At 42.0% G+C, this 140,711-nt stretch overlaps 11 protein-coding genes and 1 long non-coding RNA gene across 17 annotated transcripts; 4 read left to right on the top strand and 8 right to left on the bottom strand.

Annotated features, from left to right (window-relative positions):
* Positions 1-20,268: 20,268 nt before the first annotated feature.
* On the top strand, positions 20,269-23,041 carry LOC105920417 (C5a anaphylatoxin chemotactic receptor 1). Its single transcript, XM_021312573.2, has 3 exons — positions 20,269-20,355; positions 20,915-21,031; positions 21,288-23,041. The coding sequence occupies exons 2-3, from the start codon at positions 20,930-20,932 to the stop codon at positions 22,209-22,211; spliced, it is 1,026 nt and encodes a 341-aa protein (XP_021168248.2). The 5' UTR covers positions 20,269-20,355; positions 20,915-20,929; the 3' UTR covers positions 22,212-23,041.
* Positions 23,042-26,633: 3,592 nt separating this feature from the next.
* On the bottom strand, positions 26,634-55,611 carry LOC105920415 (centromere protein Q). Of its 3 annotated transcripts, XM_036136592.1 has the most exons (9): positions 55,510-55,611; positions 55,236-55,428; positions 55,094-55,154; positions 54,889-55,003; positions 33,761-33,829; positions 30,258-30,387; positions 28,093-28,212; positions 27,447-27,521; positions 26,634-27,142 (listed from the first exon to the last, which is right to left on the bottom strand). In XM_036136592.1, exons 2-9 carry the CDS (start codon positions 55,332-55,334, stop codon positions 26,972-26,974), a joined length of 840 nt encoding a protein of 279 aa, XP_035992485.1. In that variant the 5' UTR covers positions 55,335-55,428; positions 55,510-55,611; the 3' UTR covers positions 26,634-26,971. The 3 variants fall into 3 exon arrangements, with proteins under 3 accessions (XP_035992485.1, XP_021168252.2, XP_035992486.1); XM_021312577.2 differs by lacking the exon at positions 27,447-27,521 and having other exon boundaries at positions 55,236-55,557; XM_036136593.1 differs by lacking the exon at positions 33,761-33,829 and having other exon boundaries at positions 55,236-55,557.
* Positions 31,886-33,754, bottom strand: LOC118563009. Its single transcript, XR_004930959.1, has 2 exons — positions 33,156-33,754; positions 31,886-32,416 (listed from the first exon to the last, which is right to left on the bottom strand). It is a non-coding gene; the product is annotated as an uncharacterized LOC118563009 (long non-coding RNA).
* Positions 55,612-56,992: 1,381 nt separating the features above from the next.
* Positions 56,993-60,895, bottom strand: mrpl16 (mitochondrial ribosomal protein L16). The gene is made up of 5 exons (XM_012856011.3): positions 60,640-60,895; positions 59,987-60,058; positions 59,292-59,440; positions 58,821-59,114; positions 56,993-57,387 (listed from the first exon to the last, which is right to left on the bottom strand). The coding sequence occupies exons 1-5, from the start codon at positions 60,722-60,724 to the stop codon at positions 57,196-57,198; spliced, it is 792 nt and encodes a 263-aa protein (XP_012711465.2). The 5' UTR covers positions 60,725-60,895; the 3' UTR covers positions 56,993-57,195.
* Positions 60,896-61,668: 773 nt separating this feature from the next.
* On the bottom strand, positions 61,669-63,357 carry txnl4b (thioredoxin-like 4B). The gene is made up of 3 exons (XM_012856012.3): positions 63,152-63,357; positions 62,920-63,071; positions 61,669-62,186 (listed from the first exon to the last, which is right to left on the bottom strand). The coding sequence occupies exons 1-3, from the start codon at positions 63,281-63,283 to the stop codon at positions 62,021-62,023; spliced, it is 450 nt and encodes a 149-aa protein (XP_012711466.2). The 5' UTR covers positions 63,284-63,357; the 3' UTR covers positions 61,669-62,020.
* A 189-nt stretch (positions 63,358-63,546) lies between these two features.
* trmt10c (tRNA methyltransferase 10C, mitochondrial RNase P subunit) lies at positions 63,547-65,423 on the top strand. Its single transcript, XM_012856008.3, has one exon. It carries the CDS (start codon positions 63,777-63,779, stop codon positions 65,298-65,300), a length of 1,524 nt encoding a protein of 507 aa, XP_012711462.3. The 5' UTR covers positions 63,547-63,776; the 3' UTR covers positions 65,301-65,423.
* Positions 65,410-81,414, bottom strand: blzf1 (basic leucine zipper nuclear factor 1). The gene is made up of 7 exons (XM_012856009.3): positions 81,205-81,414; positions 80,845-80,922; positions 77,961-78,415; positions 77,622-77,821; positions 74,078-74,206; positions 66,498-66,732; positions 65,410-66,401 (listed from the first exon to the last, which is right to left on the bottom strand). Exons 2-7 carry the CDS (start codon positions 80,867-80,869, stop codon positions 66,216-66,218), a joined length of 1,230 nt encoding a protein of 409 aa, XP_012711463.2. The 5' UTR covers positions 80,870-80,922; positions 81,205-81,414; the 3' UTR covers positions 65,410-66,215.
* Positions 81,415-81,531: 117 nt separating this feature from the next.
* On the top strand, positions 81,532-100,954 carry ercc5 (excision repair cross-complementation group 5). 3 transcript variants are annotated; one of them, XM_012856006.3, is made up of 15 exons: positions 81,536-81,757; positions 81,896-82,071; positions 82,165-82,280; positions 83,002-83,103; positions 84,128-84,194; positions 85,269-85,412; positions 85,505-85,715; positions 85,966-86,826; positions 86,904-87,175; positions 88,277-88,396; positions 89,893-90,106; positions 98,463-98,607; positions 98,705-98,905; positions 99,115-99,199; positions 100,239-100,954. In XM_012856006.3, exons 1-15 carry the CDS (start codon positions 81,670-81,672, stop codon positions 100,737-100,739), a joined length of 3,303 nt encoding a protein of 1,100 aa, XP_012711460.2. In that variant the 5' UTR covers positions 81,536-81,669; the 3' UTR covers positions 100,740-100,954. The 3 variants fall into 3 exon arrangements, with proteins under 3 accessions (XP_021168253.2, XP_035992484.1, XP_012711460.2); XM_021312578.2 differs by lacking the exon at positions 100,239-100,954 and having other exon boundaries at positions 81,532-81,757; positions 98,705-98,940; positions 99,091-99,192; XM_036136591.1 differs by lacking the exon at positions 100,239-100,954 and having other exon boundaries at positions 81,532-81,757; positions 98,705-98,940; positions 99,094-99,187.
* Positions 100,955-105,933: 4,979 nt separating this feature from the next.
* Positions 105,934-116,650, top strand: LOC105920405 (protein-lysine methyltransferase METTL21C). Its single transcript, XM_036136590.1, has 2 exons — positions 105,934-106,176; positions 115,831-116,650. Exon 2 carries the CDS (start codon positions 115,890-115,892, stop codon positions 116,271-116,273), a length of 384 nt encoding a protein of 127 aa, XP_035992483.1. The 5' UTR covers positions 105,934-106,176; positions 115,831-115,889; the 3' UTR covers positions 116,274-116,650.
* On the bottom strand, positions 108,901-111,928 carry LOC118563007 (tubulin beta-4 chain-like). Its single transcript, XM_036136589.1, has 7 exons — positions 111,768-111,928; positions 111,416-111,524; positions 110,879-110,989; positions 110,089-110,333; positions 109,652-109,974; positions 109,218-109,562; positions 108,901-109,147 (listed from the first exon to the last, which is right to left on the bottom strand). The coding sequence occupies exons 1-7, from the start codon at positions 111,822-111,824 to the stop codon at positions 109,003-109,005; spliced, it is 1,335 nt and encodes a 444-aa protein (XP_035992482.1). The 5' UTR covers positions 111,825-111,928; the 3' UTR covers positions 108,901-109,002.
* A 2,683-nt stretch (positions 116,651-119,333) lies between the features above and the next one.
* Positions 119,334-136,879, bottom strand: tpp2 (tripeptidyl peptidase 2). Of its 2 annotated transcripts, XM_012856002.3 has the most exons (29): positions 136,520-136,879; positions 135,181-135,309; positions 134,917-135,012; positions 134,543-134,647; positions 134,330-134,454; positions 134,064-134,227; positions 133,179-133,333; positions 132,666-132,742; positions 132,446-132,573; positions 131,870-132,118; positions 131,645-131,760; positions 131,385-131,556; positions 131,142-131,299; positions 130,277-130,353; positions 130,077-130,183; positions 127,101-127,255; positions 126,885-127,001; positions 126,112-126,212; positions 125,931-126,027; positions 125,701-125,838; positions 125,365-125,609; positions 125,124-125,202; positions 121,984-122,022; positions 121,466-121,617; positions 121,284-121,380; positions 121,080-121,210; positions 120,724-120,979; positions 119,550-119,669; positions 119,334-119,457 (listed from the first exon to the last, which is right to left on the bottom strand). In XM_012856002.3, exons 1-29 carry the CDS (start codon positions 136,682-136,684, stop codon positions 119,368-119,370), a joined length of 3,840 nt encoding a protein of 1,279 aa, XP_012711456.2. In that variant the 5' UTR covers positions 136,685-136,879; the 3' UTR covers positions 119,334-119,367. The 2 variants fall into 2 exon arrangements, with proteins under 2 accessions (XP_012711456.2, XP_012711458.2); XM_012856004.3 differs by lacking the exon at positions 121,984-122,022.
* Positions 136,880-138,066: 1,187 nt separating this feature from the next.
* On the bottom strand, positions 138,067-138,933 carry LOC118563006 (protein-lysine methyltransferase METTL21C-like). The gene is made up of 2 exons (XM_036136588.1): positions 138,841-138,933; positions 138,067-138,623 (listed from the first exon to the last, which is right to left on the bottom strand). Exon 2 carries the CDS (start codon positions 138,562-138,564, stop codon positions 138,181-138,183), a length of 384 nt encoding a protein of 127 aa, XP_035992481.1. The 5' UTR covers positions 138,565-138,623; positions 138,841-138,933; the 3' UTR covers positions 138,067-138,180.
* Positions 138,934-140,711: the final 1,778 nt, after the last annotated feature.

The following is a 140,711-nucleotide window of genomic DNA, read 5'->3' as shown; positions in this document are numbered from 1 at the left end:
TGATAAAAGTGGGGCTGGAATGGAGCTTGGAGGAACTCTACACGGGATCCATATGCCTACATTCACAGTTGCCAAATGGCACAAAGCAGTTCCAGTGTGCCAAAGATGATCTGAGCAAAACTAGCAGACAAATCAATCCAGTTTTTTTTTCAGTCTGTCTAGTATTTTATTATCAGCTGCACTGAGATCTGGTAAAATCAAGACGGAGCATTCGGAGATGTATTGGAGGAGTTGTTCTGTTGGGACACAAGGCTTACACAGAAGAGATTTTTTTGGGGGGTGTTAAGGAGTTGAAAAGGAACAAGAATCAGCATGAAAAAGAAATTCTAAAAGGCTGTTTGATCAATGACAAAACTGCTGAATGGTCCCTTAAAAACTCTGTAATACTTGAGAGAATGCTAGGATACTTCTGAACATAAATTGACTGAGACATCCTAATCTTGGTTGAAAAATAAATGCATTCAAATGGATGAGAATATTTTGCAGTTAAAAAAATAAAAATGTACCGCATCCAATTAAATTTTTTAAAATAAAGACAATTACATCCAACGAATGCCCCCATAGCCAAAGAGAACAAACGCACGACAAAGCAAGTGCAGTTTTTTCCATTCTTAAAAATGTAGGATGTCATGTCGGAGAAAGTGAACCAAGGATAGGTCCAGCGAAATAAAGGTTGAGTACCTGTGAGAACAATGTTTTATTCCTCCATTTAATCACAGAGAACCTTTTTTAAATAGAGAGTAAGGTCCAGAGAAGAAAACTCTGTGTTAAAATGAGACAACTAACAAAATTAATTCTTTGAAGTTATTTTTTTAAAAGGTAATTTACGCCTTATCAAATAATTCAGTCAAATAAGTTGCTCTCGTTAAAGCTGAATTAGGGAATCATTATTAAACATCCACATGTCATATTCCTCAGTAGTTTAATAGTATCCTCCGTGTCTGTGGTCTCCAGTCCATTTTACTGTGAGATCTCCCAGGGTAAAGATAATGCTAACATGTTAGGTGTCAGGCAATAGACAACCCCTATCACGATTAGCATTAACCTCAACCTGGGACTGGCATCAGAGGCTCCACCGCTGCTGGTACTCACGATGTCCTGTAGGGGGCGACAGAAGCATGCATTAGTGGCTCGGTTTAAGATTCAAGTAACAGAGCAGAACTCAATGAAACGTTGTGAATATCTGGATTTAAGCTAAGGGAAAGAAAACTTTTTTTTACATTCACTTAACTGAAACATGCCTTGTTATTGAAACTGTGAAGAAAAAAATCCTAACTTTAACAAATAAAAGACTTTAAACGTTTGAAAAAAAAACACTTACGCAGAACATGTGACATCTCTGACTGCTTTAAGCTTCCCTTTAAATGTCAGGCTTAAAATATGAGCCAAATCGCTACTTTTCAAAGCAAGAGCCGCTGCAATCCAGTAAGTAAAAAGTATTTTCTTTTTAATTGTTTGTCACCTGACTGGTAGATAATATTAGAAATGTAACTTAATTCAGTTGCCTGGAAATGAATACGGAGTCTGAAAGAGCCCAGGTGTGGAGAAACTAGAGCTGGCCATAAAGTTTCGCAAAGGCAAAGCAGTAACAGGATGTAACAGGTGCCGTCATGTCAACTCTATCTGATAAATGAGGAAATAATCAGTAAGTTACTGCCTGAAAGAAAGTCTGTGTGTGCAAAGCTTTTCGCAATAATCGTGTCGTTATACTGACCTGTCTCTACATCTGCACCACTTCCTCGTATTGTTCAGCCCTTCCGTCTCTTCTGTCGTCTCTCCACCTTCTGAAATCTCATTTTATATACTTGAGAGTGACTCATGTAAAAAAATCCCCCGAAGCAACCCATTATTGCAGTCAAATTTTAAATTGTATGTAAATCTGTCATACCAAGTGAGATCCCTCAGCCTGGGTCTTTTTTTTTTATCATTGCTACAGTGAGAACAAAAAAGAAAAAAGAAACTTTCACTAATGTGACAACAGTTTAAGAATTAAAGTTAGTACAAGTTTCACACGTCAAACACAGGTAAAAAAAAAAACAGTCATTACAAGACTGGCTAAGAGTTTGACTAGCATGTATAAACTGAATCACCTTTATAGACTTCCTGAAATATATTATTGTTGTGGATTTAATTGTGGATGGATTCATTTGACCCACAAAAGGAAATGTTTTAAATACAATCCCAAACACAGTGCTGAATTATAATTTTAAGACTCTTTCCAGTTTGTAATTTAATTCCTGAAACTCTTTTTATTTCATTCTTGCCATGTTAGATTCTGGGGATTCAATTCAATTCAATGAAAAAAATACTTTATCAGTCCCAAAGGGAAATGAAATTCTGGTGTAACTCATGTTATGGGGGTTTCTTTAATGAGTTGTTATAGATGCTGTTACATGTTTATTTTTGTTACTGGAGTTCTTTCACTGTGATATAACTAAATACCACTGTAAATGAGCTCATCTCATTATAATGGGGGTGAAATGATTAGAGTTAAAAATAACTTATTCGAAGTATGAATTTTTAGACTGCAATTGAAATATGTATTTTAACTGGATTGTCTTTGTACAATGACGATGGATGGATGGATGGATGGATGGATGGATGGATGGATGGATGGATGGATGGATGGATGGATGGATGGATGGATGGACTTTCCGCTAGAGAGCATAATTCAAGAGTTACATCAATTACATTAGGTCATTCAGGTCCTAATGCAGGAAAGCAGCCCCAGGTCATTTCATTACCACCATCATGTTTGATGGTATGATATTATTTTTTTAAACGATGTGTTAATTTTACACCAGATGTAAGGCACACCTTCTAAAAAGTTCAAATCTTGTCTCATAACAAAATATTTTCCCAAATGTAAAATGTGCCTTTATGTTGTGGCTCGCCTTCTATGAATGCCTCTCATCCCCAGTTACTCTTTTATCGTTTAATGATCATGTATCTTAACTGAGACAAATGAGGGCTGCAGGTTTTTTTGCGGGGGTGGGGGGGGTTGTTCTATGACGTTGGGGTGAGTCGTTACTGTGCTCTTATAGTATATCAGTAGATAAACTAGTCCTGTCAAGGTTCACCTTTGTTTCCAGGCTGATCTGTCATTGATTGTGTTGCTCATCCGTTTCATCATATCTTTAAACTGGGCGTTGTGAGTTGCATTTTTAGATATTTTGACCGACTTCGTGATGTCAGACAAGTTCTGTTCAAAGAATTTCTTGATTCTAAAGATTAGGCAGTAATTGGACCAGAGTGCAGCCAGTGAAAATGATTGTGAGACATGTGTTTAAGCATAGTTAAAACACAGTTTAACAAAGGGTATTATATTAGGCTTTTCTTTTTTTCACACAGGGCCAAGTTGGCATGCATAGCTTCATCTGCCAACAATAATCTCCATCTGTTATTTTTGTCTGATCTTAACATGTCCCTGTTAAACCTAAAACATTTAGGCGTGACAAAAAATAAAATCAAAAGCAAAAACAGAAGGCACTGCATGAGGAAGGAAGTACTCTTTAATGGCACTTTGTGTCATGTTCTGTGGGTTGCTTGCAAGACAATTTGCAGACAGGAACAGCATGTTGAATACAACGATTTAATGATAAACGGCAAACTAGCAGTAAGGCACAAGAGACGGAGTACAGGCAGAACGATGGGGTAGAGGAGAACATGGAAGTAGAACAGAAGGATCCAGTGGGGAACAATGCCCAACAGGGAACCTAACTAGTGAGGGTAGGTGAGGAGAATGTTACTGAAAGTTGGTTTGGTAATCAGAGGATATTGAGAAGCAGCTGAAGCAGAAGGTAAGCAGCGAGGCTGAGGGAAGGAGACTAATTAACACAGAGGAGCTGAAACACTTAACCAAGCGAAAGACAAACATAGATCTTAGAGAAATAAACTGGAATACACAGGGAACAAGAAACAATAAACAATCTTAACGACTTAACTAATAAAGCAACACATAGAGAACATATACAGGAAAAACAATGAAAAAAAGGCAAAAGAAACCCAAACACCTATTGATCATAACACTTTGCATATTTGGATACAACACTGGCCTGATGTCTTTTAGGAAATACGTTGCTGGTTTGGGGCAACATTTCTTAATTTTTATCTTGATATTTTTGCAGAAATGTTATAACTCATCCAACTTAGAAAGCAAAATCAATTTACAACCATTTTCAGGACAGAAACAATGTCTAGAGACTGATGATGATTGTCCATCAACTTCTTATATTCTATCTTCCAAACTGTCAGAACAATCTGTGAAACAGTCTCAAAGTTGTTGACCAAAAAGTGCCAATCTGATTGATTTTCTCAACAAACTGTCATTTGATATTGGATTATGGCAATGGCTAATTGAACTTTGGAAGAAGGATAAATCATTCTAAAAATGATAAATCCATGCTTGGTTTTGATGTAGGTCAAACTTTGTTATACCAGTGACTATAAAACACTTTCAGGTGAGATTTAGGTGCATGAATTTGGGGAATACAATAACAAAGGAAAACTGTAATCAACATTTAAATTATTACTCAAATAGTAATTTTGTATCGTGTGTAAATGTTCATATTTTGTTTATTAATTTAATTGGCAATGGCAACAATTAGGTAAACTAAAAAAGACATAAAAGTAAGACATCTGAAATGGCTTCATCTTCATGAAATAAAATCACAGTCAGAAACAAAAACAAAAGAAACTTTCATATTTGTGATCAGGCCAGACTCTTGGAACCCAAACATTTATCTTCTCAGGGTTTGTCACTGGAGCGCCTTTTAACTAATTCAAAGCAGGCCGTTCCTGTTCGTTTTAGGGAGGGAAGATTTCTCTTAAGGTGTGGGTCTTCTGATCACAATCAGAATCAAATGTATTGTAATGTATTGATGTCACGCTCCTCTCTGAGATTCTGTGGTCTTTACACCTTGCCTGGATAATTGCCTGAATTTCTCAAGATTCAAAGAGTCTTGAAGTGGGTCCAAACACCTTTGTGTTAAAATGACAAAGGTTACTGTGCTATAAACAAAGGTTTTGGACTCCTTTAATAAATCAGGACCATGCTCTTGATCCGTCAGTAAACTCAGCCCCAAGTAAGACACGCGAACGTTGAATTGATGGGAATGGCAAATCTGTGTTTGCATCTACGATTTAATAAACTGGACCCGTTCAAAGCTTAGCTCAAGGGATTTCCATTGGGAATGAGCCAAAAAGACAAACCATTAGTCTCTCCTTATGACCAAGCGTCAGAAATCAAAAAGGTAAATTGTTCAAAACAAAAAAGGAGGAGTTAATTTTATGTCTATCAGCTGAATGATAGAAATATGGCATGCTAATGCCAGCATGTGTGTGCTCCTGTAAACAGTCCATCTCCATTGGTAGGTTCTTTCATCCTGTGATTAAATCTGGTGTCATAACATTTGTTTGAAATTAAACATCAGTTTCCTGCTTTATTGTCAAAAAGGGAGCCCTGAAAAAAAGCATAAAATCCAAGTTGCTGTACTTTAACTTTGTTGTGATTTACAAAAGTACATCAGGGACATTTTGAAGAAGATCCCAGAAAATCCCCATAAGTTCCATGGAGTTAAATTAGATACTACAGAAGTGGTGAAGAGCACCGAGGGGACGGAGCTGGACCAGAGATCAGATTATTGTCTGAACAGAATAGAAAAGAAATAGCCTTTATCATCTCTTAGTGGGGAAATAAAGAGGAAATAGTAACTAGAACCTATAGAGGGTGTTTTGAAGTATTGTAATATAAAACATTAAATATCTGAGATTGGACTAAAAATGCATTGATTTGCTTCAGAGCTCGGCTCTAGACCACCCGGCCCATCCGTCTCAGCAGTGCGGCTTTTCTCGCCTGGCAAAAGAAAAGGCAATAGTCCAGTAACAACGCTGGTCTCCATAAATCACAGTTTCTCTGTTAATCAGCCCAAAACAGAACTGAAAATGATGTCTGTAGAGACATAAAGGAGCTAAAGGTTCAGTTTCTGTAGCGGGGAAGATGTTTATGTTGTGAGACAAGGAGAGATGACACTATATGACTGTTAAAATAAAAGCTGGGTTAACTCAAACTGAGAGTTTGTCTCCTAAAGTTTGTTTCCGTAAAGAAAAGATAAAACAAAAAAAATCCAGAGCAGCAGTTAATTTATGCCGACTTTTTTCCTTTTCCTTCAAACGTGAGTCAGATTGATCCTATACAGTGTGTGTTACGCTCCATTCACTTTCCTGTCTTAAAAATGTCTATAAAAAATTTAACACGGCCCACTTCAAACCCACCAAACAGCGACTTTGACTGTTACAATTTAGGACTGCTAATTAGTTATGCTTTTGTACTCCAATTTCTTTCTGACGCTACTTAATAACTAGCAGTATTTTATTTTTCATGAGCTGCGGACAATTCCTCTCACTCCTATGTGCAGGAGCTCACAGAAAAGCACGCACTTATTCTTTCTGGTTCTCTCATCTCAGTTAAATCACACCTTATACTGAAAGCTGAACTTATTAGAAAAACATAAGGAATTCAGTGCATTAACAAAGAAGCAGTTAGAGAGTTTTTTTCTAATTATTTTACAACACTCTCCTCAATTACTTGTACCCATTGGGAAAGATGTGTAAAAATACTAAACAAATCTTTTATTACGGCTGCATATTACGGCTGAAAAATGTAGAAACATCCACACTTTAATTTCAGAACCATTATTGACTAAGGGGGGGAAAAAAATCCTGTGTTAAAAATGATTGCGTCAAACAGGACAACCAAGGCTTCAGCGATTGGCACCACTAATGATTCCTAAAAAAGAAAAGAAAATGTAGAAGTAATCCTTGTATATTAAACCTTTAGGAATGGATCAAAAAGCTGAGCAATTTTAATAATTCTCCATGACTTCCAGTTTCTCTGGGGTATAACTATGACTTCAAACAGAGGCCCATTTCTCTACACAGAAAAGACAAAGTGTGTGTAGACCTGATCCGTGCTATCCATCCGGGGTCGCGGGGGCTGGTGCCAATCTCCATCGGTCATATTTGGCTGAGAGGCAGGGTACACCACAGGGCAACATAAAGACACACAGGACAAATAACCGCACACACATACACAAGCTGGAGTACCCAGAGAGAACCAATGCAGGAACAGGGAGAACTTGCAAGCTCCTAGGCAGAAAGACCACTGTGTGCACGTCTCACACTCTGGCCGGGAGTGCCATTGTGTAATGTACCAGACGGCGAACCCGATAATTCAGCTGGACACGGTGTTGTGCTTAAAGGGTTTATCGTGGTAATGACAAATGAACAGGCGAATGATGGCGGCACGGTCCGGCAGAACACAGTTCAACAGGAACCAAAGCCAGAGACACGAGGAGGAGAACAGCCAGCCTAGAAAACGGCAGACATTTAGGCGGGCCGCATGACACTGTTGTCTCTGATTGCAAGTACAGTCACCACAGTTGCAAAGATCTGGGGTGCACCATGATACATGCAGGTACAAGTCCCGAAATTGGTTGAGCAGAGTATGGAGCTGACTGGAAGGTATTAAATTAGTCAAAGGTTGAGAAACATTAACAAGAAACAACCCTATGATGATAACCCATGATCCTGTGGACCCATTTATTTTCTAGACACTCTGGGATCTTTGCTGGAGCACATGGCACAATTAATCGTTTTAGAAAGCTAGAATATTGTAGATAATCATTTGCTAGAAAAACCAAAAGCGGGTCATCATTTTGGGTCTTTTAGAAAGACAACGATCCAAAGCAAGCAGACAAATAACACAGAAATTGTTGTCCAACCACAATAGTAGCCTTGCTCTTTGTGTATCAGAGCTAACAGACCTGAACCCTATGCCACTATAGGCACTGTCCTTTACATGTTAGGTTATTCTGTAAAGTCTGTGCTCATACCTTATGAGTTAAAAATGATTCACTTTCACATTTTCACTATTACTCAGATGAATATAAAAGACCCATTTCTTATCAAGCCAGCTATGTATTGAACATTATGACTTAGTGGGAATCTGAAATGAACTGTTTGACAGTTATGGGAGTGTCACCTGTGGGGATTTTGATCGAGACCCTTTTCCACTAAATGACTAGAGGATGCAATCCTCATAGCAGATCTGATGCAGGTTGTCCTGAATCTAACTGGCCCGTTATGTTTGTTGTGGTAGCCGAGTCATAGTGCGCCGCTTCTGAGAAGGAAGGTGCCTCCCCCTTTTTTTTCACCACCTTGCACCCCACCAGTCTATCCTCGGCAATGGCAGCGGCAGCATGAGATATGCCACGCTGCAAACACTTAAGGCCTCATGTGAACTGGTGTTTTTTTGTTTTTTTTTTCTTCGGCAGTCTGACCCAGTCAAACTCTGCTGCGCTGCACATATTACATTCCTGCCAGGGTGTCAGAGAGGAAGCATGACTCGATGACGTAGAAATGAAAAAGGGAAAAGACTAAAAGTACATGAGGGGGCGGGGGAAGAAGCCCAGATGCTGGCTGGGGACCCCCCCTCTTCATAAACTGGAAATTCACAGCATTTAAAACACAGACGATTTCTTCTGGCTGGCTGGCTGCTGCTTTTCAGATTACAAACATAGGAGCAAATATTCCCTTTTGCTTTAAAAGCCTTCGCTATTGTGATATTATAGATAGAGTTCAGAAACACAGAGAGAGGATTTTTCCATGGCAAAGACGGGCCAAGGTTGTTTCAGGTCTTTAACAGACAACTGGTCCTAATCTTCTCTTTGGTTTCAATGGAAGTGATGAGATGAGTTGTTAAAGAGTGTCTCATAACCTCACATACTTTCAGTTCTTTGTGAGCTACTATCAATGAAACAAAAGCCCCTCTGCATGTTTATTCACAAGAAACAAAGAAGAAAAAAAATTACGTCTCTCTCTGTCTGTGCATTTCTGCTCTGCAGAGATCCGTTTCCACGTGGGCAACTTCAAGCGTTGACTTCACGCTGTTTTCCTGTCATACGTGGGATATGCATGAGGCCTGACAGACATACAGCTGATACGATCAGATATCATTTCCAGCTCTCGGTGGCGTCATCCTGCCTTGATCTCGCTCCGCAAAATGAAACATGTGTAGCGCCCCTGGGAAAACTTCACACAAACCCCCGCAGACCTGCTGTCTTATATTCCCCAGAAAACGTGCGCCTGATTTCGTTTTATTAATGTTATGTTGTGTTAACTGAAACGTAAAGCTATTGTTTCACGGTATATGACGGACTCCTGCTCTTACACAGAAACACACTGACATTTGTTTCCCCCAGTCAAAAGCCCTGGGTCTAAAATTAGTAGATTTAAAGGAAGCGTGGGTGCAGCTTTAGGAGGGGAAAGGCCAACGCTACTTAAGGTTTAATTCCACAAACCACTTTAAATATACACACAGACTTCTTAACTCTTTATATACTGAAATTATTACTCTGCGTCTACTGTATATAAGGCAGCAGAAGTAGATGCTGTAAACATAAAACAGTCTTGAGGCGCCCTCCTTTTCTTTAGACTCTGCTTCTGAACTATATTTACTTACAATATGCCACGTTTTTTTATTTTGACTTCAGGCTCATTTTTTAATAATAGAGTGGCTCCCGTTTCTTAGTTTGTGGGGAAAAAACTATTGTAAATGAATAGTATTTTGTTTTCAGCGCAGAAAGTGCTTTCCATCAAGTTCTCATTACTCATCATGATGTGTGCAATGTGCTTCTCAATCTTTTGAAGGAAAACTAAACAAGTGTAGGATGAAAAAAGGACCGTCGGGACAAAAATAAACTCTTTACAGTAGACAAAAACTTTTGGAAAGTCATGCGCTTAAGAAGACAATGGAAAACCCCAGCAGACGACCGATAAAGTGACAGAAATCTGTTTGAGAGTCACAGTTTTGGTCAAACTCTGTTATTCTTTCTAGTTTGACCATCTTACTAAAGACACTTGACTCATGCGCCGATAAGCGGAGAACCCGACATTCAAACCAAATATGGTGTGACACTTTTAATAAGGTTTATTAAATAGATAACAGACAGGCAAGTCCTCAGCAGAAACTGGGCAGAAAGGCCTGAGGCTTGATGGAGAGGTGAAAAACTGTCAGGAGGTGGCTGATGGGACCAATGGGCTTGGCAAGGTGGGTCCAGTCCAGGTCGTGTCTAGAAATGAGAGAGCCGATGAGGTGTCCAAGTGAAGGCAAAGCAAGACAGGAAAATCAAAGACAAGAACTTAGCTGAACAGCTGGCCAAATAAACAACAATCACTGAGAAACAAGCAAGAGGAAAAGCAAGAAAGAATCATGACAGAAGCTCCCCCTCAAGGGCAGAATCTAAATGCCCAAAAGCAGAAACAAAATCTACCCAGAAAGGGCAGGTGGAAGGGGCCTCAGACGGAGGACTAGAGTACGAAAAAGCAAAAATCCGGCCAGGCAGGACGGAGCATGAGTTCAGGGGGGCAGCCTGGAGGTGGTCCCAGGTGGAGCATGAGTTCTGGTCGCTCCTGGGACCACCTGCCAGCTTGTCTTCTGGTTTCCATCCACAGTCAGATGGACAAACCAAGAGGTTACTGTTCTGATTCTGGCCGACTGTCTGTCGCTCTCCTGCTCCATGTTAATTAACGTCATTTCATTCCCCTGTGATCCTCTGACAGCAGCTCGATAAGGTTTACTTGCCTTTATGTCCTTGTTTCCCACAGTCCTAATCTGCCAGATTATTGAAAGCCATTGTGAGTAGATGTCCAGCATTCTTCATTACCTGGCTTTCCAAGATCTTGACTTTGTTCTTGTCCTTGGACTTTCTCTCATCTTGCCCCTGTCGGACTCCTGGATGTCGCTTTAAGCCTTGCTCCTGGATTTGTTTTGCTCCTCATCTGCTTCTCTGTGCATGACCGGTGCCTGGACTATGGATTCCTTCCTTTTCTCTTTCCCAATCCCCTCTGCTAAGTCAACGATTGCGAGAAACCCTCTTACACGTAATGACATATCTACGCTTAGTCCTGTCAGCTTTGTGGTTGGAGGAAAGCCGCGGGAAGATCTGATCAGAGTCAACGCTGCCTGCCGGACTCTGAGAATGTCAGCAGCTTTTCTTTTGAGTTCAACGTTGATCGTTGATTCTTTATCGGCCACTAATCTGTCTCTTCTGTTTACAGCACAATCCTGTTTCCCACCAGCTAATCAATTCAGGAAATCTGTTAAATTACGCTCCGCGTACAACTGAATTCTCGGGTCTTCTGTCTGAATCATTGCAACTTGAGCAAATTAAGCATTTTTGTGCCTGACCTCCAAGTGTTTAAACGTACCACTTGTTCCAACTAGCCTAACTTCTGGACCTTATTTTAACCCTCCTAACTAGATCATACACGTGGGGCTTTATAATTTCTGTGATGATCTTCTTAAACATGTTTTGTAGATTTTTCCAAAATCTTCCTTTACAGATTACTAGATCAATGTGTGCTTCTGTGCTTTTTTGTCTCTCTTGTTGTCTCTCTGCTCTGTCTTCTGTAACCCCAGTCGGTCGAGGCAGATGACCGATCATACTGAGCCCGGTTCTGCTGGAGGTTTTCCTTCCCGTTAAAGGGGAGTTTTTCTTTCCACTGTCGCTTCATGCTTGCTCAGTATGAGGGATTGCTGCAAAGCCATGTACAATGCAGACGACTCTCCCTGTGGCTCTACGCTTCTCCAGGAGTGAATGCTGCTTGTCGGGACTTTGAAGCAATCAACTGGTTTCCTTATATAGGAAATTTTTGACCAATCTGTATAATCTGATTGAATTTGACTCCGGAAAGTGCCTTGAAATTACATGTTTAATGAATTGGCGCTATATAAATAAAATTTAATTGAATTGAATGTCTCTTCTTTTGTGGAATTAGTTAATAGGTTGTGTTAGTTAATTCTGTAATCATTTTTTAATTGTATTTTCTTAGATTTTTCCCTGTGTATCCTCCCCCTCATCACTCCCCTTCCTCCGCCGCTCCTAATGTCATCCGATCACTTCCAGCCTACCTCTGTATTCTCCCTTCCTTCTACCCAGAGCTGGTTCGTCTGCTTTCATCTGTGGATTCCTCCTTCCTTGTTCCTCTGTATTTTCAGTTCCTGGACCGCTTCTTTCTGTAAGTTTCTTTCCTCGTTAAATTGCTCCTCCTTTGCCTGATTTGCGCTTGCGTCCTACTTACTGCTGTCATGACAAAAGGTCATTTTGGTCTTTAGTGCCTTGTTTATGGTCAAATAGAGGATCTTTGAAATGGAGCGGGAGCGTGGGGGGCCTCTAGGTTTCAAACGACATCCCAACAGCTTTGAATACCTTGCTTATCTGTTTTAATGCAAATAAGGCTGGTTAATTACTTTATTTACTTATTTATTTTTAAAATGAAGGTCTAAATTAACCTCTTAAGGTTGCATATGATTTCCTATTTCTTTAATACTATTAAGGTTTTCTACATTTTCATTTTGACAATTTTGTTTTAGTTACAGTATGTTCATTGTTGTTTTGCTGCTTTTACATAGAAAGGTTTCCCATTATATGCAGATGGGCTGGACTTGCACAGATGAGGAATAGTGGATGTGTTGGACCAGATTTTTGAATATGGATGAGCCCCGAATAAGTGGAAAAGAGGACGGACACAGAAAGGTTAATGGCTGCGATGAACAAGGATGTGCAGTGTGGCGACGCCTGAATGGGAACAGCTGGAAGAAGAAAAGTCAGCACAAACACACAGAGCTGAGCTTTAACACATGTAAGTCCAAAAATTCAAAATATCCTTAAGCATCCACAGATTTAGCCACAACAACTTGTTATAGTAGCGTTTAGTAGAAGCTGCACCTGGATCACTCCAGCAGCGATTGATGACCAGTCGAGCTGCGGCCACAACGCAGATACCCGAGAGTGCTTACTGAGAATAGAGCTTTTCAGCGAAAGTGTTTTATTCTTGTTCTGTTGAGTCCAAAGAAACGGTCTTCCGTTTTGGGCTGAGATTCAACTTTTGCCATCAGGACAGAGACATAGAATACAAATCTGTAAAACCAATAGACTGAGGAAATCTTTCATTGCTGCTGCAGTCAGACTGATAAATTCTAGCATGTGAGGATTGTTGTTGAGGTTATTGTAGTTTTTAATTATTTATAAAATAAGGCTGACTGTGCAGCAACTCGCCCTTTTGGAGACAATAGACAAAGTTGAAGTAAGCTGAACTAAGTCGACACCATCCCAGAATCTGAGACTCACATGCAGAACCGGAAGTCTAATTTACTTAGTCAGACTGTGCAGCAATAAATGTTTTTATTGTTTTTTTTACGTCGACTGGTTCTTTTTTCTTTTTTTAAGGCTTTTAAGACGTGTATTTTTTATTACAGTCGACCATTTAGATAAAAATTTAAAAGTTTTTTTTACCAAAAAATACAACTTTAAAACAGCAGCATTATTAAATTTACCACACACACACTCAGATTAAATAAGCTAAAAACATTATTGAACAAATAAATAATTTCATTAAATCAATTAACTAAGTGAAACACATTATGTGAAATATTCACACGCAGACTGAGACATCCGTCAACAGATGATGAAATTTTATTCCTTAGAAGAATAAGAATATTATATCAGTACAGTTAAAAACTACCTTTTAGTACAGAAATAATGGCTTGATGAAAAGTGTGCAATTTTATTTTCCCCAGTGTCCTGTCTAGCAATGTGGCAACAAGAATTGATGTCTTAATGCCAAATAGAGCTCGACAGATTTCACTTTCACAAGTGGAGCAATCAGCTTCCGCATAGTGCTCCGCTTTATTTATGCACAGTGTTGGGTAAGTTACTTTAAAAATGTAATCCGTTACAGTTACAAGTTACTTTGTTTAAAATGTAATTGTAGTGTAACTTTTTCAATTACTTTTAAAAAGTAATGTAACTAATTACTTTTGATTACTTTTTGATTACTTTAAGGTTTTAATGAGTATTGACCCATGTTCAACATTTAATTTTTGAGAACTGAATGTGAACCTTAAAAAAGTGGAATTGGGAATTGACACTTGTATGACTCTATTCCTGTATATCCATCAGTAGTTAAAGGACAAGAGTCAGCAAATGCAAATTCTGCCCTGTAAAACAATGACAGCACAATTCTTGCTGTATGATCTGAAGCCCCATTTGGAGCTTTTAAACAGGCTTTGAAAAACTTTGATAATCTGCTGCTGTAATATTATAGTTTTTTTTAATAAAAAGCTAGCAGATGCTAGCATAATCAAAAATAACAGAAATACAATTATAGAGCATTCAGTATTGTAAGAAAGCCCACAGTGTTTCTGGATAAATACATTATTGTATGAGTTAAGTTCTGTTCTGTTTTCTGCCTTTTTCGTTGTAAAACTGAAATGTCCCATGCTCCTGAATGCACCATAGCTTTGCAACGCTCACGAACGCAACACTGTGAACGCTGAGCTGTGTAGACACGCGTTTGATTCTCCGCCTAAGACAAAGTTTTGCAGTTTCACAACACACGCCGGCTCTCACGGTTTATTGTTGTTTGTGAATAACAAGAGACTGCATGATTGCAAAGCGCCTTGTTGCATCTTTCTCTTCCTTAAAATGAAGCCAAACTTTGGAAACGTCCGCTCGCTTGCTGTTCTTTCAGAAGGCTCCACCAGCACAGGATGGATCATCAGAGTGATAGACACAAGGAGCCGTAGCGGGAAACGGCGATACAGGGCGCGAAGCAATAAAAATATCATTACATATTTTGCAAAGGTTTTTCTTTATATTTTTAAAAAAATTTAACTAAATTTGTAATTCTTAATATTTTCGGAAGTAACTGTAACTGAATTACATATTTTCTCATTGTAACTGTAACGAATTACAGTTACTCTTTTTTTGTAATTAAATTACGTAACGTCGTTACATGTAATCCGTTACTCCACAACACTGTTTATGCATGTAACTAGTTTTATTGTGATTCCTGCAGGGAGTATTTCAAATTATGTGGACGCTACAATGGGAAAGTAGGAGAGTAAAGGAAGAAAAAGAAGAGAGAAAAAAAGAAACAGAAGAGGTGAAAGAAAGAAGAGATGAAAGGGAAAGAATGATAAAACGTCTTCCGTCTGCTTCATCACCTGGAAAGAGAGATGTAAAAAGAACAGCACAACCAACAGACATAGTATAACAGATATGACAAAGTAACACCTTGATACCATTGCTAAATCATTATTATTTAAACTGACATGTATAATGTGATAGCTGAGAAAAGAAAGTGAAAAAATAAATTACGGTCTTTCTGTATAGAAGTGAACATTTAATACCTGGGACCCAGCACCTGTGGGTGTTAGTGAGAGTGCACTTGTTTATGTGAAATTTATCCAGAAGAAGATGCTCAATAGTGGTTGTTAAGAACCAAAGGCCATCCTCCCCTGAGCACCAAGGCAGGCGCCAGGGGACTCATAACCCCAGACCCCCAAAGAGGCCCCCAAAGCAGGGCACCCAAGAGGGGCCAACACAGGAAATCTGCAACCCCCTCCAAGGAGAGAGGAGAGACGACCCCTAGGAAATCCCCCAGCCACTGCAATGCCGAAGCCCCCAGGAGCCGCTGGGACGAGCCCATGGGCTCCGTCAGCAGCCAACTACACTGAAGTGGCACCGGCCATGGGCCCCAGGGGCGCCCCGCACCACGGCGGGAGCCCCAACCGAGCCCCGGGGGGCCAAGGCCCAGCGAAGCAGCAGCCAGGAATGAGCCGGCACCCACCCAGGAATCCGCCCGAACCCGTTGCCCGCCAAGGCACCAGCGGGCCAAGGCGGCAGCCAGCAGAGGGGGGCAGGACGGGGGGGATGGCCCCCGCATCTAGCGGAGACTTGAGATGTTCTTGGGAGACGGAGCTGTGGGGCACAGGTTGGACCAACATGCAGATAGACGCTCTTTAACAGAAAATTAAAAGTAATAGAACTTGGTTTAATAAAGAAAAATACAAAAACTCACCGGCTGACAAAAGTAGCATGGTGCAAGAAACCGAAAACAGAACTGAAGATGGGAGACAACAACGAGCATGGTGGCAGGAGAAGCCAGGGGACAGCAAAACAAACCGGTATATAAAGTAATCATTACATTGATATGGCTCATTCTCCGGTATAGTAGCTGGCGGTATGCACCTAAAAGTCAAGGTAACAATCTACCATTTAACAAAAAGAAGAAGAAGAAGAAGAGAAATGAGAGGCAGACCACAGGAGCTAATCAGTGAGGATGAGCTGAAGCTGAGGAAGAGAGGATGCTGATCATGGGAGACGTGGAGCAGCTGAGACGAAAGTAAAGAGCAGAGCAGAGGAGGGGAGAAAAGACCAGTAAACATGAGTGGAGCTGAACAAGCAACCCTAGAGAAACTGTCAAACAGAGATCTAACAGGAAACAATCGAAATGTAAAAGGATCACGAGTAAAAACAAAAACACAAAAGAATGAACAAAAAGGAATAAACCAAACCAGAGGTCTTCAACGTAGGGGGCGCGACCCCTAGAGGGGATGTGGGGGTACTGCAGGGGTTTGCCAGATTAAGTGCCCCCCCACCCCCCCAACCACACACACACACACACACACTCCCCCCTCCCCTCAACGCTCAGGGTGGTGAACTCACTATTTCTGGTGACGTGGAAAATAAGTTAAATGCTTACAGATAATGATTAGAACATTCTTCTTACTCATATGTTTATGTCATTTTTATATAATTAAATGTATATTTAGTCAATTTGTTTGCTTTATACATTGCTAGATATAGTAATCACTTTTACATTCCCCTCTCTTTTTTTCAGAAAAGTGAATTTCTCACTTTATCAGGCGTTTTGTCTGAATTCAATAGCTGGTAAAGATGTACTCTTCAGTAGCAGACCTTCAGTGCTCATATTAAGGAAGGAGCAACATACCCTCCCACTGGCATGGATAATATTACACTTCTGATCAAAATCATAAGACCAGTAAAAAAAATGCATACATTTGCATTTTGCACTGTTGGATCTTAAGAAGGTTCTAAGTTTAGTTTCAAAATGATAAAAGAAATGGTAACAATAGACCAAAAGTTTACATTGATTTAAAACAATAATTTAACTCAAAAAGTCTGTAAAGACCACAGCTAAAAAAAACAACTCGTAAAATAGACAGACCCTAAAACAGAGTAGCTTAGGGTCAGTGTTCCACTGTAGCCTGCGTACTGATGTCAAGAGGTTTTGCTTCTGAATTTGTACAGCATGTTTTTTTTTTCATGATGCCATAAATTTTCTTGCTGTATCGTATCACAAAAAGTAATGTTCTAAGTTTTATTTGAATAAAAATCTAAGGGTCTGATTCCTTTTTTCAAAAAGCTTTTTTGCCTGTTTGGCCACATGATTCACAACTTTTTCCTTTTGATTTCTTTTTTTTTTTTTTTTTTAAAGAATAAGCTTTCTTTAAATCTATAAATAACCTACATTAAGACAAGTTACTATGAAATGGAAAATATTGGACAAAGCAACAAAGCTATTTGATTATTTGAAAGTAATAAAAAGACTTGCCAACATAGTGAATTTTGACAACAAACAAAACCAACAGATTTTCTTGTGACCATTGTATTTATCTCTTAAATGTATATTACTGGTGAAAACACATATTTAGTTTGAACTTAGCTTGAAATGTTGCACATTCTGGGATTAAAATACTTAAGCTAAAATACTATGATGTACAACTTTGTGAATCTGTGAGATTGTCATCTAATTTAAACAGTTGTTGTAAACCGAATTGTGAGAAACCAAAAGACTAAATTTAACTTTTTTGGGCGACTACGTCTTACCATTATTTGAAATAATCTTTAAAGCTTTAGTTCTGGTTAATATCAGAAAAGTATAAAATAATCTTTTAAAAAACTAAAAGGATTCATAGATATTTTTGCAGACGACGCTGTCAACCTGGCCCTTCACCACACCCTCCAGCACCTGGACTCTGCAGGAACCTACGCCAGGATGGTTGTGAACTTCAGGAAGAACTCAGCCCCAGCTACCCCCATCACCCTCTGTGACTCCACAATTGACACTGTGGAGTATTTCCACTTCCTGGGAACTATCCTCTCCCAGGACCTTAAGTGGGAGCTGAACATCAACTCCCTCACCAAGAAAGCCCAGCAGAGGATATACTTCCTGCAGCAGCTGAAGAAATTCAACCTGCCAAGGACAATGATGGTGCAGTTCTACTCCTCCATCATTGAATCCATCCTCACCTCCTCCATCACCATCTGGTACGCTGGTGCCACCACTAAGGACAAGAGCAGACTGCAGCGTGTCATCCAGTCTGCAGAGAAGGTGATTGGCTGCAATCTTCCATCTCTCCAGGACCTGTATGCCTCCAGGACTCTGAGGCGTGCAGGGAAGATTGTGGCTGATCCCTCACACCCCAGTCACAGAATATTTCAGACACTTCCCTCTGGCAGGAGGCTGTGGTCCATCAGGACCTCATGCCACAAGAACAGTTTTTTCCCATCTGCTACCAGCCTTATCAACAAGGCCAAGAGCCGCCCGTGACACTGGATACTGCCTCTCTGCCCCGTTCAAGACTTACAAGCTTCTGCGTTACATTAATGCACAGTCTACTGTGTGTATACAGCTTCTGTATATAAATCTGTTCTATTTTATTTTGTTTTGTCTGCACCATCAACACCAAGACAAATTCCTTGTAAGTGCAAACCTACTTGGCAATAATTTGATTCTGATTTTCATGACCTTATCCTGTGTTTTAAAGACTCAAATAAACAGATTTCTTAGTCAGTTTTTGACCAGCTTTTTAAATATACAGTATACAATATACAATATTCACTGTGAAATTACTGCAGTTTTTTTTTTATCAAGGCTCAGGCTATAAATAAATAAAAAAACAAATCCTTCAAAAACCACTGGTTTGATAGATGAATGGATGGCTACAAGGGAAAGGGAATAAAGTCAGGAAATACAAATACCTTTTCCATATTTTATCTTGTTTAGCTTATCTGGAGCTGGAATAAAAAAAATCCCTTTCCAATCTGTGCCGTACGGAGAGCCTTAAAAAAGAACTAAGAGAAGAAATCTTTATCCAAATACTAATTCAATTTCCATCTAGTTTTCTAAATGAGCAACATTGCCATCTAGTGGTATAGACAAACTACTGCATCCTGACGTCATACAAAATAAGGTGTGGCTCTGGATCACATCAGAGCCACAAGACCATTTAATTTATATCACATGTAGCTAAATGTAGGTAAACATTAGATTTACCCCATTCTGTTCAATAACTCGTATTATTTTCAATAACTAATACGAGGCTTAAAAAGGGAAATTACTTTTTCAGTACTCAATTTAGGACTAAATTTAGAATTGGTAAGAGGACAACGCCTGGTACCCAGGAACAGCACTGTGCACAGTGAAAGTGATCATTATTCTTCTAAAAAAAAAAAAAAAATGATGATAAATCGATACAACACGGACACCAACATCGGGGGAAAATTCAGCTGATCGCAGCTGGTGGCAATAACACCCTAACCACACACACACACACACACACACACACACACTAACAGACGCTCTTAGGAAAGCAGGAAGTTCTGTTGAATTGACCAACTTCTGTTATCAGAAAAGTTTTGTTTCACAAATATTGCAAGCATTATGTTAAATAGCAGGAAGAAGAAAAAACACATTTAAAAAAAACAACGGAAACACTCAATATAAAATGCAAATACATACTCAATTAGGCAATTACATGCAATTAGGCAAAGAATCAAGCCTAACGATCAAATGAACAAGGAATTCTTACATAATAATAATAATAATAATAATAATAATAATGTTATTATACACTATGAAATGCATTAAACACAGTAATGAGAATAGCACTGGTGACATCATTTCACACTTTCAGGTTTGTGCAAAACCCTGAATTAGATATCAAGGTAAATAAAACTGAACCATGCCATCAAAAAGCTAAAACTTTTAGAGTCAGCTGTCTTTTTAAAGAAAGTGACTTTATTTCACATTCAAATGTGTATATTGCTGGAAACCTAAAAGCAAAGCTTCTCTGCTTTTAAGAGTTTATAACCCCACATCATATACCCGTTTGTTCACTTAGCCATTTTAGGCACAAATGCATGTTTACTGAAGAGAATCAACTGATAAGGTTGTTTGAACTGCGAGCAAATGGGTTTTATTGTTCAAAATGTTAAAACGTCTGCTAGTTCAGCAGATATGATTGGAAGCAGAAATGAATGTTGCAATCACAAGCAGGAAAGACAGAAAAGGAGAGAGAGAGAGCGAGAGAGAGAGAGCGAGAGAGAGAGAGAGAGAGAGAGAGAGAGGTGTTAAAAGCACAAGCAGGAACTCCTTCCCCTAGGTGCTGCTCCATATCTTCTACACTCGAGGAATATTGGAAAGGTAGGTAACTAACTCTCTAATAATAAGAGCCTTTCTGTAGCAGATTGTAAATTGACATTAGTTACTGTTGATTCTGAAGGAAAAAATTGCTTTTTAATCTCAGCTACATTCAGAACGGCGGCACACACATTGGCTCTGGGTAGAAATAAAGTGTTCATTAGCACATGAGCCGTTGCATGCAGCTACGCACAAACAGGTCTGGTTTGGATCCAGGTTCCCTCCTTGACCCTCGGGCTACTGAAATGTATAACAAAAAAAAAATTCCTTTTACCTTAATCACTTACGTGGACACACCTACTGTTTCCACATGCTTTTATTAATGGTTCATTATGGGGCGAGGGGAAAAAACCACCATCAAAGGGTTTGAAACCATTAGGTCGGTACCTTGTAGCTGTTGCAGCTGTCCTTGTACAGAACAGAAGATAGGAAGGAAGTATGTGGTTTCAGTCTGGTTTGTATTGAGGACATCAGCCTTTTTTCATCATTTTAGACATTCAACACGTTTGCAATCGTGCTCCTTCTTTGCAACACTGAGGATCGCTGCCGTGTGTTTCTCCAGGTCAACATCGGCTCCATGGCTGACTCTAACGCAACGCAGGCCGCTTGTGACTACAGCTGGTTGCAGAATGAGGCCTCCAAGGCGATCCAAATTACCATCACGCTACTAATTTTCGTGGTAAGAAAAGCTCTGCTTGAATTTATATACATTGCTATGATATGCAGTGAGGATTTTGACAAAGAGGGCTGCATGAGATCTTCTATCTCTTCAAGGTTTCCTGAACTTTAAATAGAACCTTGTTTACGGTCACGGGCTGACTCTGTGTTATCTTTATGATCAAAGCCGTTTGATGAGTGAGAGCTGAAGAGCTTTTTTTTGCGGATGTACTTTGTTTGATAATGAAATCTAAATCTCTGCCGTTTGCCTCTGGAAGGTGGGCATTTCTCTGAACGGGTTGGTGGTCTGGGTCCTCGGACTGCGAGGCCGCCGTCACCTGGTGCGCCGAGGCAGCACCGAGGAAACGCGCGCCGCCAACAGTTTCCGGGTCTACGTCCTGCACCTGGCCTTGGCTGACCTCATCCTGCTGCTGCGGACCCCCCTCATGATCGGCTACCTCATCAACGATTACAGCTGGCCGTTCGGAAAGGCCGTCTGCCACCTGATCATATTCCTGAGGTGTCTGGGGCTCTACATGTCTGCGTTCCTCGTGTGCGCCGTGGCTCTGGAGCGCTGCCTGTGTCTGCTCAGGCCCGTGTGGGCTCGGCTCAAACGACCCGCCTGGGCTGTCCCTCTGGTCTGTGGGGTCCTCTGGCTGATGGCCCTCGTCCTCTCCGTCCCCTACATCTACTTTGCTGACCTGCAGACAATCAACGGAACAAAGCAGTGTGTGGAGGGCGGGAGATCCAATTTAGGATTAATTCTGACAGACACCATTGCAGGCTTCATCTTGCCTCTAATGGTGTTCCTAGGCAGTAACGCGGCCGTTTTGCTCACCATCAATAAAGCACTGCCTTCAACACCCAGCGGGACAACCCCATCAATGGCACGCAAGATGAGCAGGATGTACCATGTGCTCTTTTCCACCATGCTCCTCTTCCTCACCTGCTGGGTGCCCTTCTTTGTCTGTCGCTTCCTGATGGCCGTGACACACAGTAGCTGCTCAGCGACGCAGTGCACGTACATCTCTCTGTACCTGGTGTACATCAAGTGTACCCTTAATCCCGTGATGTACGTGTTTGCCGCCAGAGGCCTGGGCCGCGCCATCAAAGCGTCCCTCATCTCCACCATCGACCGTCTTTTCAATGACGAATCCTACGAGTCTATTCGAAGGAAGTCCCTCAAGAACTCCCAGATGTGATCCAGATGTTTAGAGGTGTTGTAAGATATGTATCGATTGACCCCCATCCACCCGTTTTTCAGACCCGCTTAGCAGAGTCTGAGAACAGGGGTCTTCAATTGCGGTCCTCAAGGTCCGGTGTCCTGCAGCTTTTAGGTGTGTCCCCGGTCCGGCGCACCTGACTCAAATGGCTGAATCGGCTCATCAGCATGCAGTCAAGTTCTCCAGAGTCCTGCTGATGACCTGATTATTTGACTCTGGTGTGTTGGACCAGAGATATGTCTAAAAGTTGCAGGACACCGGACCTTGAGCACTAGAATTGAAGACCATCGGTCTCGGAAATGGGTGGCGCCCGTCTCCAGTAGCTCAGGAACAAGAGAAAAGGGTCCACCCTGGACAGGTTCAGTCTAATGGACAGCCTAACACAGCAAACCATCTACTGCTCACGCTCAAAAGGCGGTTCAGGGTGACTGATTGACCTTACGGATATTTTATGGACTGTGAGAAGAGACCAGAATACCTGAAGAGAACTCGGAGCAGAGCCAGGATCTGATCTGATCTGAGCTCAGGACCTTCAGTGCTAAGAACTGGGCCCCCTTTTTAAAGCGCTGGTTGAACTCTTTATGTGTGCAATTTCTGTTCCTCTCCTTTGACCCTTCCTGCTTCCCCAAACCCGGCATTAGCATTGTAAATAAAATGAAAGGAATTAGTATGATTGACTGTGAAGCACTTTATGTCATTGTTTGTAAGCGTGTGCTTGAGACAGACAAATATGTTTCTGGGAATGTATTAAAAAAAAATCTATCGTGATGTATGTTTTTGAGCTGTATAATAAAGGTCATTTAATGTTGCTAGCTTTTTCTGTAGTAATTTCATACATATCAAAGCACAGACCACAGCCTGCTGGTTCTCAACACCCCGTGAATCTTTGAATTTAGACTGAACGTGTGTTTTTAATTACAAATTAAACGCATATTCTTCCCTTACAAGGATATTCTGGATTCCATCAGTCAAAGCTGTCAATGACTTTTTCACTCTCTTAACCATAATGTGAGCAGATATCTATTTTTTCCTCTGCGTCAGTGTCGGCTGAGCAGAAGAAAACATCTCATTCCTCTTGTGGACTTCATTACAAAGAAAAACTGGGTCTAAACCCCACAACCTTTCTCAAGTTCAGGTGTTTAAGCAATTCATTTCATAACCCAATATTGCCAAAACATCTCCCTAAACCAGATAACTTCTCTTTTTGTCTGCTACTGCTTGAATGGATCTGTATTACTTTCCCTACCTGTCTAGACTTGATTATGGCAACTGAATTTACTGTAACGCATGGTCGAAGGAAATGCCCAAATAAGGATATCTTGCAGAAATACGTTGTACGCATTTCGACTGAAATATACCTTAGTAGGAAAAACATGACAAATGAAAAGGGATTGGACTTGACTCAATAAGTGCACACACCTTTAAATATGTACTTAAAGCACATTTGTATTCAGTTTTAGCATTCAGACTTCTTTCATAGGAATTAATCAGCATCCCACATCATCCGTTGGCAATATTTAGTCCCTCTGCCCCATAAAAGCTCTCCAAATCTACCAGATTGGGAGGACATCTTTTATCCCGTATCTCTTAAAGTGACCCAAGAGATTTTCGACCAAGGCTATTCCAAAACCATCTCCATCTCCCAGTTTGATTTTTGGTGTATGCTGGGATGCTTTAAGCATTCCAGCGAATATCTGAAGGTTTTGGGTAAAAACCTGACTGGTATTTTTTTTTTTTCTTCTGAAGCAAACTGACCCCTCAGCAGGATGCTGTCAGCTTATTTTTCTGCGGCTATGGTTTCCTTTCAAGGATGCTCAGTATTGTTTTTGCAACATATTCTTACATAACATGTTCTGCAACAAAAGGCTTCGGTTTTTTCAGACACGTATCCCAGTCCAGACTCATGGAGGATAAATAAAATAGTTGTCACATAGATAGATGACATCCAACACTAGTTTGAAATCCCTGCGGCTCCTTTAGCGCTGCTATATACCAGGGTCTGGGCAGACCACTGGCCAGATTTTGTCTTTGGATCAATAATGTTGATTTTTAGTAAAGTCCTTGTTCAGCATTTTCTCTAATCATTGAGGATAATGCACAATAAATGCATAATGCTGTGGGTTTTGTTTTCCAATCTCCTCCTGACTGATACATTTGCACCATGAGGTCCCTTTTGATGCTTCGCAGTTTCTCTACAAACTAGCTAATGGATGCAAACGAGCAAATGCCAAGAAAACCCCTCTGGGGCGGCTAGGACTTATAAGTTACGGGTAATCGGATGATCTATAGTTGATGACAAATGTGTACATAGAAAAACTGAATGCTTCATACAGTCGATTCAACAGTCCTCGGCTATTAAAGCTCTTATATTTGTAACATTTTTCACTTCACAAGACACACAGCATAACTTCAAAGGCGGGGAAAAGTTTGGAGATCAGTTTGACATTTTAATCACTGTGTATACATTTTAATACGCTCTCTATTTGAACTCCTCTGTTTGTATTCAAATTCCTGATTTTCAAGATCTTCTCGACAATTCCTTTCGTCTGTTATCCGATCTGTCTGGTATATGTTTTCAGTCAGGGGGAAAATAAATGGATTTGCAGCGGCGGCCCCGACGCCCCGAGAGCACTCTTCCACAGGGATCTTTTTGTCAACCTTGTCTTCTGTGATCAGAGATTTTCTCTTGGTTGGATTTGTTGTTTAAGATGATTTTAGTTTTCCTGAGAAAACGCAGAGCTAAGGAAATAACCCGTAAGAGGCTTGCCTTTTCATCAGAGGACACATTCCTGTCTGTGTTCAGGCATGCTGGAGGCGGGGGAGTGACTAAATATTAATTCATGATGCATCTTGCTTGTAGGTAACGCTCAGAAGATAAAGGCAAAGTCGCCCTGTCAACGTCTTGCCTTAAGGTAAAATGTTTGTTATATGGATTCCAACCAGCATCACATCATTAAGCTGGAATGCAGTCGTCCTTAAAAGGAAGTGATACTACCGTACAACTGTTTAAAGAAGTGACAGTGCTGAATTAATACTTTCACATAAAAAAAAAAATCACTTCCTATAACTAATATTGGTTACATCTTATAGACTCATGAATGCACTGGAATCTCATAAACTCCTTAGAGGTGTTGGAAACAGCTGATATGTCTACGCTAGTCAACATGGGAATAATCGGACCTTCTGTAATAATGTAAAGAACCATAATATATTTGACCAGGACATACTCTTTCAGATATACATCTTTCAGATTTCTAGGATTTCCTTTTATCATGTGTACAAATTTGTCAAAAATCAGGGAAAAAAAAAAAAACTTGTCGCAGAGATAAAAAGTATATTGGGACACAGATCTTACCGTTAGGCTCCCATTTGTCTGTTAGGCAGACACCCCGTCTACTTTTAAGAATAGACTTTCCCTATAAAGCTTGTAGTTCATGTAGGCTAAGGCTGCTGGAGGGCATACTGACCACTTTTTTTCTACTGCTACTCTCCAATATGCATCATTTACAACAACTCATACCGTTAACCCTTAGTTCTGTTTTTTGTTTCTATACAAGTTTGCCTAATCCAGTTCTGTTTAGATGCAGGGTCCTCACCAGGATTTTTTTTTGTTTTAGCATAACGGTGGACAGCTGGGGGCTACCTTTGCAGCTTGTCATCAGGCTAATAACAGCTGGCGTCAGCTTAGCTGTTGTTGTTCCAGAGGTTTCTAACTACGCTGATGCAAGTTCAAAAGCTTTACTGACCCGTCTGTGATGCTCTCTAACATCCATGTTGTACTGGCCGTTACGCTAAAAGAATGAGCACAACGGTCTAATTTCAGCATAAAGTTGACAACTTTCAGTGTAACGGTCCGTTACGCTGAAACGCGCTTTTGCTGTCAAGTGCTCGCCAAGTTTTTCTTTCCCATAAAAAGTATTCTTGGACCAATGCTTCTCTTTTCTTTTGTTCCTGTCAAATCCAGTCCAGTCACACCGAGCCAGGCTCAGCAGAACCAGGCTCAAAATGACGCCTGATCTTGTGGAAGCAGAGCTGTTCGTTTCCGAAGTAGGCACATGCTTGTTCAGGATGAGGTATTGCTGCAAAGCAATTTTTCCCCAACTGCAATTACATAACCAACTTAATTTGACCATACTTTGGTACAAGAGAATTGCAAATAAGTGTATGTGAAAAAGACTATATAATTGGATTATATTGAAATAGTTGATTTAAGTTTCGGTTAAATTAGACTGTAGTTGGATGTGCAGCGGATGCATTTTTTTAACGAAGGACATATTTGTTGTGATTTAGAGCCATGGAGACAGACTGAATCTTTTTACCTCACACTGTAGACTCATTATAAAAACACTTCTACTTTATATATAACAACCACACATTAAAAAAAGAAACTTCACACTTCTCTTCACTAATTTGACTTCTGTTTATTTTTCCTTCACAAATTAACAATTATAAGCGCAAGTGAGTCTTTCTTTAAAAATAGCACATAGCTTGACAGACTAAAGAATAATACATATAATAACCCGTTTAAAAAATAGCTAAAATATAATTTTGATGTATCAAAATGTCCTGCTGAACTATAAGCAAAACTGAACTACAAAATTGGAAATCCTTTTTTCCGTAAAGGTGCAAAATGTCTCTGAAAGCAAATACAGTCCTACTCCTCTATATAAAAGAAAAAAATGGAAATTCTTTTTTGCATTAATAAGCCTGAAGGACAAAAAATTCATTTCTACTCCATCTTAATCAGATATGCAGAGGTTCAGGGTGGGGAAGAGCTGATCGGCATGTTTCTGTGCCTGTAGAAGTAGATCCTGGGCCTCCTGGGTAGACGCCGGCTGCTGCAGAGCGGCGCCCAGTTTCCGAGCCATGGTCTCACAGTCACACTCTGGGATGATTTTCCATAAACGGGACTGGAATAAAACAAAACGTGCAGAGGTAACCGTGGTGCAGGGAGGCTGCCTTTTGTTAAAGAAATGTAAGCATTTGCACAAAATGATTCCATGCAACTCACAGAAGTTACTGTAGTCAGATTTCAAAGAATGTTGCAACAACCCAAAGGCATTTCACCACAAAGCATCCTCAATGTTTCCTGTTAGATTTCGCAGGAACTGCACACTCAAGACTACTTCACGTGTTATTAAAGAAGTTACCAGGGTACTCTAAAAAAAGGGGGCGAGATTGATACTACGTATTGCACAACACGATAAAACTCACTTTTAATGTGGTTTCCTCTTTATGTGACGGGAAAGACGAAAGCTTGAGAACACCACGGTCTCTCATTTGTAAAATCTGCGCAAACACAGGAAAAGCATTGATCACGTTAGTGTTAGACATTTATCAAAACATCACGTCTTAAAAACTGCTAATCTTAGCGAGTCTTACAATAAGATCCTGTTCTTAGTGGTTAAACTGTTTTTTTTTTTCTTTCTTTTTCCATGTTTCCATGCACCACAGCCCTATTTCGAAAGATTTTCTGAACAGAAGTGAAATGTCTGAAAAGCCTACATGTAAAGTTAAAGATTCGGGGCTTTGTGCAGACAACTGTGATTCACTCCATTTCTTTCCTAATCACCAAGATTTTGAAACGTTCCGTTCAAGTAAAAAGTTCAGAGTGTGCAGCCAGCCAAAAAGAAACAAAAAAAAAAAAACACTACTGTTCAAAACCTGTTTTAAAAAAAAAAAAAAAAAAAAGACATGATGTTGCAACATTCAGGTAAAACAAAAAGTAAACGCATCAGAACCGGTGGAGAGCTTTCAACCAGAAAAAAGGTAAAGAACGTAAAATTAAATGTTGCACAGAAATGTATTAGTATAGGTGGATTTTATTTTATTTTTTTAGCGTTATGGTTGTGTTCGGCACCTGTTTTGCTTTTTCTTCTTCTTCTTCCAACTCATGTCTCAGCGTTGAACATGTCTGCTGCAGAGACACGATCTGCTCCTCGGCCCTTTCCAGCTTGCTGCCAACAGCCTTCAAGTTTTCCTGAACGACAAACATAGATACACATTGTTTAAAAAAAAGGGGCAAAAAGGGCTTTTATTTCGAAACGTGTAGCTCAGCGGGAACATTATGACTGCTGAGAGGTGAACAAAAACACACCGTCTCCATTAAGGTGGCATCTGGCCGTCAGAAGGAGAACAAGGCGGGACACTAGAGGTGTTCCACACACAAACCTATAGGAATCTTTTGGGGACAAATCCCTAAAGCAGGGGTGTCCAAACTTTTTGCCATGGGGGCCAATAATGTCACGTAGAAATTACTCAGGGTTCACAAAATTAAACTTTTTCCTAATCAAAATGGCAAAAACCTATTTTTTTATTTGTGTTTATTTTCGACAATAAACTAAACACACAAAATACTTTAATAAAACAAGCAATTTAGACTGATTTCTGTAGAAAAGGAATCTGTAAATCATTCTAGATTTGAAACATAACAATACTATTACAGGTCCTAAACTATTTTCTGTTTTTTGTGTGTGTGTGTCTCTTTTCAGCAACAAGAACAGGATTAATTTGGGCTCACTATTGCTTTATTTTACAAAGTGAAATAAATGGGTGCACCCAAGCCTGCCTTTTGGTAAAACATTTGTGGTCTTATTTACTTAAAAGCAAAACTATGGCTGATAAAAGATTAAAAAAAAAGATGTCGCACCTTATATTTTCCCTTTGAAGAAGATTTTTTATTTGTCTTTTTTTTTTTTTTGAAAGGCCTTGTATCAGTGGAAATTGCCCAACTTTTTAAAAGTTGCCCAACTTTTTAAAAGCCTCAACCATCTGAGCTGCTAAAAACTAAATTTAGGCCATTCTTGAACTGTGATTGAGGGCCGCCCAAAAGCATTCAGAGGGCCACAAATGGCCCACAGGCCCCACTTTGGACACCCCTGCCCTAAAGTTTCAATGTCCTCTGGTAAAATCTCACCAAACCACGCTAAGATGTGCAGTAATCTAGAGAGACGCAGTGCAAGACAAAGGATCATTAATCCAAATTCCCTATCAGAGCCCTGAGGGTTGTTGCTCTACAAGTTAGGGAGCCTGGGCCATGTCTCTTATTATCTTTCTATCTCCCTGTAAAGCAGTTTAAGAAATTAATAATAATAATAATAATAATAATAATAATAATAATAATAATAATGACAGAGATGTTGACTCTGTCTCCAGTTCCTCTGAATCCAAGCCCAATGAGGATGTGTGGGACGTCCTGCACCAACACTGAGCAGTAAAGCCACTGCCTCAAACCCTGGAGGATCAGCTAGCTTTTACAGCAGACCGACAGAAAAGCACTGCTTCGTTTGTCGGAACGTTTCTAGCAGCAGAAGGGAGAACGCAAACCAAATTTAAAGGGTGGAACATCCTTCCGATTCTTTAAAGTGTGTTATATTGAGGCAAACTATCTAGAAATCAGTGATTTCCTGTTTCTTGTAGAGCTGACAGAAAAAGGTACGGCGAGAGAAATATTGTGCTTAGCAGCAAAAGATCAGTATGACAGCAAGGAGTCCTTCCAACTTCATAGACTGGCGTGTTTTTAAATGGTCAACATACCAGAGGAAACGTGTATTAAAGCTGGTCAGCAACTATAAGAAGAGGTTGATTGCTCTAAATGCCCATAAAGATATTTTTTCATCAATTATTGACAAGGAAGAATCTAATTTCCTTCTTTGGTTTAATGAAAATAATTAAAAATCTAAATCTGTCAGGGGTATGAACGATTTTGGGCTTAAATGCCCCTTCCAGGCAGCTGAAAAGCCTCGTCTTAAACAGCCAAGGTGTTTGTGTGAGCTAAACTCTACAGGAAGCATCTGCAGAGGTTTGGTTTTCTTTCTTTCTTGATTTCAGCAGTGATTGTGATGGTGGGCTCAGCTAGCGACAAAATGTAACGTGTCAATGTTACGCGAAGCTTAGATTTTCCATATAAATCCACACCTGAGCAAAATGCCTCTTGGAGACTCTGGAGATAAAGTAGCTGAATGTTACTTTTGAATATTTCTAGATTTTGGGTTTGTTTGTTTGTTTTGTTAACATATTTCTCACCTCCAGGGAGTCCAGCGTCGACTTTCTCATCTCAGACTTCTTCACCTCCTCCTGGTGGTGTTGTGACGAATAAACCAAATCGTTCTGTTTCTGCAGTGGAACTTTAAGATGCACACAGTCCCCTAAAAACCTGCGAGCGTTTAGAAGAAAACACATCATCCAGACTGCATCACGTGAATTAGACTTGCCATTTGTACTGCATAACAGTTTGAAACAGGCTTATCAGCGGTACCCGTTCCTATAATTACTCAAAGCAAGGCCGACTGAGGCAAAAATAACATCTGCTCAGTGTGTAACCTAAAGCGTAATTAAATCAAGACAGCATTTAAACCAATTAAACCAAAAATAAAGGGCAGGCATACAGAAACGATTCATTTTAGGATCAGTTCCTGTATGGCACTGCCAATAAGATCAGAAGCAGCGCTTCCTGCTTCATCGACTCTTCCACACGGTGACCCAGATGTCATTAAAGATGCAAGGATCTACTTCAGTTACATTTGATATTCCAATGACCTGCAACTCACTGAAAGACTTTAGGTAAATAAATATTTCATTATTAGGATAGACTACATGAGGAAAAATCCCTTATATGTCTCTGAAAAAGGAACGGTCCGTTAGACGCACATTTCATATGTGCCGTCTTTCATTTATCTAACAGATTTTGTGGCTTACACATCCCTCTCCAGGAAAGGGTGACTTAACCGCACTGCATTGTGGGATAGCTGGGCATCTGAAAACATGCTTACGTTTTGTTTTTAAAAAAAAAAAAAAAACGGCTCACACAATCGCTTCCCTAAAAAAACAAATGACAAAAAAAACGATGGGTTAGGATTTTTCTTTTTTTTTTTCCAACGTGGAAGTAAAGCCAAGGAGCTCGGATTTCTGAACTAACAAAGAGACGCCGAATGGACTCTGGACAGCAGCCGTGAGTCGACCAAACCTCACATTCAACACCACCACATCCCGATTCATGTGTGTGTTCACTGCATTTTCAGACTGGTAAGTTTGAATCAAAGGTTGTGCCTTTAGCACAGAGCTTTTAGCAGGCTGGTAGCGCTAGCCTAGCCAGCTGAGGGTAAAAGTAATAATGTGTGTGTTTCTAGGGGAAATCTGCTTGTGAAGTGAATGAAACCCATCCAGATATCCTAACTACCTCTGGGACACACAGACGTGAGAACTGCAAATAATGAGAAACTTCAGCGGAGGACAAGGAGAGACGAGCGAGTTCACGGCTAACCAGCAGTTAGCCGTGCAGCTGCTCCACCTGCAGCTCCCACACCAGATGTGGACAGATGCAGCAGCAGCTATCCAGAGGGGTCCGAGCAACATGGGATATGCTTTTTATCTGAACTACGTGCTATCAATTTCTGTGTTTTTCTGAAAATGATGTCTTTTAATCCTCCTTTTATTTCTGCAATTTACTTTTTAACGCTTTACTGCTATGTATGACACAGGAAAACCTCACCTGTTACTTGCTAATGACGCACAAAACACCAGGCCTAAACCTCAAATAGACAGCTGACCAGCCTGTTGGTGTTTGGTGGTTAATCATTTAGTTCAGTGGGTTTATATGAAACAATATTCAAAACTACTTTAATTATTAGACCAGCATATTCACACACGCAATGTCTAGCATGAAAGTCTTTATTTCAACTCCTGTGCAGTGCAATGATACTGCACAAGTCACAGTAACGGTGAAAACAAGGTGCCAACAACAAAAGACGCCGTGCAAACAGACAACACTGCAAATGAGATAACGAAGAAAAATACACTGCGCAAAGCAAACCCCCGATCGATATCTCTGTTCGCGAGGTAAGGAAGTACAAACCAGATAGATGTAAAGACAAAAGTATATGCTAAAAATACACAGTTTCGGTGAGAAGTTAAAACGTTTCCGCTTTGCAGAGGGTTTTGCCAACTTGACGAACAGAGGGGTAAAGCCACCGAGGCGTGCAAGGCCCGGTTTGTTTGACCTTCCTCCTCCTGGACTCCTGTACACCGCCTCATCGGTGCAGGTTTCTCAACCTCTCCTCCTCACGGCGGCCTCAGTCTTAAAGAGCACCGCTGCAGGTCCAACGGGCAGAATCCACCTCGCCACTTGCATCAAGAATAACCCAGGGCTTTACTGGAGCCTCCGTCAGCTGCTGAGAATGCAGAGCCTGGGAATATATAGATTTGCAATCAACAACAGCAATATATCAGCAATCTGTTCACCAAAATAACTTTTGTTAAAAATTGAACCGAGTAAAATAGGAGTAATGTTTATGTTGTTTACAGTGTTAACAAATGGTTAATGATGGTATAATACGTTTCATTTCCTTGTTTCTTTTAGCAGCACTGCAAAAACGGATCTAAAAATAAGCAAAATGTTCTTAAACATAGTGTTTTTGTCCTTGATCTGAGCAGGTAAATATGATCATTTGCCAATGGAATGAGTATTTTGACCCATAAATTAAGATAATTGGACATCCTGCACTTGAAATAAGATGATGGAGATGAGTTGTTCCTATTTTAAGTGCACAAATCTTATTCTATTGGCAGATCATCTTATTTACCTGCTCAAATCAAGGACAGATACACTAATTTTATGAATATTTTACTTATTTTTAGTTCCGTTTTTGCTGTGAGTGGTCTCAGCAGGAGTAAAACTGACTTGAATTGAGATGAATGTTAGAATAATAACATAAAACTCATTACAAACTGAGTCCGGCCATGTATGATGAGGGAGCGCTGGACATACTATGGACTGTGAATATTCCCTGATTCATCAATAAACGAACCGATAAGCCCCTAAATGCAGAGTGGATGCCAGGCTTAAAATTATTCCAAGTAAGTTTGTCCTGCAGACACCGGAGTGGAGGAGGAGCGCTGTGAGGTGAAGGAGTGTTGTTCACGTACCTCTGAGATGTCGACAGCTTTCTCTTGAAGACGTAAAATCCGCAGATCCTGGACCCATTCGAAGTCGCTTTGTCCGCGTCTTCGCCGGGATAAAAACTAACTCCATTCATGAGACAGAACGCAACCTCTGCCCGACAGTGGCGACCGGTGACGTAAATCCTTTGTCCAGTTATCAGGCTCATAGGGATCGATCCCACCGATCATAGAGCTTTTATTTCCAGACGATGACCCTTCAGAACAGAGTCTAGCGTGTCGCCGCTCTCTTCAGTACGGTACATTTTTCAAGCACTTCACAGCACGGCCTCCCAACCAGTACCGCAACCAAAAGCCGTTGCCTCGGAAAATGGCGACCGCATCCCACAATGCATTGCAAAAAATAACATGCTCTTTCGAGACCCATTAGGGTCAATAAAATATTGCATTTGAATTTATTGTTGAGCAGATTTCAAAAAAATAAATTAATTAATTAAAATTATTATTTGTGATTTTTGTCAGGATAAAAACAAACACATTTTGCCATGGGATTACTTTTGACTCAGTGACTTTGATCCAGGCGGCAGAAAGCGCGGACTCCCCTGATTTAGACTGAAACGTCGGGTACTCGCCTGTTTTTAATGACGTTTAGGTGTTTCTGGGTCTCTTCCTTCTTCGTCCGCTTCAAAGCCAGTGTTTCTCTGTCAACAAAGAGAAAAGGGATCGTTTTCCTCTGTATTTTGACAATTCTTCAACTACTGTATATGACCCAGCCCTGGGCGGCCATCAGAGCACTAACGATCGGTCGGTAGTCTGAAGGGCCTCCTCTGCGTGTGGGCAGCCAGCTTTGATTGTCACAGATAAACTTTTACGCAAAGGTACTGCTTATAAGGCCCAGTTCACCTAGAACTGCTCAGGCCGAAGAAGTCTTTTGGAGAAGAGTAGAAACGTTTCAACAAAGAAGAACCCGTCCAGAGGACCTAATCATTTAATTTTTTCCTACTTGGATTATTGAAATGCCTCATGATGCAGCCACCAAGACCAAAAGTTAGCACACAGCTTCAGTCACTTCAGCTAGGAACCACCGATCAGGCCTGAAATCTGGGTGTAGTGATGGACTCCAAAAGCATCTAAAGACAATAACAAAGTTGTACTTCTGTCCCCTGAACAACATTTCCAGGATTAAAGGACTGGTGTCTCAGCAGGATCTGGAAAAACTAATCCATGCGTTTATTTTTTAGTTGAATTGATTACTGCAACGGTGTTTTCACATAACCTGACCCTAGCCAAATGTATTTCGATCCGCCTAGCTCCACTCATCCATCTGGGACTGATCCACAGGAATGTTGTTTCAGAAGGCTGGGCATTATCAAAAATCCTTGCATATGATTGGATAAGCCACTTGTCTGTCATCTTTATCGACGTGCTATTTCAACCACTCACACCGAAGCTAACCCGTGACACTGTGAGAGCGACGCAGGAAAAAACAAAACATCCCAAATCCGGCCGCGAGAAGGGCGAAAACATTGTTTCCACCAACAAAAGCCTTCAGAGCCGTTCTCTGATGTTCTTTTAATGAAACAATATTAGGTAGATTGGACAACACGGAAGTAATAGCAGCAATGTTAACACTTGCTGCAGACCGCTGCAGCTGATCCAGAACGCTGCTGCCCGCGTCCTCACTAAGACTAAGAAAGTAGAGCACATAACCCCAGTTCTAAAGTCCTTACACTGGCTCCCTATATCTCAGAGAATAGACTTTAAAATACTTCTGTTAGTCTATAAATCCCTAAATGGCTTAGCATCTAAATACATTACTGTTAGGTTTAAACACCAAACATCTTATTCAGCAACCTGCACAAAGAAGACACAGAGAATCAGTTATGTTTATCTTGCAAGGAGAGGGCTCGGAGATTGCTCAGTTTACAATCCTCCAAACCACTCTGAAGCAGTCTCCGCTCGCCAGGCTTTTTATTGAAAATTGGAACGCCCTAGTTACACAGGATTTCAACTGCTGAGGGAAGGGGAACAAACCAGTTGAAATCTATTAGGCAGGGAACCAATACACAACAACAGCATTCATTGTTATGGGAGTAACTTCTTTATCTTCCACAGGCAGCTGCAAGATACAATTGGGTGCAACCTGCAACTGCTCGCATGCTTGTGTTCTGATATAAGGAGAAATAACACTTCAGTAATAAGTATAATATAATATTGTAAATGGTCAAGAATGTTATTAGTAAAATATAAGATTGCATAGTGATTTAGTTGTTATAAGTGAAACATAATATAACTAGAATATAGATTAAAAGTAGAATAACTATAATAAATCCAACATTACCCTCCTGTTTATTCACTTTAAGCTATGTTTCATCCTTTATTGGTCTCTTCTTGTCAGATTTTCAACCATAAATTCATTCACAACTTAAAGGTTACACCCAGAGGTCGTCACAGTCGTCGGGATCAGGATACAGGTCTGGAAGATTAAGAGATGTCTCTTCGTCTTCATTTTCAGAATCAGCTGGTGATTTTTTAGTTGCAAGCAGCGCATACATTTCCTCTTTTATGGGCTGTATGGCTGTTGTTATCACTCTAGTGCACAATGTTCTTATACACTGAATACAACAACATCCACATAAGGTCAGAATAGCTGCAAACACAGCAATAGACATTAAAATTGATACCACTAGCTGTTTGTATTTTCCAAACACTTCTCCAAAGCCATCCCACATAGATGTATCAACTCCAGAATGGTCTTTCATTTTGCTGTTTAAGGAACGGAGGCCTTCTAGGGCCTTTGTCAAGCTGCCATCTGCCGCAGTATTATTTGGAATAAAGGTACAACACTGTTCTCCAAAGATGGCACAGACACCTCCTTTTTCTGCTAGGAGCATATCAACAGCAATTCTGTTCTGGAAAGCCATTATAGAGGTAGCTGACAGTTGTTCATGGATGGCTGCAAAAACTTGTTCTGTTTTATTACCTAATCTCTGAACGTTATAATGGATGTAGTTGATTCTGTCTACGTTTTTATTTATAGTGCACCACCAACAAATAAAAGATTCAAATCCTGCTGCAATCTGATTTACGATTTTGTACTCATCTGGAACTCCGCGGGGAACTCCTATGCTATCAATATAAGTTGGATCGTCCTCACTCCAACCTTGTACTGCTCTCTTGTTTCTTTTTTGCCAAGTGTGTGGAAAAACACTTTTCACCGCGGTCAATAATTCCCGTACTGTAAGTGGAGTTATAGAAACTGGCAAAATAATTGTCACAGATGCACAAAGGCCAATGGTGTTATAAGGGAGTTTGTCAAAAAATCTATTATCACCACACCACCACCAGATGTCACTACGTGCTACAGGTTTGAAAGTTATGTTTACTGAAAGTATTTCTGTACACTGGGTCTCATTTAACTTTCCTAATTTTTTGCCTGATCCAGTTCTATTTACACATGTGAAGTTACCTGGAGCCACATGTTTTGAAAACAGCGGTTTTCCTTTATCTTCAGTAGTTAGAGGGTAAATAGTGTCCCAGAATGTACAGTTTCCAGAAGGCACTGTGTTATTCATTATTTCAGTCAGACATTCAGGAGTCATTGTTGCTGGTACAACCTGTAGCAAGGGTCTGGGACCCATACAAACTAAACAACCTGTGGATACAGTATGAGCAGCTTGTTCCACCATTAAAAGCCAATTATTACTTTTTCCGGACATTCCTGTGGTAATTTTGAACCAATCATCTGCAGTAGGATCTACATATATGTGTGGAGTTATTGGAGAGACAGTTTTTTGTCCTAAAGTAACTTCAGGCATCATTATTGTTGTCAGGTTTGGGCAGAAAAACAAGGTAATGCACGGATCTGTCTGGTGAGGGCGCCAAATACACAGGGCTAAACCATGACAGGGAGGATCTTTAAATTTTCTGAAACTGGCTGGTTTTCCAAAAGGTTTATGGGTGGTATTTATCGTCAGGAAAATAGTATTACTGGCATCAGTTAGTTTCACCTTTCCTTTCCACTGTCTGGCAATGTTACTCGTACCATATGTGTTTTGTCTCCACGTATGATCTGTTGTCTCAAACACATTTTCCCAATTGTGCCCTGTCTGTTTCATTCCTGTGCCATCTAAATACCATTTGTAACCTTTCCAATCAGAAGCTTTGTAACCTCCTATCTTGAATTGGTCTTTATTAAAACTAATCACAGTCCGGATCTTATTATTCTGATAACAAAAATATAGCTCTTCAGTTCTTTTGTCATCTTTCGACTCTTTACATGGATTTTGTAATAGTTTCATAATTTGGGAAGGTTTAGGATTGTAGTAGCCCACTCTTCTTGGTTCTCTGGCTTTTTTAGTTCCATAAGGAATTTGAGGTTCCCATAGCCATATAACTACTGCTGCCACGGTTAGGATGGCTATCCCCAACCACACAAGTCTTTTCCCTTTTTCAGTTAGCATTCTGTTTGCAGATTGAAATCCTTCCTAAAGACCCCTCGGCAGAGGTGTGGACAATCTTCACCGATTTGAGACGATTGTATACTAGAAATACAACCCCCTTTGTACAACGGACTTACTCTGAGGGTCGTTGAAGAATTACAATACTACAACAGATACCACAAAGCAATCACTAGGAGGCAGACTAATACAGTCAAATTGAATGATATAATGGAAATTGTGACTTTATGATTTAATGATTCTTTTGCAATGTGTTAAGTGAATCCACGTGCTCCGCTCTGCAATCTTTACAGCAGTTCCAGTGGTCAGCAAAACCTGGAAAGGTCCTTCCCACTTAGGTGCATGCCAATGTTTCTTCTTTATGCTTTTTATCAGAACCCAGTCCCCTGGTTCAACTAACTGGTTTTCTTGTGGAGACACAGAAGTTGTAACACTGTCAGTTTGTTCTGTCACTTGTTTCTGTTTTTCCAGCATTTTTCTCATATAGTCTGCTAGAGTGCTTTCATCGTCAGTTTCCCATTTGTTCTCAAAATAGGGCAGTCTATATGGTTTACCAAACACCATTTCATAGGGTGTCAGGCCATTTTTGCTAGTAATGTTTATGTGCAGTTTAACAAGGTCTAGGCACTGAGTCCACGGCCTTCCTGTTTCTTCCGTGCACTTTCTTAGTCTGTTCTTTATTGTTCCGTTAGTTCTCTCAACTAACCCTGTGATCCATTATCACTGTAGATTTTTTCTGGTATCCCATAACGAGGGATAATGTCTTTACATAAAGCTTTTGCCACTGTTAACGCATCTGGATGTTTTGTGGGAAATAGTTCTATCCATTTGGAAAATGAATCAACTATTACCAGACAATATTTTTTTTTTCCTTCACCAGGACTTAATTCAATAAAGTCCATGTGTAGATGTTGAAACGGATAATCAGGTTTTGGAAACTGACCTCTTTTTGGTCTCAGGTTCCCCTGAGCATTGTGTTTTGCACATATCAGACATGATCTACAAAATTTTTTGAATAAGAATTAAACCCATAGGTGGTGTATACTTTGTTTATTAACCCCATAAGAATTAAACCCATAGGTGGTGTATACTTTGTTTATTAACCCCATAAGAATTAAACCCATAGGTGGTGTATACTTTGTTTATTAACCCCACCATCCCTCCTGTTGAGACATGGGACTTCCCATGGCTCAAAATTGCTGCCCATTTATAAAGGTTTTTGGGCAGAATGGGTTTATTTGCCGGTCAGGTGTACAAGCCATTTGTCTGTACAGCACCGTTGCGCTGCCACCTAAGACTGAAGTCATAAAATGACCTTTACAGTCTACCATTTGGATGAACTGTTTGTTGTAATCAGGCAGAGCAAGCGTGCAGCTGCTTACTAGGGCCTGCTTAATGCTGCAGAAGGCTTCTTCTGCTTCAGGGGTCCATTTTAGGCTGTCAGACATTTGTAGTTTCTTTTTTTTTTTTTTTTTATGAGTTTACAGGCTTCAGTCAAGGCCACTAATTCTGCAGCTTGGGCAGAGTAGTGCTGTGGCAAAGAAAAAAAACTGTTAGTACTGTGTCAGCGGTGACTACAGAGTAGCCAGTTCTTGTTTTGCCTTTGTCATCCTTTTTGGATGAGCCATCTACAAACAATGTTTCTCCCTCAGTCAGGGGAACGTCCTTCAGATCAGCCCTGCTTTTGGCTGTCTGTTCGGCTAAGGCTTGACAGTCATGATGCTCGCCATCAAATTATCTAATTTAGAGAATGTGTTTACATTAAAGAAATACTTTGGGATCTGCCCTTTAATTTTTCCAAATCCTTTTTTGTTCCTGTTTATTTCTGTCGCTCTGCAAAGTTTAACTTCTGTGGTAAAACGATTTAAACCAGTAACATTCTTCATAAATTCTTAAACATCAGCAACTCCATCTGAGGATAACTGTAAAACTGATACATGACTAGACGTAGGGCTGATAAAATCTGTCTAATCAACCGGGTTGTACTTTTACCAAACAGCTTTAAGTTCCATTTTAACTTTTAACTTTTGTTTCTGCTAACTGGTGATTCCTAGACCTACAATTAGCAGAAGTTGTTAGTGAGCTAATTCCTGCTTTCCTTAGATCAACCAGATTTAAGTCTAGTGTATTATATTTAAACTAGGGCTTTCAAACTATTAAAATTTTAATTTCAATTAATCTCGTATTCTATCTTTTTATTTCTGAAAGTATAAAAGCTCATTTGGGAATTTTAATATGCACTTTTGCAATAAACCACACTAGTTAAAATTATGCTTATACAAAAACTTTTTCTTTTTAGGTACTTTTCAGAATTGGAATGACAACATTCTGGTGCCATAAAATGATGAACTATAGCCAATAATGAGCTAAATCACAAATCATAACGCCCTGATGTTTACACAATGTATAAACAAATGAGTGAATAAATAAATATTTCATGCTGAAATATTTTTTAACTCCTAAACACAGATATAAGTTTTATTATTCATTTATTATTTACTCTCTTTCTCAAACACATATTCCTGAGCGGTCCCTAAGTTTGTCAATGCAGAGACAGCAAGTCTGTCCCTAGAGGGGAGGGCTGCGCCCTGAGCAGCAGGCGGGACATATCAACTATCAGTGACCAATCCTCGGCTGTTTTCAGCGAAGTTGGGCTGTAGGTGTAGTAACAGATGACGCGCATGGTTGATGGGTGTTTCTAATAATGTGTTGTTCCTGGGGGTGTCACCAGGAACCGTTAATTCTTCGTCCAACACATTCAGATGTTTAAATCATGGTCAGGTTTGTTTATCATATCTATTGTCCTGCTTTAGGTCAAACTGTCCCCCCGAGGTTCGCCTCAGCTCAGTGTAAAAAGTCTCCCCTACACATAAACCATCCAGCTCCACTTCTCCCCTATAATCTCCCCATATGCTGTTTGCCAAGTTAATAAAGTTATAACATTACAATATAAAAAGACCCTACTCTATTATTTTTACAGCTGTCATGAATCCATTGTCAAATACAAGCTTCGTGCATTAATAGTGTAACTGAATACTTTCCCCACGGCTCTGGTTAACTGTACTCCATAATTAGGCACCCAAATAACACAAAAACAAAACCTTTATCCCCAGTTTCAATCAAATGCATCGTAATTCTCTTACGCTTCAGTTGCTATTCTCAGCTCTGTCATACGCACAAATCTACACACACAGACTTATACACAAAAACCCATTTGCGCACAGACATCAATCTCCGCGGATCCAAGCAGTCTCTCCCCCACTCACTCAAACAAAATGATCTCATTTCCACAGACACAATATGTTGTACAAGACAGACAGACAGCTTGCGCGTAGTGTTCTGCGAGACGTCTCTCTCTTTTTTTTTTATTTTTATACGAAACCTCCTTGTTCTAAAAAACTCCCAGAGTGTTGCTCTGTATTTCCCCTTTAAATTTCCCGATTTATTAATGATAGCCTTCTGGAATTTTAGCTATTTTCTGTTTGTTAAGTCACCTCTTAAACCTGAATTGTATTATTTTACCCATGTAGCTAAATGTTAAATTTGATCAGAGTGGGTCCTGCTGTTTTTATCCAGACTTGGGTCTGGGCAAGACCTTCTTTTGCCATTTGCTTCTCCTTGTTTTTGCATTTTAATTTAAATTTTTCCTGTAGTTCGTTTATGCCAGAAGTGGATAGTTTGCCATTGAAGTTGTACCTTTTTTTTATCTAATAACATAAGGGCACAATTGCTGCTTTATCCTTTTTCTCAACAACTTTCCAATCTTTACATGTAAGTTCTTGAGTAGCTCGCATTTTTGTTCACTTTGTCCCTTTCCCATTTTGGTGAATGTTTGGACCCAGTGGGTTGCAACACCTGCTGTGTTCTAACACTGGGTTTATTTAGACAAGATGACGATCAATAACTGTTTGTGGTAAAACTCACTTCAACCTTCAAGGTGGAGTTTTCTTGCCTACATGCATCCACAAAAGCTCGTCATATTTGTTCTTGCCTGTTTTGGTATGAAATAAAATACCTAGTGGTATTTGTATTTCCTCACACACACACAGTCACACTTTTGAGCTCTTACTTTTAATCTAAAACAGAGGACGCCGCCGTCCTTCACAGAATTTAACTAGTTAGTTTAAACTAGAGGAGTCTGTCCTCCTGCGGACTTTAACTGTTTAGATTTCCTATTTTTTTAAAACAGAGGACTCCGCCGTCCTTCACAGAATTTAACTAGTTAGTTTAAACTAGAGGAGTCTGTCCTCCTGCGGACTTTAACTGTTTAGATTTCCTATTTTTTTTAAAACAGAGGACTCCGCCGTCCTTCACAGAATTTAACTAGTTTGTTTAAACTAGAGGAGTCTGTCCTCCTGCGGACTTTAACTGTTTTTTATCTGCTACCTGATAGTGCCTAGGATTGTCAGGGTTTTATCTTGTTTCTCAGAAAACAGAGGACTCCGCCGTCCTTCACAGAATTTAACTAGTTTGTTTAAACTAGAGGAGTCTGTCCTCCTGCGGACTTTAACTGTTTAGATTTCCTATTTTTTTTAAACAGAGGACTCCGCCGTCCTTCACAGAATTTAACTAGTTAGTTTAAACTAGAGGAGTCTGTCCTCCTGCGGACTTTAACTGTTTAGATTTCCTATTTTTTTTAAAACAGAGGACTCCGCCGTCCTTCACAGAATTTAACTAGTTTGTTTAAACTAGAGGAGTCTGTCCTCCTGCGGACTTTAACTGTTTTTTATCTGCTACCTGATAGTGCCTAGGATTGTCAGGGTTTTATCTTGTTTCTCAGAAAACAGAGGACTCCGCCGTCCTTCACAGAATTTAACTAGTTAGTTTAAACTAGAGGAGTCTGTCCTCCTGCGGACTTTAACTGTTTTTTATCTGAAATGTTCACTCATTCCTCTTTAACGAAATTCTACTCACAATTCTCTGTGTCTCTGGAATTCTTCAACCTTCGGATCCCAGCCCGTAAAGGAGGGACCAGTCCCGGAAAGGGTCTTAGTGCTGTGGCCACAGACTTGCTGGAACCTCACTTTACCTGCTGGGATCGTTAGGTATGTTGAAATCCGGCTCGAAGGACCATTTAATGTTAGGTTTAAACACCAAACATCTTATTCAGCAACCTGCACAAAGAAGACACAGAGAATCAGTTATGTTTATCTTGCAAGGAGAGGGCTCGGAGATTGCTCAGTTTACAATCCTCCAAACCACTCTGAAGCAGTCTCCGCTCGCCAGGCTTTTTATTGAAAATTGGAACGCCCTAGTTACACAGGATTTCAACTGCTGAGGGAAGGGGAACAAACCAGTTGAAATCTATTAGGCAGGGAACCAATACACAACAACAGCATTCATTGTTATGGGAGTAACTTCTTTATCTTCCACAGGCAGCTGCAAGATACAATTGGGTGCAACCTGCAACTGCTCGCATGCTTGTGTTCTGATATAAGGAGAAATAACACTTCAGTAATAAGTATAATATAATATTGTAAATGGTCAAGAATGTTATTAGTAAAATATAAGATTGCATAGTGATTTAGTTGTTATAAGTGAAACATAATATAACTAGAATATAGATTAAAAGTAGAATAACTATAATAAATCCAACAATTACAGACTTGTTATCAGTGTATCAACCCTCCAGACCACTAAGGTCTTCTGGCTCCAGCCTACTCTGCATACCTAGAACCAGAACTAAACACGGAGAAGCAGCATTTAGTTCCTATGCTCCACTTATCTGGAACAAACTTCCAGAAAACTGTAAATGTGCTTAAAGCCTGAGTTCCTTTAAATTAAGATTAAAAACCTATTTGTTTAGGATTGCCTTTAAATGTTCTAGTTAAACTGTTTAATAGTGTTGCACCGATACCGATACCAGTGTCGGCCGGGGCTCTGATCCAGCACTAAAATGGTGGTATCGGTATCGGCGAGTACCAACAAATAGGTCACAGATACCATTTTGATGTTTGTATGTCACTTGAACGCAGCCTTCTCTCTCCCGACACTCACTAGTTCTACTGGATTTTCTTTGTATTAGTCTTTTTCCTGCTTTAATAAGGTAGCAGCTTGACAAAGCCATGTTACTGTTTCACCGTGCTGTGTCTACGGTGAAGCACCCTCGGTGGACCCAGCTCGTTTTACCCAGTCAGGCGACCCCCACTTACTTATTACCTTGAATGTAGGACGCATAAAACAGACAAGTATGCTTTTAGTTATATTTTATCTAGGTAAAGACAGAGAAATAGTTACAGTCACACCAGCGCTGATGGGCCCCTGATCGGCAGGAGGCCTCGAGTGCTCATCACGCAAACATTATAAAGGGATCTCGGGACACACCCATACAAGGGCGGTACACATCCAAACTGTGACATCAGCAGGGAAGCTGCGTCACCTCCAGGGTGGTATCTGATAGATATGTGCCAATCTTTTGGGTCAGTGCCATCTAAGTGTGCCATGCAGTTCTGGGATAAACAGCTCGTTCCACTTGACCTTGTTGATATCCTAACAGACCCCCTGATGATGTGTCATTATGGCACATCACCAAAGATGATCAACCAGTGGAACGACAGCTCTCAGTCTGTCCCTCTCCCAGAACAGTCGGTCATTCCGTCCAGTCCAAGCAATCCAATCACGTCAGCTTCCGGCTTCCAGAGTCCATCCATCTGTGATCTCCATGGCAGTTGATAGTGCGGTTCAGTCTCTGGGGTCACACAATCTCTGCTGGTGTGACTGAAAAGCACTTTGTAAAAACATTCCAGTTGTCCGTTAGCCCCCCCTGTTGGTGTGCCCCAAAGGCACATCACAACGAAAACAGTTCCAAGAAAAGGGCCGGACAAACCACAATGGAAACATCTTAGCATCAATCAGCATGAATACATCATAATTCAGCCTTTTTTACTCAAGCCCACAGTCCAAGCATTTTATCTACAATTTAGGGTTCAACTATTCGAGCTAGGCCTGTTTTAGGTTCCTATGCGCACATTATTTTAAGTTTACTTTAGACTATATAAGCTAAAGGTGTACCTTAATCAAGGCCAAATTCGTCTACTCTACCCCCACCCCAAGAAACCTCCTACTCGGTCCTCCACTCTCCATTCCTATGGAAAACCATCCATCGCTTTCAACCTCACAAATCCAGGAGTACCAGTAGGGGGGAATCATAGGGCAGGCTTAGTCTTCATCACAAAAAACCATCTCTAAGAAATGGCAAAAAAGTGATGGAGCCCCAGTCAAGGGCACTCCCACTCTGGGCCAATCTGAGCGAGAAGACACCCTGTATTGAATCTAAAAATTAGCCTTACCGAATAATATATGGATCTGTGATAGCCATCAGATCCTGGTTCTCTATATAACAAAGCAAAAAGTTAGCAAGAACTGCAGGTCTTGGTGTGTGTGTCTGTAACAGAGAGTTTCCATTCTTAGTCATAAAGCCATAGCGATCATCATAATGCAACATCACAGTATAAACATCATAACACATAAAATCAAACATGGTGATGGAAGTCAGTGGAGAAGAGAAAGGAAAAAATCAGGTTTGTGATATAAAAAGAGTCTGTACGTCAATAACGCAAAGTTAAGGTAGCCTTCAGGCCATTCAGGCACAAGGCAGAAAATAATCTAATCGCGCTTAGGGTCTCTTCAGGCAACTCCTCCCGTTGAAGAATAGGAAATCAGAGTTCACTGGCTTCTTCATCCCCAGTCCTCTTCTTGGTTCCTCCGCATGGACAAAAACGATTTAGTTGGATGGTAATGAGTGTCCTGTCCTTTTTCAGGCAATAAGCATTTTATCCCCAGGAAAATGCTCTGTTGAGATGGTTGGCAGACACCAAGCCTTGTTTACTGTTGGATAACAGAAACAAGGTGTAATTAGTGTTCTTATCAAGACTCCCAATCCTTCTTTCATTTACCTTCTTCAAACACTTTCACATCCAGATATTTCCGTTCACAATTATTGTGCTCTTAGCTTAACCTCCTTTACTGTAATCATTAGATCTTGCATTACCCTTATATAAAAGGAGAAATCCGAAAGTTCAACGTTATCTGCAGCAGCATTACTCTATAATGCTTTCCCATGTGTGTCTCACCTTACAATTGTCCAACAGTTGAACAATCTCTGCAATAGAAATTTATCATCATATGTTTCACTGTGACTAGTTTATCTCAATTTATTTAGCACACAAGGAATTGTATCAAAACCTTTCAGAAACTTCTTACTGAACCAGCTCCAAAATACTTCACATTTTTCTAAAAGGTCCAACAGAAAAACCCTTAAGTTTGTAAAAGAAAGCTCCACTATATATATTTGCAGAATAATGTTGTGATGTTAATAAGAAGCAGCCCTATGTACTTCTTGTCTTATTTTGAAAAGCTCAGCTAAGAGAAAGGAAGTGTGTGCATGCCCCTCGCCCACACGGAGTTGTGATTGGTTGCTATTCAGGAAATGGGTGTAGCCCAGGGCGGAGACAGGAAGTAGTTCTGTGAATCACTTTCAGCTTGACGTGCATCAACCCAAAAGACTTGTAGTTGAATGCGCCCTCCACCTGAAGCGAAGAGCAATTCTAACCCCATTAATTCTTGATTTTTTAATCACTTCTGCTTGTTTTAACAGACAGCTTTTGTAAGCGACCCTGGTTTTTATCTTATGTCCCCCTGTTTGAATCTTGTTTGAAACAAACCTTTAAACTGTAGTATGCTGTGAGCAGTAACTCATTGTTGCTTATTAAACACATCGCCCCCTGACCATGTAAGAAGCTCCATACTGCTCTAGGTCTTTAAACCTTTTTCAGTCATTCAACATTAGTTTAATTGATAATACATCCAAGCATAATTATATCCCCAAGTAAATCAACCCTTTAACAAGTATTTAGTTCTTGTTCTCATGTGTTTAGTTTATCCTTGAAAAACTTTAAGCAGACATTACTCCGAGTGATTTTCTTACATTTTCATACATTTATTATTATTACCTTTGTGATCTTATATCACCCAGTGATCTATAAATCCTTATTTTATGTTTGCACCGTCTTGTCCCAGCAGATTAAAAATTCCCATTTTAGAATTTGCTTTTTTGTTTCATCAATCACTGTCTGTTGTGATTATTGAAGAAATTGTGCAGTTCCTTTAAACCCTCTTAAATATTGACCACCCGTTGGTAAATGATCAGCTTTAAGTTTTGCCCTTTATCTAGTTCTTTGTTTAGCCTTAGTATCTGCTCCTTAAATTGATGAATAGTGGAATTCTTTGTATAAACACTTCTCTGTGTCCGTATTTGTTTTGGCCTCTATAATTTTGTTTTTTGCATTTTAAGTGTGAACCTGGTCAGGATAGAGAAAGTCATCTCCGATGCTCCTTTTGGCAATCCCAGCAAACCCAGACATAAAATTGTTCACAGTCAGTGTTAGGTTATAGGTAATCCCTGTGGGAACACGACGTCGTCTCCTTTGTTCAACCTGGTTCCAAGCGCCTGGGTCATCGAAACACTCCACCACCTGCGACAAATCTCTGACATTTTCAAACCACAGCAGCAATTCCTGGGTGTCCACACCCCCTGTCTGAAATGTCTCTCGTCGTAAGCCCAGGCTTTCAGTTTCTCTCCTGTTAAGTGTCCCCCTTTAGAGCCCATTTACCCCAAAGAGTCCAAGAGTGTGTTTTAGGTGCGTTTCCTGAACGCCAACCTCTCCATGTCATGTTCGTGAAACCTTGTAGTTGAATTCCATCACCTGTGAAGCAAAGCAGTCATGCATAGTTCTTTTCAAGATTTTCTTTATCACAGCAGTAGTGTCACTGTCTGATGCCATTGCAGCTCTGATGTTCCTCAGAGCCAACCTTCATGCATTGATATCATGTTGGAGCTGTTATCCTCATCTTGTGTCCAGGAGTCGCTTCTGCTGTCCTGACCAGACACCAAACGTCCAACTAATCTAATTGACCTCATTACTTTTCTGCATGTACAAGAGGACGATCGTTAGATTATCCTGGTCTAAAAGACCACTAGGTTAATAGATGACTAAACTATGTTTATGTGGGTTTTTTTCTTCTGGATGTTTTAACATTTAGTTAAAGAACAACTATTGTGCTATTTTGTGTTCAAACAGATAGTTGTTAAGTCTCCTCACACCTTTTAGGTAACTGCGTACAATTCCAAACTATTTACATTGGTGCTTTAATCCTAATTTACCCAAGTTATTTATTAGAATAAGGCATTATTCTAAACCTGCAGTTATTCTGCTTATATTGAAAAATTAGCTTGCTCACTCGTTCGTTCAGTCGGTTATGCTATTAACTGTTGCTGTAATGCCTACTTTAACTTTTTCGCCCACTAGTTTTTTCATGATCATAATTATCGCCCATTGATGTAATAGCATACATTGTTCTTATCCACTTTCCTTTTACGTTTAGACGGCCCCTCTATGTAATTCCCTTACTGTAATCCCCAATATAAGTTGTCAAACCTTTTAGGTTTAGCATAATTACTTAAGCTGCTCTATGCTCTCATCCCGTAACTTAATATTTTGGTGCAAAATGGATGTCTTTTAGCGGTTCCCCCTATTTCTTCTCATGCATGATGTATTTTATGAAGCTTATTGTATCTCAAAGGTGCCTCTTTGAATCTTATTCAAAACCCCCTGTGGGGTTAATAAAATTCCAAAACATATCTATATGTACTTTAAATGATTTAAATAAAAACTTTGTTAGAAAAGTAAAAGAAAATCCCTCTTATTAGCGGCCCAAAATCTCTACCAGCTTTGTTTCCAGACCAGTACCACTTGTCCGAATGCGTTTGACCCTCTTATCGCTCGCTAATAACAGCTCTGACTTAAAACAATTAACATCCTAGGGGTTTAATAATAATCTTGATTGCTTTTAATCTGAAAGTTTTCTTCTAAGCGCACCCGCCAATGTGTATGTTTCTAATGTGTGTTTCGTGTTTTAATTATGTGCAGGAAAATCTGATGTGAAATGCAGAAGGGGTGTCTGCCAACTCATCTTTGTTTCGTGTTGCGGTCCATTGAAGGTTATCCGATGCCTCTGTCTTTGCCCCCGCAATTAGTTGTCCATTTTCAGTCCTCATGTCTCAGTTCAGTACCACAACATCGTTCCAGGACGAGCATTGTTCATGAATCTTCTTTCTCCAACCGTTGTGTCTGAAACCACAATGAATTCTGCCAGCATTTTGCCAATATGGATTTTGTCCAAAATCAAATTTTCCAATACAAGAATTGTCTATCTTCATCCGTAGTGTAGTGTAAATAAGTTGAAAAGAAAAAATCAAAACAAAAATTACAAGAAAACTGTCTCAAAACAAAATCAACCACATCGTTCCCTCTGAAACAAAATTATTCTTGAAGTTTTTCACCTTTACCCCAGATCTTGATCCCTTAAAAATTTATCCAAGCAAAATATTTTACAGACAGTTCAACCTCTTTGTATAAGTTCATTAATAAAAAACATTTCTCTTAACTTTGTAGCATCACATTCCCCATTACTGATTTTTTTTTTTTTTTTTTTTTTTGATTAAAAACTGGATTAGGCAGGAGTCAAGTACATCACCTTTTTCTCCGTCCTCTGGACCACTGTGGCACCGCTTGGTACTAACTTGTCTCTGAGAATGCCTAAAAAGAGACTAAAATCTCTCCGTTAGCACATTCCAATTATATATGACCAGGTTTCCTTGCAAGAAAAAGCAGAGAACAGGATAGAAATGTTAATGTGAGTCAGTGGAGAGTGGAACAGTTGGAAGAGGTACATGAACAATTTCCAAAGCCACCTTCTTACCTCTAGAAGGATACTGAATACTGAATTGTACTTTATAAATAAATTTGCCTTGCCTTGCCTAGAAGGTCTCGATATTACCTGCCATAAGTTTGTTAAAACTTAGCATAATTTGGTCACTTTTGTCAATCCCTGCACGTCCATTTTAGATCATGACTTCTTACCATACGGCCTGAAAGAGCTCACTTTCCAGAGACTTCTGTTGGAACAAGGTGGCCTTACAGTTTCATCTCACATCATCTGAAAGAAGTAACTCAGAGAAAAACAATTCTGTTAGTGTATTAGGTGACAAAAGAAAACCTGGTCTTTCTAGTGTCTTGGTTCTTAACGTGATGTGTCTAAGTTCTTGGTTGGTCCAGGGGAGGTAGGAATCTCTTGTTCCTTTTCTTTCAGCGTTTTTGTAGTAATACTTCTCCTTTTCTTAAATTATCTGCCGAACAACCTTAAATATTGTCACTTTTTTGTCACTGGTGATGCAAAAATTAAAGCAAAGGAATCATTTAACAAAGAAATAATCAAAATACACAAAACAATAAAAACCCGAAAGTAAAAATTCTCCTAAAGCGTGCATTATGTGTGTTCCAATATCTTTTAGCATTCTTTTGATTTCTTTCTAGCTCTTTCGATCATGCAAACTTAGTTATTAATGCTTTTCAATCTTTAAATGGTCAAGGGTGAAACTTTAAAGCAACCATTTTCTCTTTCAGGCTTTTGAGCTTCTAGTGTTTTTCTATACATGATAAGAGTTTTCCCCGTAATTCAGCACATTGAGAAAGCTTACCCAAAAACAAAGAGATTAGAAGTAGAATCTAACTCTTCACAAGCTGGCTTTATTTCATTCTTTCCCTCTGACATACTTTTCGTGCCCCCAGGCCAGAACACACAGACCCAGCCTTGCCATAACATTCAGATGTTTACATCATGGTCAGATTTGTTTATCATATCTTTTGTCCTGTTTCAGATTAAACTGACCCTCTGAGGCTTGCCTCAGCTCAGCATAACTGATAACATCAGATGCTTTTGTAACCGATGACATGCTTAATGTGGCCTTGTGATACTTCTCAAAATTTCTCATTAGCTGCATTCAAATCCCCAGTAAAAATAAATAAAATAAATTAATACAGAACCCTTAGAAAAGCAACCATATTTAGTCCCATACAGTCTGTTTAAAGCAGTTTGTCTCATCTATTTAAATCAAAAATCATGTATATCTTAGTGCTCTTAAATTCTTCTTTTTAGGCAGCTGTAAAATCCTTTTCTCCCAAACATTCTCCCATATGCTCCCCATATGCTGTTTGCCATTTTATTAATGTTCTAAAATTACAATATAAAAGCTTTTTCTCTGTTATTATTTCAGCTGTCATGAATTCATTGACAAACACAAGCCAAGCACAATCTAATAGCATAACTGAATACAGCCCTAACGCCTCTGGTTGCTGTACTGCATATTTAAGCTCCAAACAACAAAAACTTTTATCCCCAGTCCCAAGTATTTCTTACAGCCCTGGGATATTTTCTGTAGACACGTTAGCATATCTCAGTGTAACAATTTAATTTGGCCGGATGTTTAATGTGGGAAGAAAACAAACTGTTATTGAAATCTCTCTTTACCTTTCTTCAGCTTTTAGTTAACGTAGTTCATGATTAAAAACGTCATTTGAATTACGGAGCTGCAGTTCTCCCAAAACAAATGAACATTCTGAAACCATGAACATCACACAGACGAACGTTTAGTTACATACGATACACAAATACATACATTTACATACAAAGATGACATTCAGACAGACAAACACGTGCAGGCCTGCTTTTTCTGACTGTCTTAAATAGTTCTATGTTTTTCATAGTTTTTAAACGTCTATAGCAACGCCGAAAGATGTATTTTCAACGTGTTAAGTTCCCGCTTAGTTTAAAAGTGGAGAGCTTGCGCTGGCTACGACCCCCGAATGTTTCGTCCAAACACGGTTTTACTCTTCAGCCCCGCAAGGATACAACTCTGTGTCTCGCAGACACCTGGACGCTTACCCCTTTTTGAAAGTTATACGTTGCATTTAATAGTTACGAACAATTTTATCCACAACGGAAGTCCCAGTCGGTCCCCACGTAAACGCTTCCCCGGTGCAACGCCCTTTTAGTTCCGTTTCCGTTTCCTTTTTATTTTTTATTTTATTAAAAACTTTCGCTTTTCTTTTTCTTATTAATCCAACTGCCCCGACCAACTGGTTGCACTTTGAACACCCCCCTGCGCCAAAAACCCCCAAAACAAAACAAAACACAAATACATTTATCTGTAACCTCACTTACACACAAAGACCCATTTGCACACACACACACAGACACACTCAATATCCGCGGATCCAAGCAGTCTCTCCACCACTCACTCTGACTCAATAATCTCATTTCAACAGACACAATATATTGTACAAGACATGACGAAGGCAACAATATCAGACAGACAGCTTGCGCGCAAACTTTCAACATTCTGTTCACATATGCTGAAGCCGTCTCCCCTGCCCAACGTGTAGTGTCATTTAAAAAGGCCAGAATCCGTACTTACTGGATAAAAATGTCCTCAATGTGCTCCAAAGTTGCCGTGCCACTGGGGCCAAAGGAGCAGCTGTTCCTAGTACGTCAGTTCCAGCAGAGACTTCAACCGCATGTACCTCTTGTGGTTCCAGGTATGCTGATAAGCCAGTCCTCACATCACCAATAGCCAATACATACCCGCTTAAAGTCTCCACGAATGCTTGGATCCAAAGGTGCGCCCCTTTTCTGGGATCAGGGAACATGTGCCTCAGATGAACGTTGTCAGCACATGAAAGAGGGCTGTAACCAGCTGCATTCACCTGTCCTGTAGCACTGTGAGTCTGAAACAATGGCAGTTGCACACTTTGTTTTGTTGCAGGTAAAGAAAGATCAGTTTCGCTAGAATGCAGGTTACATCTGGGTCTTACGTCACCGCTTATGTGTCCCCCACATAACACCATACCAGGCACCTGCACCGAAGGGTCTGATGAAGTCACCACACTCCTGGCCTTGGATAACAGTTCTCCCTTATCACCATGCAGATTGTTTTGCATAGTTGTGTACTTACCTTCTTGTTTGAAAGAAGATGATTCCCTTACCCCCTGCAGATTTTCACTCTCTTGTTGTTTGTCGAGGCCTGAGAAGCAAATGCTGAAATACAGTTCAGTTAGTTTTATCAAGCCTGCTATTTTGATGTCCTCTTTTTGGTATTTTTCTCGAGCAAACTCACCTGCATCACCCGTTTCTACTTGTGCTAGGGCTAATCTATTTTTTAACATCTGCAAATAGTAAGTGCACATTTTGGCCTCTGGTGGTGACCCTTCTGTATCACCAAAAACCCCGTCTCTTCTCATTTTTTCACACCACTCCTCAAATTGTTTTAAATGGTTTTCAGCATCTTTGTGTGGGAAGTTTGCCATTATGCTCCTTTTTCCTGTCTCCAGCAGTGTTCCTAAAGAACCCCCCTGGAGCTCATTTTCTGCCTGATTCTCAGCCATTCCAGCACTCACACGTCTTGGCCAACCTGCTGGGACAGCGTCCTGACCCCGGTCCAATGAGAGCTTATTTTTTATCTCTCAGACACCAAAACTTATTATGTTCCTATATGCCTTATTATTGTGTTTTTACACGGCAGTTTCAATGAGCCAGTGTACTCAGGATGAGAAGGCCCTTACCCTTCACTTCCACAGCTCAAAGATAGTAACGTGTCTCACACACACACACACACACACCCACACACTTTCTGGCCAAGCTTTAGTTAACTCTGTACGTACTTTTTTCAAATACCTTTGGATTGGCTGCTTTTAAAGTTCTTTAAGAGAACTTTTTTGGAACCATTGAAACCAAAAATCCAACTCTTATGCGCTCTGTAGGTACCCTTTAACTTACCTTTTTCAAATATCTTTGGATTAGCTGCTTTTAAAGTTCTTTAAGAGAACTTTATTGGAGCCATTGAAACCAAAAATCCAACTCTTACGCGTTCTATAGGCACATATAATTGGATTAGCTGCTTTTAAAGTTCTTTAAGAGAACTTCTGGAACTATCGAAACCAAAAATCCAACTCTTACGCGTTCTATAGGCACATATAATTGGATTAGCTGCTTTTAAAGTTCTTTAAGAGAACTTCTGGAACTATCGAAACCAAAAATCCAACGGCTTTTTGATCTTTTAAAAGCCACGCGTAATGGCGTGTCTGTCAGAATGGCTGCTTTTATGCTAAACACAGAGGAACACGTATTTTCCTCTGTGCCTAACAAGGGGACCTTTTAAACCCTAAATTCTCAAGGTGCACAGTATTTTCGGAACCCTGGCCAAGGGTTCCCGGACTCTCACCTCTGTGACCGCACGCAAATCCCAAGTTCTTATCGACACGTTTGCAAACAATTATCCTCAAACCTTTCTCTCTGCCTTTAGTAGTACAAAAAGTCGGCCCTCCAGGAAGAAAAAGACACTAGGAGATGAATGAAATCTCCTTACCTTTTTTGTGCGGCCGCACGCTGTGTGTTTTTCTTCCGGAATGGCGTCCTGACCGGAAAACGGAAGGTGGTACGTCGTCCTTTGGGTCCGGGCGGAAACACCATTTTGTTACTGTTTCACCGTGCTGTGTCTACGGTGAAGCACCCTCGGTGGACCCAGCTCGTTTTACCCAGTCAGGCGACCCCCACTTACTTATTACCTTGAATGTAGGACGCATAAAACAGACAAGTATGCTTTTAGTTACATATTTTATCTAGGTAAAGACAGAGAAATAGTTACAGTCACACCAGCGCTGATGGGCCCCTGATCGGCAGGAGGCCTCGAGTGCTCATCACGCAAACATTATAAAGGGATCTCGGGACACACCCATACAAGGGCGGTACACATCCAAACTGTGACATCAGCAGGGAAGCTGCGTCACCTCCAGGGTGGTATCTGATAGATATGTGCCAATCTTTTGGGTCAGTGCCATCTAAGTGTGCCATGCAGTTCTGGGATAAACAGCTCGTTCCACTTGACCTTGTTGATATCCTAACAGCCATGATACCAATTATTTTACATCCAAGTAGTATGCAGTTCTTCATATATACACATACACATAAATTTCAAAGTAATGGTATCGGTATCGGCCGATACTGCACAGCCAGGTATCGGTATCGGGGCCAAAAAATGGCATCGGCGCAACACTGCTGTTTTAATGAAACATCATCGGTTCAGCTTTGTAGTCCAACTGTTTTTAATGTTTGCTTTTGGTTTCTATTCTCCCATGTTCTATTTTGTTTCTACATTTCATTCCTACTTGCTTTTATTCTGTTTTATTTCCTATATTTTAACCATGTAAAGCACTTTGCATTGTCCTTGTACTGAAATGTGCTATATAAATAAATTTGCCTTGCCTTGCCTGTACAATTACTTTACTGCAACCAGCCGCCTGTCTAGGGTGCTAAATGTTTACAAAAGATATTAGTCATTAATATAATAATTTAAAGACCCGCATGAATGGATAGATAAAGTGCTAAATCATCCGTGTGAAACTCACAGTATGACTAAGTCCAGTATGTTCTCCACAGCAGTGATGGTAGAGCCAGGCATCGGTCCCCAGCTGCCCTGCACTTTCCTTTTCTTTGACACCGAGGAGGAACCCCCTGCAGCCTCTAGGAACAACAAAAAATAGACAAAATACACAATAACAACCAACCTGTTTCCTGCGTTTGAACATTGTAGAGTAAAGAAGCAGCTGTTACTTTTTCTCCCCTTGGGTGGTTTTGAGTGGGTGGTCTTGTCTTTGTCACTTGGCTCCTGGTCCTAAAACACGGGGCAAGGCTCCGATAAGTTAAAAGAGTAAATTCCTCCGGGAAACATTGGTGTGAACGCAACAGCTGTCACCTCGTCCGTCGCAGATCCTGCTGCCTTTTCTTGTGTCTTTCTGGTTTTCTTTTTGGGAGCCTGAGTGGGGAGCCGAGCGGAGCCTCTTGTAGGCTTCATGTTGTTAGCCACGCAGAAACGGCTAGCTAAATGCGGCTAACCACCTTCGGCTTAGTTGATATTAATATGTCAGAAATGACTTTAACAGTGACCACTGTGAGGAGATTTAATGTAATTTACGACACAAAAGAAACTAGAGAAAAATAAGTACCAAAATACCTGACCGTCTACCAACCTGCATTTTCGCGCTGTTGTTGTTGAATGTTTGGACCCAGAGCGCATGCGTCAACGAGTATGCCCAGAGTCTTGCTTGTCAGGCAGATCCTGCTGGTAACTAACTCATTATACCGTAGATAAAAAATGCGCATATATGCCTATGACCCTCCATAGTACTAATCTTGAACGATGTAAGAGCAAAACAGCCGCGCTGCAAACAAATTTGAGAACCTCCTGTGAAACTAAGATGCTCCCTGTAATACAAAACGCAGGGTAAATACGAAGGAACATGAATACCAAACCCTCACATCCATCCATCATCCATTTTCTTACTCGCTTTATCCCTCATGGGGTCGCGAGGGATGAAAGTTTCACAATAACAGAATCTGACGTCTTTCAAATGTGTATAAGTTTGCGGGGGAATTTTAACCTATCCTCATAAAATGTCTGACTCATTAAAGACACCAACTAGACTTTCTACAATTCCAAATTTAAAAAAAAAAAAAAAAAAAAAAAAAAAAAAAAAAAACAAAGCAACTGTACTTAACTCCCTGGACTGCCTGAGAATCTTCACCAGCACTTTCTACGATGAGTAATAGTAAATGTACTCTTTCCCGGCATCTGCATTTAAACCTGTTTCCTCCCATTGTGTCATTCCCATTAACAGCACGTCATCTTTCTCTTGAATATATGTTTTGTAAGAAAAAAATTGCTTCCACAGGTAGAAAAAAATACTTTAGAAGGTTAACAGGTCCAAAGCAGCCGATTAAGTGAGACCATTGATATTTTGAATATGTTTTTTTTCCCCATAAATGCCTTAACTGTGATTTCAATATATTTAAAAAAAAAACATTAAAATCTAACGCAGATAAACACAGGTTTAAAGGTTTTCTGTTACCTTTTGAGATATTTGAGCTGCAGATTTCCAAAGCAGATATAAGAGCAAACAGTTTATATCTGGACAATATGACTTCTAACGTTTTATTATTAAACAGTGCTCACATTCATGTATAATTTTACTTTGTAAAATGTGTAAATGAATCATTATACAATTGCACTGATTTGCATAAAAGTCCAAAAGCACCACTGCATAGATTTGATGTATGCATGTAGTAATAGTCACTACAATTTTTAAGACAAACATTGTTAAGTATTCTGGAGAAACTAAACATTATTTGAGGGATCTTTCACATGAATGTGGCTGCTCATTCAAGATAACAAATTACTATATTAGTTTTGTAACTCTCTGTTTAAGAAAAAAATTAGCTATCTGCTGAAACTAAGAAAACCAATTTTTATTATGAATATTTTAAGTTGCAGAAATTGTTTTTTTAGTACCAAAAACAAAAGTCTAAACACTTCCTACCTGTAATATATACCCAAAGTGAAATCAACATTACCAGGAACACACTGAAATATCAGCAGTTAGACCTACACAAGCATATAAACCTATCATTTCATCCAGTATTGTGTTTTTCTATGAATAAAATGAGATGTCATCATTTGTTTTCACTTATCCCATGTTTTATTTGTTGCTTTTGAGTCAGAAGCAAGTAGTTCTATAATAGACATAATATAATTCACAACTTAATGTAAAGTTTCATTAAAAAAAAAGCAAGATATTTCTAGGAGTGAGGGAGTAACACAGCTCTAGTTAGGTCTTAAGACATGGGGTCTGGGTGATGTCAGCTGGCCCCCAGGTCCGTCACACCCTCCCTGGCAAGTGAAATTTGCCCGTAAAGCGTCCATTATTGTGCAGGTCGAATGGACTGAGCACCCTCCTGATGCCCATCATGTTGCCATGGGCTATCCGCTCAAAAGTCCAGGGATTCTGGTTGTTCTCCTCCATCTCTTTCTGATTTCTTTGCATTTCTTCCAGGCTCTCTCTGCTCACTACCTGAAAAATTAAAGCAATGGCGCCGTTAAATCCAATTGCAAAGTAAACAAACCCAAAATGACGTTTCCAATCAGTTTGACCTCTATGATGGTTAGACACACAGTATAGGAGTGGTTATAGCCAAAGCAACAACAACAAAAACGGATACATTTGTTCTCAGAATACTACAAACTCTGGCAAAATGGCATTTTCCAGTGAATATTATTTGTAAAACAACAACTTTTCTTTTACTTGTGGTTTGGTGAAACCATAATCTATTTTATACACGACGTGTTGCCTCCATGAATAGCATCGACAGCTTGAGGTCTTCTTTAGTGCTGTAGTGGTGGTTGACTTTACGGTTTCAGCTGGTGAACGTTTCCTTCCTTTTAACTTGTGCTGTGTACTAAATTGGTATTTTTGTGTTTGATGCATTTCCTGTCCTTAACTTTATTCCTTTGTTTTTTTCTGTAAATTACGTTGAATTACCGATCGTTTAAAGGCTGCCATACGTAGAAACCTTCCTCGTCCCTTCTTCCTGGCAAAAAGCATTTAGTTCCTGAGAATTCTTTTCCTGTGTTTGAGGAATTGCACAGTGGAGATATTTTCAAAGTATCTCAATCCATTTTGAGATCAATAGAGTTAGATGGCAACTCCAGAACCTGCAACGTTGTTCCTGCTGTGGCCAATGACATTCGATCCGCCTAGCTCCACTTGAGGGCACTTGGCCCTCTGCTTTGGATCACTGTCATGGTGGAACAACTAAATAAATCACATGTGCAGCTTCCAGATGAGAGTAAATGTTCTTTGGTATAATGTAATAACTTGCTGGATTCATGATGACCAGGTTTCCTGCACCTTTGTTGCTCACACAGTCATAAAACGTGATTGATCCTGCTCTACGTTTCACAGGAGTAATGTTGTGCATTTCTTCACAGGCCCTGTTGGCCATCCTCCATGTGTATCGCTTATGGTTGTGGAAAAGCTTAATTTTGGTCTTGTCACATTTAGACTCGTCTCTGTGAAGCACTATGAAGCAGGCTGATTTTGTGGCATTTCTATTGTAATGATTTTTATTTTATTACTTTTCTCTATTCAGCTTTTTTTTCTATTCAAGTTCCTCCTTAATGCAAATTTTGAAACAGCTAAACCAACTTCCAGTATGTCAGCTGAAATAATTAAAGGTTTCTTTTTTTTTTTATCCTGAGCATCTTCCAGCCAGTTGTTGATGAAACCTTTTGGGGGCTTCCTAACTAGCAAATATAAATATATATATATATATATATATATATATACATATATATATATATATATATATAAAAAACAGCTTCACCAAACCACTAAGGAAAGTACAGTTCTTGTTTTATCATTTATATCCTCAGAAATTCTGCTAGGGTATGTAAACTTATGACCACGGCGGTAAACCAGGGACCAAGTTCACTCTGCGATCTCACCTTAGCAGGAAAGGGCAGCTTCTTGGCCACTTCAGTCAAGATATGCTCAACCTCGCCCAGCTCCACCTTTCCGCCCACCTCCACGACCAAACGTCCGTACCGGACCGGCGTCACGTAGTGGTCGATGGCTCCTTTACCTCCACCCATGCGCTGGCCCAGGCCTTTACGCGTGATGGGCTTGTACGGGGCGTTGATACGCCACCGGGCGAACGTCGTGCGGGCGTCTATCTTTCGGTTAATTGTTAGACGTATCATCTCCAGGTGACCCCAGTGCAGGTAGCCTCCGCCCATGGCCTGAAACATAAAGCAGGAAAGTTATTTCCCCCCCATTTAAGGCTCTGTTAGTGATTTGAAACGCTACCATTAGGTAACTTCTTGTTTAACATAAAAATGCCAAAAGACATGAAAGCTCTCCAAGTCGTGCTCTGTTAGAGCTGTGAAATACGTAATGGGTAACTTTAGTGCACTCACAACGATCGCATACTGCCCAGAAGTAAAGGAATTCGCCAGCTTGGCTGGACCCTGGATATCCCGCAGCTTCTTATGCTCTTTCTTGGCCTTTTTTAGGTTAGGCACCTTGTTCAGAAACTTCAGCTTGGGTTTCTCTGGCAGCAAAACGTCTTTAGGGAAAGGAACAAAGGCGACATTTTAAAACCAGGTTAAGATGTGGGAACGCCGATATAAATAAAATAAACATACAAATGAGAAATTAATCCAGTGAATTCTGAAGCCATTAAGTGTCAGATTTTGGTTTAAAGTTACCTTTTAATTTTGCCAACACGATTAACAATCAGTGGCAGGAGCTAAAGGCAAGAAGGCCTTTCAACATCCATAAATAACCCAAAATACTAGCGGAAACATGCACAAATCTGGCCAGCTATTGATCTTTCTTGCAATCCCAAGAAAGATCTTTCTATTGATTGTTAAGAAAAGCATAGGGAAGAAAAGTGTATAATATTCCTTTTTTTATATATTGTTCTGTATTTTGAGCGATGCCCGTATCCTTTCATCTTATAAACAAAACTTCTTAGTTAAATGAAAAACAATTTTACATCCAAAATCAGCTAGGGGTATGGATCATTTTGTAATATGTGCACACGAATACCATAAATTCTAGATGTGTTTCAGAGAAGCCCCGCATGGAAGGGCAGAAGACCGAGGCTTACCGCTGTAGTCTGGAGTGACTGGATATGTCTTCAGCCCAGCAGCGCAGGTTTTCAAGCAGCTCTGCAATGGAGCTGTGGAGCAAACAACAAAGGGACACGTATGAGCTCAAGAATCTCTCACAAGTATGTTTCAGGAATGTCATGCTGCCCAGACCATTGTTCATTAACGCCAAAACTTGCGTCTTCTTGTTAGATTTTAGAAAACATCAACTTTTATGTTGAAATTGTAATTCAAAATAGTCTTTTTATTGTGAATTACTAGTTTTTTAATGGCAAAGAAATAACTAATTAAAAATATAATGACCTTGGCTGCAGCTTGATAATGTTTTCATTTTCTATAGATATAAACTAACAGGACAGATTGTGATCACCTGCGATTTAAACCCCAAACAAGTCTTGGTATCTGATCTTGTATTTTACTTTAAGATTTACATTTGCATTCAACTTTAGGTTGACGCTGTACGACACAAAGTTTCTTTATCTAAAGCTTTTTGTGATATCAAGATCAGCTGATGCGCATCTTAGGTCTGCGTGCCTTCTCCACACATTTTAAAGATAGCTTATCTAAATTCCCCCAAAGGTTCAGCAGAAACAATTAACCCAACAAATGTACATCTTGTAAACGCGACATGTTTTACAGCAACCTTCATTACCTCGCTGGTGACCGTGAGCTCTGCAGAGTCCCGCCAGGCCGCCGACCGCAGCCCTAACCACGGACATCATGTTGCACAAAGCCATACTATAAACACCCGAGCTTTACCGAGCTTGGTTCATATACAAGCATTTTTTTTATGTTGGCCAAATACTGTTCTCATAAACAGCACACTTGGAGCAAGGTGGCTGCCATTGATGTGCAACACATACTTCCGCCTGGACGAGGGCAAGCACTTCCGGTTGAAACTGTCAAAATAAACGACCTCTTCGTTTCGGTCACTGCTTGTTGTTCTTATTCCGAGACCAAATTATTTTTATAAATAACATTTCTTCGTAGTTTAATTTATCAGGGGACATTGTAACATTTACTTATTTATTTTAGCTATAATTGTAAACAGAGAACAAAAAAAATCCACGAGGGAAAAAAAGCACGTTTCAAAATTTTATATTAAAGTCATGTAAGACATTTAACTGCCCTTCAGAAAGCTTTATTTTTTTACGTGAAATTACAGGGGTTTTTTTTTAAAGAGAAATTATTTGCATCAAGTTGCATTTCAGTGTCCCCACACCTATCATATTCAGAATTAGCCAAGTCATTAGCAAATGTTTGAAAAGGTTTTATAACCTCGGTAAAGAAATGTCTGAATATTTGTTGCTTAATATAGTTATACTAGATATTGCACAATAATATTTTGGAAGACGCTATTGTTGAGCAGCAGAGCACAGCAAAACAAGAAGGATTTTGACTTCAATTTGATCCGACTTAATCACATCCACAGGAATTGTTCTACTCAAAATGGTTGTACCTCAGATAAACTTTAAAAATAAATACACATCTGTCATGAATAGAACTGGTAATTTGTGTTATGAGGCAGTGAGCAGGGGCCCATTATGTAGTCTGTAAAGAGAAAATATCAGTTGCCGTTTGATGCACTCAGAACAAAAGATAAGCAACCAGATGCAAACCCTCACACCTTCGACTTCTTTGAAACCAAAATTTTACCTAAAACAAAAAGGCAACCAGAGTCTTTGAGTAGCTTTATGGTTTATTATCACAGCAAATCTTTAACATTGGGCATAAAAGTCAATTGCTTCAGCAGTCTGTGGCTGTTTTCCATGGGAAAAATAACTTCAGCCTTTATTATCCGCACACAAAAAGATAACCTATAAAATTGCTGCTTCATTATAGATGCAACAAAAGAAAAAATACTTCAAATAAGAAGAAAAGGAGTAAAGAAAACACTGTTTGTTTTCTCCTGAAACTATTCAAACTTCTTCACACAAGTTTTAAGTGGCTAGAAGAATTCAGTGGATTTATCAGTCAATAGAAGTGTGTCACTTTGATATTGTCTTGTAACAGAGATGACACTAGAGAAGATGTTAAATCCCATGGTAGAGAAGATCATATTTTGGAACATTCTGAGGATCTATTGGACTCTGGACAATCATTTTCCCCCTCATGGCTCCTCTGTAAATCACCTCGATTAGGTCTTTGAAATCCTGCTTGGTTTTAAAGCTGCCAACAAACTTAGTGTGATCTGGAGACCTGAAAGAACATCAAAAACACACAATAAACACCAATGTAATGCAACTAATTATATATATATATATATATATATATATATATATATATATATATATATATATATATATATATATATCAAATCAAAGTATACTTATTGCCACCTTATTAGGTACACCTCACTAATACTTGGTTGGACCGTGTTTTGCCTTCATGACTGACTTTATTCTTTGTTGCACTAATTGATCAAGGCGTCAGAAACATTCCTCAGAGATTTTTTTTTCATTGATGACTAGAGGGTATACCGTTTCTCCCTCATTCTGACTGATCGGTTTGAACTTCAGCAAAGTGTCTTCACCACCTTCAGCAATATGATTGGCTGAACAGCAACAGAATAGGTGTACCTGATAAAGCGGCTGGTGAACGTATATTTGCTGAGAAATTATAACAGATAATGCTTGATGTACACAGCTAAAAACAGCAATTTTATGATATGAAAGTAGACAGGATCTTTTAAATTGGATATCCAAAATGTTTGCTCTTCTGAGTATAAATGAAACATTCCAGCTATTCTTTATGACTACTAGTTTAGACTTATTTTTGGAGTTGGAATGATTGATTCCTAAATTATCACATTTTTTTTCTGAGTTATATGCTTCTGTGTCATATTAACCTGACTGTTAATTTAATTGCTGACTATAATATTGGCAACCCAAACTGTACAAAGCATTTTGATTACACATCTTCTTGCACTTACCCATAATCGACTTTCATGTGCTGCCCATTAAAAAAGAACACAGTGGAGGGGATGTAGCTGATGTCAAAGTATCTGGTATAAATGGGTGCTTTGTCTACATCAACGATGTAGATGGACGCCATGTTACTCAGATCGTGGGCAGTCTTTGACAGCTGCGACAGCAAAAGGGGAGAAACATTACAGACAATCGTTGCATTTTCCTGAGCCGATGTTTAATTAATGTCACACTTACGATCTCGTCGAGCTGGAGACAAACCGAGTCTTCATCTCTCCCGAACCTCAGCACCAACACTTTCTCCGCTACGCCCTTGATAACCTCATCAATGGCTTTTTTGCTCGTCAATTTTGGTAAAAAGAAACTCATGTTTCAGACGCTAACACGTTAGCTTAGCCGCCGCTGTTGGCAACAGACGGACGTGACGTCATTTTGTTTTGCTTTTGTCAACTTCACCCCCAAGAAACAAGAAAATAAAAATCACTTAAATGCATTTAAACTTAAGGTGCTGAAATAAACAACGTAGTTTCCAATAAATGTTTTAAAATGTATTTGTTTTAGAAAGAAATATCGTACTTAAAATATGTTGTTTAATTTCCAGCTCTGTTTACGTTGCAGCGTTTTAGTACGACGCATTAGGATGTGACACCGTGACCTTCCTCCAGGAAGTCTGGAGGAAAACACATGTCGGGACGACTATTTTTCATTTCATGTGACTTAACAGGATGAACATGCTTTTTGTAACATTTTTATGAAACAAGGATGGGAGAATAATTCCCGTGGATGATATTTATTGGCTCTCAGGAGTCTTCTGTGAAGAAAGGGACTTTTAACGTTTCTTCAAAGGGACTGATTTTTTTGTATGACAATGTTGCGGCATGTCTCTACCAGATGCTGTAATTTGCTTCTGAAAAGGACATTCTTGACATCCACGAACAAACAGGTCTTTGATGTCAGGCCGTACAGACAGTCCATCCTTGTTGGTCATTACTGTACAGGTAACCCTTTGACAAAAGATGGCCTTGGCATTAAAGAGGATCTGTCTGAGGAGAAAGAAGCTCTAGATCTGGACAAATGGAAGTCTGTGATGAGATCCAGGGCTGCATTCCAGGAGCAAAAACTCCCCCGCGAAGTGGAAACAAGTGAGGGTGATGGTGACCTGGAGGATGCAGGTGATGATGTGAAGGGCACTTCCTCGTTGGAGGCAACTCGGGAACTGGTTTCTATGTGGCGTCTAGCTGGGAAGCTTGTACCTCAGGAAATGAGCGAGGATGAGGTACGGACGCTGGCAGAGCTCACCACCAAGTCCGCCAGGAAAAAGTACCTGAAGTACCTGGCTATCAAGGAGGGCCACAAAGTGTCCCGCCAGGAGAAACAGCAGAAGAAGAAGGCGGACAGAGAGGCCTCGATGAGGGAGAGCAAGGAACTGGGCGGCGGTGCGGAGGAGGCAGCCGATCACGATGGACCCAAATTGAAAAACACAATGTTCCTGCAGTTCTGGGACCGCTCCCTAGACAAACTGCTGGCCTGGAGAACGGCGCAGGCGATGCTCTTCGGTCAACCGATCGTGTTCGACATGAGCTACGAGGCCAACATGTCCAGACGGGAGATCGAGAACACCGTGTCCCAACTGGTGGAGGTGGAAGGATGGAACCGGCGTGCCACGGAGCCCTTTCACCTCCACTTCTGCAACCTGCAGCCGGACAGCCTCTACATGAAGGAGCTGCTGAAGAGATACGGCGCGGAGACCTGGGACCGCCTGCACATCACCGGCACCGGCCGACACTACGCGGACGTGTTCCCCGGGGAGCAGCTCGTCTACCTCACTGCCGACTCCCCCAACGTGCTCCGCAGCTTTGACCACTCCAAGGTCTACATCATCGGAGCCATGGTGGACAGGTCCATCCAGTCCGGATTGTCGCTGGCCAACGCCAAGCGCCTGAAACTAGCGACGGCTCGCCTGCCGCTCGACGAGTTTCTTCACTGGGACGTGGGAGCCAAAAACCTGACCCTGGACCAGATGATTCGCATCATGCTGACCATCAAAGACGGCGGCAAATGGGAGGAAGCCTTTGAGTTTGTGCCGAAGCGCAAACACGTCGGGTTCCATCAGCATCGGACGAAACCAGACGTCTCGCATCACAGAGCTGCGAAGAAGCGCGAACCGAGGGAGAATGGCGACGTGTTGCAGAGGCCCGAGGAAAGAGACGCCGGGAAAATCTGGAAGAACAAGACGGTTCAGAGATCCGATTACGACAGAGTGGCTGGACCAAACAGTAGCAGGAAAAGCTCGCCAGCTGCAACGAAAGTACGCGCGTCGTTCAAAAGCCAGATGGAGGCGAGAAAAGGAGCAGACAAGTCCAAGACGTGGTGGCACGATGAGTGACGACTGCAGTTATACGGACATGTTGTGTTATGTGAGGCGCTGAGGAATCTGCTGCAGTAGCCGCGTTGTTTTCACGCAGGCTGTACAAATGACAATATGATCCATTAAAAAAAGTAGAAACTTCTTTGGTCTTTATTTTAGTCTGACACACAAAAGATGCTTTCGCGATATTTTTGATACAGTTTCACAGTAAATTAAATCATACCCACAACTGTGCAGTTGTCCAGCTAAATATACAGCTTGTTTTTAATACTCCACGATGCAGGAAGAAAATTCATAGTGTGTTTTAAAGCACAAAAAACAAAAGGATAGAAAGGAGGATCTAACATGTCAGTAAAACAAAAATCTAACTAGGGTTTTTATCTGTTGCAACAGTGCACAGTACCATCAGTTCACTTTGTCTGCTGATGAAGGTTTTTACAGCATCCAAAACAAGATATACTCCATGATAATAAATAAAAATCAAAGCACCATCGTACAGTGGAAAAAAGAATGAAAAGAGGTGTTTTTATGTGCAAATACTTCCTGTCAGCTGCATCCTGGACTTTTATTCAACAATAAAAAAAAAGCACATTAACACCAGCTTTATGTTCCAGTTAAAACAAAGCCTGCGCTCGCATGTGTTCACGGTGTAACACTGTCTCGCTCTGACCTCACGTTCCGGTGAGAAAAACATGATTTATGATGGAGCTTGAATGCTTCCTTGGTTCCGGACTCATATTTTTACGTTTCCACCAACTTAATGAGCTGAGCAACACGTTTTAAAACCGTTAATTGAAATGATAGCAACTAAACAGTCAGGATTTGTATGTATTGAAACAGCCACGTCTGTTCTGCTAGCAAGTTTTTTGTTTTCATAGAAAAAAAAAGAAAAAAAACAGACGCTGTTGCTTCCAGTCTGAAAATGAGGCAAATCTAGAGAACTATGATGTCGCCGGTACAGCGCTCGCAGCAGTTGAAGGTTATGTTCTCGTAGCGGGTGTAGGGGTGGAACCTGCCGATGCTCTTCTTGCTGCCCAGGAAGTTTGGGGAGGTCGGATCGCCGAGCGGAGATTCTGCCTTGTTTTCTGAACAAGAAATTGGATTTAAAACCTTCAGCACCTAAGAGTGAGAGGACAAAAAAAAACAACAATAGATTGTTAGAGCCTAAAACTAGCGATGCATGTTGGGTAACAAACGCAGAGGTAAAGCCGATACCTGCTCAGCCATCTTCTCTGCTGGTGTGCTGCAGAGCTGCTCAGCTGCTGCGCCGCTGCTCCTCGGCACGTTGCTGCTGCTGCTGCTGTTGTTTTTGCCCAATAGATGGGAGTTAATGGCGTCTGCTAGCTTGTGATTGGCTGCAGCCAGCTCCCCGAAGCTGAGGGGCTGTGCGCTAGGGTAGTACGTCTGCTGTCTGCCCCACTGTAACGACACCAGGAGCTGCTCCAGGGATCTGTTAACACAAAGAGGAAGCAAGGTCAGCATAACAACTCCTCAGCCGCTTTAAACATCACAAAATCTCCTTATTTGCTCCGACTGATGAGCATTCTGCTAATACCGACTATTATGGTGAGTGTGGGGAGAAAGAGACACTTTTCTACAGTGCACCAACAATCACAATCATAAAGCACTTGATTGTGACTGTTGGCACAGTCACAAAGACGATGTGCAAGATAATATGAAAGCAACATTAAAAATCAAAATAACTGGGACATTCAATGCCAAAACACATTAAACCAACATGCATAAGAGGATCAATTTAAAGGAGTATGAATGCTTGTGTTGTATTAACCTTAATGTCTGAGTGATCTCATGGCTCTAACTGTTTAAAAGAAACTGGTGATTCAAAAGAGCCTCAGGGTCACCGTCTGGCAGGCTTGATCTCCCTCAGCACTCAGTCTTGGGATTAGCTGGAGGTTTTCCTTCCTGTTAAGGGGGAGATTTCCTCTCCACTGTCACTTCATGCATGCTCAGCATGAGGGATTGCTGCAAAGCCATCGACAATGCAGACGAATGTCCACTGTGGCTCTACGCTCTTTCAGGAGTGAATGCTGCTTGTTGAGTTGATGCAATCTACTGGGTTTCCTTATATAGGAAACTTTTTGACCAATCTGTCTGGATGATTTGATTGAGTTTGACTTTATAAAAGACCTTGAGATGACATGTGTTGTGAATTGGCGCCATATAAATAAAATTGAACTGAACTGAAACAAACAAAACTACAAGTTTAGATATTCTACTCCCAGCTCTATATACGAACACCAATACTTGAAAATAAATCCAAAATGGAAGAAAAGGTCATGGATATGAAACAGAAGCGATTTCAAGAGCTTTAATCTCCAACCCGGAGCACTTGTAAAACCTTCTGATGCGTTTTTTCTAGTCAAATAAACAATGCCTTTATCTACGCCCAAAAACACATATATGGACATTATGTTTTAGCTCAGTGGATGGTACAACAGGTCTGATAAGAAAGAAAACTGATTTTAAATGGTTGGGTTGAAATCAAAAATGACCCCAATTACAAAACAGTGAACTTAGTGGATGCAGGGAACCAGGCGATTGCTCGAGAGTATCGATGCAGTTTCTCTTTCCTGAAATGTACACAACAGGAGGTATTTCTGCCTCCTGGTGATTAATCAGAGTAAAGCAGTGGATGCAAGTGAATAACGTATCAAACAGGTGCGCTTTAAAAGACAGAAACGTCTGAAAGTCATCAGACTAAACGTGTCGAGACGTCGTTAAAAGCTTGAATTATACCGGCTAAGAGATGCATACAAAATGAGGAAAACAAGGGACCAAGTATCAGACCCTGGGGAGACTTTTGCAGAACACTAGTCACCAGTTTTTATAGAGAAAACTTATTTATAAAACACTTGAGGGGGGCGCTAGTGAGCCAAGATGGAGTAAAGACGGATATTTTCAGAGCTCCTGCAGGCTTATCAACATTTTCGCTTTAAAAACCACAACTGCTCACTATTTGTGACCTGAATCGGATTAATAGAGGTGTTGGACTGTAAAGAATTCCGTTCCAGTAGACTTTACTTGATAAATGGCGGATAAACTCCGCAAATTCAAATACGACGGCAACATGGCAAAGCTAATGGCTAATTCCAGATCCACAAGGCAGCGTACTCCAGAAGAGGACCCACAACCCAAGAGCCCTGGTATGTGTGAAGAGTTGAGAGCCGATATCCTAACCTCTATGCGAGGGGAAATCTCCAAAATTATAAGGGAGGAAATGAGGAGTGCGCTGTCTGAAGAGTTCGCCACTCTCAGAGCTGATATCAACGCAGTGAGGGGCCGAAATAGCCAGCAATGCTACCGCCACTCGTGCAGAAATCACCTCAGTAAAAACGGACATTGAAGATATGAAAGGTGGATTGTCTACATGGTCTGACGAGGTAAACACTCTGCAGACCACCGTTACTGAACTTCAGAGCGAGCTGGTTAAGATACGGGACAAGTGCGAGGACATGGAGGGGAGGATGAGACGCGGAAACATCCGTATAGTTGGCGTTGAGGAACAGCCGAACTCCGCCAACCCTGCAGAGGTTTCTAAAATTATAAGAGAAGCCCTCCAGATGGACCGGGATGTAAAAGCCGATCGCTCACACCGAACAGCCGCTCTGACGAAACCGGGAGACGGAGAGAGACCTCGGGTGATCATAGCCAAGCTGCATTATGATAGAGACGCCGCTGACATCTTGAGAAGAGCCAGGGAAAAAGCCCCGCTGACCTACAAGGGTAAAAGAATCGCAATCTTCCCGGATTACACCACCAGTGTGGCCAAGGCACGCGCAGCCTTCTCCGAGGCACGTAAAGCTTTACGAGGACGGGGCGATGTGCGCTTCGGATTACTTTATCCAGCAAGACTCAAAATCACATACAAAGAGGACAGTAAGGAGTTTCGGGATCCCGTGAAAGCCATGGACTACATACGGAAAACCATCCCCACTGCGATAACTGGAACTGAAACGTAAGCGAAGCCGCAAACGCTAATAGGACACAATCCGGTCCAGCAGATCCCAACTTTGAAATATTGTCTTTAGTGCTTAAATGCCAACTGTAATTGTGTTCAATGTCACTTATCTATACTGATTCGTTTGAAAGGTGCATACTTCTAACCTTGTTAAACTACTAAATTATAATTAAGTTGCGTTAATATTACTAGTAGATTATATGCTGTGGTTAAAGTACTTCTCCTGCAGGAGCCTGAACTTCCACACTCTTAATTTCTCTCTTTTTTGCTGTTTTTGCACACATCCAATCTTCATTGGGTTGTGTTTGTTGCCGCTTTCTATGGTGGCTAGGGACTTAAACCCACTACCTTGCATTATATTATCTATGTTCATTTTTTATTGTGTTTCTTGCGCTTTGATCCTTCTGTTCCCCGAGGATCTCACTGCAACTAAAAAAACAGAGCATTTGAATATTAGTCCTTGACAATATGGCACAGCAAAGTCTTACTATTTTATTGTATCGTCTTGGTGTTCATCGTTCATGTTGCTCAAATGTTTGGCTCCACCCGTCAAATGGCCGTCTCTGCCTCCAGCACAATACTATCACATATACATTTTTAAATTAAATCAGTTATGAGTACATTAACTGTAACAAGTTATAACGTGAGGGGTTTGCATTGTCCAATGAAAAGAAAAAAAGTACTGCTGCAACTCAAACAATCAAAATGTCAAGTAGCATTGCTGCAAGAAACACATCTATCAGATGTGGAACATACAAAATTAAGTAAGTCATGGGCTGATAAAGTTTACTATTCGTCACATTGCTCTGGAAGGAAAAGGGGTGTGGCTATATTAATACATAGGCAAATTAATTTCACTGAAACGTTAGTACATAAGGACAAGGAGGGTAGATTTATTTTGGTAAATGGGACAATTGATGGAACAGCGGTATCCTTTATAAATGTATATGCCCCTAATGAAGATGCTCCAGGGTTTATTAAGTCAGTTTTCAATATGATTGCAGAGTACAGCTCCGGTCTGTTGGTTATGGGGGGGGATTTTAATTGTGTAATGTCAAACCTAGATAGGCAACCAGCTTCTCAGACCCCCATATCTAAGATGGGTAAAATGCTTAAAAATATGTCTGTAGAAACTGGATTAGTGGACGTATGGCGATCCAAATACCCAAAAGACAGAAATTTTACATTTTACTCAAACCGACATGCATCTTACTCGCGAATAGATTACTTTTTTACTTCCAAGGCTGAGCTACACAGAATTGAGGATATAACAATATTGCCCATCACAATCTCTGACCACGCACCTGTTACTCTCCAGTGGAATATAGGATTGACCCCATCGTTTAAGCAATGGAGACTTAATACCTCCCTTCTTAATGACAAGGAATTCATTGATTTTGTTAAATCTGACCTCAAAAATTTTTTGGACATAAACAACACCCCTGACACATCTCCTATTATGTTGTGGGATTGTGCAAAGGCCTATTTAAGAGGTAGTATCATCTCCCACACCACAGCTAAAAAAAGACAAAAAGCAGCCAAACAGAAATATTTAGAAGATAGAATTCGAGATCTGGATCTTCAACATAAAAAGACTAGAGCATCCAAAATTCTGAATGATTTGAATACATCACGTAGAGAGCTCCAAGATTTATTATCAGAAAAGATAGAAGGTAACCTTCGTTTTGCTAAGCAGCAATATTATGAAAATGGAAATAGAGCGAGCAGACTTCTGGCCTTCCGACTTAAAAAACAACAGTCCTCAAATGTTGTTCAAAAGCTGAAATCGGGCAATAAATCAATCCTAAAACCAAAGGATATTTCTGAAACTTTTGCTGAATTTTACAAGGTTTTATACCGAGACACTGACACTTGTAGTGATGAGAATAAAATAGGTGACTACTTACAAAATGTTCAAGTTTCTGAATTATCTGATACTGTAGCTAAACAATTAGATAAGCCAATTCAAGTAGAAGAAATTAAAAATGTTATCTTATCCCTTAAAAATAATAAGAGTCCTGGCCCCGATGGTTTCATAAACGAATTTTACAAATGTTTCATAGACATCGTTGCCCCACTTTTATTGGAAGCATACCACTTTTCTTTAGAAACTAAAATAATGGCGCCATCCTGGTCTGATGCCACAATAGTAGTACTACATAAAGAAGGTAAAGATCCCACTGACTGCGGGTCATATCGGCCATTATCCTTGCTGAATGGGGATGTACGCATTCTAACTGGCATTCTGGCAAGACGATTAAATGTCATAATAAATCAAATTATACATCCAGATCAAACCGGTTTTATTGTCGGGAGGCACTATGGAAATAATCTGCGCCGGTTATTAAATATTATGTCTCACCAAAAAGAAAATAAAGCTATGACAGCTGTAATATCTTTAGATGCCCAAAAGGCTTTTGATTGTGTGTCGTGGAAATACATCATTCAAACATTAAAGAGGTTTAAATTTGGGCCCAAATTCATAGATTGGATACATACATTATATTTATCCCCACAAGCGGCTGTAAGAGTCAATGGTTTCAGGTCGGCTAGTTTTAAGTTGGAACGTGGATGCAGGCAAGGGTGTCCTTTGTCACCTCTTTTGTTTGCAATTAGCATCGAGCCACTAGCCCAGCTTATCAGGGACAATGATGAAATTAAAGGGATTTTGATTGGCACAGAGGAACATAAAATATCTCTTTATGCAGATGATGTACTCCTGTATTTGTCTGATCCTACATCATCAATACCACGTCTGAGGGAAATGATTTCTGTTTATGGACATTTTTCTGGCTATAAAATAAATGTTGATAAGACAGAGGCAATGGATGTCAATGGCAGTATTCCACTGGGGGTTAAACAACAGAGCGGTTTTAGGTGGCCAAAGGAAGGCATTAAATATCTAGGCATCAATATTCCCCTCTCATTAAATGATTTGTATCACGTCAATTACACTAAAACACTGGATATAATTAAAAAAGACCTGGAGCGATGGTCAGCATTGCCTTTGTCCCTCCTCGGTCGCATTGAAACCATCCGCATGAATCTGTTACCCAGATTATTGTATCTGTTCCAAATGTTACCAGTTGGCATACCTAAGTCCACGTTCGTTGAATTGGATAAAATTATATCAAAATTCATATGGCAAGGCAAGCGCCCTCGCATAAAATATAAAACACTACAAAGAAGTAAGACAGAAGGGGGCCTCAAGCTTCCGGTTTTAAAATACTATTTCTGGGCAGCTCAGTTAAAGCCTTTAATTTCATGGATCCAACAGGATTCTCGAACAAGATGGCTCAGCATTGAGCAAGCAAAGTGCTCAGTACCATTAAAGGTATTGCCATTTCTAGATATCCCAGTAAAGGAACTGCCATTGTGGACTAAAACCACACTTGACATTTGGAACAAAGTGCGAATTTCTTTCAAGCTACCGAGAGGTTTGTCAATATTAACAAGCATTGGACATATTAAATCTTTCACACCCAATCTCTTGGACAAAAAATTTTCTAAATGGGCTGAACAGGGGCTTACATTTCTGCATCAGTTGATCGACAGAAACAATCTTATGTCGTTTGAAGAGTTATGTAGGAATTTTCATCTCCAAAAAAGTGATTTCTTTAGATATTTACAGCTGCGCTCTTTTTTGCTCGCACACAAGGACTGGGAAAAAGTACTAAATCCAACACCATTAGAAAACCTTCTAATCCATTACCAGAAAGGGGGAGGAGATAAAAAATGTATAGCAAAGTTATATAGTGCATTACTGTCAATGAACCTTAACGATACCACTTGGACAAAACAAAGATGGGAGGCAGAGACGGCCAAAATAATTTCTGACGAGGCATGGGAGGGAGTCTGGATTGAGGCTCATAGAGTTACAAACTCAAATATGTGGCGGGAATACAAATGGAAAATTATTAGCAGATATTTCAGGACCCCAGATGTGGTTGCCAAGATGGATCCTAAAGTACCAAGCTTGTGTTGGAGAAATTGTGGCTCAGCGGTCCCCAATCATACACACATTTTTTGGTCATGCCCCAAACTTCAAAACTTTTGGGATGAGGTGTACAGAACTATAAACCATATTTTCCCAGGAGTTATACCAAAGGATGTTGCAGTTGCGGTACTTGGTATTATACCAGATGGCTTGCAAGGACGGGCCAAAGCATATCTGTTAAATGTCCTTTTTACAGCTGCCCTGAAATGCATCACAATAAGGTGGATGCAGCTGGAGCCTCCTTCCTATGACTTATGGGTCCAAAAAGTAAGGGAATTGTATAAAATGGAAAAGATAACCTACTCATTAAGACTTCAAAAAAACACTTTTAGCCTGCGCTGGGGACCAGCTGAAGCAATGTTGATGTAAATAAACCCAACAAGTTTGTCTCTTGGCATATGATGTCTAGCTATCCCTCCTAAAGTGTATCCTTATTTTTGGGTTGTATGAAGATGAACCTACAATTGTGACTAAGATGTTTATTTTATGGAAAACTTTATACTGTCAACATTTGTGTCATGTGCCTTTAATGAATGGTTGTATCATTGCTCTGCAAAAATAATAAAAGTTTAAGTTCTAAAAAAAAAAAATAAAACACTTGAAAAAAAGAGTAAATACCAATGCTTTAAATAGAAGAAAAAAACAACAATATTAGCCCAATAAGGGAAGTTGGTCTTTTTGGTTTGTTTGTTGGTTGTTTGGGTAAACACAACGCTGGTTAGCATTTAGTATTGGCCTGCTTTAACAGAATCTGCGTGTTTCTCAGACCCGGACTTGAATATCTGACAGAAGTAAGTAGTTATTGAGTGCTTTGGTCACCTGTGACTGAGCATCATGTCTCGGGAGAACTCCTCTCTCTCCAACAGCAGGTCCTGAATCGCTCCCTGGGCCTCTCTGATCTGCCTCTGCAGAGCTGCTCTGGCGTTTGTCAGTTCCTCTGCCATGACTCTGAAGCGACAACAGTTATTTGGACACATGTGAATATGTTCTATGGAGGACCAGGGACGTGCAGAGGGGGGGGCGGAGGGGGCTTGAGCACCTGCCCCTTTGCTCCTTGGTGCCCAAAGTGCCCTTTTGTCAGTTTTTTTTTTTTTTTTTTTTTTTTTTTTTTTTTTTGTGTGCGTGTTTGTTGGTGTGTGTGTGTGCATGGTGCATGTCCAAAAGAATAATAATAATAATAAAAATACATGATCCACATAACGTACCCTCACTCTGCCCTACTTTTTCTCTCGCAGCTCCCAGCTCCGCTGCCTCACGCTGGCCAGTCTGTCCTGCCCTCATTGGACCTGTCCCTTTAAATCTGCAGCACACTTGACTGTGCTCTGTGCTGTTTAACTCCACTGTCATTGGTTATACTGCTTTAAATCCCGCCTTCCCTCTTTCTGATTGGCTGTTTTCTAGTCTGTCCGTCTGCGTGCTTGCTTGGAGCGGAGATTTCAGTTTTACAGTTATCATACAGGAATACTGTGGTTACCACAATTAATACTAGGCTACGGAACTAGTCCCAGTTAAGAAACTAATTATCTGCAGTAAAATAGGTGAAAGCTGCTGAGTGCAGTTCTGTAAAGAAGCAGGCGAGAGAGTTTTGATTTATGGAACTTGAGAAATGTAAGTAACCAACGTTAGCATCTCAAAATAGCATCTAATACGGTACCGCGCACGTGACGTCACCGTCTCAAGAGCAACGCCCCTTTTGCCGCTTAGGTAGGGCATACAGGAGAGAAAGCACGGATAACCCAGCTATTACAAGCGCAACAGAAACAGCGATATGACCGACTTTACAGCCGTTAAACTTTCCCAAGACGATGTCCCAGGCGCACGGATTACTGGCCGAACTGTCGAAGAATACACCAACCTTCAGCTCAAACGATGGCTTGAGGTTCGAGGGCTTAAAAAAACTGGAAAACTGGCCAGTTGATCGAACGGTAAGCTTTGTTTTTTTTTTCCTGCGCCGGCGATCATGGCAGTGTCGGCCGTTTTTTTTTTTTTGTTGTTGTTTGCAATCACCGTCCAGGAATGGGTATATGTTTAATGTTTGTCTCATTTGAAATGTTTTTGAGTAAGCTATCCTGGTAGCAGGCTATCATGTTAGCGCCTGCTATCATGATAGCCTATATGCTATCATGGTAGCAGGCGCTACTTTATTAACATGTCGGCCACCAAAATACTCTTACCTTGACTTGATGTCGCTGGAATTGGGTCAGGATGTTCTTCGGTTGTGCCCTTTCCTCCGACAAAATGCTTGCTACATATGTACTTGAATTTGGTAACTTTTTCCGGGTTGAACTGTTGTGTAGGCCGACCGCCCCGGTGTTCCAAGCACACACATTTCTCCTTGGCAGTCTTGAAGAAAACATCCTTCATATGCGGCCGATCAGCGTAACTCGAGTCGCTGTTGCACGTTCCATAGCAACAATGTTTAAAAACCATGGTCTTAGATTTGGAAAAAGCAGTCGTTTACCGAGTAAAACCTAGGCTAACGCACGTCTCTTTTACAGCAAAACAGCGGCGGGTTTCCGGAGTTTGCCCCACTGCGTACCACGTGATGTGACGTCATCGTGACGTTGTGTTTCTAAAAATACCTCGCGCGCGGTACCCCATTCTGAAGTATAATGCATTTATCAACAGAAACCTAATCTGTTTTATAAAAATAAATATTTTGTGCCAGGCTGGAGTTCTGAAGCCGGCTGGAAAGATGGAAAAGCAAAGACTGTAGACTATTAAAAATTCTGATTCTTAGCCACAGCTGCCTGAAAAAGAAAAGGTGAGGGTTTCCCTTTTACCAATATTTCGTTGCTATTATTGTTTAATTTTTTTGTTGACCCTCTGATGCAGTTCAGGTATAAATAGCAGGTGATATTTCTTTTATATGATATACAACACAACAACACTATATGCTGCCTAAACAACTGCTATATTTTGTTTAGACTTTTACTTATTTATAATAGCGTAATTAGGATTTCACAAAATGATAGTGCTATTTATTTCACTATTTCTACTTCTAGAATTAGAATTACGACAAATACAACCGAGGAACACTATTTACATTGCTTTTATTGTACAAAGATTTCCACACTGTCTATTAGTAAACTACTGCAAACCAGGGGCGGAGCTAGACATTCTTATCATCAGGGACTTAATCCATAAAATATTACTTCATTACGAGGGTAATTTGGTACACCAAAAAAGTAAAAAGTATTTAATCTGTTGATATGGTCGTAAAATTAATTTAATATAGGCCTTAACATATCTTAAAGTTTTATCTGCTGTTCTGTATTAGTCTTACTAGTATATACCAATAGTATATTGAGTGATGAAATGGACAACCACTCATGAAACAATTCAGTTTTGGTGTCACCAATCTTACTCAAAGTACAGTATTGGGTCCTCCATGCTCCTTATTTATTAAGATTTATTGCACATTTAAACATCGACAACTCACTATTGTTAGGGAAATAATTTAATTGTCTGAGAAGATGTAGGTAAGGAGAAGCTGTTATCTACTCTTCAGATATATGATGTAAGAAATTTGTTTGGAATGTTGCAGGTGGTAAAAATTGATAGGTCTCTGTTGCTGGTAAGTTCAAATGCAAACTTTTTCAAAGTGGGAAAAAAGTCCCAATTCAACGTTCATCAGATCGGGCGCTGCTTTATAATTTATAATAATAATAGAACTTTATTGATCTCACAATGGAGAAATTCACTTCTGCATCTTTACCCATCCCCTTGGTGAGCAGTGGGCTGCCACTGTGCGGCGCCTGGGGAGCAATCGGGGTTAAGTGTCTTGCTCAGGGACCCAGAATGGTAGTCTGTGGGAGTTGAACTCAGAATCTCTGGGACCCAAGATCAATGCTCTAACCACTAGGCCACCAGATTAACAAACAGCATCTAGTGTGTGTCGTGCTTATAAAATTTGTATAAATGTAGTAAGAAATACTGCTTTTCTCTTTAGACAGAAGAAACGCGCCCTGACGCTCAAGTCAAGCATAAAGAAATAGGAGCATGCATACTGCGTAGGACCAATGATGTCAGAGCAATGAAGTGTCCCTAGGGTTAAAGTTCAAATCAAAGTTCAAATCAAACCTACGCCCTTGATTCCATGTTACATTCTTTATAGTATGGGTTGGTACATTTCAGCCGGATGTATAGCAAGGTATGTTTCTGTATCGTGTTTTAAATCCGTGCCCCATGTGCCCTCTTTTAACTTTGAGCACCTGCCCCTCCAACGGTCTCTGCACGTCCCTGTGGAGGACCATGTTTTGATTGAAGCTTTCCTTCCAGAGACCGTCTCTGACAGAAACCGCCTCTGAAGCCGAGCTGGGCAGACAGTCTGAAGGCTGAATCCCGCGGATCATTTTCCCACCTGCTGGCGAGGAACTTGCTCCTCCAGACGTCACACTGGATGCTCCTGCGTTCCAGCTGCTCGGCGGTGTGCGCCAGGCTTCGACCCAAAGCCTCGTTCTCCAGGATGAGCTGGTTTTTCTCCCGCGCAAGGCGCTCGAACTGGTACTCCAGGTCGTCGCCTACTGAAGCCACCAACAGCTTCTTGAGTTCGCGGTTCACCTGGCGCAGGATTTAGAGACGTAAAACAGATCTTACACTCAGACGCACTTCAGCTACGTTCTATCAGCAAATGATGGCGCAACACGCATTCAACAGGTGTTACCATAAGCCTCAGGTAGCATTTTATTTCTCCCCTTACCTCCGTCTGCACACGGAGCTGATTGCAAAGGCCTTCTTTGTCCTGCAGGAGCCGGCGCTCAGAGTTCTGCAGCTTCTCCAGCTGTCCTCTCCAGTCCTCCGCTGGCGGAGGAGAGCTCTGCTCCTCGGCCTGCTGCCCTGCCTCGCCTTTCCCTTCGGCGGGGCCCGCCCGGCCGCTGCGCGTGATGGCGGCTCGGGGCACAATGATCCTCACAGCTTCCACTTCTGTGCAGGCCTCTCTGGTCACTTTGCCCAGGTAAAGCACCCCGAGAGGCTGTGGGGCAGCAGGGGCTGAGACGTGAGTAGATTTTGGGCCGTGACTCGGGCTAGCTGCCTTGAGGAGAGGAACCTCCGATAAAACCGGGAGCGGGCCGTCGGTGACGACCTCCAGTGTGGCCGGTGGCTTCGCGGTTTCCATGCCATCTCCGGCTCCTCGTATAGGCACAGTGGCAGAACCTGGAAGAATAGAGATTTAAAAAAAAAATTTAAATACGTAAAACCATGTCAACTTCCCTCAATCCTTGATGTATAAACGCTGATATATTAAAGAATAATTTTTGTTCTTTGACAGTGTATTTTGGGAAAAACTGGTTAGTTTTAAACTAAGAGCAACATATATGCTTGTGCTCTGTTCTCACATAAAACTAAGAACAACATGTGTTATTTTGCTATAACTTGTTTTAACTTGTGGTGGGAACCTATGACAATGTGTTGCGGGAAAGACTGATTCTGTATTCCTTATTTTGCTTATATTTGCGCTATTATCTGAGTTTGCAATATTATTTTGCTTCACACACTGCTGAGATGCTGGGAACGTTTTTTGTTTTGGAAACGGGACGAACAGCTCAGATGGGAGGGAGAAGTGGCCACTCTCGCTCCCATCTGATACTTTGTTTATTGGTATAAAAAGGAGGGGACCGCCCTCAGTCGTTGAAGTCAGCCGTGGGTTGTGTGGACGCCCGGCCACGTGGATTGTGCTCTAACCGGACTGACCGACTTCCCAGTCCTAACCATGGTAAGAGATAGAACAACACGCCTGTTTGAAAGCTTGCCAGGCTTTAAGTGCTTGCTACTTTGCATGTGCGAAGTGCTTGCTGTTTTGTGTTGCTGTGTTCTGTGGGGAATAATAAATGTGTGCCTTATATTCTAACAGAAACAGTGTTTGAGTCCTTATTTGTGTTTGCCGATCTCTCCCGATGCTGAAATAAACATTTCATAAAACAAACGCCTCCATCTACAAAGCTTGCTTGATTACGTCTCTGTCCAGTGTTGTGTGTAACAAGCACTGTCTTAGTGCATTTTCTGCATTAGTTAGGTTTCAGTATCTGTAAAGAACCTTTAAGTTATCTCGCATTCCTGTACTTACCTATCACTATATGTTCTTGTTTTCTTCTCAAGACAGACATCCTTTTAGGATCAATTTTAGCAGGTATGTTGGAGGCTTATGATTACAACTAGAGATACAATGAGGTGAAAAATTGGGCCGTTTTATATATATATATATATATATATATATATATATATATATATATATATATATATATATATATATATATATATATACTGTGATGGTCAAATTTAGTACAATTTTGTACCAACTATGCTAACTGACTTTGTGAATGTGGGTTAGAGTCTAAACTTACACACTGCACTTCATGGTGATCGTTCCTCGGGGCTGCAGTCAGACTTTATGATCTTAGCCGCTCCCAACAAACATAATGTCTGTTTAAATCATACAAATTGCTGCACAGGCTCTGACTCAGGCATGAATTGTTTACACTGTACCCAAATGACAAGGTAACTTGCACGCGCCTTAGCTGGGATGCTGCTGGACTGTGATACATGGTGCATATTATATAAGCTTTGTTCCTGATGGAAACTGTACATATGGACATATTGCATACTCTATTATCGTGTCATAGGTCTGTAGGCTGGAGTTATTGTTCCACTATCAAATAACTGTTTCTCCTTTGGTCAATTTATTTAATTCCACTTATATTCTACTCCTGGTGTTTTTCTTTAGAGCTAACTTTAGATTAGACGGTTTTCTTTTCTCATTACTAACAATTGTGTGTGTCTGTCACAACCGAATTTCCCTATTGAGGCGCATTAAAGGAATTCTTATCTTATCTTACGTCTTCTTTCGACACCATGAAAAACGACCACTCTGCTGACATTGCAGCTCTTCCTTATTTTTAAGGAAGAGATGCGATGTACCCCCCCCCCCCCCCCCCCCCCCCTCTCTGTAAACACAGGCCCAAAGGGCGACTAGATGGAAATAAACATATATCGGCCCAGTTGCACTTATGGAACCGATACGATTTTAAGAAATGACTAATGACATACATCCCTAATCACAACAGTACCAGTTTGAAACAACAAGTCATCTTTAGGCACTTTACAGGAGAAAAAAAAAATCTTTTTTATTATGTATATTCTCCTTAATCGATTCCAATACAACTCGGCTCCTAGTAAATTGTCACTATTGGTCAGCTGACCAGCAGATTGCCTCCAAATTGTTAGCAGCAACGGGGTGGAAGTGCAGTAAAACAACTCCACGTTTTCATAGATCAAGTTATCCTGGTTGTAGTTTTTTTTGTAACCCTCTTTTGTCTCTTACTACTACTGGGAATGAGGACACAATACCCCCGAACAGCCCCACCAAACAATGATCAGGATAGAAGATCAATGTAAACAGTGGGACTTCACCCCCACTGACTCACTGCTCGACACAAACATAGAAACCTGTTTACAATGTCAGACTTTACAGATCATTGGAGAAAAATGGCCTCCTTGGTAAAAAAAAAAAATAAAAAAAATGTGACATTAGTTGTAAAGATGACAGTTACGGTTTTAATAAAAAGAGGGATTTTAAAGCAGCTCACCTCTCCCGACAGCTGCAGCGGCCATGGCGGCGGAGCGGACGGGGAGCTTCAGTCACAACAACCCGGCGCTTCTTCGCACTGCAGTGATTAACGCAGAACAGAGCACTTATTTGACAACATTGCTTGTTTACGGAAGAAACACGTCGCTCAGAGTACACCTTTTTTTTTATCGGCTGGGTGCCGATAAGGTTGCACGATAACAGCGGCTAGCTGCCGAGGCGTTAGCAACAAGTGGGGGACTCGTTCCAGCAACGCTGCGGCAGCTGACGCTCCTTTACTGGTGTAATAGGTTAGAAAACAGCTTTCTGATGACCGGGAGTAAAATATCAGGACTTAAACCCGAAATATGAGTTAACATACCAGGTAACAGTGAAGCCGAGCTCCTCCTCGGTTGCTCCGCTTAGCTTAGCTGTTTGTTTTTCCACCCGGACACTGTTGGCCGTCCACGGGAGCGCCGTCGCGTTGTTTCCCCGCGAGCTAAAACTTCCTGTCAAAAACATTTTTTTTTCTTTGCCTACTCAAAACTGGGTAAACTTTGGTTTCCATCGATCAAATCAGACAGATAGAAATTATACCATTATACTGTATTTTTCGTCACGTTATCGCACACATTTCTTTATTTTTTTGGTAAATGAGGCAGCGGAACCTTCGCGTCCTGTCTGGGTTGCATTACGGACTTAAGGGATGCTGCAAACGCACATTGGGACCATTTCTTTGTTTTGTTCTGCGGTTTTATTTGCCTAAGTCCTGCTAGGTCCAACACATTGGACCTTTTTTTTTTTCCCTCTTGTTCTTGTCTCGGTGGTGCGTTCAGGGCTTGGGATCATGGGAGTGCACGGACTTTGGAGACTCCTGGAGAGCACAGGGAAACCCATCAACCCCGAGACACTGGAAGGAAAGATCCTCGCTGTTGGTATCCTAACTTTGATTTGACCTGTTTACTGTTTCTGGTTGCTGAGATAACGATTCTCTCCCATATCTGCAAAATGCACCGATGTATCCCTGCCGATGTCGAGTCCCTTAGCAATGACCTTAACCAGCCTCCCCTCAGACATCAGCATATGGCTGAACCAGGCGATCAAAGGGGTGAGGGACCGTGAAGGCAACAGCGTCCAGAACGCCCACCTGCTCACCCTCTTCAACCGCATCTGTAAGCTGCTCTTCTTCCGCATTAGGCCGGTGTTTGTGTTCGATGGGGATGCTCCCATGCTGAAGAAGCAGACCCTGGTGAGATCCGCACAGATGATGACCACCTTGTTCTGTAGCAATCCACCCCTCTACTTTGCTTTGACTTCACAAACTCTGACTCTCCTGTTGCAGGCTCTGAGGAGGCAGAGGAAAGAGGAGCTGACCAGTCAGTCCAAACAGACCAACGAGAAACTTCTGAGGACCTTCCTGAAGAGACAAGCTCTCAAGGCTGCACGTGGAGATCAGAGGTGAGAGACTGTGGAGTAACAGTTCTCCCTGTTGGACGTGCTGTAGACTTAGACAAACTTTATTGTCATTTTGTATGCACAGAGTGCGTACAGAATGAAATTTCGTTTGCATACAGCTTAAGAATTTCAGTGAATAACTTTGCAGGATAAATAAAGTAACTTTGCAGGATAATAAAATAACTTTGCATGATACATAAAGTAACTTTGCAGAATAGATAAAGTAACTTTGCAGGATAGATAAAATAACTTTGCAGGATAGATAAAGTAACTTTGCAGGATACATAAAATAACTTTGCAGGATAGATAAAGTAACTTTGCAGGATAGATAAAGTAACTTTGCATGATAGATAAAGTAACTTTGCATGATAGATAAAGTAACTTTGCATGATAGATAAAGTAACTTTGCATGATAGATAAAGTAACTTTGCATGTTAAATAAAGTAACTTTGCATGTTAAATAAAGTAACTTTGCATGTTAAATAAAGTAACTTTGCATGTTAAATAAAGTTACTTTGCAGGATAAATAAAGTAGCTTTGCAGGATAATAAAGTAACTTTGCAGGATAGTTCCAGGATAAAGTGCAGCAGTGATTTCACAGTACAGCAATTGAGATGTAAACAATGCAGGACACATGTGATACAGTCCAGTTTTAGCTTCAGCATAGGTTTCTGCTCTCTTGTTTGCTGCTCTGAAATATTCCATATTTCTCCCTTGCCACCAGTAAGGACCCTCTACCCAGCCTGTCCAGCGTGAGGAGAGATGAAGTGGACGACATGTACGTCCTGCCCGCCCTCCCCGCCTCAGAGGAGAAGGAAAACAGCAGGTCGGAGCCAGGAGACGTTACTGCTTGTAAATCACCAGCTTTGTCACGACGCGACGTTGTGTTTGGATTTGTTTGGATGACAGTAGGGCTGGACGATATAGGGGGAAAAAAAACTTATCGATAAAACAGAAATCATATTGATCGATGTCGATAATTATCAACACATTTAAAATATGTATTTTAAGTGGAGCCCTGGCCGTTTTATGCTGTTGCTTAGCAACCTATTATTAGATACAGAACACACAAACATTGAATTCAAACTCAACCCTTTATTCAACCAACTTTTTACCAAAACTGCAAGTATTTAATAAATGAAAAAGGACACGTTCTCTCTGAACTCTCTGAAGGGGGCGGAGTTTGGGGCGGAGCATTCCTGAGTCTGCGTTTGTGATTGGTTGGGAGGATGTTACGACTGTAATATTAACCTACATGATAGGCTAGAATGTAAAATTAAGGAAAACAGTTCTATTGAACTTTTTATTGACCCTTTTTTTTTTTATCATCGATATACGTCTATCGGTCGATATACATAGTTATTGAATTATCGTCCAGCCCTTGATGACAGTACGTTTTTGCCAACATAACAAAGTCTGTTCCGATTTCCGATCAATGCGATCGATATGTTGCGATGTTATCTGCCCATCTAATGCTATATTATTTACATTGATTAAAAGCTTACTAAAAAAAAAACAAATGTGATCTGACCGTTTTATTTCTAAGCTCTTGCAGGCATTTAAATCAAAAACAGCATTCAACAGGATTTCAAAGTAAAGGCGTATCTTAAAAATGACAATGTGGATCGACGTTTTCATTTTGCATCGATATAACTGGATCGTTAATCATTGAATCGATATATCGATGTATTATCACACCCTTATGGGTTACTAGTATTAATCCCACTTTGTCATTTTTCCCCTATTACGTGTGAGCAATCTACTGGGGTTCGATGTGATTGACCAACACCTGGTGGTCAGCGGTGAACCAATAGAAAAATGATCAATGTGTTTCGGTTTTCTACTTGCAGCTCCTCCTCCGAGGATGAGCAGGGGAAGGAGGGCGAGGAGATGGTGGACACCTTCCAAACATACCAGGTAGAAATGAACCCGTGGAGCTTTAAGATTGTGTCGTTTCAATTTGGTTCCATTCATTTATAGAGCGCCACATCACAACTAACGTCGTCCCAAGGCACTCTGCAAGGCAAATGAGTTCAGTTTACTTCAAATAGATCCAATTAATTCGAGACCAATACAGGCATATTGTTAAATCCTGGAGGTAATAATATATAAGGCCTGTTTTGATCCAAAATGTGTTCATATTATGGAGGTCCATATACAATACAGTCAAATTCAGATGATCATAAAATGGTAATTGCTATGAAAAAAATAAAAACAAGTAGGTATCTAAGATGTTTTGCGCCTGGCTAAATACTGAAATAAAATACGCAAAAGCACTTGTTAAGAAATACATTTGATTGGAAATAAGATCAGAGAATACTTGGAGGTAACGGCGGTGAAAGACCGAGTACAAAGTTAACGGCTGCAATAATTAATGGGACGAAAAATAGATCTAATAAATAATAAATGGAGACGTGTGGGATAAAATATAGGAGAGTGAGGAATGTGTTGTTCGTTATTTATTTCTGGTCTCGTTTCAGAAATGTTTTGGATGCTAAAATGGGAATATTAAACACTTTGTAACAAATTGTGCTAAAATAAAATGGTCATTAGACTCGCAAGTTTCCTAGTTTTTTTGGAAAGTAATTTTGATGACTTAAACTTGGCGGCAGCTAACAGCTTGTTTTTCTGAGAGAAATAAAACTATCCTCTTACAGTTAAGATTTATCAAAAATATCTGCAAAGCAGTCGCTAAATTTTTTTTTTTTTCTGAGTACATTGTTACAGTTTGTCCATTTTTTTGGAGCGAAGATAGTCTATTGCTGATTAAAACATGATAGTGTCCATGTTAGGGTGTCTGTAAAACTAGAAGATAATTTTGGTTTAATTACTTGGGGTTTTACCAACTAGGTAGTCCTAAAAGGTACTTTAGCTATGTTTTTGTTCTAATTTATATGTTATGTCCCAAATATATTTTAATTCCTAAAACGTCGTTGTACCTTTTCCTTTGATAACTCGCCTTCAAAGCCGGATTGGTCGTTTTTGTTTCAGGAAGAGCTGTGCGAGAACCCCAACTCTGTGGACATCAACTCGGAGGATTTCGCCAGCCTGCCTCCTGAGATGAAACACGAGATCCTCAAAGAGATGAAGGAGTTCTGCAAAAGGCGTCGCACCATGTTTAACAAACCCCCCGAGGTACGTCTGTCCCTCTTGACGCGCTCCTCTCTCCGCGCAGCGCCTCCTCTCACCCCCCCTCACTGCCCCCCCCTTCCTCTGACCCATCCCAGCGTTCGGGAGACTTCTCGCAGTACCAACTGGCCGGCCTGCTGCAGAGGAACCGGCTCAACCAGCGTCTGGAGGGAGTTGAGAAGGAGATGAGCCAGCGCAGCGCCGGCAGCGCGCCGCAGCTCGGCCAGCAGGACGGAGACCAGCCGGACCGCACCGTGGAGTCCAGCCGGCTGCTTTCAGAGGACTACTCGCACTATATACTCATAAAAGGCGAGGCAGACGCAACATTATGTCCGTAATATTAATGCCCTGCAAGAATGTTGCATCTGAGTTTAAGTACGGCCCCATAATTCATCGTTTGTGCTGGTCGTGTTTAAATGTCCTATAGGAATATTGATGAAGTGTCTAAATCTGCAAATTCAGGGGTTTCCTGTTCAGCTTCACCTTTAATCAGACACGATTGTTTTACCGTCCTGCGTTTGACTTCATGTGCAAATCCAACGCTTTACTTTCCACGCAGGCTCCAAAAAAAACCAAGCAACCTCAGAGAGTCGACCTGCGGCCGCACCCTGGTCCGGGGGCTCCCTGTCGAGTCACAGGAAAAGGAAGGCGGACAAACCAGAGCCCCTGTGGCGACCCGTCACTGAAGAGGAAGAGGAAGAGGAAGGGGAGGAGGAAGTTCGAGCCACCGGCTCAGAGGTGTCTAAACCGTCTCAGCAGGACACGTCCCCGCCTTCGCCGCGGACGCTCAAGGCCATCCAGGCGGCCATGGGCGACAGCTCGGATGAAGAGACGGTGGGTCCAGACGGGAAGGATGGAAACGCGTCTCCACGTACGCTCCTCGCGATCCAACGAGCACTAACTGAGGAGGAGGAGGAAGAGGAGGGTGAAGCTGGAGTCTCACAAGCACAGCCACGTCTCCGGCGACAAGTGGTGACCAGCAGCTCTGAGGAGGAGACGCAGCCTTCGCCCGATGAAAGGCTTACGCACCAAGTCTTACACACGGAGGACAGCTTGCTCGGCAGCAGCTCCGAAGATGAGCTGGAGGAAGCGATCGGACGGAGAAATAAATCTTTCCGGTCCGCCGGACTCGGACAAAGTCCCAAAGCAGAGAAGGAGTCGCGGGAGGAGGAGCGCGGCAGGGGAGGGGAGACACCAGGAGGGCTGGAGCCAAGAGCATCTGAGCGCCGTGTCCACGTTTCTGCCTCCAGCCAGGAGGAGTTATCCGTCAGCCCTGCTTCGCTCCCATGTGGAAAAAGGCCCAGCGCAGAGACGGAGGCCGAGCTTCCACTCTTCCCTAAGAGGAGGGAGGCGCTCCCCGCAGGCGCGGGGGAAACCGACGACGTGAAGTCAGAGAGGAGCGGGGAGAGCGACTCAGAAGGTAAAGACGGAATAATTTTTAGACCCGACTGCCTGCTTTGTCTGTGACATCTAAAATGCGTGGCTTGTTTCCCGCAGAGAGCTTCATCGAGGTGCCAGAGGAGGAACTGAAACAGGAGGGTGCAGCTGATCCGGCCGGAGAAAAAAGCGTTTTAGAAGAGGTCCGGACAGACAAGACTAAAAAGGAAGACGAGTCAGAGGAACGTTCGACTGAAGCTCCTGAAAATCCAGCTGTGGTTTCAGACAAGGAGGAGGAGGAGGGTAAAGATGAGGAGGAAGAGGTGAAGGACGAAGAGGAGGCAGAATCCAGACCCACAGCAGCAAACAATGAGTGGGAAGAACTGGACATGGTCAGTGTCTCCCCACCAAACTAGGAAACAGATCAGCGTTTCTTTATCTCATGCGCTGTAATAAGATACAATGTTTTCTTCTTTTTATTTTTTACCTTTTTCTCCTGATATCTTAACTAACCTGCTGTTAGTTCCAGTTAACTTATTTATATAATTGCCAGCTTGTGACAACGGGCCTCAGAATACACTCTTATGTTATTCAGATGCCTTCAACTATGAGCTGGAGAAAGTCAAATGTTGAACTAAGATATTACTCCCTGTCTGAATCAGCTCTTTATCTCTAAAACACATCATGCACCCCAAACATTTCTTTCTCCCTGCTTAAAAATCCCTTACTTTGGCAAGGAGGAGGCAGGATATTTAAATCTCTTTTCATTTAAAACATACATATTTGTATCTTATTTCTGTTAAATGGCTTAGCCACATCTCTGCTAAATAAAAAATGGGCCTTTTAAGATGTAGAGCAAAGTAGTTATATCTAAATGTTTCCTTGCTGACTTTAACGTTTGTTGGACTGTAACGTGTCAAAGCAGAAATGCAGCCATCTTTGAGTGGTTTCTAAGCTAGCCGCTCTGCAGATCAGCACCCACAGTGCAACACGTGTATAGTAACTAGGGCTGGACCATGTAGGAAAAAAAACATCGATAAAATAGAAATCAGATTGATCGATATCTATAATTATCAACAAATTCAAAACATATATTTTAAGTGCAACCCTGACCATTTTATGCTGTTACTTAATGACCTGTTTATAGATACAGACACAAACACTGAATTCAAACTCAACCCTTTATTCAACCAACTTTTTGCCAAAACTGCAAGTTTTTAAAGAAGAGAAAAGAATGTGTGCTCTCTGAAGTCTTATAAGGGGGCAGAGCTTAGTGACGGAGCGTTCCCTGAGTCTGCGTTGTGATTGGTTGGGAGGATGTAGTGACTGTAATATTAACCTACATGGCTAGAATGCATAAGGAGGGAAAACTTTTATTCTATTTATTCTATTCCTTTTTTCTGTCATCGCTATACGTCTATTGATCGATTATATATTGTCATTGAATTATCGTCCAGCCTATTAGTAACTTGTTTTGTTTTTTTGTGCTGCAGGGTGAGCTGGAGGCTCTGGAGAGCTCGCTGCAGCTGCAGCAGAGCGACCTGAGGGAGCAGAGACAGCAGCAGGAGCGAATGGCCAACACAGTGACGGGCCAGATGTGCCTGGAGAGCCAGGTGAACCAAACATGCCGCGTGGTCAGACCCAGCCTAAAGAAGCGGTCCCACTTCAAGCTCGCGTCAAAGAAGGCGTTTGTATTTTCTCTGATGCTGAGCTGACGTCAGACGATTCGCAGCAGGTGCAGGACCCCCGTGGGGGGTGGGTTGCTGCAGTTGCCTAAATATACCGCTGGACGGTTGCTGTGATTTGTACTCATGGTCTGGGCTGTGTTTACGGTCAGAACTTGGCCGTGTTTCCCGCATCATAAAATCAGCACTGGCGCGTCCCCGTCACAGAGCCGGACGCTTGTTAATCCGTTCAGCTGTTTTGATAACGAGCTACTGAGAGCGAAGGGATTCCCCACGTGACGACCGCAGCGTGGAAACGCTCCCCGGAGAGCCGGCGCCATGCTAAAAGCACACAATAGCGACAGTCATCAGATGGCCATTAAAACATCAACAGCTGTCACAGCACAACAAATACCCGTTTAGTATATAATCTAAACACTGGAGACATTAAACATATGCAGCAACATTAAACAAATACAGCAAAATTAAACAAATGCAGCAATGTTTCTGACAGTTTTAAGATGCATTTAAGTCATTTTTACACGCTTTTTGATTAATACTTCAGTGTAAACGGGAAGACCTCCACAAACTGTTAAATTTATTACACATACAGTATGAATATATAATTATTTCACCATCACGTGTTGCATCACATCATACATGCATTCACTATTTCATACAATAGTTAAAAAAAACTAGAAAAAGCTGTTCCTGCGTAACAGCGAGTGAGAATGCTAATCTGCAGAAGATGAAAAAAGTAGCTGAAAAACATTGAAATCAGATTTGAAGAATTTGAAAAAAAAATTGAAGGAATTTGAAGAATTTAAAAAAAATTGAATTTGAAAAAATTTGAATGAGTTTGAAAAATGTAAAGGAATTTGAAGAATGTGAAAAAATGTGAAGCAAAGTGAAAATTTTTAAGAATTTGAAAAAAATTGAAAAATTTGAAGAATTTCAAAAAAAAAATTTTTTTTTAAATTTAAACATTTGAAGAATTAGAACAATTGGAAGAATATGAAGAATTTGAAGGAATTTGTATCAATTTGCATTGAATTCAATGGAAAACAGCCAAAAAAACGCACAAAAAGTGAAATATTTTAAAAAGTGTAAAGGTTAGCATAACCATGAGTCATAGCAGTCATGCCGGGAACGAGCCGAACATTTTGATACCAAAATTGTTGAAATCGTTTGAAGTATGCGGAAGTAGTTAGACACCGACGGAATAATAATAATAAAGAAAAACAGGAAAACAATCAGTGAGAATGCTGTAAAGTTCATGTACTCCTTATAGTTTTGCTTAGCTTGTGACATATCTTAAAATACGATTGAACAAAACAGTTTATTTATCGGATTGTGGCCCGTTTGGACCTCTTTAGTTTCTGCTCTGAGCAACCATCCGCCCTGAAGCGACTCCTGTGCGTCTCTCTTCTGCTTCGTGAACCCAGGAGCTGCTGCGGCTGTTCGGCGTGCCGTTCCTGGTGGCTCCGATGGAGGCGGAGGCTCAGTGCGCGGCGCTGGACCGCGCCGACCAGACGCACGGTACCATCACGGACGACTCGGACGTGTGGCTGTTCGGCGGGCGACACGTCTACAAGAACTTCTTCAGCCAGAGCAAATACGTCGAGCACTACCAGTACAGCGACCTCCAGAGCCAGCTAGGTGGGTGGCGTTGTTTCTTTTTTTTTTTTTTTTTTTTTTTTTTTTTTTTTTTTTTTTTTCCCCAGTGTCCTGTCTAGCACTATGGCAATAGGAATTGATATCTCAATGCCAGATGGAGCTCGACAGATTTTGCTTTTACAAGTGGAGCAAACAGCTTTCGCCATAGTGCTCCACTTGATTTATGCTTGTAAATAGCTTTATTATGATTCCTGCAAGGAGAATTTCAAATTATATGGACATGACAATGGGAGAGTAAAGGAAGAACAAATAGTGAAAGAAAAGAAAAAAAAAAAAAGAGTAGAGGTGAAAGAAAGAGGAGATAAAAGGAAGAGAATGATAAAATGTCCTCTGTCTGCTCCATCACCTGGAAAGAGACACAAAAAGAACAGCACAACCAACAGACATTAAGCAACAGATACACTCTTATTACACCTAGATGCCATTGCTTAATCATATATATTAATATGTAAGCTGACATGTGTAATGTGATATTTGAAAAAATAAAGTGACACAACATAAATAAATAAATAAATAAATTATAAGATTACTGTATATAAGTGAACACTTAATACCTGGGACCCAGCACCAGTGGGAGATGTGAAAGTGCACTAGTTTAGGTGAAGATTATCCAGAAATAGCTTGATAGTGATTGTGGAGAACCAAAGACCCACCTTCCCCGAGCACAGAGGCAGGCGTCAGGGGACCCGTAACCCCAGACTCCCAAAGGGGTCCCTAAAGCAGGTCGCCCAGGAGGGGCCGACACAGGATATCTGCAACCCCCCCCCCAAGGAAGGAGCAGAGACGACCCCGAGGAAATCCCCCAGCCACCGCAATGTCGTCGCCCTCAAGAGCCGCGGAGACGAGCCCGTGGGCTCCGCCGGCAGCCAGCCCCGCTGAAGTGGTCCCGGCCATGGGCCCTGGGGGCCAGAGGCCCCAGGGGCGCCCCGCCCCCGCGACGAGGGCCCCGGCCGCCCCCCGGGGGGCCAGGCCCCGCGAAGAGGCCGCCAGGAGCGGGCCGGCGCACGCCCGGGAACCCGCCCCAAACCCGAAGCCAACTAATGCGCCAGGGGGCCAAGGCGCCCGCCAACGAAGTGGAGGAGGGCAGGACGTGGGGGGATGGGCTCCGCACCTATCGGAGACTTGAGATGTTCTTGGGAGAGGGAGCGGACCACACCCATACCTGAAAAAAAAAAAAAAAAAAAAAAAAAAAAAAAAAAAAACTCATTCGCCCCATCCCTCCCTTGTGCCCCACTCGCCACACACAGAAAAAAAAAAAAAAAAAAAAAAAAAAAAAAAAAAAAAAAAAAAAAAAAGACGCTGTACACACATTCCCACATAACACTCACATCCAACACTGACCAAAGGGGGGGGGGACACCCCAAATCGACTATACGACTGCTTGTGCCCGACCCCCGGCCCCGGCCCCCGACCAGACGTCCCCCGGACCGGGCCCCCCCAAGAGGGCGGGCCAACACGACCCGCACGAGCCACCCGGCCAGAGCCCCCCCCTCCCCCTAAATACCTAATAAACCCACTCCCTCCCCCCACCTTACCCTTGCCATCCCTGCCCCCCGCCCCCTGGGGGGAGCGGAGGCATCAGCCCCAGACCTGGTAGGCCGCTGACTGCACACCGCAGCCCCCCGCCAAGACCCCGGACACAGTGGCCCGCACCTCCTCCAGGCCCCAGACTCCTTGCCTCCATCGGAGAACGGGGGTGTGCAGAAGACCCCGACCCTCCCTACGCCTGCTCAAATGTTGTGTTGTTGCATGTTGTTCTCAAGTGCGTTTAAAAACTGGGAGCGCCGAAGGGGATGCACGGCACAGCCCACCCCCCTTTCGGAAGGTAGCTGTTGCCAGCGCACCCCTTCCGTGTGACTGCCCAGAACCCTCAATGTCTAAGTGGGAGAGGAGGTGAAGGGAGCCGTCCGAGGTGAGGCCCACACAACATAAGCCCCCTCCCAGACGTCTTCCCCCCACCCCCCCCCCTACCATGGCCTATATAAGTGTGTGATGTGAAAAATGTTTGAAGTGAAAGTGTCTAAGATGCAAAATAAAATTGGGGAGAGGGGCGTCACCAGAAAGTGGCAACCTCCAGTAACGCCCCCTCCCTCATGACCTGCATGTGTGGCGGCGTGATGGAGCAGGCAGAGGGAGGAGTCCGGGGATGGGGAGCAAATGACTGGGAAGCCAACCCAGGGAGCCAGCTCCCCTACTGACTCCAATAGGCACCCCCGCTCCCCGAAAGCCCCACCTAGAGAAGGGGGCCTCGCCAGCGGCACCACCGTAGCCCGGGGGCCAGGGAGAGGCCGCAGGGCCCGCCAGCCAACCACCCACCAGGACCAACACCTAAGCCCCCCCCAGCCCACCCACCAAGCCTACTTAAACTAAATAAATAAATAAATAAATAAATAATAATAATAATAATAATAATAATAATAATAATAGGGGGGGACCCTGGCCAGCCGGCCCGCACGAGCCACCCCAACCCCACCCCCCAGGTGAAACCCGCACCGGAAGACGACACAGACCAGGACCGGGACAGGGGGCCGGACACAAGCCCACCAGAACGTCAACCCCCCCCAATCCTCCCCCCCCCACCCGTGGATTTAATCCCTCCCCAACACTAACGTTCAAACAACTCACCATACATTCGACAGTAGACATCCAGGCTGGGCAGATCCCTACTCCCCCTCCTTTCCCCCTCCCCCCACTGGCAGAGTGCCTTTCCAATAAAGGAGAAGAGCATCTGCCCAGAGGTGTTAATGACCATGCCCCCCTACCAGCTCAACGGGCCCCGAGACCCCCCAGCGCACCAGAGGCCCCGTGCAGGGGCGGACACCCGGGCGCGCGCCGGCCCACACCAAAAGCGGCACACCCCCCGGAACCGGAACCCCCGAGGCCCCGCCGGGGCCCGCGCCCGAGGGCGGCGCGCCCCAGGGACCCCAGACCCCCAGACCCACCCCGGCCCCACCCAGCGGCAGCACAGCTACCAGGTCAGTAACCCACGTCCGTCAACACGCAGCTCCCAAAGAGCGCCGCAAGCGGCTGCTGTAGGCCACCCGTAGGCCTCCCAAACTCCTCCCAGATGGGGGCAACAGACCCCGGAGCCGGATCCACCAGGCGCCCTACTCCAAGTGCCCCCAGGGCCCCAGGAACCCCTTCATCCAGCCACTGCGCCCTGCAGGAAGCAACCCACCGCCCCCTATTCCACTAAGTGATGGTGTTGATCAGAGGAGCCCAAAAAGACCAATCAGATGTGGAAGCAGATGCTGTCTCTAGATTAATATGATCCAACAAAAGATCTCTATACTGATTGATACTGAGATTTTGTTTACTTTTCCAATTCATGAGGATAGTTTTCTTTGCGATGCATAAAGCAGTAAAAACCATGTAAACTATTTCTTTTTTCAGAGGACTTTCCTCAAAATTACCGAGCAGGCAAACTGATGGGGATGGTGTAATCTTACAGCTCAAGCACCTTGATAAGTCCTTACATATCTGTGTCCAGAACCTCTGGACTGGTGTGCATAACCATAACGCATGAAAATAATTATCAGGATGATTGCCTATGCAGTGTGGGCAGATATTAGATTGTGCCAGACCCATCTTGAATAATCTTTGTCCTGTATAATGTACTCTGTGAAGGATTTTGTATTGTATTAGTTGTAAGTTGGTGTTTCTAGTCAATTTGAAAGTTCTTAGACATGTCTGAGCCCAGAAATTTTGTTCAAAGGTGCCTGATAAATCTTTTTCCCACTTCATTATAGGAAGAGATATCGAATCATCTATTTTAGTCAGTGTCCTGTATGATTTAGACAGTAGTTTGGGGGGGGTTAAATCTAAGAACTCTATTATATTAGTTGGGACTTGTAAACCACCATTAATATGCTTATATTTATTTTTAATTATAGATTTAAGTTGTTCATATTCCAAGAATTTATTTTTACTAATGCCATATTGCATATTTAGTTTAGCAAAATTGATGAACTCGGTTCCGTCAAGTAGATGTTCCAGATATTTAATACCTTTATTCTTCCAGTATGTAAAGTTTATCATTTTATTATTTTGTAGGATATCAGGGTTATTCCAGATCGGTGTACGACTGCATGGGATAAGGGATGACTTTGTCATTTTCAGGAACTCCCACCATGCTGTCAGAGTAGAACTAATGTTGATATATTTGAAGCATGTATGCCGTTTTATATTTGAGCTTATAAACGGCAGATCTGAAATCATGATATTATTGCACATTTCCTGTTCTATATCTAACCAAGGCTCATCTAAAAGACTATTTTTTATCCATTTAGAGATGTATTGTAGCCTATTTGCTAAGTAATAGTTATGGAAGTTAGGCAGATCTAATCCTCCCCTGTCTTTAGTCTTCTGTATTGTCTTTAAGCTAATACGTGGGGGTTTATCTTTCCAAAGAAATCTAGAAATGGCAGAGTCTAGAGATTTAAACCAGTCAGATGATGGTTTATTGGGGACCATTGAAAATAAATAATTAATTCTAGGTAGGACCATCATTTTTATTGAAGCTACCCTACCCATAAGTGTGATTGGAAGCGATTTCCATCTTTCAAGGTCCTCTTCTATCCTGTTTAAAAGTGGGGCATGGTTAAGTTTAAGTAAATCTGTTAATTTATTCGACACAGTAATACCTAAATATTTAATATTTCCTGATTGCATTTGTAAATTTAGGGAGTTTTCGAGAGAGCAATTAATTGACAGTACCGTAGATTTAGACCAGTTTAACGAGTAATCTGATACTTTGGAGAAAGATTCTAGTATTCTAATTACTTGTAAAAGAGAATTATTTGAATGCTGGAGATAAAGTAATACATCATCCGCGTACAGACTAATCTTGTGCTCTATTTTCATGCATTTTATACCTTTTACAGCTTTTGTTTGTCTGATAGTTGCTGCTAGAGGTTCTATAAAGATGGCAAAAAGTGATGGAGAAAGAGGGCATCCTTGCCTGGTGCCCCTCTGTAGACAAAAACTGGAAGATATTTGATTATTTGTCCTGACACAGGCTGTTGGAGAATTGTATAGAATTTTTAACCAGTTTATGAATAAATCGCCAAAACCGAATTTATGAAGAGTAGCGAATAAAAATTTCCAATTTACTCTATCAAATGCTTTTTCTGCGTCTAAAGACAATATATTGGTTTTAATGTTTTTACTGTAGGAATAATCAATTAAATTAAGTAATCGGCGTGTATTTGTGGATGACTGCCTTCCTCTGATGAAACCAGTTTGATCTGGATGTATTATGAGGGGAGTTACTTTGTCTAATCTTTTTGCTAAAGCTTTACAGATTATCTTAATATCCACATTAATTAAGGATATGGGGCGATAACTAGTGGGCAACACAGGATCTTTGTCTGGCTTGAGCAGAAGGCTGATGGTGGCAGAGTTCATATTAGCTGGAAATCTACCTTTTTCCTGTATTTCCTGCAACATTCTGTGGAACGTTGGGGCTAGAATATTCCAGAACTCTTTATAAAACTCAGTGGGGAATCCATCTGGACCTGGAGCCTTTTTATTAGGCATGCTTTTAAGAGCTTCCTGGGTTTCAGCTGTTGTCAGCGGGGAATCCAGTGTCATTCTTTGGTTATCTGATAATTTAGGAAGTGTAATTTTATCCAGAAATTGCTTAATATCCTTCTCTGATGGATTTATCTGTGGTGTGTATAAAGATTTGTAGAAATCGCGGAAGGTATTATTTATACACTCTGGTTCACTTACTGTATTACCAGTTGAATCTGTAACTGCAAATATAGTAGTTTTCTCCTTATTTATTTTAAGCTGATTAGCTAGAAAGCTTCCTGACTTATTGCCATGTTCAAAATTTTCTATTCGGAGCCTTTGTATTAGAAATCTATTTTCTATCTTTTCAATATAGTGGTTTAATTCTAATTTTACTTCACGGATTTTACCTAACTTCCCTTCTTCTTGAGATAAATCTAGTAACTTAAGTTTTTCTTCTAATTCCTGAATCTTTTTGTTTTCTTTTTTCTTTTTATGAGATGAGAAAGAAATTATTTTACCTCTCATCACTGCTTTTCCAGCTTCCCACAATATCGATGCAGATGTACCTGGTTGATCATTGTATTCTAAGTATGAAGCCCACTGTTCTTTAATGAATTTTATAAATTCTTCATCTTTAAGCAGTGATGTATTAAATCTCCAGCTTTTGTTTTGTGTGGTTATTTTTTTATTAATTAAGGTGAGAGTAACAGGAGCGTGATCACTGATAGTAATAGGATGAATTACCGTCTCTGAAACGACCGACAGCAGTGAGCTACTTATAAGAAAGTAGTCCAGACGAGAGTACGAATGGTGAACATTTGAGAAAAAAGTGTATTCTTTACTAATAGGATGAAGAGAACGCCATGCATCGCAAAGACCAAAATCACTCATGTATTGTTTGACTACATTTACTGACTGCCAACTACGCTGAATCCCTGTTTTATTCAACCTGTCTATATCGTTATTTAAACCAAAGTTGAAGTCACCTCCTATAATTAGTGAACAATCCCCGTGTTTTGAAAGTGCAAGGAAGAATTGGTGGAAAAAAGAGGGGTCATCAACATTTGGACCATATATACTGACAATACATAGCTTCTGGTTATGGATAGCTATTTTAATTATTATATATCTACCTTCAGGATCTATAGTTTTATCTAATATTTTAAAACTAACGCTTTTGTGGATTAAGATTGCTACACCTCTCTGTCTAGAGTTATAGCAGGCCGCAAACACATTAGGGAACTCAGGTGAATTAAGCTCACTTGCATTTGTAGCTGATTTGTGGGTTTCTTGCAATAATACAACATCTGCCTTTAATCTAGTAAGCTGGTTAATGATCTTCATTTTTTTCTCTCTGGTGCCAGCCCCATGCACATTCCATGTCACAAACTTTACATTCGCCATAGATGTGAGTGAGAAGTTAGAAGGTGCATGCCCTTGAGAAAATAGTCATACATAGACCCAGGTAGCATCATATGATGTGCTTGTGATTGACTGATGTTCAGGAAAGAAGCAGACAGATAAGATAGAAATACACAAAAAAATAAAAAAGTGCAAAGAGTAAGAGAGTGTGTAAAGGGATAAACCATAGCCCGTGCCTTCTGTACCCAACCGTGAACACCAACCATACCAACGTGCTCTTTAGCTGTGCGTGTATTTAATTTATCACCGTGTACCGATCTGTGCGTCTTATTTATTTATTTATTTTATTTATTTATTTTAAATCATTGAAACATGCTTTTAAGTCCACCTGTGGTGTAACTAATAAAGCCAAGGGGTGATCTTCTGATCCCTGAACAACTGTCCATTAATATAAAGTCTGTCAACCGATATGGTGGCTTTAACGCCGTCCATCATGTATTTCTTCCTGATTGGGAACAGCACTCGCCTGCGATCTAGGATTTCCTTAGGAAACTGATCATTAACACTAAAGTCTGTCCCTCTCAGTTCCCTGCCGCAACTTCTAACGAATTCTTTTTGTTTATAATGCTCAAATTTAGCTATGATCGGGCGAGGACGGGTTTTGTCGGGTTTCTTACCTCCGAGCCGGTGGACTCGATGAAAAGTGATGTTTTTTACCTGATCCGCCGGGATTTTTAGCTTCTGCTGGAGAAAGTTCCGGACCGTTTCTTCTGCTATCTCTCCCTGCTGCTCCTGAATGCCTGCAAAGACGAGATTATCTCTCATACTTCGCGACTGTATGTCCAGAATGGATTCCTTCATTTTCTTATTTTCGCCGGAAAGCTGGATAATCCCTTCGGTCAGCTCCGTAACCTTCCCCCTCAGCGCGTCGTTCTCGGCGGCCATAGCTGTTAGCTGGGCTTGGCTAAACTCCACCGACTCCCTGAGGGACTGAAACTCCTTGTGTAGAACCTCTACCAAGGCGAGACGCGCATCAAGGCTGGTAAGCTTCTTGTCGATGGATTCCAAGATATCGCTGAAGTTCCTGTCTGGGGATAAAGTGGATGAAGAAGAAGCACTGGTGGAATTAGAACGAGTGCGCTTAAGTGACGGTGTGCTAGCAGCTGTAGGCTTCTGGGCCTTCCCCATCACGATGCTATCAAAACACTCGTCCAGGTAGCACTCCAGGCTCGTCACGGTCTCTTCGTCCAGTTTGTTCCCTCGTAGAAAATAAGTGGCGTTGTTTCTGGCTACGGCCTGAAGTGCTAACATGAATCGAGAAGAAATCGATGAGCTAGCGATTAGTTATTGGAGGAAGGTGTCTGTTTTGGCCAAGACAAGTTCTGAGATGTTTTTTTTTGGTCCCCCTTTTTCTCTCCTCCTCCTCTTGATGAACTGTAATGTGGCCTTTCTGCGGCAGGCCTGGACCGGACCAAGATGATCAACCTGGCGTACCTGCTGGGCAGCGACTACACAGAGGGCGTGCCGGGAGTGGGATATGTGACCGGCATGGAGATACTGAACGAGTTTCCAGGGCAGGGGCTGGAGCCGCTCGTCCAGCTCAGGTTTTCTCTTCCGCTCAGCATTTAACGCTGAAATGCTGCACTTTTTAGGTGTTTTTTTGCCTACTTTTCTTTTCTTTTTTTTTTTTTGCCCCTGCAGTAAGTGGTGGTCTGAGGCTCAGGAGAAGAGGCGTGCGACGGACGACCCCCGGGATACGAAGGTGAAGAAGAAAGTGAGGGAGCTGAAGCTTCAGCCAGGCTTCCCCAACCCCGCGGTGGCTCAGGCGTACCTGCAGCCGGCCGTGGACCGCTCAGAAAGCTCCTTCAGCTGGGGCCGCCCGCAGCTCGACATGATCAAAGAATATCCTTTCCCTGCTCGTGCTGCGGCTCATACAAGTTAGAACATTTGTTTAAGAAGCTACTATCTCATAGAGTGATTCCCCCCTTCCCCCTGTTTATTTATTCATTCATTCCCATTTTTATTAGTCTATTTCTATTTAATATTTTAAGCAATAACGACTACTTCTTGTATTTCTATGACCCCAGTAGTTTCCTTGACCTCTTCCCTACGTTCTGTCTGAGTCGTTTTGGTTGGAGCAGCAGAAAGACGGAGGAAACTCTCCAGCCGGTGGTCAAGCAGCTCAACAACCAGCAGGTAACCGAGAGACTTGACCAGCTGTGACGGAGCTACGCCCATAGTTGACTGGTTTGTTGTACCTTGGTGCAATGATGCTAAAAACTCCTGCTACTGCTTTCTAAAACTGAAAGATGGAGTAGATATAGTATTAGCTTGTTGCCCAGCCCTCATGGCCTTTATAAGACACGCTAATCATATTCAAAGATGCAGACAGAGACCAACATCCTTCATCAAACATAGTGATTTTTTTTTTGTAAAACATGCTGAGCTAACAGACACCTATAATACTTTAAATACTGTAGTTTACCATCGTCATGCTTATTAAACAAATGCGAACAAGAATGAAGGACTTTTGCATTTCATTTTCTGTTTAGTTTAAGTCGCACAGAAAACATATTTACCTAGTGATCAACCTTGGCTTAAGTTGAACAAATCTGTATGATGTTATAACCAGATAAAAACAAAACAGACAAGTAACAGCCAAATTAGTTATTGCTTATTAATTATTAATAACTTTGGTATAAATGAAGTAGCAAAAAAATCACAAATTTATTGTGATTATGTCTCCAAAAGTAACTAATGCTGTTTAAATAAGGATTTAACCTTGGCTTTTTAGTTTTTTGGATTAAAATTTAGCATAATATTGGCTGTGCTCATAAATGCAGACTGAATTGCTTCGACTTCTCTGAGTCTTTCTTTATGCATTTTAACTTTAGAGCAATCTGAGTCCCTGCAGCGATTTGCGTGTCGTTCGTTCCCGTTCAAAATGATTTTGTTTATTTTTTTTAATGCATCACAATTTTAACTTGATTTCAGTTTTTAGATTTGTTTTTCATTCACCTGTTTTTAAAAAAATTCCCTCAACCGTCTTCTTGTTGTCCATTAGGTAAAGCCATGTTTCTGGTGTGCTGTAACTTTAGCGACGTGGATGCATGGCTAGGAAAAGATAATCTATTTATCTTTTTTATGTATAGTGAGGGCTGAAGTCAATAGTTGGAAATTAATAAAAAAATAAAAAATTCACCCCTGCTTCTTTCTGTCGCTGTTTTCACCGCAGACTCAGCTCCGGATAGACTCGTTCTTCCGCCTGGAGCAACAGGAAAAGCAGGCGATCCGCAGCCAGCGACTCCGCCGGGCCGTCACCTGCATGAAGAGAAAGGAGAGGGAAGGAGGGGAGGGTGGAAGCAGCGAAGAGGAAAGCCCTTCCCCATCTAAATCCAGAAAAGGAAATCTAAAGAACACAGATGGGCGGAAAGACGACGAGGGCCCCTCGACAGGTGGAGGTTTCTTAGTTCCAGAGTCCAACACTGAATCTCCACTTACATCCCTAAGGGATGTCTGCGCTACGGGGCAGGGATCCTTCACAGCAACAGCAGCTCATCAGTCTCCTAAAAAACTACCTCAGAAGGTCAGGAGGAAGAGCAGCAGCAGCAGCAGCTCTGGGGAGGACAGCGATGAAGGCGGGGATGTGGCGATGGTTACGGCCCGATCTGTGTTCGAGGGCAGCAGACGAGGCCGGGGAGGAAAACGCGTCAGAGGAAGAGGAAGGAAGCTTTAGGAAGCTCAACTTTTACATAAATGTGCATGAACTATGGATAATAAATGTGAAACCAACTGTAAATAACAATAAATGAACTGAGACTGTTATGCGATATGCATTTTGTATTGTTTTCTAGACTCTGAAGCTGCTGAGACTATTAGGTTTCTTCTTTTAAGATGTTGCCATGAAAACAATGTTAGTCTGCATTAAACTTTTGTATTTTTAACCCCACAGTATGTTTCTCATGTCGTCTCTTGCTCGGTCAACTCTAAAAACAAGTGCATTTCTAATGTATTATAGGCCTATTATCCATCCTCATCCTCCCTGTAGTTTGAACATTTACACCAATCAGCCACACCCATGGGCGTAGGTTTGTATAGGGACCATAGGGACATGTCCCTACCAATAATTCGATGTGAATGACATGTTTATAATTTACAATACATCGTTGTTACAGCAGTTGCTTATTTTCCTCTCGCAGCTCCGCTGCTTGGCGGCTGCTGCTGCAGCTCCGTCTGCGTGTCCAGTCGGTCTTTCCTGTCGCTTTAACTTAGCAGCGCACGTAACTGTGCTGTGTGCTGTTTAACTCCACTCTCATTGGTTGTTTTGCCTTAAGTCCCGTAGTAGCTTTAAAGGAAGAGAACGGTCAATGTAAGCCGGACTGGAGTTACAACTTTTAGAACATTTTTTTTTTTATTTTTTTTTTTCCCAGTCCCACTGAAAAATTAAGAAACTATAATAATATAAACACAAAAAGGACTTGAACAAAGCAATGACTTGTGGAAGCAGCCTCAACTATAAGGATAATTTTAAAAGGATGTAGGAACCAAAGAAAAACCTTGTAGGTAAAAACTCCTATAAAGCAAAACATTCAAGCTGCTCCAAGTGTCAGTTTTAATATTTAACATGTTTTCAACAATGCCTGAGAAAAACCTTAAAACTTTCAAAACCAGTAGAACTGTCGCTATCCATTACACTTGTCAGTGTTTTGAAACTTGGATTAAAGCAAGAAAAGCCGACATCTGCTTATTGGCTACGCCTAAACAAAGTCGCTGCTTAGGCCATGTCTTCGTCACCCTCTTCTTCAAACTCTCCCTCTTAAAAAGAGGGAGAGTTTGATTTATTTGATTTGCATATGTATTTGTGTATTTTGCACTTAATAAATGTATTGTAATAATGTATGCCTTGCCTTTGTTATGTGTTCTGTGTTCTATCCCTGTTTATTTTTCTGTAAAAAAAATAAACAATGTGGCTACTATAATGACGAGGTATTCTCTTGGTTATGATGTGTCCACCAGAAGGCGCTAAAATCTAAATTCATAATCTTAATAAACACATTTTTAGCACAAGATTATTTGTGTTCAGTTAAATGTTATGCAATAACATTTTCCCAGACTGCTCTAAGCATGTCCGATGAGGACATCAAGCAATACAATGGATAGAATGTAAAACGCATCCATTTCTTACAGAAAAGTCTTCAGTATTTTCTATGCGATGTAGTTTAGCATTCCATAAGGATTTAAGGATAGAAATAAGTATTTTCAGTACCATATTTACATTATTTTTGCCGACCCGGATGTTATTTAGTTAGCGCATGCGCAAATGAGCTGATGGAACTGTTAGTGCTACCGGTACAGATCGGGTAGTGACACAGGTGTTGTGTAGACACAAAGCCCCACTTCCTCATAACCTGAACTGCAGCCTCGTTTCATGAGATTTGGTGGTTCTATGGAGCAGTTAGTTACAGTAAAATAATACATGCTAGATCTGAATGCGTGAAATACTCTTATTAAATACAACATTAAAATGGAAAAACACTATAGGCGGATCCACCTTTGATGTAATGTCCTTAAAACAAGTCAAGATGAGGCTCAGTAGCGTGTGAGGCCTCCACCTGCCTGTATGACCTACAACAGCTGGGCATGCTCCTGATGAGGTGGTGGATGGTCTCCTGAGGGATCTCCTCCCAGACCTGGTCTAACACATCCGCCAACTCCTGGACAGTCTGTGGTGCAACGTGGCATTGGTGGATTGAACGAGACATGATGTCCCAGATGTGCTCAATTGGATTCAAGTCTGGGGAACGGGCAGGCCGGTCCATAGCATCAATGCCTTCATCTTGCAGGAACTGCTGACACACTCCAGACACATGAGGTCTAGCATTAGGACGAACCCAGGGCCAACCGCACCAGCATATGGTCTCACTATGGGTCTGAGGATCTCATCTCTGTACCTAATGGCAGTCAGACTACCTCTGGCGAGCACATGGAGGGCTGTGCGGCCCCCCCAAAGAAATGCCACCCCACACCATTACTGACCCACTGCCCACTGAGTTCTGAAGACTGCTGGAAAAATCGACAAGCAAAGAATGTAAGCTTTCAAAAAATCCCTTTAAGGCGGTTCAGATATAAATAGCAGGTGTTATTCGTTTTATAGAGTATAACAATACGAGGTGGTGCCTAAACATTGCTATTTTTTGTTTAGAAAACATAATTAGGGTTCAACATAATAATAGTGCTATTTAATTATTTCTACTTTTAGAAATAGGATAAAGTACAAACAGAGGAACACATTGGTTTGATTTTACATAGATTTCCACACAGTCCATAAGTAAATTAGTACAAACATTAGTGTCCAGTAAAAATGTTTGAATCTGGCTGTTTATTGTGGATATTATTACATTACGGATAAGATAGTGTTATATTTTCTTTTAATAATTGTTAAAAGCGATTTTATATTTGAATAAACTTAGGCTCATGCTTAGTGTTGTGATTGTAGATGATGCCACCAAAAATGAAAAGAGACATAAGGAGCTATTTTAACACTCAGACAGTAAGTATCATAGGATGATATAAAAGGTTGTGTTACATTTAATCCTTTAATACTAAAAACACACTTGTATAATAGTAACATTATATGATTATAGGAAACACAGATATCCAGTAGTAAAGATGCAGGGCAGCTACGAGGTGAAGCAGCTGGCCCTTCAGTGCTTCAGGTGATGTCTAATTGATTTTAATTACAAATTAAGGAGCAGCTTTTTATTTATATACAATATATATAGTGCTTATAAAATGTGTATTAATGTAGAAAGAAATGCTGCTTTTCTCTTTAAATAAGGTGACCAGATTTCTGAAATCAAATCTGGGGACATTTCTTGCTCGTACATAAAAAACAATACATCTCATCAAGACGAAATTAGGAAACGGGGACAGTAATGGTTTCATTTATTTTTACATATTTATTAATATTTAAACAACAAAAATCAAGTGTGAAAGCCAGGAATGTGCCTCTCCACACTTTTAGTATATCCTAAGATTAATAAAATTAATAAATAGTGTTAATAGAAAACTAGAACTGTGTCTTTGGGTTGGGGTGGGAGTGGAGGGGTCTAAGGTGGTTAGCAGGGTTTTTCAATTTTGTGTAGCCCAAAGAGCTCTGCCACCTCCTAAGGGGAGAGTAACATGAGGAAAAGAAAAACCAGAAAATACAAACATTTAGCCTGTGGCTCTCTGTGAAGACAGAGTTCCTCAACCTTTTAAAAAAGGTGCAACAAATACTTATTCTGCTCATGTCTACATACCTATGAGCAATAGGTTTTTTGCATTAACATAAAAAAGAAGTAGAGGTAGAAGTAGAGGCAGGTAAAGGATGATACATGTTTCTTACTGTCACCTGGCCACAGCAGGGGCCTGTGCATCTCAAATAAGCAGATTAATTTCTTTCCATAATGGGCTATAAGCACAGCTCCACTACTTCCTGAACCTCAGCAGCTCTTTTGTTTCCTTTCTTTCTTTACTGGACAGACTGATTAATCCAGATGTGTCTGGCTGGTTACTGAAGTCAGACACACCTGGATTAATCAGGAGCTGCTGAGCTTCAGGAAGAAGTGGAGCTGTGCATGGAGCCCGTTTGGGACAAGAAAATGGGTTGTGGTGTTGTGAGGTGAAACAAAGGCACAGACTTGGAGACCCCTTGGATCAGTGTGCAGCATGAGCATGTATAAACTTACACAAAGTGTGTATAACTACATTATGTGTATGGTAGTAGCTGATGTGTGAGTATATTGTTTGATCCTTTAAGGTGAGTTAACTCCGGTCAGTGAGTCAGCTAACATGAGATCATCTCTGGTTTCTTCAAGGCCTTCTGTGTCTGAAGAGCCATCAGCCACGGTATCCAGAGGTCTGGATAAAATAAGAGGAGAAGAGAATGTATTATGTGCAGAACTGACATTTTTAAGACACAAGAAAAAGATACAACTAATCTGCCTCTTAGTTCTGCCACAGCTAGAGAAGTGCAGTGAAACTCATGTTCAGTGCAGGGGTTGTCTGTTTCTTTGTGTGCTTGTTTGTTCACAACATTACCAAACTGTTCTACTATTTTTAAAGTGCTGCTGGCTTTAATTATTTGTAATGTTTCATTTAATTGTTGCTAAAATGGGCTTAATCACTGACTTTATCCGTTTTTAATTGGTGCATAACTATTTAGGAAATCAAGGTTTTGTTGAGGCATTTTTTTGCCTTATGTAGTTTCTGTAATTAGTTTTTTAAAAGTGACCTGTGCACTTAACTCATGAAACAAAAACAATGTGTTTTTTCTTTCTTTCTTTCTTTTTTTTTTTTTTTTTTTTTTTTTTTTGAGGAGGTGTTGAATATATTTAGACTTCAGGACAGATGTTTCCCTGTTCCAACTCAGAGCTAAGCTCCTTCCTTGATGCTGTCTGTCTGTCGCTTTCTAATAGCCAAATATAATTAGTTTTTTTAATCTCTGCTGTTAATCCTTTCTTCCAAATCTGGATGAGAAATTGATTTTTATTTGATTCCTAAAGTGCATTAATTTCACCTAGTTTGTTTTATTTGTAAATAGTATAAAAGAAATAGAAGCAGTCGCTTGAAGGAAGACTAAAGTTAAAATTCAGACTCACGTCATTCTTTTAGCTTTTTCTTACAACCTTTCCCTTTGCCTTCTTGTCTCGTCTCGTTTTGAAAAAGTTAACATCCTCGCTTACTGTTTCCTGTCGCCAGCAGCTGCTCTACTTCTCTCTTCATGCTTCTCTCTCTCTCTCTCTCTCTCTCTCTCTCTCTTCCATCGGGCCCATGAGTGACAGCACATGTGCTGGGGTTCATTGGAGGCCTGCTGCTGAAATTCTAGCCCCCTTTACCCCACGACTGTGAGACATATCCCAGCTATGGACAGGGTGGAGCTGTAGGAGACAGATGCTGGGAGAGGAAAGTACGGGCAGGCGCGCACAGTGGAGGGACAGAGAGAAGGAAAGACAGAGAAAGGTTAGGAAGTTGATGTGTTTTAGCACTTTTTTCCTGTGCTGTAAAGCCACAGAGGAGGCTCAGATCCAGCTGTGGTCAGAGGTGTGTGCAGAGTGAAGTTCAGAGTCCCGGTTATCAGGATGGCTGTGTGGATGTTGATGAGCTGCGTGCTGGGGCTGCTGGTTGGTCAGGTAAGAAAAATGTCATTATCTCGTATCAATCTGTTGTAAATGAGAATGAGCAGAATGTGATGATTCATTTAAGCCTCAGTGTTGGTCTTTGTGTTTAAACACCTTTAATCTTTGACCTTTCTGTTTTTTTTAAATAGTTTTATTGACCGTAAAAGTCAGCTGTCTAAGCTAGAAGAAGGATATCCCCTTCGGGCTTTCTTGTTGCAATGAAACATCGGGGACAAGTCTCAGAATATAGCAGTGGGCATTGCTCTGCCTGCTTTGAAGATAATCCATTTGCACTTGAGTTGCACCATTTGAAGCGCCTGCCCTCTCCTTCCCTTCCTCCTGATTTTGGTCTTTCAGCTTCCTGCTCTTGCAGAGTATGATCTTGTTTAGAGAACAGCCTCTTGCTGCCCCGCTCTTCAGATATACAATTTATGTTTTATACCTGAGTGATGTCCTCAATTGAACATCTACTTATTTTCATCAATGGAGGCGAGACTCTGGCTCTGCAATCAGAGCCTTCGGCTGAACTAAACATTTCATCCGAGCCAGAGAGGGGAGGATGAAGTATTGCGAAGAAGACCAGAGCCCAGATGCGTTCAGAGAGGGCTCAGGGCATCCTGTGACTGCAGACGCCACTGTGACATTTAGAATGGATGACAAAGTAAACTGACTTATTGCCAACAACACTTCCAAATACCATCGGTCTCTCGTTCTGTTTGGATCAGTAATTCAGCCCAGGTTGAGCAGATGAGTGAATCGGCCTCCAACGATTCTTCAGGGTGGTGGGGGGAGGCTGCAAATGACTAACCCACATCTTCTCAGCTTTTCTTGTCTTGTTCCACCGTTGTAACTGATTGTAAGGGGGAAAAACCTTTTAAAAGCAGTTTTGACAGATAAACTGAGGCATAAATAGGAAGAAAATATTTCTTGAAGCGAGGTTGAATCCTTAGCTTGCTATTCTTTGACAGAAACATAAATAAATAATGATCTTTTCAGTTTACAACTTGATTTATGTCGATGTTTTTAACCAAATTGAGTTCTTGTGCCTTACAAAGTATTTTACTTAGAGTGGGAAACATTTGGAAGACACACCTGGGCTAGAGTTAAGCTTTATAATTACAAGCAGGCCTACTTCACATACTTAACACAGGGTTAGTACGCATTCATAAAATGCCTGAAATGAAACTATTTTTGCTAACAAATAAAACACAGACTCATTCAAAGTGTTAAAAATTATGTTTCAGAACTGTTTTGGTCTCTAGATCCTTTACTTCTGGGTGTAAAACTGGACCCAAGGTTTTTAAGTGTATTTGATTAAGCATTAATTACAATCTTTTGAATTTTGTAAAATGATGGTACAGTTGTCCACTAATGTATTTCCAGAGTCTGATCTCAAAGCTTTAAACCTTCCCCAGTTTCTTTGTCATTTACTTCCAGACAGTCACACTTTCTTGTGAACCTTTAAAATGTTCTTGATTAATTATTTATCTTGCAGGTTTTTGGGCTGTTTTGTCACTCATTTGGTATATTCCTATGGCATATTCTTTGTGGCATTTGAGTTTAAAATTAATAAAGTAGAGAACAAAATATGTTCTACGAAGCAATGTACAAGAGAGGAAAAAGTGTCTGAGACAGTTGTGAATCTCAGAAAAAGTCAAGAAAATCAGGTATAGGCCAGACATAGGACCTTTTATAGGGGATATATCATACCAAATCCACTTTTTAAGCCCGTAAATACATTTTGTTGTGTACTTGGAGTCTCTTGGAGTGCAGAAAAGTTGGATGTAGTCTGTCAAGGAGCTGCGTAGATATCTTCAGATTCTGCTTAGGTCATATTTTTCAAGCTGTTCAGTTTTCTCTATTCTATATTACAATTTTTGAACAATTACTTTAATCTCTGAATATACTTTGTGTTCGTAGTATTTCTTTTTGTAATATTACAAGTTTATTTTCGTATCCCTTTAGCTTCATTCTCCTGAATTTATTCTAAAGAATAAAATAATTAAAATAATCTAACCTGGCCCTATTACTCCAGGAGTGGATGAAGCGTGGATGTTTCGTATGATTAGCTGATTTGACTGACGTTTTTAGGAGTTGTTTTCTGTTATGAAATAAACATATTCTGAACCGTAGCAAGATGATTAGTTACTCAGATATGTGTGAGTCTAACCTTAAGCAGCAGCAACCACAGCAACTGTATGGCTGACTTACAGCACCATCCAGTGTTCACACACAGGTAAGACTAAACATGTCTGGGGCCTATGGTTGCTATTTCTATGTTACCGTGCATTTTTTATACTTCTATGTGAACTGGAATGAAATTATGAAATGAAAAGTATCGTCTATACACATGCAACCGGCCCTTTTAATGACTTCATGACGCCAAAGTGGCCCCATATGGAAATGAGTATGACACCCCTGCTTTAAGCCCATCAGAAACTGATCTTATTTTCTTGCCACAGACTGAACATCATGTTATTAAATTTAAGTGTTGGGTCAATAAAAAGTAGATGGCGTTAGAACCCCTTGAGATTGAATTGTAGCTACACACCTGTGACTGGCGGGAACAATAATCCAGAATAGCAGCAAATTAGAAATCTTTATTTAATACTTATGAACAAACCAGGAAAAAAGCAGTAACTGTTAAAAAGGGTTAGCACTTTACTGCTAGTCAGTGTAACCCATAAAACCATCTGGACTGTCTGAGAGAAAAACCTTAAAACTTTCAAAACCAGTAGAACTGTCGCTAACCATTACACTTGTCAGTGTTTTGAAACTTGGATTAAAGCAAGAAAAGCCGACATCTGCTTATTGGCTACGCCTAAACAAAGTCGCTGCTTAGGCCATGTCTTCGTCACCCTCTTCAAACTCTCCCTCTTCTTCTGCGGTGGCCTCCTGATACTGCTGGTACTCGGACACCAGGTCGTTCATGTTGCTCTCGGCCTCGGTGAACTCCATCTCGTCCATGCCCTCGCCGGTGTACCTGTGACGACACAACTTTAGGATCTACACAACGCCCCGGGACACCACGTGGCTCACTGCGCTCTACTCACCAGTGGAGAAAAGCTTTGCGGCGGAACATGGCGGTGAACTGCTCCGAGATGCGCTTGAACAGCTCCTGAATGGCTGTGCTGTTTCCAATGAAAGTGGCAGCCATCTTGAGGCCACGCGGCGGGATGTCACAGACCGCCGTCTTCACATTGTTTGGGATCCAGTCGACGAAGTAGCTGCTGTTCTTGTTCTGCATGTTCAGCATCTGCTCGTCCACTTCTTTAATCGACACGCGGCCTCGGAAGATGGCAGCTACTGTGAGGTAGCGCCCGTGGCGTGGATCACAAGCTGCCATCATGTTTTTGGCATCAAACATCTGCCTGGTGAGTTTAGGAACTGTCAGAGCCCTTGAAAAGACAGACATTCAGATGAAATTAAGATTTTTTTCAGCACGTGTTAACAACATAAAAAAGGTGGATTTGGGAGCCGCCTCTACCTGTACTGCTGGCTGCCTCGGCTCGTCAGCGGGGCAAAGCCTGACATGAAGAAGTGCAATCTGCGGAACGGCACCATGTAGATGGCCAGTTTCCTCAGATCAGCGTTGAGCTGACCAGGGAAGCGTAAACAGGTGGTTACGCCGCTCATGGTGGCTGAGACCAGGTGGTTTAGATCACCGTAGGTGGGTGTGGGCAGCTTTAATGTACGGAAGCAGATGTCGTACAGAGCCTCGTTGTCAATGCAGAAGGTCTCGTCGGTGTTCTCGACCAGGTGGTGGACAGAGAGGGTGGCGTTATAGGGCTCCACCACAGTGTCCGACACCTGTCAGGGGGAAAACAAAGGAAACCATGACTATGGAAGCTGATTTAACATTAGGAGGAAGCAGCTATTAGGCCCAGCATTATATCTGAACATATTTGAATGCATGATATAAACCTTAGGTGAAGGCACAACACTAAAAGTGTTCATGATGCGGTCTGGGTACTCCTCTCGGATCTTGTTGATTAGGAGCGTGCCCATGCCGGAGCCTGTGCCTCCTCCGAGGGAATGGGTGAGCTGGAAACCCTGCAGACAGTCGCAGCTCTCAGCCTCCTTTCTCACCACATCCAGAACCGAGTCCACTAGCTCAGCTCCTTCGGTGTAGTGGCCTTTAGCCCAGTTGTTACCAGCACCACTCTGGCCTGTTACACAAAATACCAAAAAGAAAAGTCAGCTTACGTTACAACAAATCACATTGAGAAGACAGTTTAAGGGGCTTCCATGACTAGTAGTTTTAATTAATGACATCTGTACAGATTTGCATCCATTTTCCACATTTCATAATTTGGGATATATTCTTTAAACAAATGTAATGGTTATAGTAGCCCTTAGTTGCGGTCTACTGGTGGGTTGTACGTGTAAATCAACAGCATGTCTGCACGTTAATGTAAAGGTTTTTATTTATCCAGCATGGCCTATCAGCCTAACTTCTTCCTGTCTTAATCAAATCTGTTTAGATTTCCTTACATTTTAAATGAATAGCTTTAAAGAAACATTTTCATTGTGTGCATAAATTAAATAAGACTCTTTTGTTTCCAGTTCAGATGCCTCGTGTTGCCTGGAAACATTGTATGTGGGAAAAGTTGAGGAATTCATAATTGCATTAATGTTTCGGTTTTGTGTAGCCACCCTATATTGTGATTTGCCTTTCTTATTCAAAATAAAATGCTTACAGTAATATACTCACCAAAAACAAAATTGTCAGGTCTAAACACCTGCCCAAATGGACCAGACCTCACAGAGTCCATAGTGCCTGGCTCCAAGTCCACCAGCACAGCACGGGGGACATACTTTCCACCTAGGATTAGTGGAGGAGTACATAACATAAAAATAGCCTTGTCTTTTTGACAAGAGAGTTGGACAGGAGTGTTTATTTTAAAAATAAAAAAATCTAGAAAGTTTCTGGGGGTAAAAAGAAAAATATTAAATTAAAATCTATGCAGATATTAATTCTAAACGGTTTGCAGGACAAGAATCACGTACCATTTTCCCCATCAACTGTAATTACAAAAAAAAGGCCAACCAAGTCAACATCGATGAGAAAACCGTTAGCAACTGTTAGGCATGGTTCTAGGTCGTCATGGTAACGGTTCCTTAGTGAATTCAAACTAGAGAATGCGAAGGCCCTCTGGCGGGCGGTAACGGTACAAAAACGTTTCCAGGAGATATTAAGTCACTTCGAGCTCCACTAAACTTCAGCGCATTAAAACAGCTCGAAGCAAACCTGACGCCTCGTTGTAGTATACGTTGATCCGGTCCAGCTGCAGGTCACTGTCTCCATGGTATGTCCCGGTTGGGTCAATGCCGTGTTCGTCACTGATCACCTCCCAGAACTAAAAACGCAGAAAGAAAAAAAAAACTCAAATAATAATTCAAATAATAATTTGAGCTGCCAGACTTACCAAAGGTAACATAAACCAACGGCTATCGTTAACTCTTTAGTTAACGGCTACATTAGCTTTTTCTGTTTAGCTAGCTAACGGTAGTTTAACAGCCCGCACAAACTAAATATAACTTTTCACACCGGCGTCCCAACGAATTTAACCTTCAACTTTTACACATAAGAATTTTCTAACCTTCGCTCCAATCTGGTTGCCGCATTGGCCAGCCTGCAGATAAACTATTTCTCTCATTTTTATCCAAGTAAAGGCTTTCGGGTCGTTCCACGAACTGTCGATGTTGCGCTTTCTCTGCTACCAGGTCTCCCGCAAACGGACAGGGCGGGGACGTTGACCAACGGTCGCACGAGCACCCGGTCACCTTGGTAACCAAAATTATCCATTTAACAAGCTCCTTCGTGTTTTTTCTTGAGTAGTTTCCAGCAAAACGTGTTTAAAAACCAATTTCAATGGTGATTATTTGTTATTTTTTGAAAAAATTTGATATAGTGCTTGAATATTTAAAACAACAATTTCTGTGTATTTGCATGTTTTTGATTCTTTGTTATTCCCATAATACGTTCATATATTATACGACAGAATCGCTGGTACAGAACACTGAAAAGGAACGTAGTCCCGTTCAAGACACCACCGCTCAAACAGTCCCCACTTGGAGCCATATAGAGTCCTGGTGGAGGGAGCCCTGGCATTTTGTATAGTATTAACTACACTCTGAGGGAGCCCAGCAGTGGTCAAATTGAGCCACTCACGGGCCAGGCCCACAGCTGCAGTCGCTCCGGGTGCGGGTGGAACACTGTCCCCGCCCCCTGCGAGAGCAAGTCCCTGCGCAGCGGCAGCTGCCAAGGCTGGGCGCACAGCATCTGGAATATCTCCGCCAGCCAGTGTTGTGCTGGCCAGTGTGGAGCTATCAGGATCAGCTTGTGATTGGATGCCCTCACTCTGGCGAGAGTAGGGGGTATCAGGGCCAGCGGGGGGAACGCGTAGAGCAGCTCGTGCGGCCAAGCGTGCGCTAGTGCGTCTACGCCCAGGGGAGCATTCAGGGTCCTCAGAGAGAAGAACAGCTCGCATCGAGCGTTTTCCCTGGACGCGAACAGATCTATCTGGGCGCGGCCATAGCGCGCCCATATCTGCTCCACGACTTGCGGGTGCAGCGTCCATTCTCCGTACATTGGCGCGCCCCTGGACAGCAGGTCCGCACCTGTGTTTAAATCTCCCGGGACGTGCGTCGCCCTCAGGGAGAGAAAGTGGGCACTGCTCCAGAGGATCAGTTCGCGTGCCCGATCGTGCAACATACGAGAGCGCAAGCCTCCCTGGCGGTTGATATACGCCACTGTTGTCGTGTTGTCTGTCCTCACCAGGACATGGTGACCTGAGAGGAATGGGAGGAAGTGTCTCAGGGAAAGAAACACAGCTGAAAGTTCGAGGAAGTTTATGTGCAGGCGCTGGAGAGCTTGGCTCCAGCGACCCCTCACAGACCTGCCCTCGTGAATGCCGCCCCAGCCGTATAGGCTGGCATCCGTGGTCACAACCTTCCTGGACGAGACGGTGCCCATGGGCACCCCTTGGGTCAGGAAGGACGGGGCTCGCCAACAGCGCAGAGCTGTTACACAGTCCGCTGTGACCGTTATCCGCCGTGCGCCATGACGCACGGGGTCCATTCGGAGCGAAGCGACCCAGCGCTTAAAGTCCCGCATGTGAAGACGGCCGAGGCGAATCACGAGGATGGCCATCAGACCCAGCAACCGAAGGCACAGTCTGAACTGGACGGATCTGTGCCGACGGAAGTGTGCAAGGCAAGCTCTGAAAGTCGTCACCCTCTCCTCTGATAGGCGAGCTGTGAACGGCACAGAGCGCAGGGATAACCCCAGAAAGCATATCTCCTGCGTCGGAGATAGGTGGCTCTTTTCCATATTTATCACAAAACCCAAATCCATCAGGTGTGCTGTGACAATATGTGTGTGAACCCTGGCTTCCTGTTCTGACTGCGCTAACAGGAGCCAGTCGTCCAAATACGTGGCCAGACGTATCCCACGGCGTCTGAGCGGGGCTACCGCGGCCTCTGTGCACCGTATGAAAACCCTCGGGCTGAGAGACAGGCCGAATGGTAGAACACGGTATTCGTAACACACCCCTTGAAAGGCAAATCGGAGATATTGTCTGTGAGGGGGGTAAATGGGAATGTGGAAATACGCATCTTTCAGATCCACGGACGAAAACCAGTCGTTCGGTCTTACTAGACGCAGCAGTGCTGCATGTGTCAGCATCCTGAACTTGTATTTCCGCAGGAATTTGTTCAGGGCTCTCAGGTCCAGAATAGGGCGGATTCCCCCCCCCCCCCCCCCCCCCCCCCCCCCCCCCCCCCCCCCGTTTGGGGACGAGGAAGTATCTGGAGTAAAACCCTGACAGACTCTGTTCGGGAGATACGACAGAAACCGCTCGTTTGTCTATCAGAGAGAGGATCTCCTCTCGAGCTGATTCTCCCTGTGCATGTGAGTGTACTACGCCGGAGAAACGGGGAGGGACAGTGGCGAATTGAAGCCTGTATCCCCGGGAAATTGTGCGTAATACCCACGGTGGGGCCGCTGCTGCTTTCCAGCTTTCCCATTTGAGAGAAAGAGCAGGAGCATACTGCGGCTTTTGCTCCGCGCCCCCCTGTGGTAGAGCCGGGAAATGATCCTCGGGTACCACCGCAGGTGTGACGGGGCGCTCTGCTCTGCTCCGCGGGGACGGCGACGGCCATCCCGGTAGCAGGGCTGCAGGGGGCTGAATGGCCACCCTGCTTATGGAGAGAGCATTGTTTGTTTTGGCTTTTTTTATTATCTGCACCCTCGGCTCGTGGCCTGGATGTGACAGATTTATTGTTTTTATTTTCACACCGTTCAAGCTTCGAACGTGTGTGTATGTGTGTGCTTGTGGACATTCTGCTCGGGGCGCAACAGCGCAACTCTCCGAGGCGATGTCCCTCTCCTCGCGGACCGGCTCTGGAACGGGCAGCGGTGGCACGGGGCGCGCACGAACAAGCCAAAACGGTGGGCCTGCGCAACGGGGAACTGCAGGCTGCACCAACTGAGGAACGGGCGGCTGTCAGGCCGCTCTCTTTTTCTTCATCGCCCGGGGGACCGAGGTCGCGGCGGCTGTGGGCAGCGGCGGCGCAGCGGTCGGGGAGGCGGATTTCCCATGCCAGCCGGCTCCGCGCTCCTTCCTCATCGGGAGGGGCTGGCCAGGTGGTGGTGGCCGTCTCGGTATTTTAAAACGCGGCGGCTGGGAGGCAGCTTGCCCAAAGGTTTTGCGCTGCACCGGAGGTGAAGGCGCTGGGGCTTTCCGAGGGAGACAAAGCTTGAGGGCCTCGTTGTCCTTCTTTTTTGCCTCGCATCTCTGCTGCATTGTGGCCAATGCGGAGCCGAAGATGCCTTCAGGGACGATTGGCATATCCAGGATGTCATCCCGCTCCCTGTCGGTCAGGTTAGCGAGACTGAGCCATCTCGCTCGCTCCTGGACGACGAGGGTTGCCATCACTTTTCCCGTGGCCTGGACCGAGACACGTTGGATGCGGAGAGACAAATCGGCGATGACCGCCATTTCCTCCCACGCATCCGGGTCTTGCTCCTCAGCGGACGCGCCAAACAACTCCGCTTGGTAGGCGGTGAGGATGGAGAGGGCGTTGAGGGCTCTGGCCGAGAGGGCAGCTGCTTTGTACGCCCTTTCGGTCAGCGCAGACTGAAAACGATCGGGCTTAGCTGGCAGCGTCGGGCGCCTGGTGGAAGCCGCGGACAGCTGGCTCGCGCTGCCTGGGCAGAGATGCGCAGCTACCGGGACTTCCACCGGAGGCATGGAGAAGAAGCCATGGGCGTCCATCGCCTCGCAATCGAGGGATGCCGGCGTGGTCACCAAAACACGGGATTCAAGCCCAGATTACAGACACGGCTTTTGCTACGTCCATACAAAGATTGTATGGCTCTGAAAGCATCTCCAGTATCCCGTACCCCCACAGCATCTCCCCAAAGGGTTTTGGGGGACAAAGTTGTAAGTATTTACTCATGATCCCTCCTCAGCCAGTGGCACTTTAGTCGTGGTCACAAACATATTTATATCTCAGGGTAACCTTAAAAAAGGACCGTATAAGGCGATTAGAAAGCTCCACACTGATCGTATAACCCCCAACTCAACAGCTGCTGTTGGCACCACCACGTCAAAATGGCTTTATACAAATTACAAACTTTCCTTCTGTCTGTATCTACAGGAGCTGCGGTCACGGCCACAGACCTTCCAGAGATCTTGGGGAACCTCCAAGCCAACTTAATGAGGAACACCAGGGGCCGCTGCAGACACATGCCCCAGGTTGCCCCTCTGAGCTGGGGCTACGACCTGGAGCGCGCCCACCCTTCATCCGTCTACAGGTACGACTACGTGCTGGCAGCCGATGTGGTCTACCATCACGACTTCCTGGACGAGCTCTTGGTCACCATGAAGCATTTCTGCAAACCAGGAACAAAGCTGATCTGGGCCAACCAGGTCCGGTTAGAATCCGATCTGGTGTTCACGGAGAACTTTAAGAAAGCCTTCCACACAAGTCTACTTGCTGAGGAGGGGGAGATGAAGATCTACATGGCAACGAGCAGGGAAGGAGACGGAGGTGACAGGAATAGACCGAGCATGCCCACAGGATGCCGGCTAAAAGCCTGAGGGTTAAGGGACTTAATGTTGGACCATCTGTTTGTTTTTTGCTATTGTAATTGGACGCCCACTGACTTGCTCCAACATTGGGAGACATGGAAGAAGAGCTCGGTTTTGCAAAAATGTCTCCTGCCTTTTTCCAGTATGGACAACAGCCATGTGTTTAAGTCCATATTTCTTGGTTTCACTCATTATTAGAAAAGTTGTTTTTTTGCGTGGGTGTAAGAGTTTAGAGTCATCTCGACATCTGTGACGCACTTATTTTGTCCCATGACTAAATGTAGCAATGAGGCTTTTTGTGCTGGAAAAAAACGTTTAGAACTGCATCATTGAAATGTTAATTTATAATTATTCAGAAAAATATATATTAAAAAAATCTATTTGGATCTTTTTTTCTCAGTAAATAAATACAGAATATTTGGTTCCACCTTTTAGCTGCTCAGTATATATATATATATATAATAAACTGCTTTTGATGGATTAAACTATGTAAACCAAACACAATTGAAGGGATGAAACATTTGAACTAAGAACTTGTCCAGAGGACCTACTAATTTTTTTTTTTGTTTGACCTGGATTATTGTGATGCAGCAAGACTTTCTTGGTGACTTTTGTATTTTCCAATCTCGTAATACATACAAGCGACTTCAAGTGGACCCGTTTTACATCTCTTTATTCAGTGAGTTATCTTGCGACTTTATTCCTTGTGAGCATAAAATGGTTCAACAGTGGCTCAGGTCTTTCCCACATGACCCACAAAAGGTTATAAAACAATACCAAGAGAATACATCTTTACCATTCTGCAAAAGAAATAGCATTTACTAGATTTTATGGCTATAAATATAAACACTCAACGTCCATAGCAAGCATTCCTGAAGTTCTTCCGAACACCAGCAGAGAGACTGCAACGGATATGTCTGGTGTCAAGAGGTCGAAGATGAAGTCCTGTGGTGAAAAATTAAGGCCGTTTTTGGAGAGACTGTAATTGGCAACGCATACCGGCGAGCACAGCATTTGTTCAAACAAGAAACGCACTGAAGAAGAAAAAAAATGTCAGTCAAACACAAGCCTCTCCACCATCTCAGAGAGGTCTGTGCTGCGGAGAGCGCAGAAAGTGATACGTTTTCCAGCTAAAAACAGAAACGCGAGGGTGGCGTAGCGGTAATTCACCGTCAGGCTCTCCAGAAGCCCTGAAGCAGACACATTACATTCTTAGGCATCGACTTTCCAGCCACCACCCCATCTGTACCTGCTCGAAAAATGTGAAATGATTCCCCCCCCCCATCTAATAAATATTATTTAGCTTTAATGAACATTTGATATTAAAACCAGCTTAAGAAGAAAAAAGAAAAAAAAAATCTTTGGTTAAATCAAGAATAAGGAAACAGGAGATCACACGTCTGCTTTATAGAATAATAAGGACCATGAACATAAAAACTCAATTTAATCACGTAGCCCTCATCTGTAACTTCCCTCAGGTGAGACATTTCCAGAAGGACCAAACCAGTATTCAGTTTAGGCAAATCCAAATTTGTAGGCAAGATAAGCAAAATTGCAGATTTTGTCAATTTCTTAAATAAACTTTAACATGCAAATATCTACTTTATACATTTTAGAGCTTCAATATGTTTCAATGCCTGAAGGAAAGTGCGACATAATGTTTGGAAGCTTTTAACAAACCAGAAATTGTAGAGAAGTACGCACCAAAAGTATCAAATATTCCAAAATGAGAAGATCCAATGTTGAGTAAATGTGAAGCAATTATTAAAAATTAGTTGAAACTACTGGTGTGGTCCTTTTGAGCTGTTGGGGTATAACGTTAAAAAAAAAAAAAAAAGGCCGCTGTCTCACGTATTGAAGGGGAAATGTTCACAAACTTACCCAAACTCATGTTTTACACAAACACACACACACACACACACACACACACAAACCGTAGACATTTCTCCAAAGCATAAGTCAGAGGAAAAACAAACAAAAAAACAACTTTCAAATTGAAATGAACTAAAGTCTGTTTCTTCCTCAAAACTACCCTAGAAGACATGCATATATGCAAAATACATTGATTAAGATAAATTCTGTTATATCCCTATTGCATCTTTATCTTCTTTATGATACGAGTGTATTTACACAACTTTATGACACGTTGTACATGTGCAGCATTCTGAACGCTGTAGGGAAAGTCCAATAATACTGAGTATGAACATTTTTATTGTATAAGGGGCTCTGAACGGCCCACTGCTGCCCAAAAACTGCATCTTTCCGTCAGTGAGGTCTGGGAAAAAAAAAAAAAAAAAAGGCTAAACGTGGCGCTCAGGCAAAGTCGAGCCTGCACACGGCGCTCGGATGAATCACGCTGCAGCTTCCTGTGGTCGAAACCCCCGAAGCACGGTCCGTTTTAGCTCCATCTAAAAAAAAGGTACTTGAAGAAAGGCACCGCAACACTTTTTGTGTTCAAAGACAGACGGGACCAACCCGGACAGCTGGGAAACTAAGAAACAAATGTTCGGCCCACTCCTTCCTTTTTATCTTGGGATCAGGACGAGTGTTTTTGCAGCAGCGAGTCTGTCTCTCTCCTTATTGAAGTACTTTAATGGCCAGTTTCAGTTCTCTGTTCTTACGGTACGTCCCTGGAGTCCTTGATGCAGGTTTTTCTTACAGTATTTACAGGTGACGAGAAAAAAAAAAAAAAAAAAGGTTATTAATGTGGTGACGAGCTGTGCAAGCTGGAGGAGGAGCGGATATTTAAGCCTCCTTATTTGCAGCAGACAGAAATAAAAGAAAAGAAAAAATAGCAGGACACAGGGCTGGATTATAGCTTTACGTATTTTAACTTATTTTCCTCTTGGTGGGAACTCAAAATATCCGATTCGATTGGCTTTACAAACCCGTCGCCTCACAAAGTTTGGCATGCATCAAAAGTTTCACGCTCCTCTATTGGTGTTCGCCCACATGTGCCTAAAAACAAACAAACGTCTCAGGGAGGCAGCTGGTTGGTCAGATGCATAGACCATATGACCCTGAGGGACACCGTATCAAAACAGTCCTTTTGAAATGGACCGTGCGAGGCCATGCCGTCCCATGCTTCTGTGCGTGCCTGTGCCTAGAACGGTGAATAATCTGCAGGGTACATGACGGGGAGCCAGTTCTCACTAAAGGCGGTGCAGTGCGTCCATCCGAGGAGGCGCATGATCTGGAAAATAAAGCGCAGGAGATGATTTTTCAAACGGAAATATGTCGTTGGGTTTTCTTATGTTGAGCATCGGGCCAAGGCCGCTCTCATACCTGGACGCAGTTCTTCATGTTCTCTTTGCTGGGCTTCTCCTCCACCATCTTGGAGGCGTATTTCAGCGCTCGGCCGTACATCTTGTTCGCCAGGGCGTGTTTGTATGAAAACATCAAAACCTTAAAAAAAAAATGGACAGAACAGATGCTCGTATGTTAAATGTTTGGCGAACTGCAGCAGATTCTTAGTGTAGCTTACAGAACATTTAAATTCACAATAATTTAAGAACAACTTTCAGAAACGGTGGCCTTTGTCTCACTGTTAACCAAGTTGATCACAGAAAGGAAGCTGAATGGGAGAGAAATGGACTTATTGATGTTTGAATATTGACTGCAGCTATAAACACAGAGCCGACTATAGCTTTGCTCCCATGTTAAGACGGACCTAATTAAGCTTCAGCAACACTTAAAGATGGCTGCTACGTTTGGTTTGGTATCTGCGTTTATCTTGTTCAGGTTTTATTTGGAGTCTCCTGAATGTTCTGACCACATGGTCCCTGTTTTAGACAACCTTATTTTACTTTAACACGATGTAGTGTCGTAACAATAGCTTTTTAACCCATCGTTTCTCCGCAACGAGACGGTCCCATTGAGGGGTGATGGGAGACGGTGACACTGAAGTGTGCTGCTCATGTCCAGTCTACATCCTAACTTGGACTCTTTACCGATTACAAACAATCCTTGCGTACTTTTAAGGCGGCCATCATGGCGCAGCTGGATTAATTATCGGTTCTTAGCCTCAGTAATACGGTTAGCCACCAACGGGAAGCTATCGAGGCATTTGTTAATGTGATGAGACACACGCCAAGAGTGAGTCACAGGGGGACGTATCCGGCCATTTTTTAAAAGTATAATGGAAACAATTGAAGTTATTTATTCCTTCTGTGCGGCCCAGTACCAGATGACCCACGGCCGGGGATCACTGTTCTAGGCAAGGTGAGGCAGGACAATATGGGACTGTAGTCCAGTATTTACATGTAAACGTTTTAGAAAATATAAAAATAACTAATCACCCCCAAACAATCAGTTTCAAAAATGTACAGCAAGTTTTTTTCTACTTCTGCCTTTGTGTGCAGCTACATGCTTCCATCTACGTTTGATTTTGCACCATGGACACGTGAATGTCCCCACTGAGGGACAACAGAGGTCATTTCTGTCCTAACCCACTTCTCACCTTGGATTCGGTAAGCTCCGCCCACTTCTGCACCTCCCAGAAAGTGTCCATCAGGGCATTCGAGACGTTCTCCTGGGCGTCGTCAGAGCTGCTGGCCGCCTGCTCTCCGGCTTCCTCCTCTCCCTCTGCAGCCGCTTCCGTAGCCACGGCGCCGGCCGCGCCCTGCAAGGTGGGCGGCACCAGGAGCTGGTCGGCCAGGGCGCAGCCTTTTCTACACAGAGCGTCCAGGAGAGACGACTTCTGCTTCTCCATGTCGCTGGAAAGCAGACGTTCGTCGGTCAGCAGTGTTTTACGGAGGCGGTGGGCCACATCGCCTCATCAGCGGAAACAAAAACCCGGCTCTCAGTGATACGCACGTTTTGATAGAGGCGGCGTCCGGCCGAGGGTCCGTCTTCATGGTGAGAAACACGGCCAACGCCGTTTGGTCGATGTGGGACATGACGATGTCCGCCGCAGACACCACCTCCCTGAGGCGTTTCACTCGTTCCTTAAAAACGAAGGGGGACACATTCAGCAGGAGGGGAAAGATGGCTGCACAGCGCCGCTCGTTTGTCGCGTACCTTCTCCGAGTCCAGCTGATGCAGCCTTTGCACGTGCAGCGGAAGGTAATCCGAGTAGCTCTCCATCAGTTCGTCGTAGACGGCGCTCGACTCCAACCTGAGGAGTCAAGATGGCGGGTGAGTCGCACAGGAGGGAGGAGGAGGAGGAGGCGTTGCACGAAGCGGAGAGAAACTGAGCTCACTTTGTCATCCACTGGATCTTTAGATCCCTCACGGCTTCGGCGAACTCCTCCTTCACGTCCTTCTCTTTGTCTCCGTCCTTGTCCTTCTCCTTGCCACCGTTCTTTGACTTGTTGGGGGCGGGAATCAGGTGGTAGACGACCGGCACGACGTCCTGCGCCGAGACACGAAGGAAAGCTCGATTAAAAAAAAACAAAAAAACATAAAGATCTTCAACGTCTCAAATGCTCACTCTCTTCCTACCAATGCCGTGTCTTATGATTTGCTTCTTGCTCCTTAGACCTTTTTTTTTTAAATTAATTTAGCCAGTAGTGAAGGTGTAAAGCACCATTATCAATAGTTTGACAGACCACCAGGAAAACCTAGTGACTACTTTATAAACAATATATATATATATATTTCAGAACATTAACATGCTTGGTCATGATAGATGCAGATGGTTTACAGTAAATAAGCCATTTCCCAAAGAAAGGAGAGCAGCAGACGCTCTGTGGTTCAGTGTTTCTAACTCATTCAGTACCTTTTTAAATTTTCCTTGTCGTTTTGCAGAGGCCTGCCCCTGGTGGTCAAAATAACACACAGTAAGGAACAGATGACACAAAAGGATCTTCTTTTTCATTTCTCTCTTATGCTCAGCCAGAGACTCGGGCTCTCGATGCTCGGACACAACTTCAATCAACAGACATTAGAAAAAAAATAAAAAAATGCAGAATTTCCTCTTTAGTGCTCGTGGTTTCTACTAGTCACGTCTAATGAAACGTTTGTTTCTTTTGTTAGACACAAAAGAAAGCTACAGAATATCTAAACGTGTGAGTAGGCAGCCGAAACAGATATCAATAGCATCCACATATTAAAAAAAATAAAAAATAAAACGTATGGAAAAAGGGTGAATCTTTTATTCTGTCAGTGACCAGATGTTTTACAGGTGTTTTTAGTGAATAGCAGCCAATACACCAAAAAGGACCGACTGGGTGCAATATTTAGGTGGAAACCATATTTTAAGTGCCATGCATTCACATTAGGGCTGAGCCATATATTGAGAATAAAAAAAATAAAAAAAGATTTTTATTCAAAGAGATATAATCTGCACTATATAGTTTATATCGAGACAGTATATGTTGCATTATAATTAGACTTATGTATTCCAGTAGCTTATTTTTTTGCTGTTTCTCATATTTATCTACAGCTGCTTGTTAAATAAATGTGGGTAAAGCTGTGATTCAGAGATGCCTGTTTATAATTACTATATGAAAAGAAAAAACGAATTGAGATAAATATCGTATATTGGCATGGAGATATTATTTTTGATCCATCACGCCCAGCCCTAAGTCACACTCTGTGAGCCAGTGAAATATTGCTGAACGTTGTCTAGCTGCCCTGATCCACACCATCTGTGTACTCTAGTTGTCGAATTGCTAAAAAGGAAAATAGTGTGGAATCTGCAGCGATGACCAGATGGATCTGAACTAAATGCAGAGCTTCATAGTGGGAGTGGTTGAGTATTTCCTCCTCTGCTGCTCATACTTTGTTATCTGCTGTTCAGCAACACGTTTAAATCCGGCCACCCAGGATCAATATCTCTGCGTACATTAAAGTGATCCCAGCGGCCCAGGATAGGCGATGATTCATAAGGTTAGGAGTTTGAATGGAGCAGAAACGCTGCAGGCTACTGGCAGATTACACGACTCTCCAGGCTTTAATTATTAAAGATCTGGAGACTATTGCAAACTTCTGAGTAGAAAGCCACTTAATGTAGTTTCAGAGGTTAACTACTAGGACATTGGAAGATATCATTACTTTAGACAGACTGTAATCCCAGTCAGAGCCCTTTCTTTCTTTTTCAAGAGACAAGTTCAATGCAGATCATTTAAAATCCAATGTAGCTGCACATTTTCACATAGTATGGAGAGTTCAGTCTGATGCTTTTAAACCACAACTCCTATAAAAAGATTTTAGATTTTAGAAAGATCGGCCAAAGTGGAAATGTCTAAAAACTCCCCATTTTTGAGGCTGCGTCTGTGGCAGCGCTGACGTCATCGTTATAGACTTGGCCATACAGAGCAGGGCAATACAGTTTTAAGTTAAAAAAAAAAAAAAAAAAAAAAAAAAAAAAAAAAAAAACACGTTTCCATCTAGAAACTTATACAACAGTAATGTATAAGTTTCTAGATGGAAAAAAAAAAAAGAGATAAGATGAGACTATATTGTTCATATGGAGACTGTCTATTTTGTGTTAGGATTACGCTTTTATTTATTCCGGTAGCTTGTTATTCAGCTGTTTCTCATATTTATCAAGAGCCGTTTGTTTTTCTTTTCATGAATTATAAAAAGGCATCTCTGAATCAAAGCTTTATGCCAAATGTCTCTCAGGCACATTTTTAAACAGAAAAAAAATATCATATGTTGGCATTGAGGCAAAAAATATAGATATATTATTTTTGGTCTACGTCGCCCAGCACTAACACAGTGCAGGATAAATTTATGCCATAAGAGGTCTAATCAGTGTTAGCTGAACACATTCACTGCTATAAAAAAGGCATCTCCAATCGTCTATTTCCTCCTGACGTTATCCCGGCAACCTCACAGGATTTCCTGTCTGCCTTGGTATCGACACTTCAAAGTAAAAGCGTATTATAAACGTTCCTGGAAGTTCGGAGGACCCGTTTGCCTGATTACCGTTATCAAGGTTTAAAGCCCACCTCAGCTCCTGTGCGCTGCCTGTCAGCAGGCAGAAAGAAGGCTGCTACGCTTTTGCTTATAGCTACAAAAAACAAACCGGTCCTCCTGGAAATATCTCTGGTTGTGAGAAACGGATATAGGGTGGAAACTAAAGCGCCAGCCACCAACGTTTTGCAGTAAGGCTGTTTAGCTACAGCTGTCCTGCTCTTTAGTCCAGCACAGACCCACACATCTAGACCACCTGATTAATTAAACAGCTATTATCAGCAACTGGTAAATAAGCACCTAAAATTATTCAGCAGGTAGGCTAATGTGTGTTTTTTGCTCTAAGTCAATGTATGAGAATAAGAAATCTTATAGATATTATTATAATAAAAACAATTTGATTATTGTGGTTAACAGTGGTGAGAATAATCCCTTTTTATTTAAATAAAAAAAAACACTATTCAAGTTATCCGTTTGTCAATACTATGATACGGTGAGAATCTCATACCGGCTTAGGCCCAAAAAGTAAAAAAGTCAGAAAGTTGATGCCCAGCAGAAGAACCAAAGTAGCCAAAAACAATGTGATGCAGAAACAAGACCTAAAAGTGCATGAGTGAGAAATAAAAAGAAATACAAGGCGACAGGGTCGATCGCCGATTCTGCAGGACACCTCAAAGGACACCTGAGCCCTGATCCGTCTGAATCTGGAAGCTCTTGCGACACACACTCAGTTTCACATTTCAATAACCAAACCGGTTTCTAAAGAAACCGATCATCAGATTAACCTGAGCTGCCGCAATCCAGGAATCCGTTTTGCATAAAAACCTTCCAACGTTTCCCCCATTTCCTCATGAGGAGAAAACTGAAACCCAGCGTGCCGTTTGGCCCTGAACGGCACAACTGAAACATTTCTTTTTTTTTTTTTTTTTTTCCTGAAACATTTCAAGCAAAAAAAAACAAAACAAAAAAAAAAACCAAAAGAACAGAGCCACTCACTGCTTTCTTGCCATACTCGCTCTTGCTCACAACGAGGGAGCCTGAAAGGTAACACCCTGGACTCGTGCCTTTAGGGACCCTGGGGAATAAAGGGACACAGACAGCAATGGGAATAAAATAAAAAACAAGATGAGAAATGCGACACTTTCAGAAACTGGGCGGGTACAGAGACCCTGTGCTGTTCTGAAAGCCCGCTGCAGGTCTGAGAGTGTGAGGAAGCCCTCTTGGCTGTCTGACTCACTTGTCGTCTGGCAGGGCTGTGACATAGAAAGGCTGCGTAGCGCCTGGACACAAAGTAACCGAGTTCGCCTTCTTCTTGGCCATGAGGGCAGCGCGGTGCGACTCGTACACGTCCAGATTGAGCGTGTTGGACAGGCGGTGAGAAACCACAAACGGCAGGTCCTTCAGGCGCTCCAGCTCGCTGGACTGCTCGTGTCGGACCTGCAGCCGTACGGTGTAATCCCCCTTTTCTAGCTTTAGGGAATACTGGACGAGAAAAAAAAATGTGATTAATCCCAAACAATTTCTACTTCTTTATTTACTAAAACACCAGCGGCAAACTCCAGACGTGTCCCACCTGGTGCGGGTAGGCGTCCCCCGAGCCCAGCAGCCTCTTGTTCTGGTCGAACAGCATCCACAGCTGACTGTCGAACTCGGACTCGTACAGCAGCTCGCACAGCATCGGGCAGCTGGGCGTAACCTCGCCGCTCTTAGGCTGCGCACAGAGCAACGCAAACGTCACGCAGCCGTACAACAACAACAACAACAACAGACGGCGGCTCTGACGTGGGGAACGTCGGCCGGTACCTGGTGGAAGCTGTAGGTGAGGACAATTTCGTAGAGTTGCCTGTTATTGGGCAGGACGTCCCGCGTTCCCAACGCTTTTATCTTTGAGTTTAGGGGCCTGAGACGACAGCAGCATGAAGGATAATATTTAGAAACAGCCTTTTGATACAGCAACATACTGTGCGGGCGTGTCTGAACTCACCGCAGAGGCTGAACCCAGGACTTCAGGGTGACGGTGGGGGACACCTCCTCGTACCTCATGGGCGACGACACGTCGAAGCTCATCACTCCTTCGGAGGCGTGCTGCGCAGAGACAAACCAGAGTGAGAAACGGGAGGGAAGCAGCTCTTTTGGAAAATAATCTAATTGTGATTTTTTTTCTTAATATTGCGATTTAATGCAATTTTTTTTTCCCAGTTTAATTTATCATGTGTTTTAAAATAAATACAAACAGATCAATTTGTTTCCTTGCCAAGCAACAAAAATGGCCTCTAAATAAAGATGTTTGTAAACAATTTTAAATATGAACTTTTAATGTTTCTATTACTCAGAATATTATTCAAGAGAACAGCTGTTAATTTAATTGGACATCAATCCTTGTTGAACATAAAGTGCAAAGTCCAACCAACAAGCAAGTCTATGCATTAAACTGATTGACCAGTACTCGATGTTTTGTATGACTATACAAACTCTAAAACAAGTAATAAAATTAGATTATCTCACTGCTGCAACTGTCTTCCCTTCCATGTGGAGGCAAACCCACTTTAAACATTTTACTGACACCTAATGGACGTGTCTAATTCCCTAATTGTTATATAGCCAAAAATTGCAGACTCTGCGATTTGGAAGTTGGGTTTTTTGAAATCACGATTATATTGAAAATGTGATTAATTGTTCAGCCCTAGTCCCAGGCTACCGGTATGTGTGTGTGTGTGTGTGTGTGTGTGTGTGTGTGTGTGTGTGAGCGGCTCTCACGATGTGGAGGGGAGAAGGAGAAACGCTGAGGCCGTGGAACGAGATGCTGTAGTCCACCGTCACGTCCCCCAGGCTCGCCCACCAGCGCGCTATACAAAACTCCACCACCCTACCGGACTGAAGAGGAGGCAGGCGCCGCATGTAAAAACGCTGATGCTGGTGTATTTTGAGCTGAAGGTGACTCATGCAGCTGTTAAAACGTAAAAAAACACGTACCAGCACCGGGAAAGCCTCCGTCAGAGAACCTCTTTCCAGTAGAGAGGAGAACTTGTAGAACTCGTTAGCTCTGTAGGCTCTCTGTTTGACCAGGTGCACCGCGTGAAGAACGAACTTCGATGACACGTCTCCTGAATGGGAAGTCAGGGTGACCTCTGTGGGGGAGACCGCGAAAAAACAGAAAAGGGTTAGAGGGATGATTGTGAAAAGGTGAAAACTACAGCACGTTTATCCTGTTCTCCAACCCTTGTTACGTGAATTAGGGAGGACAACAGCTGTGTTTACCTGGAATAATGGCCAAATGGGACTGAAAATGCATCAGACTGTTGTGACCGCAGTAAGTGAAATGGGAATTAAATTTCATCCAAATGAGATGGGTGGTTTATGCCGACCGCTGATTCGAACAGCGTCCATCTAAACACTTGTTTAACACCAACGCTGAAGTTAGCTTCTGATTGAACATGATAGCAAAAGGTTTTAAAAAATTTTGACTATAATTATACCAAAAACCTTTTGATCATGATAAAATAAAGTTATACACACATATAGTGTCCTTCGAGATAGTGTATTGGTGGTTCTTTTTGAGCCTAAAAAATAACACCTGCCCAGGGGTGGGGTGAAATATAAGCAGAGGTGGCTCCATCTACTGGCAGTATCATAGAACTACCAGAAAGCCTAATAATAGATTAAATAAAAATTAATAAATCACTATTAATAATAAAGCTGAACCGCGCCTGACCCTCTGATATGCCTCGCGGTTCAGCGGCCGCTCGGTGTGGTTGAAGACCGTTATTAATTACACAGACCAACAACTCCAAGAGCCTCGCGGAGAAATTAGTTTCCCGTTCAACGCAAACAGGGACACAGCTCCAAGGTAACAACCAATCAATCAGTTTATAATGTTGTTTTTACTTCAGACTGTAGAGGCTAAGAAGTGCATTGCCATTACTATGATCACACTATTAATCAGAACATTTACTCACATCCATCAACACTGCAGTCACATCCTAGCTGCTTAGCTTTAGCGTCTGCTCCAGTAAACACCAACATTCATACTGTATTCTCAGCTATTTCAGTCTTTTCCCTCTTGGAATCATAGATTTTTTTTTTTAGCATTTTTTTCCCCACTGGATCTTGGACCATGTTTTCATTACTTCGCTGGCAGATGCTAATAGCCGTTAGCTGCTTCCTGGTTCATCCGTTTATAACATGGCTATGCACCTTTAATTCACTAGTTTTTTGCTATATATGGCCTGAATGACATGAATTTACTTTCAAAGTCAATTATACTTGATTGTCTCATAAATTCGGCACTTTATGCAGATTAATTACATTTCTTCCAGAAAGTACTGAGGTAGAAATCTGCTCCAGCAAACAGCCATTGTTGAATGGACCCTGAACTAAAAGGTGGAGCTTGGCAGCAGGGGGGATGCTAAAAACCTCTTACTGGTTGAATATTCCCAGCATTTGTTGTGATGACCCCCAGTTTATAATTCTCTGCAGTTTAGACTTTCTTTTAACATTAAATTGCCCAACAGGAGCTCCTTTCTGAGTCCAAGGAGACAGAGAGAAAGAGTCCAAAACTTTCAAAGTTATGCCTAAGCGATTTTAACAGGTAAAAGTAAAACCTCTTATAGCGTTTCAGTTCTAGGATACTGATTAAAGCAATCACTTTCGTTGATAAACAAACTTTAACAGAGTTTAAACCAATTTAAATTCCATCTCAGAGCTAATAGACTAAGTCTTTAGACGCCAGGGTGTCCTTTCTATCAGAGCTTTCCCTTTTTTCCTACAGTCAGAATCAGAGCAGTTTACTTAAAATCCATTCTGCCAGCATATTTTCACAAAGGCTGGAGTTATACTCCCATGGCTTTTAAACCAAACCACCATGAAACAACGTGAGATTAATGCAGTACTACTCCCACTTCTAATGGGATTTTGGACTCTGCTGATGCCGAGGTTCACACATCCTTCAGCAGGAGGAGAAGGATCCCAATCTACATAAGCAGCCTGGTTCTGGGAACCACAGCGGAAATACGCAAAACGCGTGGCCTGCTCTGATAATATTTTGGAAAAGAACGACGAAGGAGAACGTTCAGGAACCCGTGGCGAAACCTTTTCTGATGTGAGCCTGATTTGCTCAGTACCGGCTGTCTTAACCTATTTAGCTCCACGCTGTAACAGGAACACCGTTTGCATGAAAAACGGCACCAAACTTAACACGAGTCTGTTGTGAAAGTGTTAGACGGTTATTATCTGCCAACATGGTGTAAAATACTACAGACGTGAACATGATCAGCTTGACTTGCTGTAACTAAAAAAGATGATATGTACGTCAGGCTTATCATCTTCCGTCTCTTTAAGGATCCGTTAACAAGCCTCACTGCAAAAAGGAAACTAAAAGTAAGTAAATCTTTCTAGAAATGAGTGTATTTGTCCTTGATTTGATCAGGTAAATAAGATGATTTGCCAATGGAATAAGATGTTTGCGCATAAAATAGGAGCAACTCATCTCCATCTTATTTCAAGTGCAGTATAGCTAATTATCTTATTTTAGGGGTAAAAAATACTCATTCCATTGGCAGATCATCTTATTTACCTTATCAATTCAAGGACAAATACACTAATTTCAAGAAAATTTTACTTAGTTTTAGTTTCCTTTTATCAGCGCTGCTGTGATTTGACAGGTTTCCATTACTGGTCAAAGAACTGTAGCCGACAGCAAAGTCACTGAACCTCACTTCAAATAACCTACCCGACTAAAACTTGGATTTTCTTACCTTGGAAAAAAAAAAAAAAAAAAAAAAACAACCCTGAACGACAAAAATCTATTTCTTTTATTGTGGAAACCACTTAAACTACTTATTTAAATAGCAAACTCTAAAAAAAAAAAAAAAAAAAAACATCACAAACAGCGACCAACAGCTTGTGACTGCTGCCAGGCACGCCCTCGGCTTTCATCGGCGAGCGACTGACCTGCCCACGACGCTCCCTGAGGAACAGCGATGAAGTGCCGTCTGATCTGTCCGGGTCGGAAGTGGACGTCTGAGAATCGAACCTCCTGGTTACGGCTGTCTGTCACTCTGTTGGCGCGAAGACAGGGAGACAGACGTAAAGCCAAAACGTCTCGAGGGGGGAAAAAAATACAGTGAAGACCACACACTGTGAGAACTGACTTGGTAGGGATGATAACAGTAATAGGAACTCTGAAGAGCGGGCCACAGCTGGGTGCAGATGTATCATAACCGCAGACCTGAAGAACAAAAAGGCACAGTGAACATTTACCAAAAAACAAAGCAACATAGAAAGTAGGGCTGAACAATTAATCGCATTTTCAATATAATCGCGATTTAAAAAAATGCAATTTCCAAATCGCAGAGTCTGCAATTTTTGGCTATGTAACAATTAGGGAATTAGACACGTCCATTAGGTGTTGGTAAAATGTTTAAAGTGGGTTTGCCTCCACGTGGAAGAGAAGACAGTTGCAGCAGTGAGATAATCTAATTTTATTACTTGTTTTAGAGTTTTATATAATCATACATAGCATTAAGTACAGGTCAATCAGTTCAATACATAGACTTGTTTGTTTGTTGCACTTTATGTTCAACAAGGATTGATGTCCAAATCATCTAAAAGCTGTTCTCTTGAATAATATTCTGATTAATAGAAACATTAAAAGTTCATATTTAAAATAGTCCTTGTTTACAAATGTCTTTATTTAGACGCCATTTTTGTTGCTTGTGGTTAACGCAGAGAAAAGTCAAAATTGCAATTTTGGTTGAAATATATTGTAGGCAGAACGCAATCATTTCTGCTCCGAGTTTAGATGCTGTGAGTGTTTTAGCAACTAATCTGCACAGCGAGGAAACAAAATGATTTGTTGTTTGTATATGTTTAAAAAGACATGATAAATTAAACTGTAAAAAAAAAAAAAACGCATTAAATCGCAATATTAAGAAAAAGTAATCGCAATTAGATTATTTTCCAAAATCGTTCAGCCCTGATAGAAAGCCGCTTTCCTCCATTTTGCCTTCTCTGTACCTCGGTGTAATGGACTCCCTCCCTCAGTCCAACCGGATCGATGCGGACGTTGACGTGGCGACACTGGTTCATCAGCTCGAGGTGGGCGGGGCACTGGACCCACGGGGCCGAGCACGTGAGGGCCAGGTGCAGCTGCAAGGAGATTCGCTCGGAGTTTTCTGTTAAAAAAAGGACAAAATGTTATAACAACAACGAATAACGTCAGGTGAGTCTAAGCCTGAGCGCACGGCTGTGCTGAGCTACCTGAGTTCTCTGGGAAGACGGGCTCGATGCCGACCCCGTGATCAGAAGGTGTGAGGACTTGGGCCGGTTCCCTGAGGTAGATGCCCCTCTGTGAGCCCACGCTGACCGAGAAGCCCAGGTTGCTCGTGGGCAGAGAGGCGTGCTGAGTGAGGTAGTCTAAAGCCTTGTCCACCTGAGAGACGCAAAGCCGGCCCATTCTTCAGCTGCAAATTCAAACTCCTTACAGTAAAAGAATTTTTAAAAAAGAGTGAGACCCATACCTGGATTATTCCATGACCCTGTGCAAACGCTTCTATGTCGTCGACTTTCTGAGCCGTGTTCTCCAGCGCTCTCCTCACAGCGGGAACAGAGGGACGGATCCCCGTCTGCTTCAGACCTTGTTTTAACGCAGAAATGACACAGAACCTTCAGCTCTGGCGTCCCTCTCACTTCTACAATACCACCCCCCCCCACATGGAGCCCAGGTCGGCGGTCCCAGGACACACCTGAGAGGACGAGCGCGATGCCGCCGCAGGCGTTGGGCGAGGACATGGACGTGCCGTTCATCAGCTGCGTGCCGCGGAGCGTCCAGTTGGGCACGGATGCGATGGCCCCGCCTGGAGCGCTGATGCTGACCCCGAGGGCCCCGTCTGTGCTGGGCCCCCTGGAGGACCACGTGTACTGGTTGGGGGGCAGCTTCTCCCGCAGGGAATACTCGGCCACCATCATGTCCGGAGTCACGTACGCTCCGACTCCTACCGGGAAGACGGCGGAAATGAGAGCAGCAGAGGTCGACCGATACGTGCATCCGTTCGCCGATTCAGATTTTGTTTGTCTTGATAAATGTTTCTTTTTTGTTTAAATTCAAACCCCTGTTATACTAGTTATCATTGTGTCATTTTTTTATCATGCAAATTGAGCAAGAAAAAGAAACATCGGCTTCCAGAATCGGTCAAAAACTCTTTTTATCTGGCATCACATATCGGGTTAGGGTTGGACTGATGTGAAAATATGAAAATAATCGGCATCAGCCTTTAAAAAAATAAAATACTATGGGTCTATCTCTAGTTCAGAGGCTGTACCTATGACGCTGCTGGTGGTTCCTCCCGGGCAGCCGACAGTGGAGAGGCAGGGGCCGTTGTTTCCTGCGCTTGACACGAATATCACGTTGTGCTTCTGCACAGCTTCTGTGATCACTTCGCAAATCCTCCTGAAAGGCAAGCGGCCAACGAGGCTCATCAGCAGCACGCTAAAATAAAACCACATGCCAGGAAAATCAGAGAGCCTCTTTGCTATTCTTACCCTGAATTAGGCCAGTGAGTGGCTTCCCCGTAGCTATAGTTAACCAGGTCACACTTGTAGTTGATTACTTCTATCATCTTTCAGACACAAGGAGAGAGAACGAGATCAGAAATATAGTGCAAAAAAAAAAGACGAGTAATATACACATGGAGGTCTGCACAATATAAAGGAAACAGGTAGCTGCGATGATAATATTGGTTGGACTCAAAGCACATTTAGTTTACAATTAAGTCTCTTTTCCATCATCATGACGTTCCAATTACTCCCTGGGAGCTTTATTATTTCAATGACCAAAATCTAAAATCGTTACGTCCAGCAGGAGTCCAATAAACTAACCAAATTTATTCTTAGCATGAAGATCATGAATTCATGCTACTTGTAAAAAAAACAACATCAACAAACAAAGGTTGCAACAAAGCAGTCTTTTTTGATTGCGTTGTTGCAAACATTGTGCTACGAGCAGCGTGACGCATCGTGCAGCTCTGATATCGAGGCATCCTGCTGAAGGAATACCGCGCGGATGAGTCCGGTGCCGGTTTCCATGGTGCTGAGTCGAGTGTCTCCGATCTTCACCGCCAAGATTTGGGCACCAGGAGCGACGCCGTTTCGTTCCGGTTCCTCTGGGAAGTAGCCCGCGGCGATGCTCGCCACATGTGTCCCATGAGCGCCTTTGAGAGCGACCAAGAGAGACAGACTGGAGATTAAACTCTGAGGTTAAAAACATCACCTGCTAGACGGATAGTATCAAAAATATATATTTGGTGTGGCAGTAGTTACTACAGGACTACCTGTAGTATTAGTGAGTTGCTAAAAAAATTAAGTCAGGCCGATTTAAAAAAAAAAACATGAGACCATCATATCGAGTTATCGTTATAATTATACTTTTATGTATTCCAGGAGGTTATTTTTCAGCAGTTTTTCATATTATATTAAAATATATCGAGATATTTTTGCTCCATAATCGCCCAGCCCTAAGGCTCAGCACAAGCTTTTAATTAAACGGTGTCGGTCCCTGTGACTGAGTCACGTTCGCTCACGATCACATAGGCTCCTGCACGCAGAGCAACCATCTGCAAAGCGGGCAAGAATATCTGCTTTTTTTTTTCTCAACGCGTCGAAGTTGGTGATGCCAGTAGCAGCAGGAGTAACTCTCCTACTCCTGGTACAAGTACACAAAATAGCCCAAGTGCTTCATGCACTCTGACAAGCAGCAAAACTTTAGTCATGACTGGATAAAATAAAAGGCTTTTGGAAATCTAAGCGTTAAGTTAGGAGTCTGTATTCTCTGGGAAACAAAGAGATTCAGGTCTATACTTTTTAAGACTGCATAGAAACCCTGAGAGGATGCAGCTCAGGGAATACCTGTCAGACATCCCAGTTGTTTTTGGGAAAACTCACCTCCGCTGGCAACGATGCAGAGCGTGTTTCCTTCATCGTAGATATTAACAGAGTAGTTGAGCATTTCAGCATTTCCTAAAGTGGCATACTCCTGTTTCTCTCTGTACGAGCTCAGGACAGTGCACTGGGACAGTTCGCCGCACTCCGTCGTGTCCACTACCGCCCTGTAAACAACAACAAAAACCCAGATCGATAAACTCGCCATTAGAGCACACTGATGGATAGGAAGAGCAAAGTGGGAAGATTTGGAGAACAGCGCGACTTACTTCCACGTGACGCCGTCGTGCCAGAGCACGCAGTCGTACACCGGACCGGGATCGCTGTACTTCTTTTCTAGAGATGCCAGCAGCTCTGACTGACACTGCAGGTCTTCCTTCTGCAACTTTTCCACCTGAGGAGAGAGGAAAGACGCGTGCGAGGCAGATGTGAGAAACATCCCAGCGACGAGTGCCTTTAAGAGCTCGCGCTGAGGGTCTGACCTGCGACGGAGTGGGATGAGCGAGGTCAAACTCCTCCATTTTACGACTGACTTCAGCGAGGGCTGCTCTGTGTGCTGGGTCCCACATCTTCTCTTTGCGCTCTTTCTAGCAGGTGAAAGTGAAAGAAATATCAGATTTAGCAGGAAGATTAGGCTGCCTTGTGTGGACAGAATTTGTAACCCAACCCTCCCCCTTTGACATTAAATCACCAAAATGTAGAAATCTGAACTCAAGTCTTCCCCAGCACAGCTAATATAACACCAACGTTAGTGTCTGCGCTGCGAGTCCCCGTGCGTTTAATGCTCTGCTTTGTGCACATCAAACGTAATAAAACACCATTTCAATGACAGAACTAGAGCAGCAATCATTCCTACCTGTATTCTTTCCTTAAGAGCCTTGGGGAAGAACTCAAATCCATTTTTAACTCCAATGCGATACTTCCCTGACGGGTTGACCCAGGCGGGAGGGATCTGAACGACAGAAAAAGACACAGCAAGAGACGCGAGATCACCAAAAAAAAGCAATCTTAGATGTAGGACACCGTGTATGACGGGGAAATTTCGAAATTGAAAGTTACCTGCTTATTTAATAAATAATCTTGAGATGAAAAAAAACAAAAAACAAAGGTGTTTCCTAACCTTGAGCGTTCTTCCAGAGAGGCCAGTGATCGTCCCGTCTTTGGGCTCCACCGCTGTCGTCGTGTTCACGTCACCGCTGCCGGTTGTGTCAATGATGTCGACGATCTTTGGCTTCCCTTCAGTCGTGACCTAAAGAGCCCGTTAAAAAGACAAACGGCAATGGTTCAATAAATTATCGATGCAAAGCACACCAGTGCAGTCAGAGTGAACTAAACATATCCTAAGTTCCCGAGCTGCAGCTTAACTAAAGGGCTACTTCACGTTTTATTTACAGACTTGCAATGCCTTGGACCAATTCTGGTTTAAAACACTAAAATACTTAAGACATCAATAGGGTGCAGATGTGAATTTATTATTGCATTTGTAGAAAAACAATATTTAATCAGGTTCACCCTAAAAGCAGCAATACTCAAACTTGTCAAACCTGGATCATAGATTTTTTTTTTTTTTTAAATGGTTTAAGGCCAGTTGTTCCCAGCTCTAGCATAAGGATCAAAAATAATGAGCCTGGACCTGACCTAAAGCCAAAGGCAAAACATGGAAATGTCCACTTTGTCTGGCAACTAGAATTAAGGAAAGAGATCAAAGAATTCAAGCTTATATTTTTAGTGTAGGTCAATCCAGTCCAGGTTTGACGAATGCAAGTTCTATAGGTGATCATAATCCTAAAATCAACTATGGAAATAGCAAATTTATCAAGCATTTCTTTTTCAATTTGAAATAATCTGTAGTAATAATAATAATAATAATAATAATAATAATAATAATAGTAATAATAATAATAATTAAAATAATAATAATAATGTACAGGTTTGATTATCTCTCAGTGTAGCAGTTTTCATTTTGGATCCCATCCAAGGTTGCCTACATATTAGATACCAGCTGTTTAGCGTTTTCACAGCTACATTTAAAGTCTCCCAGATTGTATCTGTATACTTATTTTGTATATCGCAATCTTGAACTTCGAACCGGAGCTGATCTAAGGTGGTCCAGATTGATAAAAAAAAAACAACAAAAAAACAACATATAAATAGAAGCTCTAAAGCTACGATCCGGACGCCAACTTCAGCTTCGCTCGATCAAACCTAGCCGCTAGCTAGCCGGTTAGCATGTATGCTAACTTAATAAACGTAAAGAACGCAGTGCGACGTCCGCTTGTGTGACGCGGAAACATCATTTGACAACCTGGGAAAACAACTGCTATGACCTACTTTATATGCACGTGGCTGTCATAAAATATATCTACTAATTGCTCTAACAAGACTATTTGGCAGCGCCGGCCTTTAGCATCGCTAGCTTCGACCACCTCGGTTAGCACGAGGCGGCCGGGCGGATTCACCTGCATGCCGGGGGCCCCGGGGTCCACGCCGGTGTCGAGTATGGCGATGAGCACCCCTCGCCCGTCATAGTCGGGGAACCTGGTGAGGTAAGAGGCAGCGCCGGTCTCCTTCTTGGGGAGAAGCCCGTGGAAAGGGAACGGTTCATCGGTAGAATGAGCAGCCATGGTCCAAATTTATTAAAACAAAGAAGAGCGACAATGAGGAGGAAAAAAAAAGCAGCGAAAATGGGGAAGAGACAAGAGAGCAACACGGCGGCGGGCGAGACGAGGAGGAGAGCTGGTTAAAGGCGCAGCGCCTGCCCTTTTCTGCACTCACTCGTCACGGGGGAAGACCGGTGTAGGTACCAGATTGACTCGGGCTGCCAGATTGACTCGGGTCCTGCGTCTTCTGATGACGTCACTATACATTGTTGGTTTAACGTTTGCTCAATTGCGCAAAATATTGTAATTGGTCTGGACAACTTACTAAAGTAATTATAGCGGGGTGTAGGTTTTATTCGAGAGCGGGATTGCGGCTTGTAAACGGACAATTTTACGAAGAAAATCGCCATGGTCCCTGCGCCTCCCGATGACGTCACCAGATTCTCCGTGGGCCTTGCGCCTCCCGATGACGTCACCTTATGGCAACACCACTCAAACAAACTACATAGAGTCCGCGGTCTGCATTTGTAACGAATCAATTTTATTAAGTTAATTTAGCGGTTTCTTTTTTCTCAAAAGCTTGAACAAATATTCAAGCCATTTTACAAATAAATAAAAAAAAAACAAATATTTGACAATTGGCTCAATGTTTGGAAGAATATTGTTAACAAAAATGGAAGGGCTAGCCAGACTAATTTATCCAGCATATATCTTAAATGTACCAAATACCACAATAAAAAAATAATCAAATTCATCACAATTTCATCTGGAATAATAAAAAAACATGTGATCAGAAAGAACAACATCAGTACAAAAAGGAGGAATGAACGTTATTGATTTTACAGTGATGAATGCCGTGATAAAATTAAATGTGGCTGCTGACTTTTATTAAAAATGAAATGAGTTTATGGTTTAGTTTCCCTTCACAACTTAAAAAAAAATTGGAGGAATTAAATTTCTCTAAGGTTGTAACTTCTTTGATCCTGCAAAATTACCGATTAAATTGTCAGACTACCACACAAGTATTCCAAAATGATGTTAAAAGTTTTCATGCCTCGACTAATTTACAGGAAAATAACCGTAAATTAACAAAATAAAATTGATTTGTAACAAATGGAGACCGCGGGCGCATAATCTAGTTTGTTTGAGTTGAGTTGCCATATGTAGACGTCATCGGGAAGCACCCGAAAAAATTGTGGCCCGTCTGCAGAGGCCTCAGTCCTCGACGCGGAGACCTTTGCCTCGTGTCCTTCCCCTGCTCGCCTCACCCATTTCCTGTCTGGCAACTGTAATAAAGGCTGCATGAGCCACACGCAAAAAAAACAACTTTTCTAATAATGGGTGAAACCAAGAAATATGGACTTAAACACATGGCTGTTGTCCATACTGGAAAAAGGCAGGAGACATTTTTGCAAAACCGAGCTCTTCTTCCATGTCTCCCAATGTTGGAGCAAGTCAGTGGGCGTCCAATTACAATTGCAAAAAACAAACAGATGGTCCAACATTAAGTCCCTTAACCCTCAGGCTTTTAGCCGGCATCCTGTGGGCATGCTCGGTCTATTCCTGTCACCTCCGTCTCCTTCCCTGCTCGTTGCCATGTAGATCTTCATCTCCCCCTCCTCAGCAAGTAGACTTGTGTGGAAGGCTTTCTTAAAGTTCTCCGTGAACACCAGATCGGATTCTAACCGGACCTGGTTGGCCCAGATCAGCTTTGTTCCTGGTTTGCAGAAATGCTTCATGGTGACCAAGAGCTCGTCCAGGAAGTCGTGATGGTAGACCACATCGGCTGCCAGCACGTAGTCGTACCTGTAGACGGATGAAGGGTGGGCGCGCTCCAGGTCGTAGCCCCAGCTCAGAGGGGCAACCTGGGGCATGTGTCTGCAGCGGCCCCTGGTGTTCCTCATTAAGTTGGCTTGGAGGTTCCCCAAGATCTCTGGAAGGTCTGTGGCCGTGACCGCAGCTCCTGTAGATACAGACAGAAGGAAAGTTTGTAATTTGTATAAAGCCATTTTGACGTGGTGGTGCCAACAGCAGCTGTTGAGTTGGGGGTTATACGATCAGTGTGGAGCTTTCTAATCGCCTTATATGGTCCTTTTTTAAGGTTACCCTGAGATATAAATATGTTTGTGACCACGACTAAAGTGCCACTGGCTGAGGAGGGATCATGAGTAAATACTTACAACTTTGTCCCCCAAAACCCTTTGGGGAGATGCTGTGGGGGTACGGGATACTGGAGATGCTTTCAGAGCCATACAATCTTTGTATGGACGTAGCAAAAGCCGTGTCTGTAATCTGGGCTTGAATCCCGTGTTTTGGTGACCACGCCGGCATCCCTCGATTGCGAGGCGATGGACGCCCATGGCTTCTTCTCCATGCCTCCGGTGGAAGTCCCGGTAGCTGCGCATCTCTGCCCAGGCAGCGCGAGCCAGCTGTCCGCGGCTTCCACCAGGCGCCCGACGCTGCCAGCTAAGCCCGATCGTTTTCAGTCTGCGCTGACCGAAAGGGCGTACAAAGCAGCTGCCCTCTCGGCCAGAGCCCTCAACGCCCTCTCCATCCTCACCGCCTACCAAGCGGAGTTGTTTGGCGCGTCCGCTGAGGAGCAAGACCCGGATGCGTGGGAGGAACACCGGACACCTTGGACTGCGATGTTATAGACGCTCAGCATCCAGCAGGACACTCCCATCATCATTACAAGGCCAGGGGGCTATTTTTAGAGCTCGGCTCATTAGGAATAAACACAAGGCTCATCAGAGGGCACGGCGTTTCAAATGCACAAACAAAGAGGAGACGGAGGAGGAACCGACGGAAAGAAGGGAAAGTTAAGTAAGCTGAGTCTTTTCTCCAGGACCTGTGTGCTGGTGGTCCGTAGCAGCTGGTGGATCATCTGCAGGGGGTCCCTGACCTTAACCTTATGTCTCACGTAAAGAAGAAATGCTAAAACTATACAAAATAAATAAAAAGTGTTTTTAAGGGCAGAACAGAGCTGATAAATGATGGTGGTGCAACAGTTTTACTTGGTTGACTCGGTCTTAGCTCTGCAGAAAACCAGCCCAGGATATGATTTGTGTTTTGGTCTGGTGGCATGTTGGTAGAGAATGTTTGTGTTTTTATTGAACTGTTGTCTCTGTGTTGTATCTTTAAGCAGAGGCAGTATCCCTGTGACACATTTTAATCCTCTTCAGCATAGAAACGGAAGCTCAAAGTCAACTTTCTGATTGGCATATTCCCAATATCAGAAAAGTCAAGACAATTCACAACCATAAGTTAAATGTCGGAAAACGCACAGACTTCAGCTCTGTGTCAAAAACCCATTTTAATAAGCTGAGTTTATAGGAAAAAATAAGTGCATTGAACTCAAGGGGGCTGTCAGTATTTACAATAGCATAATAACTTTCACTTAATGGAAAACTTTCAAAATCTGCAATCCATGATTTAAAACTATTACCCGTGACAGGCAAAGCGGTTGAGGTTTATTTTTATTTTTTTATCCATGAAAACATTGTATTATTCTATCCAAATATACCTGTGTCAAAAAGTAAAGTAGGTTTAATCACTTTCAGTAAACGGTTATTCTGCAAACATACATTGACAGGGGGTGGGGGAGATGGGTCATAACAAATTGTCTATTTAAAATGAGTCACGTAGTCTGGGCTAGTCTGGCATCTCACTTGCTCCCTTTTCCTGCTGTGGCCTTCATTGCGTCAGCAGCGATCGGGAGGGGTAACGGGATCAGACTGGAATGCATCCTGCGCGTATCAAGCTCCGGAGAAAATAAGGGGGGGCTCCAGTGTCAACAACATCAGATGTTCCTCACCTATATATCAGCCGTCGCCCACCAGGATCTTGAATTGTCATCTAGATCTTCACTTTTTGAATCCAGGAATGTTGCTTTTTGGGTATATGAATAATAATGATAATAATAATAATAATAATAATAATAATAATAATAATAATAATAATAATAATAATAATAATAATAATAATAATAATAATAATAATAATAATAATAATAATAATAATAATAATAATAATAATAATAATAATAATAATA

The sequence above is a fragment of the Fundulus heteroclitus genome, chromosome 4 (assembly GCF_011125445.2).
Source record: "Fundulus heteroclitus isolate FHET01 chromosome 4, MU-UCD_Fhet_4.1, whole genome shotgun sequence".
Lineage (NCBI taxonomy): Eukaryota > Metazoa > Chordata > Actinopteri > Cyprinodontiformes > Fundulidae > Fundulus > Fundulus heteroclitus.
Note: the sequence above shows the minus strand (reverse complement) of the source record. Positions and strands in the feature narration are given on the sequence as shown.

Excerpts from the sequence above, each read along its gene's own strand:
- LOC105920417 (XM_021312573.2), top strand. The coding sequence starts at position 20,930 with ATGGCTGACTCTAACGCAACGCAGGCCGCTTGTGACTACAGCTGGTTG. Across the intron at positions 21,032-21,287 it reads TCACGCTACTAATTTTCGTG|GTGGGCATTTCTCTGAACGG; the intron begins GTAAGAAAAGCT and ends TGCCTCTGGAAG.
- LOC105920415 (XM_036136592.1), bottom strand. The coding sequence starts at position 55,334 with ATGAAGCCTACAAGAGGCTCCGCTCGGCTCCCCACTCAGGCTCCCAAA. Across the intron at positions 55,155-55,235 it reads CAGGATCTGCGACGGACGAG|GACCAGGAGCCAAGTGACAA; the intron begins GTGACAGCTGTT and ends CCCGTGTTTTAG. Across the intron at positions 55,004-55,093 it reads ACCACCCAAGGGGAGAAAAA|AGGCTGCAGGGGGTTCCTCC; the intron begins GTAACAGCTGCT and ends TGTTGTTCCTAG.
- mrpl16 (XM_012856011.3), bottom strand. The coding sequence starts at position 60,724 with ATGGCTTTGTGCAACATGATGTCCGTGGTTAGGGCTGCGGTCGGCGGC. Across the intron at positions 60,059-60,639 it reads AGCTCACGGTCACCAGCGAG|CTCCATTGCAGAGCTGCTTG; the intron begins GTAATGAAGGTT and ends TTTGCTCCACAG. Across the intron at positions 57,388-58,820 it reads AGCTGCCCTTTCCTGCTAAG|GTAGTGAGCAGAGAGAGCCT; the intron begins GTGAGATCGCAG and ends TTAATTTTTCAG.
- txnl4b (XM_012856012.3), bottom strand. The coding sequence starts at position 63,283 with ATGAGTTTCTTTTTACCAAAATTGACGAGCAAAAAAGCCATTGATGAG. Across the intron at positions 63,072-63,151 it reads GTCTCCAGCTCGACGAGATC|CTGTCAAAGACTGCCCACGA; the intron begins GTAAGTGTGACA and ends TTGCTGTCGCAG. Across the intron at positions 62,187-62,919 it reads CACATGAAAGTCGATTATGG|GTCTCCAGATCACACTAAGT; the intron begins GTAAGTGCAAGA and ends ATGTTCTTTCAG.
- trmt10c (XM_012856008.3), top strand. The coding sequence starts at position 63,777 with ATGACAATGTTGCGGCATGTCTCTACCAGATGCTGTAATTTGCTTCTG.
- blzf1 (XM_012856009.3), bottom strand. The coding sequence starts at position 80,869 with ATGGCCGCTGCAGCTGTCGGGAGAG. Across the intron at positions 66,733-74,077 it reads GACATGATGCTCAGTCACAG|ATCCCTGGAGCAGCTCCTGG; the intron begins GTGACCAAAGCA and ends TTGTGTTAACAG. Across the intron at positions 66,402-66,497 it reads CAGAGAAGATGGCTGAGCAG|GTGCTGAAGGTTTTAAATCC; the intron begins GTATCGGCTTTA and ends TCTCACTCTTAG.
- ercc5 (XM_012856006.3), top strand. The coding sequence starts at position 81,670 with ATGGGAGTGCACGGACTTTGGAGACTCCTGGAGAGCACAGGGAAACCC. Across the intron at positions 83,104-84,127 it reads GAGGAGAAGGAAAACAGCAG|CTCCTCCTCCGAGGATGAGC; the intron begins GTCGGAGCCAGG and ends TTCTACTTGCAG. Across the intron at positions 98,608-98,704 it reads GAGCCGCTCGTCCAGCTCAG|TAAGTGGTGGTCTGAGGCTC; the intron begins GTTTTCTCTTCC and ends TTGCCCCTGCAG.
- LOC118563007 (XM_036136589.1), bottom strand. The coding sequence starts at position 111,824 with ATGAGAGAAATAGTTTATCTGCAGGCTGGCCAATGCGGCAACCAGATT. Across the intron at positions 110,990-111,415 it reads ATACTACAACGAGGCGTCAG|GTGGAAAGTATGTCCCCCGT; the intron begins GTTTGCTTCGAG and ends CACTAATCCTAG. Across the intron at positions 109,563-109,651 it reads CGAGGCAGCCAGCAGTACAG|GGCTCTGACAGTTCCTAAAC; the intron begins GTAGAGGCGGCT and ends TGTCTTTTCAAG.
- LOC105920405 (XM_036136590.1), top strand. The coding sequence starts at position 115,890 with ATGAGGAACACCAGGGGCCGCTGCAGACACATGCCCCAGGTTGCCCCT.
- tpp2 (XM_012856002.3), bottom strand. The coding sequence starts at position 136,684 with ATGGCTGCTCATTCTACCGATGAACCGTTCCCTTTCCACGGGCTTCTC. Across the intron at positions 121,381-121,465 it reads AAGATCCAGTGGATGACAAA|GTTGGAGTCGAGCGCCGTCT; the intron begins GTGAGCTCAGTT and ends TTGACTCCTCAG. Across the intron at positions 119,670-120,723 it reads CGGAGCTTACCGAATCCAAG|GTTTTGATGTTTTCATACAA; the intron begins GTGAGAAGTGGG and ends TTTTTTTTTAAG.
- LOC118563006 (XM_036136588.1), bottom strand. The coding sequence starts at position 138,564 with ATGAGGAACACCAGGGGCCGCTGCAGACACATGCCCCAGGTTGCCCCT.